The sequence below is a fragment of the Limanda limanda genome, chromosome 7 (genome assembly GCF_963576545.1).
Source record: "Limanda limanda chromosome 7, fLimLim1.1, whole genome shotgun sequence".
Lineage (NCBI taxonomy): Eukaryota > Metazoa > Chordata > Actinopteri > Pleuronectiformes > Pleuronectidae > Limanda > Limanda limanda.
The window spans coordinates 29,523,659-29,661,037 of record NC_083642.1 but is presented as its reverse complement, the minus strand read 5'-3'; the positions used below and the strand labels follow the sequence as shown (position 1 = coordinate 29,661,037).

General features: G+C 40.7%; 1 protein-coding gene across 5 annotated transcripts; it reads left to right on the top strand.

Moving 5' to 3' along the window:
* Window positions 1–18,374: 18,374 nt before the first annotated feature.
* Window positions 18,375–128,792, top strand: vps13d (vacuolar protein sorting 13 homolog D). 5 transcript variants are annotated; one of them, XM_061074541.1, is made up of 70 exons: window positions 18,375–18,682; window positions 18,790–18,913; window positions 21,158–21,336; window positions 22,411–22,488; window positions 24,821–25,011; window positions 33,036–33,116; window positions 35,168–35,284; window positions 35,586–35,690; window positions 37,623–37,793; window positions 38,442–38,542; window positions 39,166–39,334; window positions 41,562–41,663; window positions 44,576–44,765; window positions 45,341–45,523; window positions 48,259–48,389; window positions 48,531–48,573; window positions 50,589–50,768; window positions 51,225–51,355; window positions 51,439–51,571; window positions 51,685–53,952; window positions 54,978–55,129; window positions 56,188–57,243; window positions 57,946–58,036; window positions 58,148–58,274; window positions 58,378–58,558; window positions 58,827–59,009; window positions 67,118–67,259; window positions 67,485–67,701; window positions 68,902–69,073; window positions 69,329–69,444; window positions 71,338–71,562; window positions 71,663–71,958; window positions 72,622–72,755; window positions 74,807–74,962; window positions 75,207–75,399; window positions 80,493–80,567; window positions 80,651–80,851; window positions 81,324–81,413; window positions 82,547–82,687; window positions 83,951–84,073; window positions 88,667–88,772; window positions 89,258–89,410; window positions 89,869–90,004; window positions 90,107–90,154; window positions 98,495–98,645; window positions 99,032–99,248; window positions 99,334–99,581; window positions 99,674–99,865; window positions 99,988–100,114; window positions 101,696–101,838; window positions 103,188–103,318; window positions 104,061–104,236; window positions 105,248–105,371; window positions 105,669–105,904; window positions 105,993–106,095; window positions 108,530–108,687; window positions 108,815–108,923; window positions 109,462–109,632; window positions 110,156–110,260; window positions 111,031–111,180; window positions 111,464–111,613; window positions 111,785–111,881; window positions 111,992–112,137; window positions 114,656–114,790; window positions 117,801–117,968; window positions 118,218–118,350; window positions 121,342–121,537; window positions 125,110–125,241; window positions 125,330–125,570; window positions 127,930–128,792. In XM_061074541.1, exons 3-70 carry the CDS (start codon window positions 21,240–21,242, stop codon window positions 128,059–128,061), a joined length of 13,056 nt encoding a protein of 4,351 aa, XP_060930524.1. In that variant the 5' UTR covers window positions 18,375–18,682; window positions 18,790–18,913; window positions 21,158–21,239; the 3' UTR covers window positions 128,062–128,792. The 5 variants fall into 5 exon arrangements, with proteins under 5 accessions (XP_060930524.1, XP_060930525.1, XP_060930526.1 ...); XM_061074542.1 differs by lacking the exon at window positions 18,790–18,913; XM_061074543.1 differs by having other exon boundaries at window positions 18,375–18,913; window positions 45,344–45,523.
* Window positions 128,793–137,379: the final 8,587 nt, after the last annotated feature.

The following is a 137,379-nucleotide window of genomic DNA, read 5'->3' as shown; positions in this document are numbered from 1 at the left end:
ACTTTGCTATTGTATGAGACTTATTGTTGAAAATGATTGAACATGAAACACAACACACTATAATGTAAAATGCAAGCTGGTAGCACCATTTTTTTTCAGTGCAACACATTTATTTACAAATGTCACATATTGGTGGCTCTTAACTCTGTCAGTGATATTGGTCTTCTAGATGTTAAGGGAAAGAGTATCTTCCTTACCTTAACCTAAAGTAAAAACATAAAGTTCCCATATTTTACCCTTTTCCAGTGTTTTATTTGAAGTTTGTGGTCTTAAGTTCTAAAATCGATGTCATGTAGTTTACATCACCTCACTCATACGTCTCAAAAGCAGGGCAGTTTGTGTTGCCAATCCCAGGTAACACATTTTAGCCTATTGTGACTTTGTAAAACCCACCAGTAAATCCAAATGGTCACTACTACTAAGTACTAGAGTTGGAATTGATATAGAGCTATACACTAGGGCCTCTAGTCTGGTTCCAGAGCAAATCCCTGGTTACACGTGACTGTCCCCAGTGTTGCATTGCAGGAGTGGTGGAGTCTGCTGCCTCTGCCTCCAGCTCACTCTTGGAGACCTGATGACTTTCCTCAGTGCTAGACAGTGAATGTGACACCACCAGCCAGGGGAGCGTGTAAGACCAGGGAAGTGGGTGATCAGGAACTGGAGACAGCAGGCGGAAGACTTTCAAGGAAGCAAAATATTATTTACCTTGACTCCTTTCAGAGCTCCTACTCCAGGAGGTGGATATCATCCATTAACTGTGAGTAAACAAGGTTGCAGTCTACTAACTGAGACATAATAAAAAATGGTTTTCTGTCCAATTGTAACTCAAGTGATAAAAAACAGAAATTTTAACCTGCAAGAAAAAAGTTCCATGATCAGAAGAAGAATACCACTAAAAGTATTACAAGCTAGAAAGATTTTTGAAAAGACAAAACAAAACCCTAGCAACAGTCCTTTATAGAGAACGAGCACAAATTCCAAAAAAGAATACAAATATAGTAGACTTTCTCCTGCCCAATAAAACAAAAAAAATGTTGGATGCTTGAGCATGGCTAACAAATGTGACATCTTTTGATGGCCTGTTTTAAGGCACAGTGTGTGAATATGGACTGTATGTATTTCTCTGTGTATTGACTGTTTTGATATTTTAAAACCATTTTTATCACTTACCGTTCCTTTATAATCACAGAGGACATAGAAATCTCACTTTCTCACCCAATTATACTGTATGTCACCTATATAATATGGGACCTTTGAAATAAAAAATTCACTGCAGACATAAAATGTACACTGGAACACTGCCTTTCGGCATATGGTGAAGGGTCATTGCTACTGTCTAAACAAAGTATATGCTTACTCCTGTGGATAGTAGAGATCCACAGGAACTACTCCACCCACACACTCATTAATGTTTATAATGTGAAAGAAACAAACCATAAAACGTCTGTGTGGCTGCACTGTCATCATCCACCATCAGAGTAGGTGCTTGAGTTGAGTATGCTACTGCCAGTTTTTGATAAATTTGTGTTTTGTATCTATATTATAAGTACACTTGTATGAGCAGCATATTAGGTTTTTTACATGGACCTACAGTGGAGATGAAGGTAACAGAGCTACCTGACCTGTTAATGGATTGTCATTGTCCAACCAGTTTTAAAGTGTTCTGCTTTTAATCTGTACACAGATAGTAACAAACAATAACCAAACAATCACAATGCATCATTAAAGTTACCAAGACAGTGGTTATTATAGGATAATTAGTGATGGTACATAATGCAAGTGTGAGATTTGTTGTATAAAGGGCTCTTTAAGAAGTCGCCAAATATTCCAATACCTCTGCCAACAGAAGCTGCAGTTTTTAGATGAGTGAATCTGCTGAGACATCTGAGACAATGAAAGAACCACAAACAGGAGCTACTGTCAGCCTATAGACAAAAGGGCCTCAACTGATATCGACCATACCCTAGTGTTAATTGGACAATATACTGTCTTGTGATTTCACTGTCATTTATTGTGAAGCTGTGAGGAATTATCTTAAAGTCAAGGTTTGTATAAGAAAACATGTTACAATCAAAGTTATCTAATGTTGTAGATGTGCTTTGATGGTAACTGGAAATCGTTTCCAGGTTTCAGGACCAATTAGAATAACAGTATAAATACCTCATAGATATCAATATACATTGCTGTATTTTGTTGTATACTGCCCCCAGATAGTGTTTATTACAGTCTCATTACCACTCTGTGATTTATGAGCTGTGTTTGAGTGATTTAGTATCTTTATTGGCCTGATCTTAGGAAAATATCGACTTGTGCCCCAAAGTTTAAAGTTTCCTCTTGGGTCAGTTGTTACAGTGTTTGGAAGTTTGCAGGTTCTACATAATTACGTTGCAATGACTATCAATGCTATCACCAAAGATAAAACATGTCAGTTATCTGTGTCTTACCTAATGTGCGCATTTGTATCAGGTTTTGCTGATAAAGAGACAAAACTGGCAAACAAACTGCACATTAGGGTTGGGCGATGCGATGTGACGATATATGCAGTGAAACAAAGTGATACCATTGGTGGGGCGGGGGGTTGTCTTACTGGCAGACACACACACCAACACCGACTCAGCTGACGTCTCTGACCCGCTACAGTTTAAACAATGAAATGACACAATATCAAGACTGAGCACCAAAAATTCTATACTTGTCAGAAATTAGTCGCTCTCTTTCTCTCTTGTGCACGCTCACACACGCACACACACACAAATGTTGTGATCGCACACGTGCAAACACAGACTGGCTAATAAAAACAGAATTTTAAAATCAGACAATCTACTGTATGGAGAGCCAGAGGAGATGGCAAGGCGCGTTCCGTTGTCAGTGCGCAGCGGGAATGATAGAGACACAGAGAGGAGCAGTAAATTACTGACAGGGCTGGTAAAAACTGTTGAAACAACTTTGTTATGATCCAAACATGTATGAAAAGACCCCAAACGGTCGCTGAAAATGTTATTTTTCTACGTTATAGTAGACAGCGTAATTGTAGTCAGAAGTCCGCACCTCTCTGTCAGTGTCGAACGGGGCAGGGGGTGTCACAATGTTGGCCCAACATCATGATGGCTGTCAGCCATCGTCAATGGATTCCAACCCTAATGCACGTTTAATAAAGTCAATAATAAAGCATAGCTCTTGGCATTTAGCTTATTTAGATAGTGCTCCTATAAAAAGGTTAAAAAGTTAACCCACAAATGAACAATTCACTCATTGTCTACTCACCACTATGCCGATGCAGGGTGGATGAAGTGTTTGAGTCCGCAAAAACATTTTTTGATTTTCAGGGGAAATAGCATTGCAGCCAAATCCAATACAACTGAAGTAGCTGGGGAATGATTCTTCAAACGTGAAAAAACAACAGAAAAATAACCTGAAAATGCCTCCATACTGCTCCTGTAGTGTCATCCAAGTGTCCTTATGTCCCAAAATTCAACTTACACATGTCGAAATTTGAATGCCAGGGCTTACGAACACTTGGATGACACCACAGGACCTGTATGTAGGCATTTATTTTTATGTTTTCACAAGAAGAAGTTACACCAGTTACTGCAGCCTTTCAAAACAACCAATAAGAGTGTTTTCTGATCGGATGCTTAAGTTGGCAGGATCCTGTTGTTTGCCAGGAGAATTTTGAGTGCTGTGGTTTGGGAAGGTAAAACTGCTAAGAAAAGGGAGAGGATTAAGCCATACAGTAGTGTATGGCTTCAGTTGGGGTTTGAATTTGTGTTACCATGATTGCATCATGGCACCTCTTATGACAAGAAAGGCTTAATTTCCTTCAAAATCTGTGTTTATCCCCCTATGGTTCATAATAACATCATGAGGTTCGGTTCCAATCGACTGCTCTAATTATCTCTCCACGTGCATATTCTCCATATGGTTTGAAATGATCTAGCTGAGATGCTGAGTTTCACAAACAACTTTGGGAGAGGATGCTAATGGGGACAAGATTTTTAAACTTCACAGTAAGACTAAACTGTCAGAGCTCTATTTTGCTGCTTTTTATAAAAGAAAAATGTGCTTTTTTTTATAAATGTCATTCAGTCATGTTATGTCTTTTTTGGTATTGGGACATTTTGCATATGAAACCTCTTCCGTCTACTACACCAGCACAAAGCATACGTTTACCCACTCACTGTTAATGTTCTGTACATAAGTATTTTCTGCGCTGAAAACCTTTGAGCTTTGATTCATGTAAATGGTTAGAGTGTTGTCAATTTGTAAAGGGTACAGCACTCCTGATTTTGTGATATCCTCGAAACGCACCCATCAAGTTGGTCAATTTCCCCCAGCTTTTTTAAAATCAGGATTCACACTTTTTAAGACGGTTAGACAAAAGCAGAACTCCCACTTGAAATACATGCAGGTTTAAAAAATGTTGTGTCATGTGTTACTCAAACTGCCCTTTTATACAATAAGGTAAAGCAGAAAATAGTGACAGGAGGGTTAATTCAGCCGTTCACTTTTACCTCACTCCTTTTCTTGTTGCATACAAGAGCACAGTGAGGTGATAAAATGGAGTTTCTCATATTCGTATAATCTTGAGTAGTTCATCATTTAATTTGATTGGTCAAACTTCCTGGACTCACATGATTTGTTGTGTACATTTTCATGAAAAGGTGCGTCCCAACTGATTATTTTTACACATCCTTCTTTTAACTTTGATATAAATAGATGTTGTTCAGTCAGATTTTCAATACCTGTCTGTACTACTTTAACATATGTATGTATGTGTGACATTATTGTTACAATTGTCCTATATGTTTTTCAACCACAAAATAACTACTTACTGTACTATCCGTGTGCATAGTACAGCAGATGACCATGCAGCACATTTCGATTGTGCAATACCTGCATCTGTTATTTGATCTGTGATTGAGACTTTCTGAGAAAATCACAGAGGGGTCTCAGTACTTTCACTCTTAAAGGGGACATATTAGGAAAATTCCACTTTTGTAGCGCTTCCACACGCTAATTCGGGTGTAACCATAGAGCTGTTCAGGCTCGGACTCTGATCTTGAAACAGAAGTTTGTTGGTGATAGAATAATGCACAGTCGAATAATGACAACATCATCTCCTTTGGCGAAGGATGCACCTTCGCCGTACCTCAATGTTTACTCAGTTTGAGGAAATGTCCCAATTCTGAGAGATAGAGAGAGAGGGACATCACCTTTGCAAGACATAAAGATTCCTTTGACCTTTGACCAATGTCACTGCAGGAGTGGAGTTGTTTGTTTACGGCTCAGCATCAAAGGATTCATGGTCCATGTATGTCCACGTTGCAGAACATCGTGTTTTAATGGCGTGTAATCAAACTTTGACGCCACGCCACAGTCACACCATGTGACGAAAAATCGATCTTTGAGTTAGTTTGTATCTCCATCTTGTTGTGATGACACTCATCACAATTTGAAGTTGATCTGATGTAAGCCCTGGTACAAGTACCTCAAAGTAAAAATGTGGAATATTCCCAAAATGGCCACTAAAAGCAAAATAGCAGGCTTCTTGTAGTGTTTTTCAAATTGCACCTAAAGACTTTTATGTTTGTCTGGTCATGATACACCTTTGTATTGATTTTTGTTAAGATCGGTCAATGTGAACACGTTCCGAGGGTCTCGGGGGGCACCGTTGAGCCATTTTGCGACGCTCATTGAAAATCCTCTAGAATACGTACATTTTCACCACTTTCAAATTTTCTGCAAATTTTGGTAAGCGTTTGAGCATGTTTAAGCCTTCAAAAACCCAATTCATTTGCCTGAATAATAATAATAATAATCCTTACAATTCCAATAGGGCCTCACTGTCTGTCAGTGCCTGTCAGTGCTCGAGCCCTACTTAATCTCATATATCTGTAAAGTTCAGCGCTGGAGTTTGGACCATGGCTGGCCTAACTTCAAAAACAGACCAAAACCTCTACAGCTCCCTTAAGCACATGTTGCATCTCATTTACCCTCCTTTGCAGAATAGTTGAGTAGGAATGCACTCTCTTAAACAATTCCAACTGTCAAGTTTTTTCTGTGCAGTGTCTCAGGTTTCCTTTGGTTCAAACCATACCACCAAACCAGGTCTTTGTACAGACACAACAGTCCAACCATGATGGCGATTATCTTATATCAGGAATTTCAGTGTTGTCCAATAAATGGGCCCTTAGGCAACAAGAAAAGGAAATAAAAGTAGCTACATTGCATACTCACACGTCTTTGTCAAGAAAAATTGCTGCTATGATCTTGTACAATTTTGTAACTTATTTGAATTCAGCATTGGCCCCAAATGTTTGTATTCTGAGCTTTATTATCAAACTTGCTCACAATAGTTTAACAAAACTATTTCTGGAAGTCACTGCATGTCACTATTGTTCTTCTAGAACTAGTTCCATAATTCAGCATGGAACTGTGTGTATTTCACAAAGCAGATACAAAATGTTAAGTAGGTGACTGGGTTGGTCAATGGTTTTCTGCACTTAATAAAAGAAAGAAAATAGCATACTTTTCATAATATTGAACTATTCCTTCAAGGCAATATTGGTGCAAAATGAAAGATTCCAACTATGGCATAATGGGTTGTAATATCAAAAAAAAAAATATTTGCACAAAAAAAATACAATCCAATTGAAATCAACCCCCTATTGCACTTTTGTTCATCCTGAATCTCTCTGATGTTCATGCGTTTTCTTTTCCTGTTTTGTGGGGGGTAGTATTCCTCATCCTAGTCGAGAGATAAGGACAGAGGATGTCCCACCTTGTACAGATTATTAAGCCCTATGAGGCAAAAGTGATTTGTGAATATGGGCTATGCTAACAAAGAGCAGTTATTTTACAGTTTTTATCGTTAAGGTTATTCTTAAGTCTAAAAAAACTTTCAAAATGTCTTTGCCAATTGCCAAACTTTATTGAAGATATTAGGGAATCTAGTTTGAAAAAAGCAATATTTACTCCAAACTCTTCCGTTTTGTTCCACTTGTGGTGACCCGTAAAATAATTTAACTTTGTGCAACGAAAAAAATACACAGCCAAATGCACCTCTCTTCTCAGCCCTTACCACTGTGAGTCCCATTTCTTGGACTTTTGTTTTTATATGTTGAGTTTTTCTGTATAAATGTATATTTGATGGCATACCTTTGAATTTGTATTATATGTTATGCTGTTGCTGGTTTACTTTGTAAAAAAGCAGGGAACTTTGAAATAAAGAGAGGTATGAAAACACAGCAAGCAGAGTCTTCAATTTAAAGAAAATTTGAGACCATCTTGAGATATGATAATTTCAGTTATAGCATCCCTATGAATGACAATGGCGCCGCGGACGGCTGCCTCGGTGTGTTGCTGCGCAATGTTTTGTCTTGTACTGTTAGTTAATTCAGTGTTTTGCCTAAGAACCGGGAGGTCTTTCACCAGAGTGATGCACATGAAAATCAGGGAAATAACTACGGGGAATTTATTTCCGACTTTCATTGCATCATCTGTCGAAATGTTGTATATTCTGGTCAAAGGTGCCCTCACATTCGTAAACACAGTGAAGCAACGGAGGATAGGTAAACGTACCGGTTCGCTTGTGCGTCTCCGCCGGCGGGGACTTCCCACACCGCTACCAGGAATATTCCTCTCCAAGAACTCTGTTCTTACCGAACAGAGACTTCTCCTCATCTTCCGTTCTGTGCTTCACGGAGTCGTGGCTGTGTGGTTTCGATACCGGACTCTGCGCTGCAGCTGGCTGGCCTCCAACTTTTCAGAGCGGACCGCCACACAGACCTCTCCGGCAAGGTGAAAGGTGGAGGAATCTGCTTTTGGACATTTTGGATCACTGTTACACCACAGTAAGCAGTGCCTATCACGCCGTCCCCCTGGCTGCTGTCGGCGTGTCGTTTTTCCCAAAGATGAGACGAGTTTGTCTAATTAAAATATTTATTAAGAAACAATGAAAAGTTGAACAAACATAGCTATGGACCATTATCACAGCCTAGGCCAAATCAGTTAGCAATAGTTAGTCAATAATGGCCCCGAACAGAAGGGGTTTGATATAATTATAATATTGGTTGGTTATAAAATATTGAAGGGGCGTCACCACAAATCACTGTGGTTTGGCCCTTGAAGGTGCACAGGTGTGGTCCCACGCCTCTTGGCACTGGATCCAGGAAGTGAAGAAGGAGCCGTTCTCAGTGACGCTCCTATTACTCTGATAGTTGCTAGACAACTCTATCCTGACAGTCTGATGTTGTCTCATAACTTAGCCTTGAGTAGAAAATGTCATGTTCCTGCACCCTCGGCTGCACCAAATTAACCATAACAACATCCTTGGCTCTCTAATCAAGACAGGTGTGAGACTGACCAACAATGTGACGCACATACATTCTAATTTCCAGATTACACAGTAGGAAGAATAAAGTTATTATTAAATCATTTGTGTGAAGGCATAATATCTAGCTAAAACTACTAATGCATCCCCCCCCCTCCTTTATTGCAAATAGTTTCAGACAGACCCACACATCAGCTTAAATATTCAATTCTAACACTGCACTGGGACTCTTGGACCATGTCATGGTCCATTTGATTCCTGCATACAGGCAGAAACTAAAACTCTGCAAACCTGTTGTGAGGTCCTCAAAGTAGTGGACCAGTGAAGCTGTGGAGGATCTTCAGGCCTGCTTGGACTGTACAGATTGGGAGGTGTTCAGGACTGCTACAAATAGTCTGGACGAGTACATAGAGGCAGTGACTTCTTATATCAGCGTCTGTGAGGACAGCTGTGTTCCATCACGCACCAGGGTGAGTTACAATAATGACAAACACAGCCAAACTCAAAAAGTTAAGGTTGGAGAAGGAAGAGGCGTTCAGGAGTGGAGTCAGAGACAGGTTTATAGAGTCAAAATACAGATTTAGCAAGGAGGTGAGAGAAGCTAAACGTCTGTACTCTGAGAAACTCCAACACCAGTTAGCAGCCAATGACTCTGCCTCTGTCTGGAAAGGGTTTAGGGCAGATTACAAATTGTAAGCCTAGAGCCACCCAGTCCACTAACGACTAACCCTGGCCAATGACTTGAATGAGTTTTACTGTTGTTTTGAAAGACAATTGGACAGTCCTGACACCATCCCCCGTGACACCACCCTCCAGCCCATCAACTGCACCTCCCCCACCATAGCAAAGGCCTGCGCCTTTCCACAACTGCCCACCCCAGAGCCCCCTCCTCCTCACCTCCATCACCATCTGGTTCCCTGCTGCCACTGCCAATGACAAAGGCAGACTGCAGCACATCATCCGTTCTCCGTATCCGCCCGGGTCACAAACTCTTCAAGGTGCTTCCCTCCGGCGGGAGTCTATCAGGACCAAAACCTCACGCCACAAGACCAGCTTCTTCCCGGCTGCAGTTGGCCTTATCAACAAGGCCCGGGACCCCCACCGGACTCTTATCCCGCCCCCACGCCTCAAGTCTGTGTTACATTAACACACAGTATATTATATTGCACATTGACATTGCTCTCCTGTTTTGCATTTTAGTTTACTTTTTACTTTACTTTTTATTTTATATATTGTTTTTTTTCTTACGTGTAGTACTTATGTGTTTTTATGTTTTATGTTCATTGTATGCACCTTCAACCAAAGCAAATTGCAGTTAGGTATACACCTCTTTGGCAATAAATACATTCTGATTCTGATACTAGTTGGTCAGATGACAGCCACCTATGAATATGGTCTAACCCTCACACCTGCAAAAATGTTTGTATCTTGAACTGTTGAAAATCTATCACAGTGGCAAAATCTGCCCTCAAAAACCACCAGTCTTTAATACTCCACAAAACAAGAGAAACGTTGTATTATATACATCTGTAAATATTCACAGATTGAGATTTTCAAGTAAACACTCAACACCCAAACATATTAACACACATTGTGGTTCTCAGACTGTGATAAAGGTTTTGAGAACAAGAGGGAAGTAGAGATGATGCCATCCTTTTATTACCATGAAGCCGAAAATGTCATTTTACAACCCCTTTTGAATGAATGGGAATCTCCTTTCCTGTCTACTCCTCTGTCCTCCTCCTCCAAGATTCCAGCTGGTGTCCTCCTTCTTGTGCCAGAGCCAAAAGGAACCTATTCCCGCTGCATGCCCCAACATTTGTGCAGCTCATTTCTAATTGTGGCTCTTTACTCCTATACTTTTATCGACAGATTCCATTTTTAGCAATCCTGCACCAGGGGACAATTCGTTGTCGCGTAGTTAACAAAAGCACATACCTGAGAATATAAGGTCCAACATTTCTCACTGCATGTCAGGACAAAATCAAACCATGAAGTCCAAAAACAAGACCTGTCAAATGAAACAGTGGCCTCAATAACTGAAACGGAATTTGTTTTTTATTACCGGGATTTTAATAAAGTTTATCATCTGATTGAACTGAGTCACAGGGCAAGCATGGCATTGGTCTCAAGGTCACTAAAGCTCTTTCAACATGCGATAGTATGTTGCTTGGTAGTACCTGCCAGGGGTATAACCCCGCCAGTATAGTCTTCAGGGTCACGGGGGCACAGAAGCCATGTGTGTTTTTTTTTTAATTTATCAGCATTGCCATCACACATTGGCAGTAGGATGATTGGAGGAAGATTTGGCCAAAGTATTTGTCATACATATGAATGGTGTTTCTGCAAATGCATATGAGGACCTATTCAATAAGTGTGGAGCTCATGTGCATATTCAAATTCATTTCAAAAGAAACTTGTAATACAAAAAAAGTTACTTTTCATGAATACTTTTACTATGTAAAGTTTTATTGTGGTAGGAGTAAAGGAAAAAATTAAGCCTATTTGGGTGTATTTTGGGCATATTCGATTAGTGTATAGCTAATTTTCAAAGAAACTTGTAATACAAAAAATGTTACGTTTCATGGTTTCTTTTATTGTGTAAAGTTTCATTTTGATAGGAGTAAAGGAAAAAAATCGCCCTTTTGGGGTGTATTGTTGCCTGGCCATATTGGCACACATTGATGAGAATTAAACATATTTCCTTAACTAGGATTTCTCAGGACTTTTAGTATGTTGTTCTGGACACCTCATTGAAGTGATCTATGCTGAAAAAAATTATTTTACCATTAGTCGGTCGTAAAACGCTACTTTGCCTGGACTATAAGTGAAACACACTGTATGGAACGACACTGAGTGCTAACTCTATGTTATTTTGTCTAGCACAGGAAATTAGGTTTGAGATTGATTGAGAGCGGTGGGAAGCCATAGTGAAATGAGTTGATTGCGAGGGGTGGGAGGGATGCACAGGGAGGAGGGAGGAGGGGCAAATAAAAGTACAAATGAAAATTAAAAATAAAAATGAAAAAATAAAGAGTAAAATAAAAAAGGGGCTGAAAAACTTGCTTCAGCAAATAGCACAAAGAACATGTGCTACCTAAGCCTAAACTCTACACTCTGTACTCTGTTATTACAGAAAATATGTTTTTTCAATAAAAGGATATGTGCACAATGCAAAGTCATTAGGAATAACACCTTTAAAGAGTAGCAGGAACAGTAAGAGGAACAAATTGCGGGTGGCGTCTGCCACCCTTTTTAGATTTTGAAAGATAATATAGCCTATAATATAGAGAAGAGGCGTTTTACAGGCATTTGTACATAAAACAAAGTTAAACGACCAAAATGAAGTCACATTATCATAGTAGGCACCCAACTTGGCATATAACCATAGCATTTCTTAACCAGGCTTTTTAAGCATCACGTAGCAGTCAATGTAAAAAGGAAAAAAAATGTCCATTTATAATGAAAGTTGACTTACATGAAGTCCTATGGAGCAGGCCACGGTTAGAGTTCGTGAAATAAGATGCATCTGGAGTTGGATTACTCACCAACGTGAAGTAGATAACCTACCCATGCTCTGTGTCAGCCTGCGTGGAAGTATCCGAGCCCCGTCTGACCACACGTCTTGCCACAAATAAGACAGCTTCGTCGGGTGAGAGAAAGATGTGCTTCTCCGTCTGTCCTTGGCGGTAACCTTGGCGGGGAAGTTGGCATCCTGTAGTTGAATCCAGCATTTTTCAGTTGCAACTTCACCGGGATAAATGCAGCTCTCTTCCTGGAGACTTCAGCGCTGAAGTCCGGGAAAAAGTGAATTTGTGAAGAAACGGAGGTGGCCTCTCTTGCTAGCTTCAGGATGTGCTCCTTGGTCTGGAAGTGATGAATCCGCATGATGAGGGGACGTGGCCTGGAGTGCGCTGGGTTCTTCCGGACCATGGCGATCCGAAGCCCTGTCAGCGATCGTCGAGGTAGGGATAGCCTCCACACCGAATGTTTCCTTCAGCAGTGTGTCAATGAATTAAGTGGGATGCAGTCCTTCAGCTTTTTCAGGTAGTCCTATTATGCGTATATTGTTCCGCCTGGATCAGTTTTCTAGATCATCCAGTTTAACGTTCAGCAGTTTGTTATCTTTTGAGAGCGCTGCACAAGAGGATTCAAGTCTCTCAATTCTTGTGTGCATGTCGTACTGCGAAGTTTCCAGCTGTAGAATGGTTTTGTGGTGTTGGTCGATGATAGCTCTCTCAGCTGAAAGTTGAGCCGAAAGTTTTGCTATGATGCGCTCCTCCATGGACGTTAGCAATCTCTCCATATCCAGCAGTGTTAGCATGTTGCTAGCCTCAGGGTCCGGTTGTTCCACTGCTAGCTTAACTGTGTCAGCTAGTTTTATCTCTTTAACTTGTTGGTCTGCCGTTGAGCCCGCCTTTCTATTTGTCTTCTTCATCTTCTCAGTTAAGATAAGTGTTAGCGCCGATAGTTGGATGTAATTGGACGGATTTAAGAAGGAATTTGACCAAATGTTAACAGAGTATTCCCGGCTTGCGAACTACTCTGCCATGCGTCAAACCAAGTCACTCAAGTCATTTTCTGACGGGTGACTTTTACTTTTACCGAGGTCACTTTCAGGAAAGATATCTGTACTTTTACTTAAGTATGGCTTTCAAGTACTTTGTACACCGCTGTGGTCCCTGGTAGATAACTTGTCATCAGCAGAATTGTAAGATCGAGTGTGAATAGTATTACAGAGGGTAAGCACAATAAGTACACCAACCTTTCCAATAAACAAATGTTGTTGCTTATAATTATTACTAGTAGTGGCATCTGCAGAGGCATGAGTATTACCAGTAGCTATATCTGCATTATTTATCAAAATGGCACAGCCTAGACATTGAGAGACAACTCATAGCGTGAGTACTTTTAATACTTAAAGTAAATTTAAAAGTAAGTACTTTTGATTGTTGATGTAGTTCTTTTACTTTTACTTAAGTATATATTTTCCCGGGTACTTGTACTTTTACTTAAGTACTAAACCTCCACCACTGGTCGGGGGGCAGCGCAAGACCCTAAGCATCCGGAGGTTGGTTAGACCAAGGTCGACCTGGTAATGATCCCTCCGCAGGTTCATCTTCAGAAACTTTGTTAAGAGTTTTACTACTAGCCGTGACCGACTCTGGCAGGGCCGATTCGAGGACCTCACTAAACCATCCAATGGATAGTAGCGATGTGTGTAATAAGGGCAGGGACTTAATCAATGCGAGCACATTCCCCATCTATTTATTCCCTTTAGAATTATCCAGGTGCTCATGCAGGAGCTCGGTTCAGTTCAGTCTTTATTATTTGGTCTGAAATTTGCCCCACAGCAAAACGAGAGCGTGTTCAGTAGGGGTGCAACGATTAGTCGACGTCGTCGACAAAAATCGATGACTGGAATAGTCGCCGACGAATTTACTCGTCGATGATTCGTTGGTTACGTCATAGCAGGTGTTTTTCGTGCCGTGCAGTTGAACTAAACGTCGTTTTACCGGAGGTGCTGATGAAAGCAGCTGAGGAGTGAGCCATCTCGCTTCCTTCCTATCTCTGAAAGTCGCGCATGTGCAATAGCGTCAAAACACGGTCCAATGGCGGCCTCCACTGCAGCAGCATCGCGTACCAGAAAGTAAAAAGTTCCGGAGAACTTCACTCGTAACAGCCCGAAAAAAACTACCTGCAGTATTTGTTGAGGCGGACCTGCTCTCCATAGAAGCATGACACGCGCATGTGAGAAGGAGGCACGTGTGACTTCGTAACGGAGACAATGCGGACTCGCCTCTGTCAGATGTATATAAATGTATATACCTGTGCGCAGGATTCTAGCATCCATTACAAAAATATGGTTTAAACTTTTTATTAACGTGTTTAAAAGCGTTATGTTATCCTAATGCCTGACAAACATCTTTTTTAAATCACAATTATTTAGTCAGAAGAAGACTGTAGTTTCGTTTGTTGATGTTTTTATTGCTGTTACTTTCCCTGTCATTTTTGTTAACAGGAAAAATGAATACTTGATATTTAATTTATTTGTTTTATTAGCACTTTGCCTGTCCTTGCTTTTAAATGGACAAAAACTTGATTTGTCTTTGCTTTTGTGTCAACAGTACCTTTATATGCAACAAAGTTTATTAAAAGACATTTTTTTTGAATGAAGTATCAATTTTTATTGCCTTTATTTTCAGTCATCACATGTCTCGAACAACCTCAAGCTAAATTTAAAAGCTGTTTGCTAAATAAGAGCAATTGAGAAATTGTGTCATTCATAATCCGATTAGTTATTTAATCGTTTCAATAATCGGTGACTAATCGACTATCAGAATAGTTGTTAGTTGCAGCCCTAGTGTCCAGTGATTTTTTCTTCTCTGTACTACCACTGTGCAGGCTGATAACAAAAGAGTAACTATCTTATTTTGTGTGCCTAGATCTTGTTTCCCTTTGCTGTGTTATCATAAGGGGCATTGTGTATCATTCCTGCTACTGATGAAAGGTCCATGTTTAGTGATATTTACAGAATTTTTTTAGTGGTTATACTGTGGACTATTAGTGTTCTTAGGTAGACGCAAGAGGCACTTGTTTATTCGGTTGTGTTGATTCTTTGTTGTCCCTAGAAGTTCAGATAAACTAGTCCAATACTATTTGAACCTCAGCATCTGGATTTCCAAATTTGTAAAATTATACATTATATGTATATTGTTGTTATAATTTCAGTTGAAATAAATCCTGAAGAGAACAATTTGGGGTTGTTTTGTGTCTGTATCGGCCTACTATAAAAAGCACTTAGCATTTTCTATTTTGGTACTTGTACTTTTACTTTTCAACACTAGATACTTTTGATACCTAAGTACATTTAATATGAGCTACTTTCAGACTTTTACTCAGGTGACTTTAACCTTTACCGGAGTCACTTTCAGGTAAGATATCTGTACTTTTACTCAAGTATGGCTTTCAAATACTTTATACACCACTGGCACTATGCCCCCTCTGAACAGTCACCCAGCCGCCCTGGGCTCCTGGTTGCTCAGGAGAAGCTAGGTGGCTCCGCAGCTGTTAGGGGGATGGCTAACTTCAGTTAACAAAGGTTAAAAGCAGCGGAGCCGAGCTTCTAAGTCACTGAACCTCACCTCCATTGCTGCCAATACACTACATTTATTACATGTACCACTACTGTTCAAGGAGGCAGAGGAGTAACTGTACATTTGACACTCTGAGCAGGGGAGAGCAGTGGGGCAAAGGGAGGGGGTGAAGCCATTGCTAATAGATTAGCCTGTTACAAGGGTGAGCTCAAACAGAAAAGTCTGGTGAAATTCAGATGGAAAAACATAGTAGGGAGTGATATTTGGGGAAGTTTAACTATAGATTTGCGATTAGCCATAGTAATATAGAGAAATATCAGTGTTAGCAGAGGAGCTTATTCAGAGAGGGTGACCACCACCAGCGGCAGGAAATGATACAATGTACTGTTTGAGTTTCAAACCACCTACCACCCTAAGACCTGATACTCTGGTCCAACACCTTGCACGTTGTTTACTTTGTAAAGAGTACCCTGGGTGGATAATGTTGATGAAGCGAATGAGAGAAAAAGGCTGCAATATACAGACAAAACATTTGATGCAGAGCAACGTGGATGGAAAGCAATAGTTTGCCCTATGGAGGTAGGCTGCAGGGGTTTCCTTGCACCATCCACCATAAGGTTGCTCAACGATCTAGGGATCCATGGACAAGCCCTGCGCCATAACATAAAAGAAACATGAGGGTGTCTTGTGAGTAGGGATGGGTATCGTTTGGTTTTTATCCGATACCGGTTCCTAACCGATACTTTTAAAACGATACCGGTGCCTAAACGGTGCCTGAACCGATACTTTTTTCAAAAAAGTGCACAAAACGATGCTTGACTAAGAAAGGCTTTTTTATTGCCAAATATATTAACTGTATAAAGTAGATTATAAATATGAATAAATACAAAACCCTTTTGAACTTAAAACTATGAATAACATACGAACTGTTAACAAAAGTTTACACTATACTTAAATAAATAAAAATAAATACAAAACACACACACTCTGACTCGTGACTCTGACTTCGGTGCCTTAGCCAAATGAAGACTGAGGGTCGCTTTTCACTCAGAGACCCCCGTGTCTCCGCGGCTGGGGCTGTCGCAGGCAGGCTTCGGCCCGCCTTCGTCCCCCTAAAATGCGGTCGCTTTTATGAAACATTTCTCGGCGTGGTCTTCGTTCCTCCCGCCCGAGCCTTTCCAAGCCGACCCGGAGCCGGTCACGGAGCTGGTCCCGGAGCCGGTCCCGGAGCACCGCCAAGGAGGAAATGCGCCCGGCGGGGGGGGGGGGGGGGGGCAGCCAGCGCCGGGGAGAGGTCTCACGAGGAGATCCCCTCCCCCACCTGCACGGGAGCCCTGACGCATGCGGCCAGCGTGGGGGCAGGAGTCTGTCCACCGGCAGCCGCGGCCGACATGCGGGGGCCGGTGGGAGCCGCCGCTTCCCGTGAAGGAAGGAGTGGAAGTGTGAGGAGGCGGGACGAGCGGAGACTTCAGTCTTCTATTGGCTCAGGCACCGAAATGAGGCACCGAAATCTCCTTTGCATTTCGGTCCGGGTAGGTACCGGTTGTATTGGAACCGGTTCCATATTGGAACCGGTTCTCGGTACCCAACCCTACTAGTGAGAGTGTCTTGATATTAAAAGGCTGAAACACCTAATGACACTGAGGTACCGAACCGAAGACATGTCCCTAACATCCACCAATTAAAAAGGACAGGACATAAATGAGTAACGAAAGTAAATAAAGTTGAAAAGAAGTTTAAACTGGTCTCCAGGACCAGGAAGAGAGCGGGCAAGTTCATTGCTGATCCTTCCCATCCCGGTCACCACCTTTTTCAGATACTTCCAGCCGGAAAAAGGTTCCGAGCTATCAGGACCATAACCTCACGCCACCTGAACAGTTTTTTCCCCATGGCAGTGGGGCTCACAAACAAGCCCCCTGCATCACACTGACTCTTTCCCTCGCACATAATTTATCTCCATAATGTATTGTTTCTTAATGTATATATTGTCTTATTGTATATATTGTTGTTTTGTTTTTATGTACAGTACGCCAACCACACCATGGCAATTTCCAATATATGCAAATATACGTGTCCATAAAAATAATTCTGATATAAATAATGATAATTAGTTATGCTTTAGGTCTTATTCAGTTTTTTTTAACTTGTTTGATTTTGGATTGTGTGATTTCTTTTTACCCTGTGGATTCCCTGTGCATTGCTGACTGCCTTCCTGTGTATGACCTCTGCCTGCATTAAAACTGAGACTGTTAGTTTGTACTTTGTGTTTACTAAGTCATGACTTTAATGCCTACCACCAGTTGATGTGAGCAGATGTTAGTGACCACCGCCATTACGACACTTTCACTTTCGATTTCTTACCAGACCTCTGAAGTAGCCGATTATAAAATATTTATTGAAGATTAACCAAGTAGGATGAACAAAAACTTCACTCTGCATAACTGACTGTATATAAAACACTCTGCTCACAAATAAATGACAGTATCTTTTAATCTGTTTAAAAAATGTATTTAATCTTCTCATTAAATGTATTGACTTGTGTTACTTATTTATGTCACGTCACTTCTTCAATTTAAGATATCTGATATACCTCGTATGTTAGACGGTGTTTAATGCTATAATCTCTACGCCAATAGGATTGTAAATGTTTATTTTTCAATAAAAAAAAAACCTGCCTCAGTACCTGTGTTGCGTTCATGTGCTCCTTTCTTGTCTGTTCTATAGAGGAGGATACTGAAGTTAACTGTAAAGTGCTTTTAACATCAGCTTTCAGCTGACGATAAATACACAGGGGAAATGCGTACACTGCTTTCAGTAAATAAAAAAGCACCCTAAACCATAGTTTACGTTTTGTAGTTAGCCTTTCAACGATAAATGCCCATTTCTCCGTTTTAACACCAACACACCACGAGAGGACTGGTTTGTTTTTGTCACGTGAAAGGAAGTATGTGGTAGAAGTTCAATGCTATTATGAAAAGTGTTTAATTACGACGCAGCGAGACACAACATATACGTCTTGAAATACAGCGAAAATGCATGTGTTTAATATGGATTAACTGTTTGTCATTTTCTGCAAAATGGAACCGGATAGTGACGCAATCGATATCATACCGCTGGCTTCCTGTTTGTAGCTACTCACCCCAGATTTGCTAGCTAAGTGACAAGCTAACTGAGATCACAACCTTGCCCTGTCCGTGGTCATCCCAGGGACGAGGGTTTTGTGCTGCTTATTGGTGGTTGCAGCTTCCAATAGGTTCGTTGTCATTTTCACGTTGTCTTCGTTTAGCTAATGTTTGTGGGTTAATCCCTGTTTGTGCGCGGCATGTGGAGCATTTGAGCTAACTGTCACTCTGGCGTTAGCCCTGTCCCGAGTGGTTTTGACCAGACTTGACCACCTTCTGGCAGTGGCATTAGGCTGGCAGCGACATGGACACAGCAGAGCTAGGTCGATAAGCAACGAAGAGCTTCAGTTGTTGTCTTTTCGGTGAGTCAGTATTGCTGATGTTGGTTATTGTATTTGTATTAACAATGAGTTTATGATGGTTGTGGCCAGGTGTCACTGTCTTGTTAACGTCTAACTTTATATGAAGGTCACTTTCACTCTGCCAACGTCGGTTATTTGAAAGCAGCCATAGGTAACAATATAGCAATTAGATGCTAAATCAGTAGCGGCTTGTGAAAAATATTCTTGGTGGGGCTGTGCTGTGCCACACTCAGTTTTCAGTAACCATCCCACTATGATTTAACACAAACCGCAGGATACCAGTTATTTTTCAAATAGAAAGCAATTTTTGAATTCCAATAATAAACATTTCAGTAATTTTTACTCAAAAACAGATAGCTAGCAGATAACTGCACACTGCACAAACTAACTTAGAAAACTAAATCAAGATAATCTATACAAAATAATAATAAGCTGATTGATAAACAATGCAATTTATTAGTAGTTGTTGCCCTTGTTCTCAGATAGCAAGTAGAGTATGCATCATTAAACTAAAGACTGAGTCTGATTACTAGTTTTTACTAAGTACAAATTCTTGATACATATACAGTACTATTAACAAACACTATTAAGATAAAATCAAAGGAGGTGCCATACTGCTGCATATCTTATGAGGTAAACTATATAAGAAAAATTGGGCTGTGGGTGTGTGTCATCTTATTTGTAAAGGAATTTTGTCCTTCTGATTAGCAAATCTCTCAATAACCCTGTTATTAAAGTAAGGAATGTTTCTGACTAGTTTTTGTTTCCATTGAGAACATAGGGAGAGCGTTCAGGTGTTCCTGTGTCATGGTGTTTCTTATGCAGGTTTTGATCCTCTTTAAGGTAGAGAAGCACCTATCTGATTATGCTGTTGTCATTGGTGTAGTGATCAGTACTTTTAGAAGACTGACTGACTCAGTGAATGTGTCCTGAAAGTTGTTCTCCATGAAGAACTGGAACAGATTTAGTGCACCACTGCAAGCTCTGAGCTTGGCCTTGTTCAACATGGGGAAGGCCTCCATTGTGGTATCCAGCGCTGAATCTGGGAACCTCCTATTGTGCGTTGAGAACAGGTCTCCTTGTAATAGGGTGGCACTGATGAGGTGCTTGGTGAGAGAACCGGCCCTTGGCATTGCTCAAAATAGTATCACATACCTATAAAAACATACAAAGAAACATGTCACATATAAGAGTTGTACATATAAAGTGTACAACTCTTATATTATTACCCAAGAATTTAAGAAGACAGACTTTGGAACATAAAGGGTCATTTTACACATCTTTACATATTAACAAATATACTAAAATATACAAAAAAACTAAATATACGTGTTGATAACAAAATTATGTTACAGCTTACCTCTGTAGACTGGTGTTCTCCTTTTCCTATTGTCCTCTGCTTCTTTGTGGGCTTCATCTTCAAGCATTCCCACAAAGCCCTAGGGCCTCTCTGACAGTTTGAGGATCAAAGTTACCTGAGTCTATGATGGTCTAGAAGAAAGCAGAAAATCCACGATGTCTGAAAAAAAATTCTGATCCTGGGGATGTGTGATGTTGCCTGCTGTATGATAAGGTTCAACTGGCGCGCATAGCAGTGGATGTAGTGTGCATTTTCGTAAACATCACAGCAGCCCCGTCATAGGCTTGGGCTCAGGCCACTCAGGGAGGATAGTCAGTGTTTGCTTCCTGAAGCGGGATGAACTGGAAAAACGCTCTTTTTCTGATGTTGTTATGACTGTCGATGTACCATAGTACATTGAAGTTGAAGTCACAACATCGCACACACTGTTGCAGTGTGTTGTCTGTCTTATGTGAAATAAATGATCAGTCTAGCTCATAAAAGTAAAAAATGCAACCCCTGCATTTTTCATCAAACCCTCTGTAAAATAGTGTGGCATAGGCACTTACCTTTGTTCAACTTGTCAGTTTTAGGAATGAGTATATTTTCAGTGCCAGTATCACCTGAAAGAGGTGACGTGCAGTGTAAACTTGAGCTTTCATTATGCAGTGGCCTTGTGTCCTTGGGATTGTTAAAAAGTATTTGAAGTCATAGCAAAGCATCTTACTTATGGCTGTGAACATAATTAACCCTTTAAAATAACAGATTTTTAGAATGGGGTTTGCCAAATTATGAGGATGTTTTAAGCCTAAATAAAGTACAGATGTGATCCACTGAACAATTTGCTGCCATTGTGTAACTACTCTATCCAACAAATGAATGAAACATATGTTCCTATTTTTTAGACAGTGCACTCCTCAGGGAAACGACCGAGAGGGTGCTTTTCATATTCACTATAGAGAAGCTCTCATCTTTCCTGCTGCCAGGATGTTGGAGGGCCTAGTTGCCTGGGTGCTAAACACATACCTGGGCAAATATGTCAGCAACCTGAATACAGATCAGCTCTCCATTGCCCTTCTGAAAGGTATTTATACATGTTTCAATTTTTCTGGTCACCATAAGTTATTTTTACTTTACATAGCATGCTGCAATCCAGGTGTCTGAATCTGGCTCAAGTATTTCATCAATGTTAACACCATTTCTGCTTTCATGATTGTGTAGGTGGATAATTACACATTCATAATATGAAAGTGTTGGATGGACCACATTGCTTGCTGTCTATTTTGAAAACAACATATGGTACTGGAGTGATTCCTTCCAGTGAATTTGGAATGATAAACTAATGTGAATTAATGATGAACATTTTAATTAGCACCTTTCAAAACACAATTACAAAGTGCTTTACAAATTTACAAACAATGGTAAAAACTTTAAATAACTTGAAGATTACACAATATTAGATGACATCAGGGCAGAAATATAAGAATACAAATGTTACAGATGAAGAGTGAAAACACAAGAAAATAAGATTTTAAAAGTGATTAAAAAAACAGTCAATTGTGAATTCCTAAGAAAGCACATCTAAAAGGGACTGTGAGGGACACCTAGCCACTCAAAAAATTCACGATTGTTTGCTGTCCTGGCTCCCAAATTGTGGAACGAGCTCCCCATTGACATCAGGACAGCAAAAATTCTACACATCTTTAGTTGCAGGCTAAAAACCCATTGCCTCAGACACACCTTGGTTAAGAAAGTTTAGTTGCACTTATTACCAAGATAATCAATGGAGGATAAAGGGCTTGCTAGGCAGATCTCCTTGGGGAGTAAAAGAGTGGACAAAATAAAGACGCACTTGAAATGTGTAACGTAATACAGTTCAATGGAATCACAAACTAAATCCTCTAAAACGACCACACAATCGTATCATTACATTATATTAGAACATTAGAGCCTTCATTATTTAAAACTTATTGCAGGGCTTTAGAAAAGGAACAATTTTAAGACACCAAAAACGCTGGTGTGGTAAAGGACATTTAACACAATTCAGGCACAGTGTAAAAACTATTTACCCAATATTCAATCGTCAACACTTGGTGTAATCGTGAGGCAGCACATGCTTGGCACAGACTATGATTATCTGTTTCCTATCATTACTCAGGTGCAGTGGAGTTGGAGAACCTCCCTCTGAGGAAAGATGCCCTCCGAGAGTTTGATCTGCCATTTGAAGTCAAAGCTGGTAAGAGACACTAGCTGACTGACATCACATGTTTTACCTCAGATTACATACACTGACTTCAACATTCATTTAGTTATTTTAATGCTGTCCACGTTGAACCATTCAGTTAAGGCTTGGATTCTGCACAAAAGTATTCAAATGGTAGGAACAGCTCTGATTATAGCCTTCTTTTCTAATCACTCACATGTAGAGCTGATCATTATAATGGCCTGTAAATTTATATTTATGTTCCTGACAAAGAAAAGTGTCGCTTCTTCTGCAACAATGAAATTAAAAGGAGTTGCGAGATAACATGAAGGAAGAACAGATCTCCTGTCTGCAAGTCAATAATCTTAAAAAGCCCTATGTGGCAAATTGTACTTTTCTAATATGGGCTATACAAATAAAGTTTGAACTGATGTTATTTAATTCAGCTTTATATAAAGCATTGCAGCCACAAAATTAATGTTGTGCTTTTCTTTAAAGTCAAATTGCCAAACAGAAAGGGACTCAATGAATGTTCATGATGGTGCTGTGTGTCTGTGTCTTAGTTTGATATGATAAAGTAAAGTTATTAAATTATCAAATTACCTGGTGGTGATTATGACCTGTCAGCCTAGTTGCCCTCCACTGCTGTTGTTTATCTGAGGACAAAATATTGTCCACAGACTGAAGGCACACTGGTCCGCCCTCACTGACTGCTAAAGAGCATCGGTCGCTTGTTTATTTAAACTTTAATAATATTTAATCTATTAGGTGTCCAAATTGCAACAAATTTGGCACTGCGCTACCCTTGGCCATCTACATGCCAAGTGTGAAACTGATAAAATACAAGCTTCAAAATGTATCTGTTTCACATAAGGGATGGGGGGAATAAATTGATTCAGTTACAAATCGCAATTCTTGTGAATGAGGATTTTTAAATCGCCGTGCTGCCTCCCAAAATCGATATTTTGTCTGTAGCCTACTTTAATTATTTTATTCAAGGCGAAAAAAATAGTTGCCGCTTACAATCCTACAGATTGCGCAGTGCAATCTATTCGTTCATGATTTCCTTCCGGCTAGAAGCGCAGCTAGTGGACAAATAGTCCACTTCAAAAAATGAAAGAAAATAACGATCGCACCAGTCAGTGACTCTGCTCGGCCGGAAGCAACACCGGCAGTCGGCGACCGTCATGCGCTTACTTGGTTTCTGCTCCGTCTCTCCGAGGTCTGGTTGCGGTGGTCCCGAGGGATTTCACTCCCTCCACTTTTCGACTACCTAAACCGTGGTTTCAGAGCTGTCCCGCCGGCTTCTCCTCACTCCTTCCATCGCCGTACTTCTGCTTTTACCTTCCCACTGCGACTCATCCTCACCCAATAAGAAGGCTTGACCCCCCCTATGTCACTATCATGACCGCTATGAAACAACAAAAAAAGGGGCGGAGTCTGTCGATCTGTTCAACACGTAGTAGCTATTTATTGTTTAAAAGTAGCCTAAGTGGCATACATTTCTTAATATGTCAGTTTGTGTGCAGTTGACAGGGGCTATACAATAATAGGGCACATTTTTATTTATTTTCTCTATTGGCTGCCGGGCAGTCATTAAGTTAATGTTAATATTTAGGAATTAAAACTCGAAATAAAACTTGGAAAGTTCTAAGTGAATTTGACTGTTATATTTGAAGGTATGATTCAACCGTTTTCCATGGTCCAGTATTTAAAAAAAAAAATAACCAAAAGAAATCGTAATATCGAATCACAATACTTACAGAATCGCAATACCCACAGAATCGCAATACATATCGAATCGCCACCTGACTATCGTGATTGATCGCGAGGTCCCTGCTGATTCCCGTCCCTATTTCACATACAGATAGATGGAAAGACAGATGTTTTTGGGTGTCAATACAACCTATGATCAGAATAGATTATCCATAACATCGTTAGAGGCTTTACAAATACCCTACCTGAGCTCAAAAAGAGTCCTAAATTTCAATCCTGTAAATATGTCTAATGTCTTTTAAATCAAGATCCATGAATTATTCTCTGAGAAATCCACAGAAATTTGTAAAACCATCCTATTCTGCATTGTTAAAGAAAGTGGGGGAAAAAAATGCACATCCGATCCGTACCAAAATTTATGGTGTCTTACTTGACCCCTACCGCATCCTTCTGCCACATTTCATGGAAATCCACTCTTTCGACAGTAGTTGTGTAATACTGCTAAATAAAAAACAGCTGAAAATGTAACCACCTCAGCAGAGGTAATTATATGTAAATGTACACCAAGATTCAGAGGAAATGTAATTGTGTTTTCACTCTTATGCTAATTTTTTTGCCATCACCCACACATCATGTTCTCTTTCACTAGGCTTCATTGGAAAGATTACCCTCCAGATCCCTTTTTACCGGCCTCACAGTGACCCATGGGCCATCTCCATGTCTCAGCTCAACCTGATCATTGGTCCTGTTCAGCTGCAGGAGTATGATGCAGAGAGAGAGAGAGAAGAGGAGAACGAGCGCAAAAAACGTCTCCTCCGGGCTCTCGAAGACAAATTCAAAGTAGGTGGATCAACACCATCATTTTCTATATATTTTATTTTACTGACTTATGGTTAATGTAAAAAAAACAACAAATCCTTAATTTCTCTATGTTAGCATTTGTTTCAATGTCTCACTATGGGATACGCCTTCCGCGTATTCACAGAAACTCTTGTACAAATTCGCCAGTCCTGAGTGGCTGGCAGTCGTGGCGTCTGCGTGAGGGTCCCGCACCTTAAATACGCCTGACACGTCATTTCAAACACCTCTTCTCACTTCACGAACAATGGTTGGTAAATGGTTTTGTATTTATTTAGCGCTTTTCTAGTCTTGATGACCACTCAAAGCGCTTTACAGTACAGCTTTACATTCACCCACACATTCATACAGTGCATCTATTCGCAGCACTTTGTTATTCTATGGGGGGCAATTCAGGGTTCAGCATCCTGCCCAAGGACACTTCGGCATGCAGATGGGTCAGACTTGGGATCGAACTGTCGAACCTTCAGGTTGGAGGACGACCACTCTACCCCTCAGCCACAGCCGCCCAATCAACTCTGATCTGCGATGATGCCAACTAGCTTCTGTCTACAGACCGGAGCGGACACCTCCTTTTCCGGAGGCTAGCTGTATGAGACACTAGTCTGACTGCCTTCCCCATAGGTACAGTTTTATTAGAAACTAGCTAGCATGTTAACTTCCTAGCATGCTAACTGCTGGTCACCACACTGCCTGCTACCGGAGCTAGCTAACAGAGTTACCCATCCAAATAATTCCCCTCCCTATAGCACACCAAGCTAAATGGTCCAAGCTGCCAAGCTTCCCTCCACCATGGAGCAAGGTGATGCCCCTCGCCTGTGGGGGGGGGTTCAGCGCCGTGGCTCGACGCATATGCTAAACCGGCCCTCTGTTTCACTCTGTGTGTGTCGGTATGAGTCACTTTTGATCTGGGGGAGGGGTGTGTGTGTTTGAATGTCCTTTTTCTCTCAGTCTGATAGTGTGTGACCATGGTTACTAGGGAATGGGCATTCGATTATATTGTCTTAATCGATCGTCGGGAGAGTTAATGACGATTTTTTCGATTAATCAATATTTTTATATTAAAATTCACTATTTATAGGCTGTTAAAATGCAGTGAAAATAGAAAAAACACAGCGTGTTTCCTCATTGAGATCTTTATTACAAGATGAACAACTCTTGAGGCAGTTAAACGGGATTCGTTCAGTGGTTACACTTGAAAATATGCGCTGCTGTGCTCCTAAGCCCCGCTGAGAGAGCAGCTTGCCGCTGACAGCTAGCTCGATCTGACGGTTCTCGACCTCTCAGTCCGGTGGTTGTCACGTCCTCACTCCCGGAACCCCTCCACCAGACCCGGCTTTGTCCGGGTCCGAAGTGGCTAGCTTTGGAGCTAGCCTCCGCTAGCTCCGGCGGCTAGCTGCGGAGCTCGGCTTCATGTCCGCACACGGACCCTCAGTCTACGGGGAAGGGAACCCGTAGAGACCCGGGTCTATGTAAGGGGTTCCGGGATTGATGACGTGACAACAACCGGACTGAGAGGTCGAGAACCGTCAAATCCATCTAGCTCTCAGCGGCTAGCTGCTGGTCTTTCAGCGGGGCTTGTAGAGTATAGCTCCGGGCTGCTTCCTACAGCTGCTAACATCGTCACTGTGCTGCGTTCAGGCAACTCGGATATCCCGACCTCCTACTTGAAGAAGAGCAGATGACTCCTCATGCGCTCATGACGTATAGCTTCGCAGTTTTGGCAGTGAACGCAACAGGATTTCGTCGAAGACAAAATAATGTCATCGACGAAATTCTTCAATTGATCAATTAATCGATCGTCGATTAATTATGCCCATCCCTAGTAGCAAGAAAAAAAAAAGTTTTCCTGCACCACCTGCGTCTCCCACAGGCGCAGCTTGGTTTTAAAAGCCCTCACTGTAGCGTACAGTGATGACACGGCCCCGCCCCTGAAGCTGCAGGTTGAGCACATTCAGGTGGCTTGTGATGTCACACAGAAATGTTTTTACAGCAGCCTTGCTTTGTGATTTGGCTTTAGTGAACATAGCCTACTGTGACACCCGACTTCTTTTTATCTCCGCTACCTTCTGTAGCCTCTGTGTCGCGTCCAGATGCTTGTATCGGTCTCAGTGCTTCGTTTCATGGTGTCTTCTCATGTTGTATTCTTTCATTACAGCCACACCGTCTCCGCACAGAAGACACACAGCTTTGCCCTTTACATCCGCGAACATATACTGTGCCTCCCACCTATCTTGAAAACTCCTGTTTTCAAATTCCACCTTTCGTTTAGCCATTTTTTGGGGAGAGGGATAGTTGAAAGTTGACACAAGTGGTATGTAATACAGACTGTGAGGCACGTGTTCACGGGCCCGCGATTGACATGCCGACACAAGGGAAGTGCATGGTGGGATTTGTCATTCACCCTTGACCCGCCCACTCAGCCAATGAGAGCCTGCCATCCCACACAACCCCCCAGCCATTGGTCTAGAACTGTCACGTGCCCCATCCCGACCTGTTCACTGACCCTCAGGATTTCTCAACACTTATTTTGTATTGAGAACTTGCAAAACACTGCCGGCTTAATTTTTTCCTTTACTCCTACCACAATAAAACTTTACATAGTAAAAGTATACATGACAAGTAACTTTTTTGTATTACAAGTTTCTTTTGAAATGAATTTGAATATGCACATGAGCTCCAGACTTATTGAATATGTCCTAATTTGCATAGGCAGAAACACCATTTATATGTATGATAAATACATCTGCCCAATCTTCAACCAATCATCCCACTGCCAATGGGTGATGGCAATGCTGCTGGCCTCTAACCTGAAAACAGCCTGGCTTTGTAGTACCTGCCAGGGGTATAACCCCTGCCGTATAGTCTTCAGGGTCACGGAGGCACACAAGTCTCCCCACCACAAAAGAATAAAGAATGATACTATCGTACTCAAACAAGCTAAGGGGGTCCGTCAATCCGGGGGCAGGGACTGGAGAGAGTGGAAGAATGTAAGAAAGGGAAGCCACTTATTATAAAATTTGTTAGAGCTACCTTTCACTGAATATCTGATCTTTTCCAGCTTTAGAAAAGACATGCTGTCTTTGAGCCACTGAGTGCTAGAGGGAGCTTTAGTCGACTTCCAGTGGAGAAGAAGGTGGCGTCTTGCCAGTAAGGAAGTAAAAGCTAAAACGTCTAATTGAGTAGAGGTAAACCGGTTATGGTCCTCTGGGAGCCCGAATATGGCAACATGGGGGGGAGACTTTTATAATCACTGAAAGTATTTTTGACATGGTGTCAAAGTAATTCAACCAAAAGCGAGAGAGTAGCGGACAAGAGTAGAACATATGGGTTAAATTGCAGGATGAGGCATGACATTTGTCGCATTTGTCAGTGATACTGGGATAGATTTGCGACAGTCGAGCTTTAGAAAAGTGGACTCTTAACAGTACTTTAAACTGTATAAGTGTGAGACAAGCGCAGGATGAACTAGTGTACATTTTCTTAAGAGCAGTGTCCCACCAGTCATCCTCCAAGTTTAGATCCAGTTCATCTTCCCAGGCAGCTCTAACTTTAGTAACTGGAGAGCAATCAAAAGACAGAAGTTCATTATAAACTTCAGAGATGAGTGATTTTTGAAGTGGATCGTGGTTTAAAAGCACCTCCCACTGTAGGGTCAGCGGCGAGGAGGGAAAAACTGGAAACAAAGCTTTAGCGCAGTGTCTAATTTGAAAGTATCGAAAGAGATGAGAAGGTTGGAGATGAAATTCTCCTGAGAGATCTGTAAAGCTGCGAAAAATACCATCCTTGTAAAGATCTTCAAAACATTTCAGGCCTTTATTATGCCATGCAAGAAAGGTTCAATCTGTAAGTGGAGGTCGAAATAAATGATTGTTCAGTAAAGGAGCCAAAGTAGATGTTGACTTGAAGTGTTTCCTAAACTAATACCAAATTTTAAGTGTGGAGTGAACCACTTGATTATTTGTAAAGCCGGAGAGGTTGGATGGAATAGAAGAGGTAAGTAGATCAGGTAAGGAGGATGAAACACATGACTGTGCCTCCAAGTGACACCATGGCAGATTCACTGACTTGAACCAAAATGAAATTTTTTGAAAATGTGTCGCCCAATAATACAATTGGAAATTCGGAAGTGCCAATCCGCCATTGAATTTACATCTCTGAAGTGTGGATTTGCGGATCCTAGGAGCCTTTCCACACCTTTAGAAGTCAGAAATAGTTTGATCAATTGTTTTAAAAAACTGCTTTGGCAGGAAAAGTGGGAGACAAAAATAGAAATTTGGGCAAAATGTTCATTTTAACTGCGTTAATTCTTCCAATTAACGAGAGAGGTAAGCTCTTCCATCTTTGTAGGTCAGATTTAATTTTAGACATTAAAGGTGAGAAATTAGCAGAAAAAAGAGAGTTTAACGTTCTGGTTACACTGATCCCGAGGTACTTAAAGCCAGAGAAGCTCATTTTAAAAGGGACATCTGACTGTGTGAGCTGTGATGCTGAAGCATTGACAGGAAAGCATTCACTTTTAGAAGTATTCACTTTATAGCCTGAGAATGATCCAAATCTCTGGAAAGCAGATAAAATTGTGGGAATGGAAAGGACAGGATCTGAGACATACAACAATAAGTCATCAGCATAAAGTGACAACTTAAATTCTGTGCCCAATCGTGAGATCCCAGTAAAAGTGGAGGAGGACCTCAGAAAGACTGATAGAACAATAGAGGAGATAGGGGAGACCCCTGTCTGGTGCCATGGGTTAGAGTAAAAAAATTGGACTGAATGCCATTAGTGGAAATGTTTGCTTGTGGAGATGTGTAAAGGAGACGTATCCACGAAATGAACCCATTACCCAGTCCAAACTTCTTTAGTACAGTAAATAAATAGTCCCATTATACCCTATCAAATACTTTTTCAGCATCGACCGAGATCACTACTTCAGGTGTTGTTGTAGCAGTTTTAGAGTAAATAATATTAAGGAGTGTTCGGACGTTAAAGAATAACTGCCGCCCCTTAACAAATCCAGTTTGCTCATGTGAGACAATAGTTGGTACAATGTTCTCCAGGCGATAGGCCAAAGCTTTAGCAAGGATCTTAGCATCTACATTTATTAATGAAAGAGGTCTGTATGAGCCGCAGAGATTCGGATCCTTATCTTTTTTTAAGAGGAGACTTATGGAGGCTTGCCTTAAAGTGGGAGGGAGAGTGCCATGTTCCAGTGATTCCTTATAAACAGCATGTAGTAAAGGGGACAATTTATCCTGAAATCTCTTAAAAAATTCCACTGGAAATCCATCAGGGCCAGGAGCTTTGTTGTTCTGCATATTTCTCACAGCGAGAGTGATTTCCTCTACTGTTAATGGTGAGTCAAGTTTTTTAGCAGCATCTGAGCTTATCACAGGAAAGTTGAGGCTATCTAGGAATGAATTCTATTCAGTGGTGTCAGGTGGAGATTCAGACTTATATAAAGAGGAATATAGAATGAGTGAAAGACAGAATTAATGGTGGCGGGATCCTTATGCAATGAGCCAGATGAATCTTTTATTTGAGGGATCGTATGTGAGGCTGCCTGGCGACGTAGTTGATGAGCCAGGAGCAGACTTGCCTTGTCACCATGTTCATAATATGTGGAGCGAGATCGTAAAAGAAGTCGCTCTGCATGACCAGTGGTGACGAGATCAAATTCAGTCTGTAAATCAACACGCTGTTTAAGTAAACTGGGAGAGGGGCAAGTAGCGAGTTGTTGGTCCAATTTGGTGATATTGATAGAGAGTTCTTGCAATTTAGCTTTACGGGACTTATTCAAGTGGGCAGAGTAGGAAATAATTTGTCCCCGCAAGTATGCTTTTAATGATTCCCACAGCAGTGAACATGTAACTGGTTCCATATAATTTTGATTTAGAGAGATATAATCATCAATTTTAGTTGTAATAAATTTGGTGAACTTATCATCAGAGAGAAGTAATGAATTGAACCTCCAAGGTGTTGAGTACCGGGTTTGTGAAGAGAACTGAATAAGTAAAGAAAGAGGGGCGTGGTCAGAAATGACAATAGGATGATAATTAACAGACAGTACTTTTGGAATTAGTTTAGCATCAATAAAATAATAATCAATCCGAGAGAAAGATTTATGTATCTGAGAAAAGAAGGAATATTCCTTGGTACGAGTGTTATAAAATCTCCAAGGATCAGTGCAACCGTTCTTGGACACAAAATCTGAAAGTGACCTCGACATTGAAGAAGGGGTCAGAGTTCGTGGGTTGGAGCGGTCTAGTTTGGGATCAAATACACAGTTCATGTCCCCGCCAATTATAAGGAGGCTGTTGTTCAATGAGGGAAGACGTTTTTGTCTGATATCACCTTAGAAGCTGAAAACTGAATTGACTTACCAATTAAAATAGCAATCCCCCTGGCCTTAGAGTTGAAATTAGAGTGAAACACCTCAGAAACCCAGGGACATTTAAGTCTGACCTGATCTTGATCTCTTAATTGGACTCCCCATGCCTATGCCAGTGCTAACTCCACATGAGTCAGATCCCTAAAACGAACACTTATGGCTTTTTGCATAACTAACAAGCTTTGGGTTGACCTCCTGCAAGCCTAGCAACATTTGTCAGGAAGGTACAACCAATCAAGACCAAGTTAAACTGAAAACCACATACTGTGTGTTTATGAAAATGAAAATAAAAGGAAACAGATTAACTGAAAAAAGTAATAAATGTCAATATTAACTGTCACTGCTTCCTCAACGGTGTGTATCACTTCTCGGTTCTCTTACATGTTGAGCGACCTGATGAATGCGCTGGCCTTCTAATGCTGAATCAAACCTCCTCTCCGCACCGTTGTGAGTGATCCGGAGGCGCGCCGGGTAGAGCAGACCATAGCGGATCCCCGGTATTTCGCGGAGCTGGCGTCGGACATCATTAAAGGCGGCTCGGGCAAGGCAGCCTGAAGCTCAGTTCTGAAAATAGCCGCCATCTTAACACGTAGTGACGAGAGCAGCTCGGCCTTAAAGTCGTGTGAAGGAGCGCCACCGGCGGCTTCGACCAGGCAGGAGTGGGGATCACTACAATGCGGGGATGTGGTGTGCGAAGCAGGCTGCGGCAGTTGTACAGGTGGCTTGGCTTTTGGAGGCATTTTGGTCGGCAAAAAGACGGCGTTAAATTCAGATTATGAAGGTGGGGAAAACACACACCGAAGATCGATGCAAAAGGTGTACCTAAAATAGATTTTTTATGAGTTGTTGCAGGAGCTCAGAGAAACACGTCCTACTCCATTAGTCGCTACACCGGAAGTCCCAGCCACCGACTTCTGCAGAACAGCCATGGTAATACATGTTGTGCCCTTGGAGTTTTTATTCTAGACATCTGCACTGCAGACTTTTATAATCACTGAATGTCAAATCCCCTGGCCTGACCCATGCTGTCCTGAGCATGGGCTCCTCTGTGGATCTGCCTCATCCACTCCCTTCTACATGAAGTGGAGATGGCAGTTAGTCGTCGAGATAAGCTTGTCTGGAAATACAGGAGTCTCCATATCCCATTGAAATGAATAATAAGAAAGATAACTTTACGTTATTGTTGTAACCCCGGTGCTCAGTAGCATAAGTGATATGTCTCACCAGACTGCCCTTGTTGATGCTGGGATGAAGCGAGAAGAGGTCTGCTTGTTTTGAGTGATGTGTGACGCCGCGTCAGGCGTATCTAAGGGGCGGAACCCTGATGCAGACGTCGCAACTGCCAGCAACTCACGGCTGCTGAATTGGTACAAATGGTTCTGTGAATACGCAAAGGTGCGTATCCCATAGTGAGACATCTCACTCATGCTTCTCATAGAACCAGGGTTACGACAATAACTTAAAGTTATTGAGGCTTTAATACATATTTCAGGCTCACAGGGACACTTGTAGACATGTATAACATTAAAATTGTTTGTCACTTATTGAATTTATTGAGGTAATTTTCCTGAACTCTTCCGTATGTACATGTGTACCATTGTCTTTTTGTCCTCTCCAGAGTGAGTGTGAACGGATGGGAGAGTCTTACTGGTATTCTGTCTCTGCCTCAGTGGTCACCAGGATTGTGGAAAACATTGAGGTAAGTTATCTTTAACATAAGACACTATGTGCGTGCGTGCACGCTGTACCTCCTCACACACAAACTTATAATCAAGGGATATTCACCTTCTAGTCCTATATTCTACAATAGTTAACGGAAACATTAATCGATAATGTTCCATCGCGGTATCGATTCAGTGCTGCTGCTCCTGATACTCTCTATGCTGTGTGCTTCAACCTAACTTGATGTGGGTGTAACTTTGTACCAGCCACATGATTGGTTCAGTGCTATTCTCATTGATTGCTCATGTTGTCCGTCAAAACATGGATGGGATGAGTTCTATTGACGTTATATCGACATGTCTTAAGTTTCTATCGAAGAAAAGTTTTATCGCGATAATTATTGCTATTGTTTTATTGCCCAGCCCAAACCACATCCTTCCACCAAGTTTCGTGGAAATCCATACAGGGGTTTTTATTTTATGCTGCTAACTAGGGCTGAACTATTTGGGGAAATAATCTAATTGCGATTTTTTTCCCCAATATTGCGATTGCGATTTAATATGCGATTTTTTTTTAATTGATCCAATTTTTTTCCCCAAACAAAACGTAATGAGTGATTTAATGATAATGATAATTAAATAATGATTTAAATATGACCAACACAATATTAGATACATTTAGTGTTAAATAATATTTAAAATTATAGGTGTCTTACTGCTCCCAAGTCAGAAACATTTCACACAACTGAAACATAGAATTTGCCTCTACTATACGTTGAAAATATTTTGTAAATTAAGTTATAAATAAAAAAGGGTGAAATGCACAGGCCACAAAGTCAAACAGTACAACTGCATGTATGAACAGTTTCCTGAAGTTAATGAAATGGTCCCACTCATCAGACTGTGATTTTTAACCCTTTTGAACACAAGTCACGTAACAGACAGAGTGTGTGTGGAGCTACAACACAGCAGACATGAGGCGCTGTAAAGCCTTGAGCATCCCGTTCATGTCCCGGTGGTCGTGCAGCGGTACGGAGGCTCCGGGCCTCAGCAGGAACCCCCCCATGCTGTACACCTCCGTCCCGCAGATGTACGTGTAGGTGACCGGGGGGCTCCGGAGCCCAGCCTCCCGGCGCTCGGCTCGCTGGCCCGGAGCTCGGCTTGCTTTTCCGGGGAGGGATTTTCAGGTCCGCCGCCCGCAACGCGATCACCAGCGAGATGAGCTCACTCTATGTTTGCGCCACGTAGGTGACGCAGGCCTGCTTCGCTATCTTCTGGATCAGCGGAGTTGTGTTGTCCTGCGGCATTTTGGCTGCGGGTGAGGACGGCAGCCCGGTGAGCTACTCTCGTTCGCACGTGATAATCGCGCACGTTGCGATTAGGAAATTTCACTGCGCAGAGGGTAATGAAGCATGAATGAGAGCCATTTAATATAACAAAATTGGTCTTTCAGTTTAAAAATCTATCTATACAGAGCAGTATTCTATCTTTACAAACTTGCAACAAAAAGTCCTTAGTGGTCATGGAAGATATGAGGAATCATGAAGAAACCCTGCCTTAATAAGCATAGTCCAGTGCCTACAATTTAAAGGTGTATTTACTGGTTACATATAAACAGCTATAAAAACTAAATTTTAGTTTGGGATAGAAGGAAGATAACTGGATATAGTATGCAGGAAAATCCTTTGGAAGGCGTACAATTCACATGTATGTGAATTGTATTGGTGGTTTGCAAGGGAGAGTTGGTGACCATCTTCCCTAGTAAAATGTACAGATCTCTTACTATTTATAACCTTAACTAAGCTAGGATTTATTGCAGCTCTCTCATATCAAAGGTTACAGCTTAACTTGTAATTTCATGCAAAAAAGAAGGGGCTTTTTTAATCTAGCTAAAGTAAGTAGGACAAGTATAAAACGGAACAAAAAATAAATATTACGTTGTGTAGAGTGTCGACGCGAGTAACAATGCTGGGTGAATGTTGTTAGCATGATAAAATCAAAGAACATTAAAATACATATCAAGACAAAGTATTTACATGCTGCTGTCTTTGTTTTACTCTGAGTCTATTTTTCTGCCTTATATGTGTAGCTGAAGATCCAAGATGTCCATCTTAGATTTGAGGATGACTTCTCCAACCCAGAAAAACCTTTCTCTTTCGGGGTTTGCATCAAAAATGTTTCTGCTCAGAACCCCTCCAAAGAGTCGGTAAGGGCTTACTCAGTGATTTTTCAATTTACATAGTGAAATTAATAAGTCAAGTTTTAAAGTGGATTTAGATTAGTGCATATTGCATGTTTTCTGTTTTGGCTACAAATCAAGGACTTCTTAAAGCATGCAATAGTAATACAGAATTGCATTACTTTCACCAAAGAAATTGTTCTTGTAATGATGTCTTGGACTATTACATTTATGCAAACATTTAAACCTTATTTGATTCCTCCATTGATTCAGGACCTCCATGGGACTTTGTATTTAAGGTTAAAAGGTATTTCCTTTGTATTTGCAGGTGCAGAAGCTTGTACGACAAAAGCAGCTGGAGATTGAAGACTTCTGTGTCTACTGGGACACAGAGTGTGAAATGTTGGGAAAACTGCCGACAAATCAGATCCCGGTCAGTCATATAATGAACAGTTGTGTACTGTACTTTGATGGTGCAAAATCAAATTAAATGCAAAAGCATCCTATAAGTTCAGATTCTCTCCAGTACTAGAAATAATGGGCTCTGTCTTACACCTTGCACAATGTGGTACTAAGCACCATTCAGTTGTCGGCTAGTTTCAAACAGGTGCAGTGGTCCGGCTCTGTTTCGGACCCATGAGCATTTTGTTTATTAAAATGATGTGGATATAAGAATTCTACATTGTCGGCACATTGCTATCTTAAACCAAGGAAAGAGATTACACTTTTGACAAACAAAAACTTGGTCAGAAGTCACTGGTGGAGTATTTCTCTGAAATTTAATGCACGTACAATTAAATGTTTTGCATAGGGCCAAATTTCAACCTACATTATCTCAAGACACTTTACGTAGAAACCCAACGGGTCCCACAGCGACCTAGCAATTGCTTACAGTCATGCATAAGATCCCCAAGACTGGTAATGAGAGAGAGTGCACAGGACCTTGTGGAACTTCATGACTATTTTTTGTGTGCGTGGAATAGACATTGCTAACATTCACTATTGTTATCTATCTCCTAAGTATGACTTCAAACCAGCCTTGTTCTGTTAAAGGGTTAAATAATTCTCTCTATCTCTCACTCTGACATGCAGACTCATACACATACACCCTGACACACCAGACACACACATTTTGTCATCGGATGCATCTGTAAACTCAGACTAGGTAAAAACAACATACTTTTGTTCTTCATGAACGCAATTGAAGGTCTTGATTATTTGCATAGACAGTGGGGAAATTTGTGCTGTTAGAATCCTTTGCCATGCAACTTGATTGTAAAGACGAAAAATTGCTTCATTCAGCTTGCAGGTTGCATCTGATTTAAAGCTAAGATAACGATTTTGTATTAATCTTTGCAAGGAGCTCTTCCATGCATTAGCTAATACTAACTTGTGCCTCTGCATTTGTGTGCTGTGCACGCACATACACCCATCTGGCCGAATATAAAGTCAATGGATGATTGTTGAGTCGCATGTGGCCAATTAGAAAAGTTTATTAATCGCCCAACCATGGTTTGTATGTATCCCTCCTCTCCAGTTTACTTTTGATTTAATTACTTTAGATGGTGCATAAAAAGCTCACATTCTTCTTGCCACACCCACATATCAACTGCTTGTGCATGAAGTGTAACAATTTCTGCAGTAAAGTGTTCTCTCTTAATGTCCCGGCAATCCACAATTATAGTAGCAATCTGCCAAGATTCACCGTTTACTTTACGATGTCAAACCTCCTCCTCAAATGCACATGTCCTGCTTCCATGGAGAGCAGGTCTGCCGCACAGATATTGCACGTAGTTTTTTTCGGGCTATGTTGAGGGTGAAGTTCTCCCCGCGATGCTGTTGCAGCCGTCGCCGCCATTGGTCCATGTTTTGTCGCTATTGCACATGCGCGACTTTCAGAGATAGGAAGGAAGCGTGATGGCTCACTCCTCAGCTACTTCCATCAGCACCTCCGGTAAATCAACGTTTAGTTCAGCTGCACGGCACGAGAAACACGCGCTATGACGTAATCAACGACTCGTCGACGAGTAAATTCGTCGGCGACTATTTTTGTCATCGATTTTTGTCGACGACGCCGACTAATCGTTGCACCCCTTAAGCGGGTATTTGTATACTCTGATTGGTTTATTGCATTTCATGCCCAAATCACATTCATGATTAATTAAGGGACTGAGTAGAACCATTTTGAACCATATGCCTGGTGCAGCAACCTTTACCCCACTGGTAAACTAACAAAAGGGGATCTGGACACACCATAAAAACTGCTTTAGACCATGATTACATATCATCATATTATATATTTATATCTTTAAAATATGTTCCATATCTCCACATGACTAGTCTGATTAGTTTTGTTACTTTACAGGAGGTTATGACCCAGTTTATGCAGAGCCGTGAGCATCAGTACATCTTTGAGCCTGTGCGTTCCTCCGTGTTACTAAGAAGAAATGCCTCCAAGGAGCCTCTGAGGTCCCGATATACTCCTCGAATTGAAGGCCAAGTTCAACTGGAGCCCATGTCCCTACGCCTGTCCCAGGTCTGTACAGTATAAACATCAGATGCTCTTCTTTTCTAATGCCTCCGCAGTGGCCAGAGGCATCATGTTTTATGTATGCACGTCCCATTCTTGTAAACACAATATCTAAAGAAAGTGTTGATGAAATATATTCAAGGATAAACTATTTAGGTTTAGGTAGTAAAAGCTTACTGTGATTTTAATGTGACAAGTCACATTTTTTACTTGTGAATATACCTGCACGACACCTGATCCTTTTTCTGCAAAAAATGTGAATGTCATTTTGTGCAAAACATTCACTTGGATTCACGAATTAACTCATTCGATTTTGGTGGTCAAAGTCATGGGGACCTCATGATCTTGTGATCATGATATGTCAGGAACATTTATTTGCTCATCTACTAACTCAAGGTCACTGTTGCCTCACAAAACCCCTTTTCCTTGGACGCATCATATTTAGATCCCCTCGAGAAAGAAAAAAAAGTGCTGTGGTCATAGAGGGTCTGATGAGACCAACCATAACAGCATTGCACAATTATTTGTTAGTTTGTCAGTTTGGTTAAGGAGCAAAAAGAGCATTAAGAAAAAGCAATGACAGTGTGTGTGTGTGTGTGTGTGTGTGTGTGTGTGTGTGTGTGTGCGTGCGTGCGTGCAATTGTTGTCCCATAGGTGCAGTATCAGCAGATCATGGCATTCCTAAAGGAGCTAGACCGCAGAGAGAGAGAGATGCTTTACCGAAAGTGGAGACCAAAATTTCCCCTTTCAGGACAGTAAGTTCGAACATCAACAGTGAAGTTTGTTTTTATTGTAGAAGCAACTAAATTTATTTTGGTTTGGCAGAATTCTTATAATCATGTCTTAAAGGAATATGTCACCCAGAAATGAAAATTCACTCATTAGCTACTCACCCCTATGCTGAGGGAGGGGGGGGGGGGGGGGTGAAGTGTTTGAGTCCAAAGTTTGATCAAAACAATTCGTATAACACTGGTCATTTAGAGCCCGAGCTACACACAATAGTTGCTGTGTATAACACAAGACCAGTACAGACCATGAAAATGTAATGCTGATTGTAACATCCTTCCTGTTGCCAGTAAGTGGTGCTATGACTATAACTTGGTAGAGGTGTGCACTCTTATCATACATGTGGAATTTGTGACAGATTGGAAAATTTGTAAACGTGTATTGGATTCTGCTAGAACAAAGTTGACCCCCAGTCTCTACAAGTGTTTTGAAGACTCACTTCACCCACACACTTCACCCATCCATAGGGGTGAGAAGATAATGAGTTAATTTTCATTTTTGGATGAACTATCCCTTTAAACCTTATAAGCATGCAACATTGTTTTTCAAAAAAACATTAAATCAATGTCTGGAACATTGTTTTTCCCTTCAGCTGCCAGCAGTGGTGGATATTTGCCATCCAGGCCAACCTTAGTGAAATCAGGGAGCAGCGACGGCGAGGCACCTGGGACTTTGCCTTGCAGCGAGCACGAGACGCCCAGACCTACACCAGTCTCTACTTCAGGAAGCTCAAAGCCGTCCCACTAAGTCCTCAAGAGGAGGTACTACAATGGATTACTGGCATGATATGGGAGGCCGTTCAATCTCAGTATTCCCTATTCTGCTTGCCAAATTGTCCTTGGGCAAGTTACTGAAACCCAAAATTGCCTCTACTCATAAAGTGAAATATTAATTTGATGTATATGGTTTGAGTCACAAATATCACAAAGCTTTAAATACAAAAATGTATGAATAGATTGTGCCTTTATGCAGTTCAAATTCAATTACATCATTAAAGGTGCAAGTAGCGTTGAACATGCCTGGCACAGTTGAGGGTACATGCAGGACACTGGTTGACAGCTGAGGGCTGTTGCCACAATTGTACATGCTTAAATGATTTTGATGTCCTTTCTTGTGTGCGTGGCTACCGACATGATGAAATGCGCATTGTGCATCAATTTATTTGTCTGCTAAGTGGCAACAGAGATAATGCACCAATCCTAAATTTTGTTGTGTTGAAGAAGATTTTTATGAATAATACACAGAGGCAGAATTGCAGTGGATGGATCTGTTTGTTCCAGAAAAGGATACAGCTCTTATACTCCTTGATAAACAATATTGCTGCCATAGCTGACATGTGCATGTGCAATCCAAACTTCCCGTATCTGCTCACTGAGTGTGTCTGTGAGGGACTTTCCTATCGTCGAGCCAATTGTGTGTTTTTGTCAATATAAGGTTGCAAATGAGGATTGGTATTTCTCGTACTGCAGCTAAGTTTGATCAAAACTATTTGTATAACAGTGGTCCTTTTAGAGGCTGAACTACACACAATAGTTGCTGTGTATAACACAAGACCAGACCATTAAAATTTCATGTAAACTGATTGATGATACATAAGGCATCGTTCTTGTTTCCGGTAGGTGGTGCTATGACTATAACTTGGTACAGGTGTGCACTCTTATCATACATGTGACATTTGTGACACATTTGACCATTTTAACTTTGGTTTACCACGATATCCTTTTTAAAGGGCAAACATCGGAAATTTGCCATACAGACAAGCTGTTCAACAAAGGCAAACCAGCTTCAAAATTTACCATCACAAAGTTCTTAAGATTAGACTGACTATACTGCCATACTACTACTGTACATGCCTTCTGTATCAGTCACTGTTTATGACCATTGTGTGTCACGTCATTGGAAAATTCAAATAAAAAGAGTTGAAAAAAAAAAGATTAGACTGAATTAAATAGTCACTGTGACAATTTAAGTCGGACAAGCTTGTTCAAGTATAACCCCTTTGAATAGCAAAAATGTACACAAAACTGTACAGGAAAATCATAATGTTGGGTTTAGGTTATGGCTCGAGAGACTTTTTTGTGGGTCTTGGCCCCTCATTCAATTTTATAAATGTAGGTGAGCTGTGCCCCGGGACCTGCTTTGTTGAAATTTCGTAGGGAGCGCTGCTCCATTTTGCCACACCCATTTTAGCCAATTTTTTAATAGTTCCTTGTAAAACAATGGGGTCCGTGCAGTGGTCGGTACTTGGACCTTAATGAATAGCATGGGAGCTGCCATGTATACTCTGTGTGCACCGTACACACTCAGGCAAAGCTAACTTTAACAGCCACAGCCTCCACACTTGAAGGTGAAATTAAACAATGTCTGTCATAGTGAAGGGGGAGATGTGATGTAGTTAAAATAAGGGGATTGTATTTCAAGATTTTTCAGCATCTGAGAAGAACTTTTGATTAGGCTCACTGGTAAATATGGGCTACACAGATAACATTTTATTGATTGATTGATTGGTAACTTGAATTTCTCCAGAGTAGCCTCTTTCTCCACCGTTGTACTACATTTTCCTAATATCTGAGCAGTCTCTTCAAGTACATGTATAAGCCCCAGTTATATAGTTTTTTTTCCAATGCTGTGACACACTCAGTTCACGCTGCTTGTATTTTGAGATGATGGGTTTCAGACATACTTCAGAAACTTTCAGAATCGCATTTCTGAACAATGCTTTGGCTGAGGGGAAGAGTGGTCGTCCTCCAACCTGAAGGTCGGCAGTTCGATCCCCAGTCTGACACATCTGCATGCCTAAGTGTCCTTGGGCAAGATGCTGAACCCTGAATGGCCCCCATAGAATAACAAAGTGCTGCGAATAGATGCACTGTATGAATATGTGTGTGAATGGGGGAATGTAAAACTGTACTGTAAAGCGCTTTGAGTGGTCATCAAGACTAGAAAAGCGCTATATAAATACAAAACCATTTACTATTTGTTCTCCAGAGTGAGCTGGAGAGAGTGGAAGATGAGCAGACAATAGAGGAGCTGCAGAGTCTCAGAGAAATCGTCCATGACTGGTTTCGAAAGCAGGAAGAGATTGCAGAGGTAAGCTTTGATGATTTGTAGGTATATTGCTTAGTGTGAAATGCATATCTTGAGAACTATACATCTTGTCGGTTTTTCACTTGTCGTGTGTATTGTTAAGGTTCAATTTGTATACGCTATATATTCAATATTTATATAGACAAACGGTACCTTGTAGGCAGTACGGGCGAGACAGTGTGCCTTAAAGGGATAGTTCACCGAAAAATGAAATATTGCTCATTATATACTCACCACGATGCCGATGGAGGGGTGGGTGAAGTGTGTGAGTCCACAAAACACATTTGGAGTCTCAGAAGGAAATTTTGTTGCAACAAAATCCAATACAATTGAAGTCAATCGTGTCCTCTTCTTTAGATATAGTAAAACAACCGCTTAATTGCAGATAAATTAGGTAGGAGAAACACTGTTGTTGTGCCCTGGCAAATTCTCTAAGCCAACCCGCGGCCCCAGAGCCCCATGCGACACATAGTAAGACCAAAGCTTGTTCAAGTTAAGAAGCCAGGGAGCGACTTTGTTAAAGAACAGTGGAGACAGTGAAAACCCAAGTTTCTCTGGTCACATGTGCTCGATGATCAGAGCAGAAGCTGCAGTTGGTTTTACCGAGCTGGAGTTTCTGTGTCCTCCTTTACTCTGATCTGCTCTCACTAGTCATCACTAGCTATCAGGACCTAATCAATACATGAAGTAACTTTGTGTTGGTTGGATTCGCTCCAGAGTTTATGAGACTGCATTTACTTCATGAAAAATGACTTGTCAACATGTTGTGCTCAGTACAACACGAGACGTGACGCTCAAAGTCAGGACTCTGCGTTAAAATGAACGGAGCGACATGGAGACATGATCAGACACCATCGATTACTCACTAAATACATGATAGAAAGTTTGTCACCTCAATCATCCCGATAAAAAATGGAACACTTAAAATGAAAACTTAAAGGGAACACTTAAAATGAACACTTGACACACTTAAAATTCATTTTAAAATTAATTTTAAGTGTGGCACATTTTAAGTGTGAACAGGCAAAATACTGAGTATAACTACACTGCTCAAAAAAGGAACACTTTGAAAACACATCAGATCTCATTGTGAAAAAAAATTATGTTGGATATTTACACTGATATGGACAGTTTAATGTCTTAGGAACAAAAGGATGCCACATCCTTGATGGAAATAAAAGTTTTCAGCCTACAGAGAGCTCAACTTTATAGACACCCCGAAAATCATAGTGAAAAAGTGATGTGGCAGGCTTGTCCATTTTGACAAAATTCAATTTCTGCAACTCAAAATGCTTCTCAATATCTTTTGTGGCCCCCACGTGCTTGTATGCATGCTTGACAACGTTGCGGCATGCTCCTAATGAGACAACGGATGGTGTCTTGTGGGATGTCCTCCCAGATCTGTCTAAGGGCATCAGTGAGCTCCTGTAAAGTCTGAGGAGCAACCTGGCGGCTTCTGCTGGACCGAAACATAATGTCCAAGAGGTGTTCTATCGGGTTTAGGTCAGGTGAGGGCCATTCAATTGCATCAATTTCTTCATCCTCCAGGTACTGCCTGCATACCCTTGCCACATGAGGCCGGGCATTATCGTGCATCAGGAGGAACCCAGGACCTACTGCACCAGCGTAGGGTCAAACCATGGGTTCAAGGATTTCATCCCGATACCTAATGGCAGTAAGACTGCCGTTCTCTAGCCTGTAGAGGTCTGTGCGTCCCTCCATGGATATGGCTCCCCAGACCATCACTGACCCACCACCAAACCGGTCATGCTGAACGATGTTGCAGGCAGCATAGCGTTCTCCTTGGCTTCTCCAGACCCTTTCACGTCTATCAAAGGTGCTCAGGGTGAACCTGCTCTCATCTGTGAAAAGCACAGGGCGCCAGTGGCGGATATGCCAATTCTGGTGTTCTATAGCAAATGCCAATTGAGCTCCACGGTGCTGGGCAGTGAGCACAGGGCACACTACAGGACGTCGCGCCCTGAGGCCACCCTCATGAAGTCTGTTTCTGACTGTTTGGGCAGAGACATTCACACCAGTGGCCTGCTGGTGGTCATTCTGTAGGGCTTGCGCAGTGCTCAACCTGTTCCTCCTCGCACTAGCATTGACCTTTGCTCATGGTATACAATGTAATTCATTATAGCTCACTTACTTACATAAGGGAAATCCATATAAGCTACAAATTCAGATTTTAAATTTATTTTAAGCCTGGTGTACTTACGCCAGATATTTTCTGTTGGTGCCTTGGTTCGTACCTTTTAGAAAAAGGTGTCACCTCTGCATCACTGAGTCAAACTATCCTGATTTGCATTTGTAAAGCTCACAGCATTGTCATTAACATTTAAAAGCCTCCCCTAGGCATTGGAGAAGGGGGGTCACCTCCCAACATTCTCAGGCTTATAAAACTGCCAGAAACAGGAACTCTGCATCAATTCCCGGAAGTTCCTGGCAGTTTTCTATGCTGCCTGCAGATTCCTGTGAACAGCCGTTAACCGAAAATTCTCTTGAAATTTCCAGCGACACTTACTGACACACACTCTTCTTTTCATGCAGTGTGTCCTCCAGCTCCACTGAAACTTGCAACACAAGACAGAAAACACACACATAAACACACGCTGCTCTGGTAAAATTTGAAATCAGTGGTCTTTGTGGACTTCGTGGTTAGACCCTTTTACCCACATGTCCGGTCTACACTGAATGGCGCTTGGTGGCTGCGCCACAGTTCTGCTGCGTTTGTGCTCCAAGCAACACTTAAATTCCTGTTAACTGCGCTACTTTCAATAAATCTTATGTTTGTAAACTCAGGAAATGCACAAAGATTACTTTTCACAATCAGTCTTCAAACTTTCAATGATGAAATTTGACAGTTTCTCATAGTTTCATTACATTGTTCACTACGTTGTCTCCTCTTCCAGAATGTGCGAGAGCCCAGCAGTGACCCCCTGCCCTGTTCACCCACCACATCTATCCCTAAGAGTGGGAGCTCAGGGATGATTCAGTACCTGCAGTCATGGTTTCCTGGCTGGGGAGGCTGGTATGGAGATTCCCAGGACCCAGACAGGCCTGAAGAGCTGCTGCCAAGTCCGTCCTCATGGGACATTCTAGGTTAGATACTTACTGTACCTCTGTCTGGTACCAGTGAAGTGCTGATAAGATTTTGAATCTGTCTTTAGGCATTTTAGAGGCTGTAGCAGAGGTACGACACAATTGGTTGTATTTCAATTATCTATTCTCTTAAAATAGACCAGGGAATTATGATTCAGTGCAATATTTATTGAAATATTCAAGATATCAATGTCTGTGTGTAGTTAACAACAGTACAAAGTATAACGTATACAAGTTGATGCAATGTATATAGGTATAATGAGAGATTCTAAATTAGTTATCCGTTTTTTTTTCTTTTTGTTAAATCCGTTTCCATTAACCCTTAACCCCTTTCCCAAATCAGTCAACCAGATTTCTAATTAGTTCAACACATTGATCTGTTGGTTTCCTCGGTCACCAAGCCAGGCTGCAAAGACTAGAAAAGCATTGTTGCTTAAAAAAATGTTTTTGGCAATTCTGAATAATAAATTACATCTTTGTTGTTGCATATCTGTATTTATAAATTATATCTGTGGTATTGGTTGCAGGATTATTAATTGTGCGGACTGCTGACTCTAAATAATTTGCTTATCCAGCAGAGACAGAAGACTTGTTCGATCCATTGGAGGACTCTCACACACTTAACAGCTTCACCAGGCGAGACCACCTGTTTGCCCGGCTGGAGTTCTTACTGGAGAAGGGTGGAGTCACACTCTTTCACCAGGACAGGATAGGGGACAGACCTCATGAGAGTGGGGTCATCCAGTTGGAATTCTCAGGTACACAGGCGTCAGGGATTTTAAGTCAAGTGGTGTGCAAGTATCTTTAATTAAATCCTGCTGTTGTCTCATGGGGATAATCTTCAAATACGACAATTGTCCCTTTTGCACACACACTCGTGAACACATTTTGATATAGTCATGTGCAAACAGGTTGACATACCAAAAGTATGAAATTACCCCTTTAAATAGTCAATGTTATAATTTGACAGAAAACATTCTAACAGTAATGTTAATGACAGAAGCATTATTTTGTGGGGATCTGGCTCATGTCCCAGGACAGTCAGAAGTTTAATAGATGTCATGTGTCACAGAGCAAATCAACAAAATAACAATATTTACAACATTCAGGAGAAAAGACAGCATTCAATATAAATAGAGAGGTGTATCAATGTTTATAGTTTTTATACTAAACAAAAAGTCAGACAGAGATGAAGGTAATAGCAATTAAAGTTGTAAGGTGTTGTCAGTAATAGTAGTAGTATATATGAGGAGGCGTATTGTATACCACCCTGATTTGTCACACTCCTTTTCACATGAAATTTCCCCCAAAAAATGATACATCAACCTTGACTACGAGTGGTGAATTCAACATAGATAAAAATTACAAGTGTTGCTGACCTTTAATGACGGTTTTAGTTTTGCCATCAGTCCAAACATTTTCTCCAAAGTGTCTCTATTCAGTCAACTTGATCAGATCTGACTGCCTCTTTGAGGTTCTTAGATAAAAGTCCCTTTTTTTTTTTCTCCACCGAAAAGATAATATGGGACTTGGTGGAAGGATACGATATGGATCATGGAAGAACCCATTACTTTTTGGGGTCGATCTGGAGGTGAATCCAGGGATTTTCCGATTCTTAAACATTGTGTTTTTTCCACATTTTACCAGGGTAGATGGTCATTTTCATTAGAGATGGCCCCAAAAGGTAAAAAACTGAGCAATTTTAACAATTGCGTCGTAGGTGGAAGCCACAAAAGACACTTTTCTGCTGCATTTCCTTAAAGAGTGACGGTGTTTACCAAATATAAAGCCTGCTGCTATAACTGAGGCGCTGACTGCTGTGTCCTGCACAGTGCTGAGCACTAGAGCTGTGGACATTTGTCAATTCTAAAATAAATCGCGACATGCCTCCGCTGAATAATTATAACACCGTTGCTAAAGGATTAGGACAGACGCACATTAAATGTCCTGTGTCATAGTCTCTGTCGAAGTCTGCTTCCTCCCTACTCCCTTTCTGACCCGGCTCTCTTTACACTTATAAAAAATAAAAAATAAAAACACCATCACTGATCACAAGTTATTAGGACATGTGCAGGTCTGATGTTTACTTTGTGTTTGTTTCACTCTAGAGTTTATGAGACACGAGTTTTAATATCCAGGAGCATATGAATTCAGCAGGTTTTTATAAAGATCAGTTCTAAGTGTGATGATTAAAGAACATCAGAGGAGAAGAGTCACTTGTTGAACAGCAGAGTAATGCGCCTCAGTGCACAGTGGTGCAGCCAAGTGGGTCGGGGGTGGTACCTCCCAGCTCCTGTCCCAGTTGTGGTGGGGTTTTTTCTCTTGTGTAGGGGATGAATGATGATGAACAAAGGACTAAGTTGCCAGTGCCCCAAGTCTACAGGTAATTAGCCAAAAGACAAAAACAATTATAGTTAACTTATGTCTTGCTAATGTAAAGATTTAGGGCATACAGGCGTATATACTCTACCTAAGAGGAGACATTACAGGTGAATACAGTGAATTTAGGGCCAATAAACGATTTGATGAAACCCAAAACTGTATGAACATTCTCATATACTCTATTGTAAACTATCTTAACTGGTATAGTTGAAGATTTTAAGTATGAAATTAAATGATGAGGATGAAAGGGTGTACATTTGATTGTTATTAAATACATTTGGTCAATGCATTAGTAAATGAAATTACTTTGCTATTAAAGACCCTTTTTAGAGTTTTTCATGTATTATGCTTTTAGTGAAAAGGGTGTTTATACTTTTCTAACTCGCGCCCACAGTCATATTTCTTAACTCTAACCTATAAAAAATATATCTGTTTTCGGCAAAGTCTTGGGATTGTGTTTTTATTGCAGATAGGACTTCTAGTTTTTGAACAACAGCGATTTGTTCGAGGACTGCGCTAGAGCATAAATCTCTCATCCCCAGTGGTGGACACACAGGTGCGAGTAATTAGTGAGATACACACACAGAGCAGGAGGGGAGTTGAACTGTTTATTGTAATAACCTTCACAGCTATCTATCAGTAATGTGTTTATCTCAGTTGGTTGAAATGATTGAACAGTGAATAAGAGGTTGTGGGTTCAACACCAGCTCTGGGTTACATATTTATTTATTCTATTCTTTTTTACCACTGCTACTAAATATAAACATAATAAGTCCTCTCTCTCCTCTAGAGGCTTGATTTTTATCAACATTTTCAAAAGAATACTAGCACCCAGGTGGCTAAAAGACTGGCAGCAAACACTAGGCACACATTCAAAATGTCATGTTTATGTTTGTGTGTTTACTCTACACTACAACTTAAAAATAACGATTCAATTATGGTATTTCATAGTGACCTATGTAAAGTGCCTTGAGATAATGTATATTATGAGTGTCGATATACAAATACAATTTAATTGAATTGGTAACATAATGCAATTCAATTGACATTTTAGTGATATTGCACTTAGCTATACTAATATAATATAATATAATATACCACATTTCCACAGGTGTGAAAGTGACTCTGGAGTCTCTCCCTCGGTCCGAGTCCTCCCTGCTGTCTCTGAAGCTGGGGGGTTTGTTCCTGAGAGACTTGACCACTCAGGACACCATCTTTCCTGTTCTAGTGTCTCCGAAAACGGTAAGCAGTGATGGACAACGATGGGCAGTGAGTTCCTTATATGAGAAAAATGTATATTGTAGCTCCTCAACGACATTATATCTATAACAGTTTTTACTTGATGTTCTATCACACATTGAATTTATTATCTGTCACTTGTAGGACACCACTAATCAACCATGTGGCCAGTCCTGCACTACCTCCGGTAAGATTTTAGTTTTCTGTTTTTTAAAAAATTTATATAGTAACATTCTCAATTTAAACAACATTAAATACTACTTTCAATGTAAACCTCATGTTTACCTTGTTAAGCTGTCAAACATGTACTAGTCTAGTTGTTGTGCGTGGCTCTGAGGATCGTCCACTTACCAGACGGGTGGTAATTTGTTCACCTACTCACCTACTTAGTCTATAGTTTGAACTGTTGACACAAAACCCCAAATTTATCCTGATGGCTGTACCGACAGTGTATGATTGTCATGATAGAAATAAGATATGAAGCATATGAACGTACAAAAGTGAGTGAGAGCAATGTATATTGTAAAGCGCTTTGAATGGTCGATAACACTGGAAATGAGCCATATATAGATATATATAGGCCGTTTTGTATGGAATATTTTATAATTGAATAGAGATACTCATTTTATTGTTTGGCAACATCTCTGCCCTGCTGGAGGCATTTGTAAAAATGGTTGACATACACTCATCATGGAACTGAACCAGGTTTTAATCCATTTCTGTTATTTGGCTCTTAATAGATATGATGGGGCATAGCACAAGATTCTGGGCCCTATACACAAGCAGTCTCTATGGGCCCCCTTTCTCTCTCGCTTCATAATGTCCCTTATGCATATTTAAAAAACAATTATACAAATCACAGTCAATTGTACAAATGAATATGTAGTGTTTGTTAGGGTAGTCACATATGAACAGTACATACCACATTTAATATAAATAAATTAGGGCTGTCAAATGATTACATTTTTTAATCAGACTAATCACAGGTTAGCCAATTTTTCTTTTCTATTTTAAATCAACCAAACCTTTACACAATTAAATGTGAATGTGAAATCTGAATCTGAGCCCATCTGTAGAACCAGTGTTCACACTTACAAAGAACGATTTCCAAGTTCAGTTCATGCAGTTGAAAATGAACTAGTTGAAAAAAAAAAAAATTTGATTGATTGATTCTCTAGTGTTTCTGTTGCCTGAATCCATTCATCTGTTTTTTAAATGTTTTTATGGTGAAATATTTGCAGGAGTGGAAAATGCAAGCTGTATAATACTGGTATTTATTTGAATGCATAGGACTACTTTTATACAAGGAAATACAGATACAAATACAGTGATCACATCCTGAGAAAGGCTATAGTTATATTAAAACTTCAGAGGAAGGCCAATAGGCTGTCACTTTCTCTCTTGCTCAACCTACCTCTGTCTCTTGCTCTCTCTCTTGCTCGGCCTGTCTCTCTCACACACACATTTATGTCCATCTTCAAGATAAACCCTCTGTATATACTCAGCTGTAGCTCTGCGGTCGGTCGATCATCACCCTGTGTGAAAACAACTAAGTAAGCTATTTTATTTATTTGCCTTTATTGTGAAAGGTTGGTCTGTGAATTTGTATTTCCTGTCATCTAAGCAGTGGATCTGTATGGGACTTTATTGTGAAGGGTCACTCACAGAAGTTGTTGCTCTTTTTGAGTGGGATTTGACTAGATGTGGCAAAATAAGCGGACATGTCCAGGTTCAAGTCTGCATTCTTATTTTACTATGAGCTCCTAATAAAGGGGAATTAACCACTCAGATTCAACATCAGACAACATCTATCTCTTTCTCTTTCTCTTTCCTTTCTTACTTTTCTTTTCTTTTCTGACTCCCTGGCTTTACATATGCTTTCCTGAGTGGCATTTTGAAAACCAAGATTGTATATAGATTGCATGCAGCAAAGACTAAACCATTTGTTTGTTGGGTTTGAGAAAGGTGACCTCAGGAAGCCTGTTTGAAAACAAATTTCAGTCAATCAATCGATTTATTTAGCAAGTTTCAGCCATTTTCATTAAGTACTTAGATATTAAATTAACAAGATTAATAAAAATAAAAATCATTCAAGCTTTTTCAAGTGCCCCCCTCCCTCCTGCGGCCCCGCAAAGTCAGTCCCACTTCCCCCCCCACTATGACGCCACTGGATACGATGTGTGTTTTCTTTTGTATTTTCAGGATGCAGTGCAGAGTGCTCATTGTCTCCAGTTTTTGAGATGATATATGAGCAAAACCCAGCAAGGTGCAAGTTTGAGAGAAGACTGGAAGTGAATACTAGTCCATTGAACATCATCTACAACCCGCAAGCAATCAAAGAAGTTACAGAGTTCTTCTACAAAGGAAAAGTTCACACCTCAGGTAGCAAAAGTGTGTGTGTGTGTGTGTGTGTGTGTGTGTGTGTGTGTGTGTGTGTGTGTGTGTGTGTGTGTGTGTGTGTGTGTGTGTGTGTGTGTGTGTGTGTGTGTGTGTGTGTGTGTGTGTGTGTGTGTGTGTGTGTGTGTGTGTGTGTGTGTGTGTGTGTGTGGTCATTATCTGAAATGGGCCTGTTGTCATTATTTACGCTGGTGTCATGATTGACATCACTTACATTGATGAATCCCAGCCGCTGCTGCAACAGAGCGTTGGTCACCTGTTTACTCAAAGTTTATTAATATTATACTGCATTTTCCTGGGCTGTTAATAATATTCATGCCAAGTGTGAAGCCGATAACATGAAAGGTTCTCAAGATATGCAAGCCACATACTGAAAGACAGACTGAGATTTCTGGAATTATTAGACAGATTGTAGGTTAAACTTATTTCTTTCATCCACAGGTTTTGGCTATCAGTCAGAGTTGGAGCTTAGAGTGGCAGAAGCTGCAAGGAGACAGTACAACAAGCTGAAGATGCAGACAAAGGCCGAAATTCGACAAACCATTGACCAGCTACTTGTGGGAGAGTTTATTGTAAGAGATATATCCTTGATGGTGACATGAAATAATGGTCAGTTTAATAATTTTTAAATACAACTATTGTGGTTTTTTTTTAGGAAAACAGTAAGCGCTGGACTATGAAATTGGACATTTGTGCACCACAGGTGATTTTTCCAGATGATTTCCAGTCGAGGGACCCAATGTTAGTTGTTGTTGATTTAGGCAGGATTCTCCTCACAAATTCTCAAGGTAAAATAATCAGCAATTTAACGAAAAATTACAAGCACACACAAATATCATTATTCCTCTGCCCTGAGGTTTTTAATCAAGCTCATACTTACTGTTATTCATTTTCTTTGAAGATGACGATAAAGCCAGCACTAAAGCTACTCAGCCTGAAAAGGAAGACATGAGTGATGAGGAGTACCAGACACCCCTTGCCACGCCACCAGAATCTCCACCACCTGAGCCAGACATTTCAATGAAAGCACCAATTAGAAGTCCTGATCTTCCCAGCCTTAGTTCACCTGAATGTACACAGGCCTACAGCAGAAAGCTGTATGAAAAATACTCTTTGTCTTTCAAGGACCTGCAGATAATGGTTGGTCGCTATAAAGACAGCTGGAAACATCTTCAAGAGAGTGAGGTAGGCCCCACTCATGTGGTGGAGAAGTTCAATGTGCTGCTACAGCTTGAGCAGAGACTGCGTTATACATCAGACCCCCAGCTCCCAGGGGCTGTGCTTTCAGGAACCCTACCAGACCTCAAAGTCCATATCAACCTTGAGAAGATGACTGCCCTTAGGAGTTGTTTGGCTAGGCTTAGCAGCCCAGCTGTGAAGGAAGGAGGTAAAAGTCAAGAGAGAGACCCAAATATAAGGTCTCCTGACCTTACACTCCGTCATGACAAGATCTTTCAGAGAGAGGACAGCTCCTGGAAGCTGCAGGGTTCCTCTAAGAACCTGACACAGAGTGTGATGACTTTAGAGCAGCACACGCGGGAAGTCCTCGTGGAGTCCCGTCTACTCTTAGTTGAATTCAACATTAACTACATGCAGCTTGGTGTAGAGAGTGATGGCCGCTACATATCTGTTCTCAAGGTATTTGGCACAAATGCTCATTTTGTCAAGCGGCCTTATGATGCTGAAGTCTCTCTGACTGTCCATGGTCTTCTGCTTGTGGACACTTTACAGACTTATGGCTCAGACTTTGACCTCCTTGTGGCTTCTCACAAGCATCTCAGTTTTGACATACCCACAGGCAGCCTCAGAGAGAGCCTGGCCTCAACCCCTGTATCGTCCCCTGATGATAGGTCTCCTGAACATCAGTGCCACCATACTGAGTCATCCTCTGGTATGCCTGTAGATAGAATCTCTCCTTTCAGTTCACTTTTCAAGGACCAGGAGGCCCTAATTAAGCTTGAGTACCAGTTTGTGAGCTCAGACTGCCCCTCCATGAACCTGGACAGCTCCCTTCAGGTGACAAGCATTCAGGTCAACAACCTGGACATCATTCTCAACCCTGAAACCATGGTGGAGTTACTGAAGTTCCTTCAGAAGTCTTTCCCCAAAGAAGAACGTATATCAGCGGCACAACATCATTCAACACAGCCCCACAGTGATGAAGAAGAGGTGACATATCAGGTCACATATGACCAGAACAAAGAGCTGACTGTAGAGATTCACCGCCTTAACTTGCTTCTCCTGCGGACCGTGTCCACTGGCACTGTCCTGGTTGCTGAGAAGAAAGGACTTAAGATTGCTACTGCCAGTATTACTAGCACCAAGATCAATGTGTCAATGGGCAGTCGTTTGGACATCAATGGTTCGCTTGGGTCCATGCAGTTGGTGGACCTGTCCCAGGAAGGAGGCAAAAGTCAGTTTGTGGTTAGCATTGGCAATGTTGAGGATAGCTCCTCAACTCTTGGCAGACTAAAATTCCTTGCTGATACAGCAGGGTCTCCCTCAGAAGCTTTGTATTTTCACCTCTTGGAGAAAATGCAAGGAGAATGTTCTTTGCAACTTCAGATGGCATCCTTGCACTATAACCACTCTGCAAAGTTCTTGAAGGAGCTCAGTCTGTCTGCTAACGAGGTAGAAGAAAATTTCCGCTCCATGTTGAGAAGTGCTGCTACCAAAGTGTCAACAGTTCTAGCCACCAAGACGGCAGAGTACAGCGGTATGGTTTCACTCTTTGAGACCCCGTCACGGAGAACTCGAGCTTACAGTCAGAGCTGTGCTTATCCATTTGAGGATGAGGAGGATGTTCCCGTGGATGAACCTGAATCGACTTTAGACACTTTCTTGGTGAAGCTCAACCTTAATATCAGCATTGAATCCCCAGTTGTATCTATTCCACGAAAACCTGGACACCCTGAGCTATTGGTTGGTCATCTGGGAAGCATAACAATCCAGAATTTTGTCACTGGGCAAGACTCTGAAGGAGAGAGGTTGCAGGTTTTTGTCAAGGATATTCGGCTGTATTCACTCAACATGAGTCATTTGGTTTTGAGGAGGCAACCCAGAGGGGATATTACTGGCCCGATGTCACCATCCTGCAATGGAAGCATCAGTCAGGATGAACCACAGTTTACACGTCATGACTTCTTTGAATCCCTCAGTCGAGGAAAAGGTGAGAATATTACAGATGTTCAGGATGGTTGCATTTGGAATTTTTTGCTTTAGGCCAATCCCATTTCATCCGTTGGCCCTACCCCTTAGGCTTTCCCCTTCGTTTTGCACGGTCACGTGTAGGGGTAGGCTGTCCCAATACCTTTTGGGACGGAGGTTTTGGGCCGAGGGGTAGGGCTTTTATAACCCTCGAAACTGAGATTTTTCCGACCCCCCTTCAAACCAAGGGTTACCAAGAATGCATTGCGAATCCCCGGCAAGCTGGGAAAGAGAACCACAAATGTAGTATTTTCTCCATTAATAGGGATTTAAAAATTTCACAACAACCTTAAAACAAAAGATCACGACCACTAGCGTTATTATGCTAGCGATGTTTTTTTTTCATGATTGTCCTGTATTTTCACATAATTTCATGTCTCTTCCCCCTCACACACGATGCACTTGATTGAACCCGCGTAAAGCAGCGATGTTACTGAACTTAACTGCTCCTCTAATTACAAAGCATCCTGGAAGGGTTGCCTACACACCACTGCTAGCAACTGAAGCTGTGTGCTTTTGATTCATATGTGAAATAATGCAGAGCATCCAAGTTTTTCTCAATTTCAAATGTGATTGATTCACCGCATTAGCATAGCTGATATTTGGATATCATAGGTTTGTCACTTTAGTAACTGCAAATATTAGCATTGGTTTATTTAAGGTCTCAATAATATTATTACAATGATATCCCCGGCAAATCTCTCGTCCCTTTACATCGACGACTACAGATGTCGTGTCGGGTTTCCTCGACGACTACTGATAATGTAACGGCTTCTTGAAGGGCTGTCCCAATTCGTAGGGGAAGATTTCAACCACTATCCCTTGTGACTCTGTTTCAAGGGCCAAGATATCCCTCGAAAACAGGGAGTAGGGCTAAGGGGTAAAATGGGATTGGACCTTAGTGTGCATGGGAATGCAAATATGCAGATATACCTTGTTATATGCAACTTGTTACACCAATTTCACATAATTTGTTTTTTTTACCAGCCTTCCATATATTGAAAGACACTACCATACAGTTCACCCTGGAGAAAGTTCCAGTTGACGAAGACACTCAGTTTACCTTCCTCACCACAGAGGATCCCAGCAGGAGCTCAGGGTTACTAAGAATCGAGGGCAAATTCGTCAACCCTGTCCAGGTATACATAATATTAATACTGTAAATTCTTAGCTAGACGGTAACATGGTTCAAACTTTAGCCATCTCCAGCTCACCATACATTATCTAAGTTTACAAATTCGGTTATTTTTACCCAGTATGAGTTTATACATGTATGTGTGTTTGTGTAAGCGCGACTAGGGAAGAGAGCAAGCGGGAGGGGCTGATGAATGCGTTCAGCTACGGAAAAAGATTTCACTGATATAAGATCATTATGTGATGATTAATGTTCATATTGCGCCTTTACTATGTGAAGTTCCTTGAATTATGATTTGGCACCGTACAATTTTTTAAAATTAAATTACATTCCACCACAACACTAATTCCATAAATACAATGGTAGTCATTCCATTCTTAGCACTCTGTTTCTCTCCCTAATTCCAGCCTTTTCTGTGTTGTTATTTTCATCACTGTTAATCTACTCTTAGTAAGGATGAATACTTAAAGGGATATTTCTCCCAAAAATGTAAAATGCACTCATTATCTACTCCCCACTGTTGTAACGGAGGGGTGGGTGAAGTGTTTTGAGTCCACAAAACACTTCTACAGTCTCGGGGTAAACTTTGTTCGAGCAGAACCCAATTCAATTGAAGTCTATGGTGAGTCCTTCTTCAGATCTAATAAAACAACAGAAACAACATGCCTCCATACCGTTCGTGTGGTGTCATCCAAGGGTCCGCAAGCGCTGACATTCATATTCCACCTCGAATCAAGGTAATTTACACCCGGTTTATGGCCCAAAAGTCCACCGAAAGTGGCTAAGCTAGCGGACGATAGCACCTCAGATAGCCTGTGAGTGCAACCCATTGGAAGATATCACTTTTTGTCTTAAAGCACGGTGTAAATAACCTCATTTCGAGTCTAATGATGTCTGTAAAATAAGCCTGTTTTTACCTCTAATTCAAATAAATACAGACTGAGAATTCAAAGTATGCACATTTGATTACACAAGTTAAAATGTAGCTGCATAGGGCTATTGAAAGACATTTTTGATGTGCGGTTACTAAGTTTCATTTCATATTTGACTCTGTGGTTATAGGTTTTTCTGTGCAAGTCTGTACATGAACAAGTCCTACAGACACTGGACAATTTGTTTCTGAATGAGGAGCAACGAAACACCCCCAGCCAACCGCCCACACCACCAACACCAACTCCTTCTTCAACCAGACCTCACCGCTTTCCTGACCCACAGGGAGGGCTGTTTGCAAGGGACCCTCCCCATTCCAGTTTTTCCCACTTGTCACTTTCCTCTCCTTTGCCTCTACAGTCTCGCAAATCTGCTCTTCACTCTCCTTCATTCACTCAGCTTAAAGTCACATTACACGTTGCAGAATTGCAGGTCCAACTCAGTGCTGACCTGACCCAGGGTTCTCAGGGCTTGGTCAGCCTGCGCTTCCAAGATCTAGAGGGGGACTTTACCAAAGACCATCCTCACTTACTGGTAGTCCAGCTAGCTCTGCGTTCACTGCTAATGGAAGACCTACTGGAACAGAACCCTGAATCAAAGTACAAACATTTAATAGTGTCCCGTGGAGCTCCCAAGCCCTCCAACTTCAGTCCAAAGGAGTACCTTTCTCAAAGTTGTCCATCAGCAACCAATGCCCTGTACCCAGACATGCCTCGCTCACTGCCTGCACACATGGAAGAGGCCCAGAATGTCTTCCAGCTATACCAGAGGCTTCCCAGCACCCCTTCGGGAAGTAGTCGCAAATCAAAGAGGGATCCGGACTGTCCAAGCACTCCACCTCCCTCTCCTACCCATCATACACCTTACCCTCAGCAACCCCCAAACTTTGACGACTCACTAGTTCATATCAATGTGCTGCTGGTGGACCAGAACCACCCAGAGTTCAAAACAAGATATGGCAGTGTGGGAAGAAGCGTGGATGTTGACTTCAACTGCCTGGACGTTTTGATCACACTTCAGACCTGGGTGGTTATCCTGGACTTTTTTGGTATAGGCTCCACAGCCAATAATCATGCAGTTAAAGTCTTCCCTATGTCACCCAAACCTGTGCCCGGACACCCTCTGTATGAATCAGACATCCGTGAGAAGGAGACAACAGAGGCCGTCAATACCAAAGTGGACCTAAAGGTCAGTCACTATACAAGGTGCATTTAAGAATGGGTTACCTTTCAAAATATCAATATATGTACATACAGTATATATGAATAGATTTTATGAAAAATGGGTTACTCTGGGCCCTATCTAACGCCCTGTGCAAAGCAATGCTATTGGTTTGAAAGTGATGTGGTCAGGGACATTGTGAGACATTGATAGGCTTTATTTAGGCAGTAGATAGTGTTTTTAAGTAAATTGTATTTCCCGATTATTTAAAGAGGCATTACAACATTGTATGCACCTATATAAGTGAAACTGTTACCTCTTAAAGGGATAATTCACAAAAAAATGAAAAAACACTAATTATCTACTCACCACCATGCCAATGGATGGGTGGTTGAAGTGTTTGAGTCCACAAAACACTTCTGGCGTTGCCGCCAAATCTGATACAATCGAAGTAACAGGCTACCTATACTTCAGACTAAGCATTGTTAATTGAGAGATTTAACACAAACTGGACTATGGTTTCATGCGTCTTTTTCTTTATTCTATTATATCTAGTTTTCAGTTTATTATTTGAATGATAAACTGGTAGCTAATAACGTGGTAAATATTCACATTTTATTCTGAGAACGTATTATTAAAATTTGTATTCTCTGTCAGCCTTGAGGCAGGTTAAAGATCAGCTTTGATGTGAATGCTTCATGACTTAACCTGTCCATGTTTTCATTTTAGGTTCATTCTCTGTCTCTTGTATTGAACAAGAAACTCAATGAGCTTGCCAGAGCTAGTGTGTCTAAATTATCTGCTCATCTGGAAGTGTTGGGTGCGTATGGAAAACAATAAATTCACCTCCTGGATTAAACAAACCCTCCACACTTTTAGGTTAAGTTTATGTTCTTAATCCCAGTAAATCACATTATGGTTAATATTTCAGATGGCAACCTGGCATTACAAGGCAGTTTAGGAAGTTTGTCCCTGAGTGACCTGACCCCACACGGTGATCTCTACAGGGAACGCTTCACCACACGAGGAGGGGAAGCCCTTATTTTTAACATCCATAAGTATATATCACCGAAGTTTCAACAGACAATTTCTCTTCATGATACTAAAGCACATTGAATAATTGGTGTTGTTTTAGTCACCCTTATGTTCTGCTCCATTCAGATATGGCCAGCCTGATCCTTACCTGGAGCGGGAATATGACATCAAGGTGTCTTTGGAGATGGCCTCAGTGCAGTATGTACACACCCAGCGCTTCCAGGCCGAGGTGGTGGCTTTCATTCAACACTTCACCCAGCTTCAGGATGTCCTGGGCAGACAGAGGGCTGCAATGGAGGGCCAGGCTGTGAGTACTACCTGCTTGGGGCTCTTTACTATGAAACTCACATAAGTAAGACAACTTGAATCCAGCCTGACCCAAACCCTAGCTGGCAAAATAGCAGTGCTTGATTCAAATAAAAAAACAGATTTTTTTCGTGCATTATCCAGAAATATTTTTGATCTCACTATACTTTTCAGCTGATTTTGTTTTAACTTACGATCTTTTTAATTAGATTTTGTCCTACTCTTTCCCTATCCTTCTTGACCTTGCTACTCCCCCTCTCTTAATGCAGGTGCGAGATCATCCTCAGAGGGCATCCAGAGTTTTGCTGGATATCGAGGCTGGCGCCCCAGTTATTCTCATCCCGGAGAGCTCACAGTCAACAAGGGTCATTGTAGCCAACCTTGGCCAGCTCAGGGTGCAGAACTGCTTCTTGCCTGCTGGGGATCATGGCACCTTTGCCTTTCAAGACAAGGTAAAGAAACTCTCTATGGTTCATGCCTTATTCCCTTCTGGTGAGTCATAATGCCTATATATCAATGCATACAGAGCTTGGTTTTGTGTTGCCATTTAAATGTTGTTTAACCAAATTTAAGCTTGTGAAAATCATCCTGTTAAGTCTTGTTTTAACTACATGAACTATCCTGTCAATTCTCAACCAACCAACTCGGTCGTCTGAGCACAGTTAAAGGATTGATATTATTGATTTGTTTAAAATGTCAGTAAATTGAATAGCCGTTGACTTTGCAATATGCTGTACAGTGGAAATCGCTTATTGTGGTCACAGATATAGTGATAAAATAAGAAGTCCCTTTTAAGTCTCACGATTGGGAAATTTGCAGTATTACAGCAGCAAGAGTCAAAAATACATCAGCAAGTACTTAAGAGTAAGAAATATAAGACAATATAGAGAAATACAGAAAAACATATGAATGTTATTTAACTAGTATATACAGTGTAAAGCACAGTAACGGTAGGAAATATATGCAGTGTGAGGATATTTACAGTGGTCACATGAACCTTTGATATTGCACAGACAGATCAATATAGCACAGCGAATATACTACAGTTGAGACTTAAAGTGTTAAAGTGCAGTGCATAATAATTATGGTTAATGTAATTTTTACAAGGGGCAGAGCTGGTTGTATAGTCTTACTGCTGCAGGAAGGAACGACCCGCGATACCGCTCCTTCAGACATTTCAGGGTGAACCAGTCTGTCGCTGAACTGCCCAGTGCTGTGATGGTGTCCTGAAGGGGATGGGACTGGTTGTCTATACGCGGGTGTCTGGCTCTCCACACATACGTAGAAACCTCAGAGAGAGCCACCTGTGAGGGATCCCTCTCCCAGGACGGACAGAAGTGCAATAGATGTCAAGTGTAGAGGAAAACATCATCAGGATAAAGGTTTTAGCAGCATTGATGAGGGTAAACATTTTGAAGGATAACTAAAGGTCAGATACTTGAAGGTCAAGTATCTGAGGAAAAATACTACATGTAAAGCAGTCCTGCTGCAATCATAGTCTATGGTCAGCAACCAGCAAGATCATGATCCACCATCAAGATCGGCTGCCACTATAGTCCAAATATATATCTGATGCCAACGCGATAAAGGATCCGCCATTTATATTACAATCAGCCCGCACGATATAGAATCCGCCATACTGGATCCACCATTGTGACCTCTGATACTCGATCCACACATTGTAAGCCATGATGTGGCCAAAGCTGCGGCCCTGGATCTGCAGGCGATAAGGCACAGGGACTCCGGGGAAGGGGTCAAGTCAGTTACATGTATTGATGAGATATGAATTACTTTGATGTGATAAGGATGGAGAAGAGGAAGGAGAAGCTGGAATAAGAAGCTTTGTGTGTCATGTGTCATAAATTCCCTTTGCACCTTAGCATCATCAGGTGTTTTTGCCTTGTAATCAATGATACAATGATACAGGCCGAACTTGGGGGTACACTGAGGCTCAAGGTAAATCTGACTGGCTACTGGTTTGTATGGCAGTACTATGAAAGCCATGTGGCCCACTCAGTAGATCAGACATCAATACCTCTATGCTTCCTATTTTAGAACATAGGACAAGTTACGTTCTGCCGCACTTATTAATGCATACCGCCAGTTGATGTTATCGACCTTCTAGAACAGGGGTGTCCAAACTACAGCCCGCGGGCCAACTGCGGCCTGTCATCCATTTTGAATTGGCCCGCATCAATGTCTACAAATGTAATATATTTTTAAAAAATATTTAATAAAAAATTTTTTTTTTTTAAAATAACAATTTAGTAGCACTTAAATGGCACTTACTTATAGCACTTTGTTTTGCTTTATTTTTTGAAGAAATTGTACTTTCTTGATTCTTGTTGTTCTGGGTTTGTACCCTCGGGGTTGATGCACTTAAGGCCGGCGCATGCCTCTGCGTTTTCAGAGACACGCAAGAAGGGGTAAGCAAGCACGCAAGAGCCCCTTGCTCGATAGTCGTCAAGTTCAGGAGATACCCGATGAAGGAAAAGGTGCTCCGTAGAGCTTGGCAGAAAAAACAAGGGCTTTTCAACAATGATCGCTTCTACGTTGAACATGACTCCCCCCCCGAGATGCTTAAGAAACACAGTGAATACGCCGAAGCCAAGTACCCCGTACCCCGCGATGTATGGGTATGGGGTACCCCTCGCGTCTTCAACAAGAATTTTGCGTCTTCTACAAGAATGGCACCCGGCTGTTTCAGAATGCTGCAGAAGCGACAAGGGACATGGCCTCACGAGGGTTTCCTCTGCTGCTCTGGACCAAGAGCTCCTGTCTGAATGGCAGTTGGTGGGGAGAGGGCGTGACCGCAGTGGAGAGCAGAAACCTGTGCAGCGGATGGCTTCACACACTCCCAAAACACCCAGTGCTATCAATACCAGGATAAACTACAAGAATTCAGAAGGCCATAGAAATTCAGATAAGTTGTAACTGACACGAGCGTTATTCATTCTGGTTATTTGCCCGGAAGACTGCCATGGCGTTTAAAACAGGCAATTACTCCTACAGTTTTATTTTCTACCAAATTAAATGTGTCAGGACTTGTTAATTGGCTTGTTATCCATGGTTTGATCTACTCCAACCTTGTTCAGATCCACGCTACCATGAAGCCACTCTTTAGGGCCCAACCACCGACACAAAGTGGGCCTCTCCCTTATGGGGACTTTGACTTTAAGAAGTCCTTTTGTGCTAATCAAACTGGAAACTATGAATGAGAACGTTCTAAAAGTTATCTCATTTAATGTGAAAGGGATTTTAAGCCCAGCAAAGAGAAGTCAAATATTATCAAAAATGGAAAGGGAAAAGGAAGGGTGATATATAATAGTCTCTGGAAAAAAAGATGCATTTCATTGACATTATGTAACATTTATGCCCCCCCTGGAAGTGATTTTGTATTCTACAGAAATATATTTGATTGAATGATAGGGGCACCGGGAATTGTCATAAGTGCTGGAGATTGGAACATCCGTCTTAACCCAAGACTAGATTCATCAAAAAACTTAATGAATACTCCATTGCATAGAAGAGTTAACGCTTTAATGACGGAGATGGGCATACTAGATCTATGGAGAGACTTTTACCTTTTTTGTGTTGAAGAGAGATCGCCATAGAATGTATAGCTGTGATATTGGAAGTATAAATGTTTCTGATCATGCACCCTTGTCTCGCACTGTACTTATAAGCCACAAAGTTTTAAAAAAAATTGTGGAGGTTAAATACAAGTACTCTAAACAACCTACAGTTTAAGAGCCAAATGAGAAAGGAAATAAAAACTTATCTTGAAGAAAACGATAACAAGGAGGTTGACTCAGTATGGGATGCCTTAAAAGCAGTCATGAAGGGGAGAATCATATCTTACTGTGCCCATGAAAAGAAAAAAAAAAACAATTAAGACTAATAAACCTTAATAAAGAATTAAAAGATCTTGAAACACAGCATAAGAGAGAACAAAAAACGTGAAAAATGTGCTGATGAAAATAAAGAAAGTGAGAAACGAAATAAATATATTACACTCACAGGAAATTGAAAAAAAAAATTACAAAACAGAAATATTTTGAGTCAGGCCCTAAATCAGCGGAAATTCTCGCGAGAAAACTGCAAAAGCGGTCAAGCTATATACAAAATAGGGGGCCCGGTTTCTAAATCTATACACTATAAACAAGATGAAATACAAAGAGCCTTTAAAAAGAACTATAAATCTCTGTTTACGCAACCACATCTAGAGAACGAGCAACAAATTGGCAAATTCCTAAATTCAATCAATCCTCCTCTTCTATTAGAAGAATAAAATCAGATATTGACAGCAGGGGTAACTGAGAAAGAACTGAACAGTGCTATCTCTAAGCTTAAAGCTAATAAGTCACCCGTGTCCGGATGGCCTTCCTTCAGAGAGGTATAAAGGCTCCATTATGCTTGTCCGTGTCTGTGGCGCGCAGAGGGATGCACGGATCCCACGGACTCTTTTTGATTTTCGCTTCTCCGACAACTTTAAGTGCTGAAGACAATTCACCACCAAACAGAAGGTGGTGCAACGGAAATCGAGCTTAGAGAAGCCTACCTCTATGTTCTAGAAGAAGTCCACGTGTGTTTATTTTCCTGCTCCAGGCTGTCCTCACACACACTGAAAGAGGGCAACTAACATAACTAAATAAAGTGACACCCAGCGGGTCAAAATGCTGATGTAATCGTTTCTTAGCGCAGCGGTTCCCCGGTCTTGTTTCCGAACTGTGTTGCTAATTCCACAGCCTGAAGCTACACGGAGGCAGCTAGCTTCCCCCTCAGCATCCACACACAGTCAGCAGGGACTCCCGATAGTAACTACTACTAAGTGTTTGCTTCTAACCTGACGGTGCTTGAGAAACAGTGTCATGATAGAAGTGGAATAAATGTGGTGACAGCGGGTTTTTGAGCTGTTAACACCAAAGTTAGCATGGTGGCTAGCCCGCTAGCGCCGTTCTGAAAGTTCGTTATAACCGTATGTGACACATGCCGTCATTGCTCTAACCAGCCACCGTCAGCCGGACAACTCCGTTGGCTTAACACACTTGTCACATTAATCGTAGAATCGTGGTTGTGTTTGGGTTTGTTTTGATACAGGGAAGGAAACCGGAAGTTTGAGGTCCGGAAATGATGTTGTTTAGAAATGCTGTCGTTAGCGGACCAATCACAGCCAAGGGCTGTCCAAAGGCTCTCCGAAATAATCACGGATAGTTAGAAAAATCAGAGGTGCACGAAAAGCTGGCGCTCGGAGTGGGCGTTTCTCTGTCCGTGTCAGTAAAAACGGAGGAGCATATATCGGCCTTAAGACATTTTGATTTGAGTTAGTGCCAAGTAGAGATGAGCCGGATCCTCGGCTGAAACGAGTATCCGGTACGGATAAAGCACTTTTGCCGAGTACGATTATAATACGAGTAATCGGAGTCATTATCTGTGCTCGGACTGAATGAAAATCCTCACACAGCGTCACAGCGCTCCCCTTCACACACGGCTCTGCTCACTCACTCACAGAACAGCTCTCTGTCTCTCAGTCACTCAGGTTCACTGCGCATCGGGACTGTTCCATAGGCTCAGTCAAGGAAGCAGAAATGATTCGTTCATTTCCCGACTGGGTCTTCGGGTACGAGTCTTTGGATCATTTTTCACGTGACCTGCATTGGCTCAGTAGAGGAGCGCTGGAGATGCGAGGGACGTTCACTGTCTCCCGGAGAAATTAACACTCTGTGTTTTAAGTATAGAAAGACGTGAATTATATTCCTTCACAAGTCATAATGACTGGTTTTGTTATTTTCACTTTACATTTACACTTACTTTACAGTAAAGTAAACCTCTATTAAATACAGTACAACATGACAGTTTGTATGGTTTGAAATTGTCATTTATTATCACACTGGCATTTAATTATCACGGCAAACAATTACACTGCACTAAACTTTAAGTGTTAATGTAAAGTGAAAATAACAAAACCAGTCTGTATGACTTGTGAACGAATATAATTCACATGTTTCTATACTAAAAACACAGAGTGTTCATTTCTCCAGGAGACAGTGAACGTCCCTCGCATCTCACTTACACACACACACACACACACACCTGTTGTGGGCGGCTGTGGCTGAGGGGTAGAGTGGTCGTCCTCCAACCTGAAGGTCGGCGGTTCGATCCCCAGTCTGAACCATCTGCATGCCGAAGTGTCCTTGGGCAAGATGCTGAACCCTCAATAGCCCCCCATAGAATAACAAAGTGCTGCAAGTAGATGCACTGTATGAATGTGTGTGTGAATGGGTGAATGTGAAACTGTACTGTAAAGCGCTTTGAGTGGTCTTCATCAGACTAGAAAAGCGCTATATAAATACAAATCCATTTACCAAATCCATTTACACCTGGTGTGGAAATAAATTTAAAAAAAATAAAAATAAAAAAATCATAAAAAAATGTCAAAGTTAAAAAAGAAAGTTATGTTGAACCAGCCCACTTCCGGGTTAAATCACACCCACTTCCTGGTTAGGCCCCGCCCACTCTGAGTACGGATACGGATAATTCATATGGTTAACAGATACAGATACAGATACAGATAATGCTGTACTCGCTCATCCCTAGTGCCAAGCCTTCTTAGGCCTGCAACACAACCTTAACAGACGCCAAAATGCCTCCATCTTGAAGCGAGGCAGTAATCTATGTTATCCACAACGAAGGAAAGGACAAACCGGAATGTGGATCTTGTAGACCAGTGGTTCTCAAAGTGGGGGGCACCAACACTCTCCAGGGTAAGCGCGATGTCACAGACGGAGGGAAAAAAAAAAATTAAAATCTTTTTAAAGACTCACTCCTTCCTTAGTAATACCTTCTTGCACGTGCAGTAGGCCTATTGTAGCCTAATCTAAGGAGTAATTTGCTCCACAGTCTTTTTAGAAAGCTCGTAGCCCCAAGAGCTAGCCTTCTAGCTAGCTATCTTCTTCCAACTGCAGCTAGCCCTTTTCTCCTTTACACCTACCTTAACATCTTCAATCATCCACCGTGTTGCAACAAATGAAACACCAGCACTTGAATACTATTCTGTGCTGTCCCTGTCTACATTGTGTACTGTTCGCTTTGTGAGGAACCATTGCCTAGCACAGCCTTATTCATTATTCGTGTGCAAGTTGCTCACAGCCGCACATACAAACACACTCACAAGACCAAGACGTTGCAATTCAAACTTTATTAACTTCACACACACTGTACTACGAACAAGTTTCTGATTCGTAAAAGTCAGGCAACTGATGCGCCAGTTGCGAAGAAGCCAAAGCTTCGCAAATATGACGAGAGCTATTTGCAGTTTGGTTTCAATGACACTGTCACGACTGAGCAACGTCCTCAGTGTGTTTTGTGTGCCGAGGTGCTGGCAAATGACAGCATGAAGCCGTGCAAATTGAAAAGGCCCCTCGACACAAAACACTCTGACTTGAAAGAGAAGTCTGTGGACGTCTTTAAACGTAAACGTGATGGCCTCCAGCAACAACAAACCACCATCTCCAAGCATAGCACTGTCTCCAAGCAGTGTCTGGAGGCATCGTGTGTAGTTGCTCATACAATTGCTAAGATTGGCAAACCCCATACAATTGCTGAAACACTGATTTTGCCGGCCGCGCAAGACGTGTAGAATAATGATAGGAGAGAGTGCAGCTGCTAAACTCAAATGATACTGTGTCACTCCCAATATCAGAAATGCCTAGTGATAAAATAGTAATAATAATTGTCTGTACGGGCCTAACAATAACAATAGCCTAACATTGACATGTCAGGCCTATCAATAACTATGCTATCTATCCATCTATCCATCTATCTATCCATCTATCTGTTGATGGTGTAGTAGAGGGTGGCAGGGGGGGGGGGGCTTTGGGGGCGCCCAGCTTGCAAAAGTTTGAGAACCCCTGGTTTAAGTCATTATATAGGACACTATATATTTTAAGAAATATATAATACCCTGTATGACAATATTTGCAGTCAGACATCAATCAGATGAAATGCAATTCGTTTGAATTTGAATAGTTTGTCGACTAAATCCGGTTAATACTGTATAATAATTCTCAGAACTATTTCCCAATTAGTTCAGAGTCTCACCGTAAGGACAATGAAGGTCCCGTTGAGTGTATATCGAAAAACTCTTGAAATTACTTCCATGATGACCAGATATATTTAGGTTAAAAATAGGTTAGGATTATGTTTGTGTAATGAAAATTTGAATCTCTGAAATGTTAATGTAGCAAAAGAGCAGGGCATCAAGGTACCTGTGGTTACATCAGTGATTCTCAAACTATGCCGCAGAGGCATAACAGGTGGGGCGCCCGACCGGAAGGAGAAAATGTGAGGCGGAACTAATGTGTCGATGTCCGCATCTCTTTAACGGTGGAACAGTAAAAAATCGTGCTTGTGTGTGTGTGCCCCCCCTGACAGCGCACACACACACACACAGGCCTCGGGGTCTGTGTGTTAAGATTTTGTGTTTATGTTTTGATAACATTGCTAAAGGGACTTGTGTAACTATGTTCCTCTTTCTTTCTTTCTTTTCTCTTAAAAAAAGGAACGGGTTCAGAGAACAGCAGGAAGCGGTTGTAAGCAGGAGAAGCCTAGCACCACTTCATCCCCCACAGGTTTTACCCTTGGCAGGCCACAGGGCTCAGACATTGGTAGAACTCCTGATGAGAATGGCACTCACAGCTTAGGTTATTATTACTGCAAACTTTGAAAGAAAGTTAGCCTCTGTATGTTCTAGCTGTTACTGTGTACTGTTAGAGGTAAATGTAAGACCATGAAAGTAATACTAATTGTCTTCGAAGTTTGCTTTGAAATGTTGCAGTTAAACTGTATTTTATAAGTATTGAACCACCATTGAAGTTCTATGTGACTATCTTTAAAACAGCTGAAACCTAGTGTTTTTCCCTCTTTAGAGGACCACATGTGCCTGTTGGACTGCATTGCGCTTGACTTACAAGAAATGGATATTTTCGCTGCAGAGCGTGTGGCTTGTCAGCCCTGGGACTGTGTTGGTAAACCTCCTGAAACCTCAAACCTCATCTTCCCTTCCTACTCTGTTCGTCGCACTGGAAACAACCTGCTGAAAGATTGCTGCCGTCTCAAACTAAAATTGGAACGTAATCTGGATAAGTACGCCCTGTTTATTATTATTTTATTGATGGCAAAGGTTATGATAATTTTACAGTTAAATCACCTCCACTTCTCTCACAGCATTACAGTGAAATTGCTATGCAAGCAATTCAACTACAGTGGTGTAAAAAAAGTATTTCCCCCCCTTCCTGATTTCTTCTATTTTTGTTAATTTGTCACATTTATCATAAATATAATATAATGTAAATTAAACATATATCAACATATTATCCCAGGCATTGTTTCTGCCGGACAGGTTCAATTTCAACATCACTTAGAATTAATAGAAACTGTCTGGCAATGTTATAAGTGTCTTTGAATCTGGTGAGAAACCTAATCATTAGATGTAGAAAACTTGGTGGCCAGTCTACCAAAATTCCTCCAAGAGCACTTTGACAACTCATCCAGTACGTCACAATATAACCCAAGCGGTGCAAAGAACTGCAGGTCTCTCGTACCTCAGTTAAAGCTGGGATTGGTAATTCTGGAAAAACTTGCAAGAACACTCTCTTTCATCAAAGCTAAACCCATATGAATGTGCACTGCCAACTGGAAGCTGACTTTATTTATTGATGGCTATCGGGACTTGAAGATTTTAACAAATAAAATAAAAAGTGCTCAGCAACAAATTATCATCTTTACCTTCAAGGCCGGTCTTCATGATTCCACAATAAGATAGAACTACCCACTTGGCAAAAATCCATCACTGAGAAATGTGCAAACCTTCTCCTAGCCAAAAAAAGAGAAAACAAAGGCTCATCTCACATTTGCCAAAACATTTTGATGACCCCCTAAAGTTTTGAGTTGATATTCTGTGGTCCGAATAGTCAAGGGAAGAACTTATTGGAAGACGTGCATCCCATTACACCTGTTGTAAAGCTAACACAGCATTCCACAATTAGATCATCATACCAATAGTCAAATATGGTGGTAGGCGGCTGCTTTGATCAATGATGAAATGAAGAATTCTGCTCTTTACTAGAAAATCCTGAAGTCTATTTGTCGAGCAAGAAATCAAATTTAAGTTTTTGAGGGACCTGTTCTAAATCATCCCTCCCATGTGGCTAATTTGAAAAATTTTGCAAAAAAGGGTGGGCAAAAATTCCACTACAGTAATTAAAAATGTTTACTGTGTTATGTTAAAGTTTTTCACAGGCCCTTAAAAATGTTTGTGTGCATTGTCTTTTTTGATATCGTCAGGGAGATGAGCCATGCAGTACCTGACATGTCCATCCATGGCAGCCTGTCGTCAGTACACTGCTGTCTGGACTTAGAGCACTACCAGTTAATCAGAGGGCTGCTGGAGAACAACCTGGGAGAACCGATTGAAGAATTCCTTCGACCCTACAACCTGCAGGACCCCAGGACCTATGTTCGAAAACAAGCTCTATGATAATACTTTATCTACCAAACATTCAGTTCATTGTCATCAAACAATCACATTTTTAAATGAGACCTATTTGCAGAGGAATCATAATGCTGTTGCTTTATTTTTTCAAGTGCTAAGGTTATGATATCAATGTTTCAAAATATTCAAGTATATTGAATATATTTGTAAGATATGTTTACCTCCTCTTCTTGTTTATATTTGTTTAAGTTTGTGTGCTGATGTTTTATCTCTCTTCAGACGGTGTTAAGCGGAGATGTCTTTACTAACTTGTCATTCCTGGTGGACATGATGGATGTCAGTCTAGAGTTCTTCGATGGCCCAAAACCCACTGAACACAAACGCTCATTAGCAAGGTGGGCCTCTTCTTTTTTTTTATTACTTCCGCAGATTATAATGCAGCGCTGTTTTTAATTTCTTTGTTGCAGAAGAAGCGACGCCCCGTTTGTACTGGAACATAAATATGAATTCAGCAGGTGTTTATAAAGATACATTTTAAATGTGAGTGATTAGAAAACATCAGAGCAGATTCACTTCTTGAACAGTGGAGTAATGTGCCTCAGTGCAGTGGTGCTGGCGGGGGGGGGCAGGCAGATACAGTATGGTCATCGGGAGAGCAAAGACAACTGTCATAGACATACTGTTGTAGTCTGATTTAATTAAAAAACATATTTTGTATATTACTTAGACATAAAAAAAAGTGTGTGTGTTCACACAATAACTGATCGCTTGCATTTAGTTATTAATCGATGATGTTGGATCTTTACTCCAGATTGTTCCGGTTACTTAAACCCTGATCTTACCTAACCCTTAGTCCTGACTGTGTGTGTCACGTTATGTCTCATTGTGTAGCAGGTTAAAACGTATCTCTCAAAACTTCTGAAGAATCAAACAAACACAAAGTAAACGTCAGTCCCCTACGTGTCCTAATAACTTGTGATCAGTGATGGTGTTTATTGTTAAAGTGGAAAGTGAGCGCAGGTCAGAGGGGGAGTGAGGAGGAAGCAGACTCTGACAGAGACTCAGACACAGGACAACCGGACCTTTAATGAGTGTCTGTCCTGAAGCAGCGGTGCTATAATTATTCAGTGGTGGAAACCTGCTAAATCTATGAAGGTAGCTGAAAGCATGAATCATTATGTTTAGTCTATGCATCGATGCAGAGTCCACATTCACATCACAATGTATCTAAGAATCAAGAAATTTCCACACATCTAGTATCAAACATTGAGAAACATTTTTTATTTTTATTTTTTTACCACGGATGTGCCCTTAACCCTTTCAGGGCCCTGCACGGCAGGCTGTAACGCATAATCAATGGAACAGTAACACGCTGATAAACATCACAAACAGCGGTAGTTGCCCTGAAAGAGGGTGGCAGCAGTGGCAACTGCCCCAAAACAGCTGTGGAAAATTTGGCCACTATTGCAGCAGCTACCTAAACATATCAGTGGCAGTTTCTGTTGCCACCGGATGTGCCTCTACGACTTGAGCTTGCGGTCTCTTTAAAAAAATGTCTAACAGAACTCACATTGTTGTCTCTTCGAAACATTTAAACAATAAATAATATTGTAAGTTGTCTTTAGTCTAAGCATAAATTATAAATAATACAATACAAAATTTGATTTGATCTATTATCGTTGTAATAATGATATATGCAATATTGTAGTTCTAATCCTTTGTAATCTTGCAATCTATTCTTAGAGCCAGTTTATGGAAGCATTTGCAACATACTGGAATTTAACTGATTTCGACAAAAAAAATTCAGGCAGATTTGGATAACTTTGACCATCTATCCAAATCTTCTGTAATGGATTAAGAAAGTTTATATAACTGGGACAGTTTTTTCAGAAACGGATAAATATCAATTCCAAAGTATCTAGCCCTAACCCCATAGTATTGGTATACCTGAATCAATTATTGTTTCATTGCCTCATTTAGAGGAAGGAAAGATGACTTTCATAAGTGTCTCTTATAACCAGATATTGATCCAAATTCTTTTTAAAACAATATTTAAAACAAAGGGAAGACATGTGAATGCCTTGTCATATTAACAAATCATATGTATATAGGGAAGTCCTGTAAATAGCACTCTTAATTTTGTTATTACTCTTCACTATTTGTCATTCCTTATTTTATGAATGGTTCTGAGAATAGGGCAAATATTGTAAAACACACATTTATCTACAGTGAAGTTAGTAAAGTGAAGTACAAATCTGTTTTTATATGTTCCTAACTCTTTTGCATAGGTTTGACTTCATGAAATCAAAGCTGCTCTTTGAGAGTTTCTCCAATGGATCCAAGTCTGTCAACTTGGTATCTCACTCCCTTCTGGCATATGACACTCGGTACACTGAGCTGAATAAAAGCACTGGTAGACATGATGGGGCAAAGCACAATGTCTTTGACTGCATCATTCAGCCCTCTAAAACAGGCACTAACCGGGCATCGCTACAGCTGGAACTCCATTACAGGTATCACTGGACAATTTTAAAGCTTGTGGCATATTTTCTATCGCATTTAGATGATTTTTGACTGTGTTAAATAGTTAAGAATTGATCCACCTTCCTGCAGGGCCACACGCGACTCGTCCTGCTTCACAGTAGTCCTCAACAACCTGAGGGTTTTTCTCATTTTTGACTGGCTCCAGCTGGTGCGAGACTTCCTACGGACACCTGTGGTGAAGGTGAGAGGTGACAATGAGGGTCGTCATCGATGGCCCAGTAACACCAGTACTGACTCGTGCACCACCAGCACCAGCACCACTGGGGCAGTCATGCCAAAGACAGTCAAGAGTGGTGTGGTCACCAAGAGGTCCACAGTACAGGTCACCCAGGACCACTGTCTGGAGGTCAAGATCAATGTTACAGGTAAGAGAAGGATGATTCATCACTGAGAAAATAGCAGTAACGCCTGAATAAAGATTTTGTAATCTAATAAACAATACTCACTGTGGCCACAAACTCGTCCAAATCGAACTGTTATTTAATTGTTGTAGAAAGGCACAGCTGGAGTTGCAGATACTCTACATACATAGCATGACCTCTTCTGATACTAGCAATTTTTCTGAATGTACAATGACCCTTGGGTTGCACCTTTAAAAAACAAAATTTTGGCTTAAATGTTCTTTCTGATTTTTTTACTCACAGGAATGGGACAGAGTAAATCAATTATTTTACTGATGCCACCAAGCAAATGTTAATGGATAAACAGAGTAATTCTTATTTCACCTGTTGCTGAGATTCCCAAAATGTCAACACTGGTGTTGTTGCATCCTGCACAAAAAGTCAGACTTCTCTCCACTCTAAGGAGACATTTAGACCCACAATCACATACCAATCACATAGGACTATTTAATGATGTGACAACATATCAGAAAAAAACAATACCAATTACTGCAACAACCAAAAGATGATTGGGAAGTTATTGATTGCATTTCTGGGAGCTGATGGCAGGCCTTTTAAGGAACTTCTAAATATGAACCCTAAATTACCTGCCCTGTGTATAATTTTACATTGTTACCTGGTCTTCAGGGACAGAGTTTGTGGTTGTGGAGGATGTGTCCTGTCTGGATACCAATGCCATCATTCTGAAAGGTACCACTGTCCTCACCTACAAACCCCGCCTGCTGGACCGACCCTTTTCTGGAAGCCTCGCTGGAATAGAGGTGACATCTCATAGCAATAGCTTAATGTCAAATTTTTTTTTATTAAGTGACAAATTATTGTTCTAGCTGTAGTGAGTACAACTTAGTACACAGTGATGCTTATATGTAGTTGTCTTAAATATTTAATACAGGATTGATACACACTGCAATTGGGCTGGAGTTCTAATACCTACTCGGGTTGTCATGGTACTAGAATTTCAAAGTCGATAGTGATACCCAGAAAAAGTTCAATACAATATCCGATATCTTGGGGGAAAATATCACCCGAAAAAGGGCGGAGATTTTTTTTATATAAATAGTACAACAATACATACAATAATATTGACATCATTCTTATGTCAAGTTGGCGGTCAACTTTCACAGCTTCGATCTGAGAACTTCAAAGGTTCAGTGTGTAGAATCGAGTGATATCTAGTGGTGAAGTTGCATGTTGCAGCTGAATACCACTCACCTCAAACTCCCCGTCCAAACATAAAAGAGAACCTGTTGTAGAGATGTGAACAGCACAATTGATTAACATGGAGGCAGAAAGGAGGCTGACAGCTTTTCTCGGCGCTGCGTGGCGCTTCTCTGATCGGTGTAAACCCGTTAGGTGATGAGATTAGTAGTGTTAAAATTTGAAAATGTTTTTCCCCCTCTCAGAACCTTTGCACATTTGTTGCAAATCACTATCCTACAGTCGCTCTAAGATAGTGTGAGAAACTTCCACACTGGCGACGCTGTTTTCAGTCCCGATGTAAACACACCACGGACATGCACAGATGTTTGAGGTCATGAGCTCGCTGTGTTTATCAATAATTTTATCGGCTATTTATCTCACACTTGTTGACCAGTCATTTTCTGCGGTAGAACACAAGGATTTCACTGGCTAATGGCACATTTCAAACCCACTACACTCTGCCAAGTCACCACTTGTGTCCCTGCCTGCCCTATAAGTTTGCCGCACACATTCACAGTTGGATAGATGCCAACGTAAGCTATGTAAGTTTTACCACGGACATATGGACCTCATACTTCAGTCCTGGATGATGATTTTGTAGCCTAGGGTATACTTAAGTTATACTGTGAGGCATTAGTAGAAGAAGGACACAAAAGATGTGTGGGTGAAACAGGACAACATGTCTGTCTATTTCTTCTTTAGTCGTCAATTCCTCTTTCTCCACAACAGAGCCACTTCATTTGGTGACCCGAGTCCCAACAAACACACTGCTTATTACAGGAAACACAAATCAACCTTCCACAATAAAAAAAAACCTTTTTCCTATTCTTTATTCAAGCATAATATTCCATTACTTTTTGTCAGTTTTTATCAGGCTTTCAGTTCTATAATAGACCTTATTATTTGAATGCACATTATTTTATCTGAAAAACTATTTCAATATGTTGAAATATCTTATTGTATACGTCAAAATGTGTCAAAAAGTTGTTGTGTTAACAATGCAATATTAATGAATCACTACTTTTTTACTATATTTTGCAATTTCACCCTCGGGTATCCATAAACTGCAGGCTATGAACATCTTTTTAAGAAAGATGAAATTATTTTCGGTATAGGCCAGATGAAGCATGTAATTATTGGTTATCTTATCGGCCTGAAAAATCCATATCCTGCATTCATAATTATTATTATTAAGGTCTGAGTATTGAACATGCAAGGAACCTATTGTTTTTGTAGGGATTATTCTACCAAGGACCTTATGTTGTCATTGCGGTTTGTTTGTTTGTCTGACTCTCAGCAGAATAACTAAAAAACTAGATTTTTAGTTAGCGACACCAGCTCAGTGTTGTGAACGTCAACTAGCGTTCATGTTTACAGCTACAAGTGAGAGGAGGAGCTGTGTGCCTGCCTCTCCGCAGGGGTGCTGAGTGAAGTTTTGTGTTAACTGGAGGAGGCAAAGTTGGTATCGATACTTTTGCATATGCGTATCTAATCCGATAAATTTTTTTCAGTATCAAATATATCTGAGTATCAATTTTTTCGACAACCCTACTACCAGCATCCAGATGATACTTGGATTAGCTGTGTTTCAGAGGTGTCTTGTCATCCCCAGGTGTTCTCGTGTCGGCTTGGCAGTGAGCAGGAGACAGCACTGTCCATCATTGACCCCGTCAATATTCAGGTGGAGCTGTGTGGAAGTCCCACATACCAAAGCAGCTCGGGTCTACTGGATGCTTTCAATGTGGAAGACATCCCGCCACTGCTTGAGGTAAAGAATAAAAAATTAACCAAAAAAAGATATTTAACGTTTACATAGTGAGCATTACTACCGCATAGCATGAGGAATACATTAGTAAATGTATACTCGACCTCACAAGTATATGTATAGCACTAAATAAAATTTAAGCTGAAAGATCTAGATGATTTTTGACTCAAAAATAATGATAATTCCCCATTACTAGTGAAGAGACTTTGACGTGTAAATGTTGGTTGTTAATCTGCTTCTTTCACAGATTCATCTTCCTGTTCTGGACATTCGTCTGTCCTACAATGACATTCAGCTCTTTTTGGCCATCGCCAAGTCTATCCCTACTTCGAGCACTACACTGCCTTATGACACTGTTGTGATGTTAGAGACTGCACCGTGTACTGAGCCCACAGCTACATCTAAAGGCATCTTCAGACAGAAGACTGAGGCCCTCATAGGTGTGTACAACTGTGCTTATTATTATTTTTTCATTTTTTACTAGTTCTAGTTAACAAAAACATATATGCTAATCATTAGGGTAAATTTAGCTTCATTTTTGTCATGCATTTTTTTTAATTTTTAAAGCCTGAGCACTGACCATTTTAAAACTTTTTATTATTATTATTTAGGTCTGATTATTGAACTTGTAATGAACCTCTTGTTTATGTAGGGATTGTTTGTTTGTCTGAATCAGCAGAATAACTCAACCACTAGTGAACCAATTTCCATGAAATTTGAATGGGTGAGACGTGACCCAATGAATTATCTATACAATTTTGAGGGAGATCTAAATAAATGGGTGGATCTAGGATTTTTTTCCCCACTTTTTAAAATAATGGCTACAACTACAATAAAGCAGTTTTGTTGGCTTCGGAAGGGCTTAAAACTCACCAAACTCTCACATGCGTGTTACAAAGTTCTTTGGCATGGGATTCATACTAAGTCCTGATCCCATTTAACCCCTTGGCACTACCAGTGTTTCCCCTACTATTCTATTAGGGGGGCGCTGCGCCCCCCCAACGGCACCTCCCGCCCCCCCTGGAAGGTCAAGTTAATTATTTATTTTATTTTTTATTTTTTAATATAGCGCCAGATCTCTACATAAATCATTTTAAGGTTACATTTCCTATAAAACAGGTCTATAGCTTGCATTTCTGTCTCGACATGGTCGCGCGGTTAGAGTTCTCCTCGCGCACACACAAGTGAGCAACCTCCCACCAGCGGACAGAGAGCATCTATCTGAAAACATGTTGCATGAACCACCTGAGAATCAGTTAAAAATATCCGCGTTTTTTAAACGCTCCCAGGTGGAGGATGGTAACACCCACTCTCCTGCGAGAAGCAGCCGGAGGAGCTCTCCTGCTCCGGGTCCGAGTACAGAAAAGAGTCCACGTGTTGCACGCCCTGCCCCAGACAAGAATCTGCTCAGTCACCACCCGATGACAGGTTCTGACCCAGCTTGGCTGTCAGAGGGGAAATACTCCTCCTGGTTGTACAAGACTGATCTTGGTAACTTAAGTATTACACCAGACGCCGAAGCGCCGCGCAATTCTCCAGCGCGCAGGCGCCTGGCTGTTCTCAGCGCCGGTCAGCCCGCGATTCTGCTTTCTCCGCTTGTTGTATTTAAACATGAACGCACCTCGCCTCGCAACCTCAGCCTGAACCATTATTAACCCCGCTGCGTCACTTCCTTCTATCACTGTTTAATCTATTTTCATCGGACCATTGTTCAAAACCGGCAAATCTGACGTGAAAAGATTTTTATTATAGACGGAAGTTTCAAAACGGTAACTTAACACAAACGAGGGTTATGGGGAAGTGCTCTGTTCTAACTAGTCCTGTTTGATTGCTGTGGTAATAGTGATTTCAGGTGGTACAGAAGTCATTATGGGAAGATTGCTAGTAGGATCTTGACGTTAGTCTTCTTTCACTTTCAGCGCATGTTCCATAACGTCTTTAGAACGATTTCAACCACTCCGCTCCAGCGTTTCCATGTTTTCGTGACAGGGCTTCGTGTAGACGCGATAAACATAAGTACCGGATCCAAAAAATGTTCCGGATTCCTGCAATCCAGGTTACTTATGGAAGTCAGTAAATACATACATTACATACATACATATATACATGCATGCATAAATAAATAGATAGCCAGATAGATAGACAAATTACAGTTCATAGAGAATGAATAGGGGATTATTTCATTTTTTTTTGGTTTTAGGCAGTGGTGGGAAGTAACAAAGTAGAAATACTTTGTTACTGTACTTAAGTAGATTTTTCACATCTAGACCCGGCCATTTATAGAGTCTCCCTGCCAGTTCTACAGAAGGAACAAACTGGACAAACACATGACGTCTGAGCATCATAGAATAGCCTGTCAGCGCCGGTCAGAAATCCAATGTACAGTTCAAAATCATTAAAAGAAACACATTAACATCATGATTCCTTTAAGTTTTTATGTATCCGTGGTCCCCCCCCTCCCCCAAAGCTGTAAACCTAGGGGAAACACTGACTACCCATTAGCCCTTCCCCTTAGTTTTATGCGTTCACGTGTAGGGGGGGGCTATCCCAATACCTGTTAGGATGGAGGGGTAGGGCCAACGGGTAGGGCTTTATAGCTGTCGAAACAGAGATTTTTCGGACCTTCACTTCAAATGTAGGGGTACCCCGAATGCCTTGCCAAGCACCTGCAATGAGGGAGAGAGACCCACAAATGCAGTCTCTTCACTATTAATAAGGATTACAAAATTACAATAATAATTGTAATATCTTAGTTTAATATCATTTCAATTTATTATGGTCCTTTTTTCGCAACAACCTTAAAAAAAAGGTTGTGAGTGCACTAGCGTTAGCATGGTCTTTTTTTATTTGCATGATAAACCCATATTATCACATAATTTCATGTAGCATCCCCCCTCACACGATGCACATGATTGAACCCGTGTATAGCAGTGATGTTACTGAACTTAACTGCTCCTCTGATAACAAAGCAACCCTGGCAGGGTTGTTGACAGACCACTGCTAGTAGCCTGTGTGCTTTTGATACATATGTGAAATAATGCAGAGCAGCCAAGCTTTTCAATTTCAAATGTCATTGATTCACCTGCATAAGCATAGTCCATGGTATGGCCACAGAGGCCCTGGATCTGCGGGAGATAAAGCAAAGGGATTCCGGGGAAGGGGGATAGGGATGGAGAAGAGGAAGGAGAAGCTGGAAAGAGAAGCTCCGTGTGTCATGTGTCATAAATTCCCTCTGTGTCTTTGCGTCATCAGGGGTTTTTGCCTTGTAATCATACAATGATACAGGCCGAACTTGAGGGCACACTGAAGCTCAAGGTAAATCTGACTGGCTACTGGTTTGTATGGTCGTACGATGAAAACCATGTGGCCCACTCAGTAGATCAGACATCAATACCTCTATGCTTTTTTTGAACTAAACGCTTCCTATTTTAGAAAATAGAACAAGTTACGTTCTGCCGCACTAATTAGCTCTAACTTTACGCTTTATCAAAAAGAAAGGTTTTCAGTCTACTCTTAAACGAACAGATGGTGTCCGACTCCCGAATTGGAAGTGAAAGATTATTCCACAGGAGTGGGGCTTGATGGCTGACAGATTGATTGTGTTAAGTAACAAACTATCTATTAGGGGCAGAATTTCTTTAAGTCATTTTGTAGGAATAGGATCTAAAATACAGGTTGTTGGTTTAGAACCTGAGATTATTTTTGGTAAACTGATCACGGGTGATCAGAGAGAAGCTGTCTAAATAATGGGAAGGATTCTCAGCCGTTTCTGAGATCTCTGTTGTTGGGAGGGTATTAGTGCCAATTGAGGGCAGGAGATGTTTGATTTTATTTCTAATAGTAAGAATTTTATAATTAAAAAAGGTCATAAAGATATTGCTATTTAGGGATCGAGGAATACTGGGTTTGGTGGAGGTGTGACTGTCAGCCTGGCTACAGTGCTGAAGAGAAACCTTGTTTTTATTCTCTTCTATTGGTTTTGAATACTAGGCAACTCTTGCTTTGTGTGGAGAGCCTTTTTATATGCTTTAACACTACTCTTCCAGTCTAGGAGATTTTCAACACTGTTGCTGGAGTGCCACTTCTTTTCTAGTTTTCTTGATATTTGTTTCAACTCATGTGTCTTGGAGCTATACCACGGAGCTAAATTACTATGTTTGACACTTCTTTTTTAGAGGCGCTATTGAGTCTAATGTTAACCGTAATGAGTCTGCAGAGCTTTCGACGAGGTGGTTAAATCTCAATGGAGCTCGGGTTTTTAAAGAATTTGTTGTTTATATCTACGGATAATACAGGTTCAAATGTAATCGGAATTATTTCCTTAACTTTAGCCACAGCACTATCAGGTAGACATCTAGAAAATTAGTTTTTTATTAGTGGCATATATTCAGATAATAAAAAATCGAAGGTTATTAAATTATGGTCTGATAGTATTGGATTGCTCAGAAGTACTGTTAAATGTTCAATTCCGACACCGTATGATAATACAAGGTATTGATACAAGAAGACATACACTCCTTCCTTTGATGGGTAATTAAGTCGCAAAAGGTCTCACTGTATTGACGTCATAAACAGTTCCGACCATAAAACAGCTCAAGTCATCAAACATTTGTTGCATGTAAATACAAGTCATAAAAGTCTCTTGAGAAGGCTTCAAACATTTCCAAATACAAAATACTTTTTCAACCTTGCTTAGTTAATTTTCTACTACAGTCATGATCAGAGCAGAAGCTGCAGTTGGTTTGTACCGATCTGGAGTTTCTGTGTCCTCCTCTACTCTGCTCTCACTTGAACTAATAAACACTCATCGCTAGTTATCAGTACATCAAATAACTTAGTGTTAGTTTGATTCGCTCCAGAGTTTATGAGGCTGCATTTGAAAATGAAAATGACTCTTCAACATTTTGTGCTCAGTACAACACGAGACGTGACGCACACAGACAGGACTCAGTCTAAAAATGAGCGGAGCGACATGACTGAACGTTTGTCACCTAAATCATCCCAATAAGAAATTAACTATGAACGTGAAGTAGTTTATTTTCATCTGCATGAAGTGAATTTGGAACTCGTTCTTTTCTAAGTGTGAACTGGCGCACTGCTTCTAGAGATGGGCTTAGATTGAGATTTCACATTTCATTGTGTATAGGTTTGGTTGTTTTTTTAATTTAGAAAAGAAAAGAAAAAAGTTTTATTCAACTATCCTATATTTGCAAAAAAAATGTTTAGGATAAAAGATATCTTTGAGCTTGATATAAAGATCTTAAATCTGAATAACTATCATTTGAACTTGTCCTAAGTGGTAACTAATGTTAAATGTATAAATCTGCCTTCTGTCAATATCTTTCTGTTCCCACAACAATATGAATAGAAAATTTAGTTATTTCGGGCATTAAGAAATGGTGTTCATTATTAATTTAATTTGTTTTGTTTATTATTAAATAATGCTTCAATGTAGTGATCACATACTATCATTCTACCGGAGTTTACTGTTGTCAGACTTCAGTACTTATGAGGTTGTTTTTTGTCTCCCAAGAGGGACAGCTGACCCATTTACAAGACCTTGGCTTCAAGAAAGAGGACTGCAAAAGAGCACTGATCCACTGCAAAGGTAAGTTTTACCTTTAACAGTTTAAATGTCTTGATTATAATTAACTGAAAACCTATGTAACGACAAAATCATGTGTCCCTCAGGCCAGCTGGATCAGGCAGCTACGTGGCTCCTGGAGAATGCTGAGTATATGGCAGGCCGTCCCAGAGCTAGAGATGAATCTTGCATCAGCAGCCACTCGGCTCCTCTGTCTGGAGTAGAGGTAAAGGCTGAGAGTGTCTGCATCTGTTTCATCGATGACTGTCTGGACTGTGACGTACCACTGGCTGAGTTCACTTTCTCAAGTAGGTCTCTGTTATGCAAGATGTAAAATCATTATCAAACATATGAAACAGTGTCTCAGTATTTGGTAATTTACTGAACCCTGACTGTCATGGGTGGAAAAGGCTCAGGTGGTAGAACAGGTGGCCAATAACCTAAAGAACAGGCTTGCTCCTTGCTCCACCATTCCAGATGCCCAAGTTTTCTTAGCCAAGACTCTTAACCCTAAATTGCCATTGACTGCTGTGTCAGCAGTCTGTAAAAAATATTTGTGTACAGAACCATTATATGAATGTGTTTGCGATTGGATTAATGTGACCTTTATCAATCTTTGTTGATAAGATGAGAAAAGCGATATAAAAATATGTCTTAATATCTACTGTAACATTTTTGTAAAGGCACAAAAAAACAAAATAGTAAATGCTCAATAATATATATTAAGACCTAAATAAATATCTGACTGCCAGACCATGATCAGACTGTTTTTGATTGCAGGGCTTTATGTGCTGCAGCGCATTGGGTCCACACAAGAAGGAAATGCCAGCTTTACTTTGTCTGGAGACTACTACAACAGAGAGTTGTCAGGTAATAAGATATAATTGCTATATTTGAACATTTATTTAATATCTTGATCACATATTGATACTTGAGTCAGTGAATACACCTTCTTTTTGTAGTAAAGAAATAAGTAACTGATAAAAAGATGTGGGAAGTCTACATTCTGATGATTAATTTAAAGGAGAAGAAGGACCACTCCTTCACTAAACGTTTTATAAAAAGATAAACACGCGGATGGGAAAGACATATTGCAGATTTTTTGGTCTGCTTCAGGTCAGGTGGTTGATTCATACATATTTTTGTTGATTAATAACTGTGACTTGTCATTAACACTACAGCCATTTTAGCTCTTGCATCATCATCATAATACAAATCAGGAAGCAAAGTACACAGAAAGCGTCAGCATAGTATTTCCATTATCACTTTGTGGAAGCCTACGATAATAGAAGGTTCAGTGGCCTTCAAAAAAATGTTGGTACCCACAATTTGCTATCGCTGCATTGTGAACAAAGGGGTAAGTGCTACTGAGGAGGGAAATGGTTGTCTCAGTGACGGATCAGTTCTATGGATAGTCAAGCTCTATGGATAGTGTCCAGGAAGAATATCATCGGTCTCAAAGGGCACAAAGATATACGATTTTATGTTGAATACTGGCAGAATATTTTTTGATCAGATTAGTCTGGATCAGATGTGTCCATCATGTTTACTATGGTGTGTTGTTCAGACCGCTACAGTGATGCTCAGAGCTGAGCATCAAACATGGAGCGGGGAGTTTGCTGATATGGGAGTGTAAAGGAGGTCAGAAAATGTACATTTATCTGTGGCACTATGAAATCTTTTTAAACCCAAATACTGAATGAAAAGACTTACAGTCTCAAAAAGCTTGTCAACAAACCAATTTTTCCAAACACACAAGAAGAAAGAAGTGGAAACACTATATCCTTGGTATGCGCAGTTATTCTGCTGACTGACAATTCTGTTCAATTCAAAGAAACTGGTTTCATTCCTCTTGGGATTTAGCTAAAAACAAATAAATTGTATTAAAAGAGCAGGATAAGTCACTCACTTGTATGGTACCCAATTGGTAAAAATCCAAAAGGTAAGGGTTAGTCTTCAGAAAAGAAAAGTTACCTGTGACTGTGTGTGTGTGCGTATGTCAGGCTGGGAGCCCTTCATCGAGCCCTGGCCGTGCTTCCTGTCCTGGCAGCAGCAGGCTGCCGGGCGCCTTCACCCACCACGTCTCAAGATGGGGATTCGAGCCAAGCAGAGACTGGACATCAATATCACCTCAGTGCTGTTGGGTGAGTTGGGGCTTGAACATGCTTCATAGCACAACAATTATTACTCACGGGGTCCCGCAAGGCATGCTCTTAATAAAAAAAGAAAAAGATTTTTTTTTTTTTTTAAATGAAATTTGAAATAAAAAAGTCAAACTGCCATCTCACTCTATGCCAGTGATTCTCAAACTGTGTGGCACAGAGGCATAACTGGTTTGGCGCGCGACCAGGAGGGGGAAATGTGTGCGTGTGTGTCCAGACAGCACACACACGCACAGGCCCTGGGGCTCCGCCCCCACTCATTCGCTCAGAGAGACACAGAGTAAGATCAGAGCTCGTTCCCGTGAAGCAGCCGGTCAGTGACAAACCAGACACAGAGTTCAAAAACCAAGTTGAAAAGAAAGTACGATGAAGCCTGTCTTGCTCTTGGCTTCACAGTGAATGAAGGAGGACATGAGGAGAGACCAGTGTGGAGTTTAGGTCTGAAAACTCTGGCAGCTGACAGGATGAGACCCAACAAATTAAGAAGACACTTAGAAACATTACACCCCAGTCACATGCATGTGTTATTTTTGGTTGAGCTTTATCATCGTTGTAACAAAGTGATTATAATTTAATTTATTTGTTCTCTATTTTTGAAAAAGTACATACTGATGGAGGAATGTAGTGATAAATGTCACCAAAAGTACTTCAATTAAGTTGAATTTAAGCAAAATTGAAAAAGATTTACAGAAATGAATGTTGCATGTTTTAATATATCTGTTTCCTACCATCATTGTTGCGGAAATCATTGTTTATTATTATTGTGAGGAATGATTAACATTGACGTGATCAGTCAAATTTATTATTATTAATATTAAAAGGTGTCAAACAAGTAGCCCTTCGTACTACTCAGTACATTTGAAGTAGCTCTCAGTCTCTAAAAGGTTGGTGACCCCAGGTTGTGGTGATATGATTTGCTGGCTTTCTCTGGCGGTTTGCGCTGCATCTTATCCACACAAAAGTTTTTGGTGTCTGTATGTTTTGCTTTCTCTTGGTTTGCACAGTACCATCTTATCTCACTGTGCACTCTTCTTTTGTTTAATAGAGGTGGAAAACAGCTTTTACCTGCATTACCACCTCCTATAGGAGCATGAACTCTCTTATATTATATTTTATGAACATCAAGAAATTCTAAAATCCAAAGTTTTCTGTTTGTGTTCAATCAGATCACTCTGTACTTGCTACTGGTTTACAGGAACAATTATGACATGTAATTATGAAGATGTCTTTATGTGGTCCTCTCAGATCAATACAACATCACCAAGAGCGCCTGGATAGCTGACTACTGTAGCGTGGAGGAACAAATCACCCAGTCCTCCCCCTTGCCCTGGATGGGATCCTCAGTTGACCCGCCCAGCTTCGGACAGAGTGAGTGTCCAAAAAAATACTTTATCAAATATAAAAGTTTACAAGGCGGCTGTGGCTGAGGGGTATAGTGGTCGTCCTGAAGGTTGGCAGTTCGATCCCCAGTCTGACCCATCTGCATGCCGAAGTGTCCTTGGGCAAGATGCTGAACCCTGAATTGCCCCCCATAGAATAACAAAGTGCTGCGAATAGATGCACTGTATGAATGTGTGTGTGAACGGGTGAATGTAAAGCTGTACTGTAAAGCGCTTTGAGTGGTTATCAAGACTAGAAAAGCGCTAAACCATTTGCCATTTACAAGGTCTCTTGTAGTATCTTTATGCAGTTATATATCCTATCTATTTGTTATATTTTTTGCTATTGAAAATACCAATATAAGGTAGAACTAACATATTCATGTGGCAACACAATCGTCAATATCACTCAAATTAAATAGAGTATAATGTAGGGCTGCTCGATTATGGAAAAAATCATAATCACGATTATTTTGGACAATATCAAAATCACGATTATTCAAACGATTATTAATATGTGCCCTTATTCTGAAGTCTAACCGGAAGTACCAGTCACTTCCGGTTTCGGTAAATGTAAATGTCCCTATCTGCCCCCCCCACTACAAGCACACAGACAGAGAGAAAAAGAGAGGGGGGGGATGGCCATGAGGATCATCATCATTTACTCCCGAACAACTAAATTGAACGGGTTACATACAACAACAAGCGGATAATCGCGGGTCCGGTGTGAACAGCCAGGCGGTAGCGCGCTGGAGAATGGACGCTGCGCCGGACGGAACACTTCCACTCCCGCTGTTTTTTAAACACCGCCGGTCCCCACACACACAACTCGTCTCCTTCACGTTACGGCTGCTTGAGAGTGAGTGCCAGTCAGCGGGGCCACGCTGCATGCTTTAGGGGAGGGACTGAATTGCGCATGCGCGTCTCTTTAGAAAAAAATGCCAAATAATCGTTTCAACTCGATTATAGTAGTTTGGAGATCGTTTTACCCCATAATCGTAATCACGATTAAATTTCGATTAATTGAGCAGCCCTAGTATAATGTGAGTTTCATTATGTGTGTATAAACCAACTACCAAAGATCACATAAAGACATTGTTGCCAGCATAAATAAGAAATTCAGTATTCCCCTTTACTCTTCATCAAATGCCATGTGCAGACCTAAACCAACAATCATGTGTCTTTCAAACAAGTGTTGCGTGTGAATCTAAGCCAGTTATTCAGTGGCAAGAAAAAGTAAGTAACTATACTCCATTATCTGCATTTTAAAAAAAGTTTGTTATAAATATGGTCGTCATCACATATTTAACAATTATGTTCACCCACAATCTGTTTGACGTAACAACACACTAATCTTTGTATTGTTGTACTTTTAAGACACTTAATGCAGAAAATCATAGGCCTCATTTATAAAACAGTGCATAGGATTCATCCTGAAAGCACACTTTAATAATCCCTTTAATAATCATAGTCCACCTGAAAACGTTCCTAAGTGGATCTGTATCATATGAGTCAGTCATTGTCTTGGAGAAAAAACGCAGCTTTACACATTAGTGTTACTGCAGCTTTTATGTTAACAGCAATCAGACTGATAACTTTTACGATCAGGGGTATCCTAACCTCCAATCCTCATTTCGAAATGGATGTTTGAAGTTTATTTTATTTGCAAGTGATCTCCAGTATACTCTTTGCACTCACTGCAGCTATTTTACACACACAATATATACGTTTTAGAAGATATTATAGATGACTAAATGCTTTTTACATCGCTTCATTTACAATGGAAGGTTCTTATGGAACAGTTATGTTGTATAAGCAACCAATGGTATTCTTTCTGGACAACAAATGGTTTTAATGTTTAATCAAAAATTTGTTCAAACTACATATTTGTTATATTCTCACAGATTTGCATCTTCATTAGTAACCAGTGGGCTTGGATCTTCAGCTTTTCTGTTGACTGAATCCATTCTTTTGTATGAGGAAAAAGGGGGGTTTATTGCGAAATTTTTGCAGGAGCAGACGACACATGTACTGTATAGTACTTGTATTTCTTTGAGTACACAGGACTACATACACTTTTATACAAGGAGATAGTCATATTTATAGCCATATTTAGGGCAAAGCCTAGGTGAAACATATTGTTGAACTGAGAAGCTAAATATTGTGTATTGAACAGATAAAGTTGCATAACTGCCTTTCTTTGTGTATATGTATGCTTGTACATTGAGCTTTTAACAGAAATTACACATAAAAAAAAAAATGAACATCTTAAGTGTTTTTTTTCCGAAGATATAAGGATGGTAGATCTCGGCTTACGTTAAGGGCCTTGTGAGGAGGATAGTTTTAAATCATATTCTAAATTTAACAGGAAGCCAGTGTTGTTAAGCTAATACAGGAGAAATGTGATCTCTTTTTTGCTATCAACAAGATGGTCATCTCCGTGGAACTAGGGTTTAAAAAAAATGTTTTGTTGTTACATTGGGGGATGATTCTAAGTTGAATGTATCTGGAATTATTTCCTTAAATTTTGCTGCATCACTATCGGGTAAACATCTGGAAAAGGAGTTATTCGTAAATGGAATGTAGTGTGATAATAAGAAATCCTCCTCGGACTTTGATCTTAAGCAGGGGTGCCCAATACGTCGATCGCGAAGGCAGTGTGGGTCGATCGCACGACTGGACCGGAGGCAGTCACGTGGACGCTCCGGCGCACGTACCCCCTCTTTTATTTTTTGCCGCCGCCGCCAACTTCGACATAGGCAGAGGGAGTCGTGAATGCCGACATGAATTACAATACTTAATATATTATGTTTAGCTTTAGCCAGCAGCTTCAGTTTGGACTGTTCTTAAGACCTAGTCGCTAATTACCAGAGTTGCTTCTGAACGGATTTGTCGTTGAGTGGAGAAAATCTGTTTGAAACTGTTAATTGGTCCTGTAGTTTTATTTAATTCATTTTAACTAACATCAGAACCTCTTGGCAGACCAGTTATCCAGAAGGTGGCTTGACTTATTGCCTGTCCTGTTTTGTTTGACATAACAAGGTTGAAGATGCTTTGCTCTAGAATTTATATTGTTTTTTTTTATTCTTAAAATGTACAATGAAGTGGTAATGACATAAGTATAATCAATTAATTAAACTAATCAGAAAACCTCAGGATTATCAACCAAGTTCTTCTGGTTTTGTAGCTGAATAGGAAATGACTGGACTTGTTGGTTGCTATGCTGAACAAATATAATCAGGAGGGGACTTGCACTATTTATATAGCTATTGATTTGCAGCTGATTGCCAACACAGATTAGTAAATGAGGATGATGACACCTCATATGTGTTCCCTCTGCATGTGTCTCTGTTGTTTGATCTGCCTCTCTGATGTCAGGTGCTCCTCTTGCTAACTCTAGAACTAGGACCACAGACAGCTTGACATGCTTCAAGCAGCCCAACCACCACAGATGTAGAGTTTAGAGTTTAGTTACCAAGTATGTCTCCTTCACCAGCAAACTCAGTGTCAAAGCTCTATTTCAGTTATATTAACTGTTCTCCCACATGTGTTTAGACACGTTGCGGTGCTTTGAGGTGATATAGATTTGTGGTGAGAAGGCTCAAATCTTTCCTGCCAAATTCCAACTAATATCAGTATTACTATGATTGGCCGTCCAACCCTATGGCATAGTATTCAAGACTCATGTCCGATCGGGACCTTTGTCGGGGCCCACAGTAGATTGGTGTTGGTTGCCACCTGCCGATAAACCAAACAAAGAAGAAGAAGTAATAAAATAAAGTATCATTATACACCACTGTGCAAATATTGTAGGCCTTTGATTAATCAATTAATTATTAATCCAATTTTATTTGTATAGCCCATATTCACAGATATAAGTTTGTCTCATAGTGCTTAACAAGGTGCGGGACAACGAAATAACATAAGTAGAAATGAATAAAGATATATTCAGATATTATACAGTAACAAATAGAGTTTGGAAATCTTGGAGCATTTGCATTCTGTGGATGTGGAGGGTTTACACGGCAGAGATCACATCAGGTTCCACTACTATCAGCCAAGATCATACATCTGAGACTGCAGTGGACACAGACTCTCCAACACTGGACAGATGAAAACTGAAAAACGTAGCAAGGTCTAACGTATCTGGATTTCCGCTGATGATTCTCATGCTCGGCTCAGAGTGTGGGGTTGGCACAGCATGAATCAATGGATTAACATGCCCTCTCATCATTCCAGGCTGGTGGTGATAGTGCAACAGTGTGGGAAATGCATTATTGACACACTTGATACCAACCAGTCATGGTTTGAATGCCACAGTCTATCTGAGTATTGTTGCTAACAATGTTTATCTCTTCATAGCCACAGGTAACTATCTTGTTATGGCTACTTCCAGCATTATAAATGTCCCATGTTGCACACCAAAAGTCTCAGTTAATTGTAGTGGCCTCCCCAGATGTGAATCGAGTACCTTGTGGATATGGCAGAACAGGAGAATGGCAGCATGAATGTAATGTAAATATGATATATTGTAAATGTACGCATTTTTTCTCAATGATCTGATTTTCATTTCTGTCTCCAGCAGATGTCAAAATGTCCAAAAGGAGGCAGCCATTCGTGCCATATGCTTTGCGCAACCACACAGGCTGTACCATGTGGTTTGCCACTTTGACCACAAGCCCCACAAGGCAGGTGTAACTATAATTGTGTTTGGTGACTGTTGAGTGAAAACCTCCCTTATTGACAGGAAGACACCTCTAGAACTAGACTCAATTTGGGAGGCTATCTGCCTCAACTGGTTTGGGTCAGTGTAGAAAAATGGGGGAGAGAGGAGGGATGAGAGAAGAAACCCAGAACAGTTGTGTAACCATCATAGTTAAGCTCTCTCTAGTTACAATGAAAATAATAGGCAACAATATCAGAAAGCACTAAATACATTTCCATTCTTACACAAATGACACCCAGTTGTACTTATCTATGACGCCTGATGAAACACCATCCTGAGATTAAACATTTTCAGTTCTCCAACTTGGAACAATGTTGTTTTTACGAGTAACAACTACTGCATTTGCGAAGGCAAGTAGAGAAAGTTGGAGAAATGTTCAATTTCTGACAAATGAAAGTCTTCTCCCTTTCTCAGTTTGTTGTCAGTGGATGTTTATGTCCCCCACAGGGTGGCACTGTCACACAGCAGCAGTGCAGATTCCATCTCAGATGTCCACGGTCCAGGAGCTGATGACACTCACAATATCAGCCAGTGGAGGGAGGTGCTGCCTGGGGAAGAGATTCCCTTTGAATTTGAAGCCCGAGAGAAACTCCGCCACAGGTACCCCTAACCCTTTCGCATATCTTATCAAACTAGTTCATCATTCATACTGATCTGATAAGCAGCTTAATTCCTGTCTTGACCAGTTACCTGAAATAGGAATGGTTGTTGTTATAGATGGTTCTTCAAAAATATTAAACCTAATATTAAATATACCTTTTCTGTGTAAGTAAAGTTGAAATCCTCAATATACTGTATTTGTTTTGATTTAATTGTACGACTGATGAGACTTTTTAGTGATGACTGAACTGACCTACACAAGCAGAGGAAATAACTTTATCAAGCAACAAAAAAATACAATGGAGATCAACATTAATCATCTATGCAATACATCAAAGATGTGTTTTTCAGTAAATGTTCAGTGATTTATTTTTTGCTTCCAGCTATGCAGTGTTTGGTTTTGCGGAACATGACTATAAGTATCAATAATGTTGGTTTTCTATCATCTGCCTCTGCAGACACACTCATGAGCTAAACCTGCACCAGCTGCTGGTGAGGGTGTGTGGATGGGAGCAAGTCAAGCCAGTATCTGTGGACAAAGTCGGTGTTTTTTTCCGTTATGCTGCTCCAGATAGAAACAATTCTTCCAGCACAGTGAGCATAAGCCATAAACTCAAAAATAGAATTCCTTTTGATCGTTCTATATTAAAAGGTTACCCAATAAATTGTAGTTCATGTTGAACATTTCTTCTACAGGTTGGCAGTCCTATTAGCAGGACCAACATCATCCACCCACATGTTTATGTAAGTATGACCAGTCTTATTTTTAGATCAGGGAGAAGTCATTGAGAGAAAGTATTTAGAATACATTTTAGTCATGAGTTAGTGTCATGCCTATTATTAGGGCCTGAGCACCGAACACAGTGGGAGGCCCTAATGAATCTGTAAGGAATATTAGGGCCCGAGCACCGAATGGTGAGAGGCCCTATTGAAATTGTAAGAGTTTTTATTATTGTTTCCCTTTGGGGGGCTTTTTCAGGGTGTAGACATGCTCAAAAAGTTATGAAACTTTGCAGGAAACTCAAGGTCTACGTATATTTAAGTATTCTGAAGTAATTTGAATTGGGCGTGGCAAAATGGCTCAACAGCGCCCCCTCATAAGGGGCATTATGAAAAAGGCAACCGGAAGCCCGCCATTTTGAATTTAGTGGCCATTTTGGCCCTATTCCACATCTTTACTTTGAAGTACTTGTCCCAGGGCTTTCATCAGATCAACTTCAAATTGATGAGTGTCACCAAAACAACATGGAGATAAAAACTGATTTAGAGATCGATTTTTAGTCACACCGTGTGACCGTGGCGTGGCGTCAAAGTTTGATTAAACACCATCAAAACACGAGCTTCTGTATGTATATGGCCTAGGCCAATTTATACCCGCCAGGTTATACCCCCATGATATCAGTAGTGTTGAGGCAGCAACTATATCTTCTTTTTGCCGTTTGATGTTTCCTGTAGGGGACCGATCAGATCAATCCCGACTAAGCTCTATACAATGACAGCTAGCAAACAATAATAATTATAATAACAAAAATAAAATAATATATGCAAGTTTGCTTTCAATTCAAATGATACATTGTAAAATGTTACAGGTATTAAATAATCAAAATAGAATATGCAAAATAAACAAACAAACAAATAAATAGATAGTACAAATTAACTTTGTCTCAAGAACTATTTACATTCCACTCCCTAGCATCACACTTCAAGGGTTACAGTGCAATCCTTCTGGCCTTCCTCGCTGCAAAGTCATCAATCACAACATCGTATGAAATCTTACCACCAACCTCATGCTTAACCACTGAGGCGTTCTTGAGCCATGGTTGACCTTGTTTTCAACAGTTTTAATTTAGAAAAACTCCTCTTGGCTGAAGCTAATGTTATGGATAGCGTTGCACTGATCCGCAGAGCAATACAGAAGTTGGGATATATTTCTGTGAGCTGGTTTGCATGTATGAAAGAGTTGTCATGCTCTTTGATGACCAGTAAGGTAAAATTTCTAACTCCTGGGCCAGCTTATTTAGTTACTAAGCATTTTGGTGTATTTGGACAGCCTGACATACTTATTTTATTCCAAGATAGCTGTTGATTAGTTGAATCAGGTCTGGTTAAACTGTCTAGCTCGCTACACCAACGTTGACACTAACGTTGTTATTATTACTCAAATTTCAACTTGATGACATCAGTGTTAATTTTGGCATCTATATTTGATTTAGTATAGTCTTTAGACGAAAATGCATATTAGATTTAGTCACATTTAGTCATATTTATCCTTCTTAGTTTTAGTCTAGTTTCGTCGATGTAAACTCAGAACATTTTAGTCTAGTTTTAGTCGACAAAAACTCATTAATTTAAGTCTAGTTTAGGTCACATTTAATAGTCCATCTTATAGCCACATTTAACTCCTTTCCTTCCCTTCTCAGGCCCAACTGCATAATAGTCAAGCTTGCAGTTATTATTCTCTAAGATATATACAGATCTCCTAGTATATGCCTACAGCTGAATTCCAATTGATGCAGTGTAAATTATCATTACTATGTAAGAAAATATCAAGTCTAGATTTTGAAGATTCAAATGCTTTGCTCTTAGAGCTAAATCAACCATATATCCACCATGTATACACCGCGTTCCACATTATTATGCAAATTGGATTTAAGGGTCATAAACATTCATTTTTTAGTTTTTGACTTAAACTCATGGATGGTATTGTGTCTCAGGGCTATTTGGATGATTGAAATCAATCTCAGACACCTGTGATAATTAGTTTGCCAGGTGAGCCCAATCAAAGGAAAACTACTTAAGAAGGATGTTCCACATTATTAAGCAAGCTACATGTTTCAGGCAAAATGGGGAAGAAAAAGGATCTCTCTGCTGCTGAAAAGCAGCAAATAGTGCAATACCTTGGTCAAGGTATCTCAACATTGGATATTTCCAAAAGAATTGCGCGTGATCATCGGACGGTGAAGAAATTTGTCACTGATTCACAGCACAAGCGGGTTCGTTCAGACAAAGGCAAAATAAGGAAGATTTCTGCCAAACAAATGCATAGGGTTAAGAGAGCAGCCACTAAAATGCCATTGAATAGCAGCAAACAGGTGTTTGAAGCCGCTGGTGCCTCTGGAGTCTCGCAAACTTCAAGATGTGGGATGCTCAAGAGGTTTGCAAGTGTCCTTAAACCTGTTATTCGTTCCTCTAAACCAAGCTCACAAGCAAAAAAGGCTGCAGTGGGCTCAGGACTACATGAAGACTAAGTTCCAAACTGTTTTGTTTACGGATGAGTGCCGTGCAACCCTTGATGGTCCTGATGGATGGAGTAGAGGATGGTTGGTGAATGGCCACCATGTCCCAACAAGGCTGAGACATCAACAAGGAGGTGGCGGAGTCATGTTTTGGGCCGGAATAATGGGGAGAGAGCTGGTCGGCCCCTTCAGGGTCCCTGACGGTGTGAAAATGACCTTGGAAAAGTACGTAGAGTTTCTGACTGACCACTTTCTTCTGTGGTACAAAAAGAAGAACCTTGCCTTCCAAACAAAATCATATTCATGCATGACAATGCACCATCTCATGCTGCAAAGAATACCTCTGGGGCATTGGCTGCTATGGGCATAAAAGGAGAGAAACTCATGGTGTGGCCCCCATCTTCCCCTGACCTTAACCCTATCGAGAACCTTTGGAGCATCATCAAGCAAAATATCTATGTGGGTGGAAGGCAGTTCACATCCAAGCAGGTGCTCTAGGAGGCTATTATGGCATCCTGCAAAGACATTAAAGCAGAAACTATCAAAGAACTCACAAGTTCAATGGATGCAAGAATTGTGAAGGTGATATCAAAGAAGGGGTCCTATGTTGACCTGTTAAGATGTTTTTGATTAAAACTTTTTTTGATTTCAGTAAATATGACCTCTTAATGCTGCAAATTCAACAAATGACAATTTTTAGTTCTTTACAACCTATAAAATATCTTGAAACTCTGAAACTCAAAAACTCTGCATAATAATTTGGAACACTGCATTTTGAGTTTTTTATTTTTGAAAAAAATACTGTTATCATTGGGAGGTTTGTTCAATACAATTTGAATTATACTCTAACAGTTGATGACTTGAAAATTATACTGACTGGATTTGCATTACTATTTATGAAAATCTGAGCAAAGTGTAATCTGCATAATAATGTGGAACGCGGTGTAGTATGGCCTAGGCCAGTTTATCCCCCAGGGTATACTCTGGCCGGGGCCAAAGTATAACCGGGTTTAATTTGGGCGGGGGTTAATTTGGCCTGTTACACCGGCCTGATGACATCTACACAGAAATTATGACTTAAAATCACAGCGCCCCCTGATGGCTACAGGAAATGTCTTGTTTTTTGCATGTCTTACACTTGGATGTATTCCTCCTCATCCACTGACCTCAACGATGTCAAACTGTATCAAATGGGTCTCAAGACATTGATAATGAAGACAGTCACAGTAATAAGATTACTGTGACTTTTCGTCAAACGCCATATTAATGGCGTGGCATCAAAGTTCATCAACACGCCGTGAAACACGAAATTGCTGTAACTTCCGTGTTCATGGTTCCATCTCACTCAAAATACATGTTCATATCAAGAGCCCCCCCCCCCCAAAGATATTCCTATGGTTTAAAGCAGAGGTCTTCAACGTTTTTCAGGCCAAGGACCCCCAAACAGGTGGAGAGATGGAGCAGGGACCCCCTACTATATATATTGCATAAAATTGTGTTCGGTCTGGAGTCGCTCCGTTGGGGAGAAACTATGGCCGATCAGGATCGGACCAATCAAATCGTCAGGGCGGGCTTTATACGATGATTGACAGATGATCTACAGTGACGTAATCAACCACGTCACCAGAGAGCGCTGCTGGCAGAGCTGAGATGTGTCGATGCTTCCATCGAGTCTGTTTCAGAGACATCGACAGCGCATTCATTTTGAAAGAGGAACAGAGGAACGCGATCAAGGCATTTGTAGATCGAACAGATGTTTTTGCCGTCCTCCTACGGGATTCATAAAAAGTTTAATTTATCAGCTGGCCCCGATTCTGCAGCCACACAAGCAGTCATATAAATAAAAAGAGAGTGGGGGGGGGGGGGGGGCTACGCTCCTCAGCACATATGAGACAAAAGACACATGTTGGGACGCTGTTAATGTTGGAGCAACAAGGAAGTGTAAAACGCTCCTGCAGAGCCATGACAGCGGAGCTCTGCCACGCAGCGTGCGGATCAGCAGCTCCGTGGATTTCTGGTAGGGACGGATCTCTCTCAGAGCCCCGGGCCGGTCCCGGGGCCGGTCGCGAGGCTCTGAGAGAGATCCGTAGCGGGCTTCTTCACGCCGCCGGCGGCCGGGGCTCTCACGAGCAGCCCTGGTCTCCAGCTGCTTCCTGGGGGCTTTGCCTCTGGTGGATATACGAGCGGCATTAGCAGCAGTTTCATTGATTTATTTAGAGAATGAATAAACTTGTGAAACAGACAACTGAAAACAACTATGCGTCGCTTGACATACGTCACATACTACGTTGCTCTGATTGGTTGTAGGTCTATCCAATTGAGCGAAGAGGCATTTTGTTTCCTGGTTCTGTTGAAACACGCCCCATAATCACAGCCCAATGGAGCGGTCTCAGACTCATATTCTGACTAGAATAATGAGTATGACAACGTCAGGCTACTTAGCACCCCATCTTGACAGAAATGTAGAAATGTTTGCAAATTTATTAAAAAAGAAAAACTGAAATATCACATGGTCATAAGTATTCAGACCCTTTGCTCAGTATTGAGTAGAAGCAACCTTTTGAGCTAGTACAGCCATGAGTCTTCTTTGGAATGATGTAACAAGTTATTCACACCTGAATTTGGGGATCCTCTGCCATTCTTCCTTGCAGATCCTCTCCAGTTCCGTCAGGTTGGATGGTGAACGTTGGTGGACAGACATTTTCAGGTCTCTCCAGAGATGCTCGATTGGGTTTAGGTCAGGGCTCTGGCTGGGCCAGTCAAGAATGGTCACAGAGTTGTTCCGAATCCACTCCTTTGTTATTTTAGCTGTCTGCTTAGGGTCATTGCCTTGTTGGAAGGTGAACCTTCGGCCCAGTCTGAGGTCCAGAGCACTCTGAAAGAGGTTTTCTTCCAGGATATCTTTGTACTTGGCCGCATTCATCTTTCCTTCAATTGCAACCAGTCGTCCTGTCCCTGCAGCTGAAAAACACCCCCATAGCATGATGCTGCCACCACCATGTTTCACTGTTGGGATTGTCTTGGGCAGGTGATGAGCAGTGCCTGGTTTTCTCCACACATATCGCTTAGAATTAACGCCAACAAGTTCACTCTTGGTCTCATAAGACCAGAGAATCTTATTTCTCATAGTCTGGGAGTGTTCTCCGTGTGTTTTTTGGCAAACTCTCTGCGGGCTTTCATATGTCTTGCACTGAGGAGAGGCTTCCGTCGGGCCACTCTGCCATAAAGCCCCGACTGGTGGAGGGCTGCAGTGATAGTTGACTTTGTGGAACTCCCTACTGCATCTCTGGAGCTCAGCCACAGTGATCTTTGGGTTCTTCTTTACCTCACTCACCAAGGCTCTTCTCCCACGATTGCTCAGTTTGGCTGGACGGCCAGGTCTAGGAAGAGTTCTGGTCGTCCCAAACTTCTTCCATTAAAAGATTATGGAGGCCACTGTGCTCTTAGGAACCTTGAATGCTGCAGAAATTCTTTTGTAACCTTGGCCAGATCTGTGCCTTGCCACAATTCTGTCTCTGAGCTCTTTGGGCAGTTCCTTCGACCTCATGATTCTCATTTGCTCTGACATGCACTGTGAGCTGTAAGGTCTTATATAGACAGGTGTGTGCCTTTCCTAATCGAGTCCAATCAGTTTAATTAAACACAGCTGGACTCCAATGAAGGTGTAGAACCATCTCAAGGAGGATCAGAAGAAATGGACAGAATGTGAGTTAAATATGAGTGTCACAGCAAAAGGTCTGAATACTTATGACCATGTGATATTTCAGTTTTTCTTTTTTAATAAATTTGCAAACATTTCTACATTTCTGTTTTTTTCTGTCAAGATGGGGTGCTGAGTGTACATTAATGAGAAATAAAATGAACATTTTAGATTTTTGCAAATTGCTGCAATGAAACAAAGAGTGAAATATTTATAGGGGTCTGAATACTTCCCGTACCCACTGTACATCTTGCATACAACACTGAGCTATTAAAGTAATTCACAGATTCATGTTTTTATTTTAAACATACGTGTAGAAGAGACAGTGAATCCTTATCTGTGGATGGCACACATACTCCCACATTAGTGAGATGTCGGACCCTTATGGGTAGCACACAACTTATCTAATCTTGGATGGATGGAAGTTGTCCGGCAGAGGGTCAGATCAGCGTCACAATATGTTGGATGCATGTTAATGTGTATTGAAAGACAATTACATTTGTGAAAAAAAAAAAAAAAAAAAAAATTATAAAAAATTGTCTAATCAACCAAAGATTTCACGGACCCCCTGCAGTACCTCCGCGGACCCCCTAGGGGCCGCGGACCCCCTGTTGAAGACCTCTGGTTTAAAGGAATGGGCGTGGCAAAATAACTGACGGCACTATGATTGGCTGACATGTACAAAAAATGATTGGGGCATGTGTCTTTTCATTACAAACAAATAAGTCTCTTGGATAGATATGCTAGACCAAACAGGAAGCCCGCCATTTGGCATTTTGTGGCCATTTTGACCATATTCACCATTTTAACTTTGAGGTACTCAGGGCGAAAACACGAAATTGCTGTTACTTCAGTGTTCATGGTTTTATCTAACTCAAACTACATGTGTGTATCAACAGCCCCCCCCCCCCGAAGATATTCATATGGTTTTAAGGCCGTGTGACCGTGGCGTGGCGTCAAAGTTTGATTAAACGCCATCAAAACACAAGGTTCTGTATCTCGGACATATATTGTCCAGTCGAGTCCAAACTAGACATGTAAGACAAGAGTCCCAGCCTGATGACAGCTACACAGAAATTATGACATAGCGCCACCTACTGATCAGTGTGAAAATAAATTTATGGTTACATTTTCCAATTGATACAAAATTGCTCACGATACATCAGAGCGCCTACTTGAACAGATCTATATGTCTGTGCGTAATAATAGTGACCTATTATTACTACCTACTGGCAACAGGAAGTAAGCTTTGTTTTACAACTATCATTCGATTTACAAAAAATGTTCAAAGTGTGATGTGCTATTTGATAGCCTGGACCGTAATGAGCAATTAGCAGGCAAGAATCTACATTGCGTGACAGATGCAGGAAGTGAAGCGTTTATTCTTGCCGCAGAGCGCAAAACGCATGCAATGCGGAGACGTGCGCTTGGTCATCGATCGCTCTCTCCACTGACCGCAACAGGTATCAACGTGTGGGTGCTCGGGCCCGCTAGTGCTACAACGTAGCCCTAGTTCACTCTGAAACCAGTTTAGATGGATTAAAAATAGCGAGACAACTTTGTTTTTCTCTCCTCAAATGAAGTAAAAATTAAAGATACTGAAAAAGGCATAATTATAGAACATATAAAATCAAATAAAACCTGGTTTTCAAATAGTGGCCAGAACAAATGAGGGAAAGCCTAAAAACACCCTATGGAGATAGAATCAATTTACATTTCAACCGCAGACTCATGAGAGTTAAAAGTAAGTTCCTCCTTCCAATAGTTTGTATGGGTTTCCTGCAGATGTTTCAACTTAAAATCCTTTAATAGTAGAGACAAATTAAGAGTATTGTCATTATCGAGTAATGCACAGATTTTTACTAAATTTCTCATGTTTAGTATAAAACATCAGATTATAGGAAAAATTATAATCACAATTCATCAGAATGCACAAACGAATGTTTCTATTAATGTATTAAGTCAACAGGTAAACATGGAGGAAGTATTTATGTTTGGATTAACATTAATATAAACAGGAGCAGATCAGAAAATAGGAAAACATAAAATAAAGAACTGGTTGACTATCTTTAGAATTTCAAGTCAGACCAGTGTATATGCATACGAGGTGAATTGTTGCTTTGCATGTGAATCTCTTATTCCCCTCAGTTCTCAGCCCTGCCTCCGGTCAGAGTAGTCTTCTCCATCACAATGGAGGGCAGTGCAAGGAAAGTCATCACCGTACGTTCTGCTCTCATGGTAAAGAACCAACTGGATGTTCCTATAGAGGTCAGACTCGACAGTCCCTCTGCTCCTGACAGTAAGTGACTGCTGTATTTTATTGTGTCTATTTCATATCAGTAGCATTTACTGATGGTAGCATGTACTATTTTTTCATCCATTGAAAATGTACCTGTTGGTGCATGGCAACAGTATATTAACAATTTTTTTTTTTTTGTATTTGTATTTATATTACTTTATTATTTATTTTGTTACTATTATTTGAAAATGTAAAATGTTTTATATTGCATTTATTTATTTATATAATATCATAAAAATTGTTATCCAAACTAATATTTAGGTATCTTTTTAATCTTTATTATACTTCTTTTATCCCTTTATTTATTTAATTTAGCTTTATTATGTTTTATCATATTTCATGTTTTTATTATTTTAATGTAGTCCATTGTGTCCCTGTGTTGTTAGAACCGGTGGTGTTGCCTCCAATCCTGCCTAGTCAGGCCTTAGCAGTACCCCTCCACCTAACATCCTGGCGGCTGCAGGCTCGGCCCAAAGGCCTGGGCCTATTCTTCTGTAAGGTTCCCATTCACTGGACCAGCGTGGAGCGGAATGGGGAGATCAACAGCAGTAAGAGGGACTGTCATTCAGCAGACTTAAATGATAACGTCAAGCATAATTTCAGGTAAAAAATAAGTGCTGAACAAAGTTGTTTGCCGTCGTCTTCCTCACAGGTGGTACCATTCGTCTAATTTTGCTGTATTTTACAGGTTTTGTGTGGTCATCAAAAAGGAGAACTACCCAGACCAGCAGCCTGCCAAGATTATTTCTGGCAGTGCTAAGCAGATCTATCGACAGCCAGGCCACACTATCTACCTTCTGCCCACCATGGTGCTGGCCAACCTTTTGCCATGTGACCTCAACTACTACATCAAAGGAACGTCCATCAAAGGCTCATTGAAACCAGGAAAAGAAGCTGTACTTCATGCAGCTGATACCTCGCAGAATATGGAACTTGGTCAGGACTGAGGACAAATTTTAATCAATGGAGTTTATTAACCAAACACTCACACATGTTCTTTCTCCCAGTGGTAATGATGTATCTTTCAGGAGTCCTGTTGGAGAACTTCGCTGTGTGCAAAGAGCTGCTGATTCCTCCTGGGACACAAAACTACGTGGTACGAATGCGGCTGTATGACCCTAACAAACGCCTGCTTTGCCTCACCATCCGCATCATCCTGCGGGCACAGGGGGCACTGAAGATCATGATCTCTGCCCCCTACTGGCTTATCAACAAGACAGGTAATGTTGATTTTGTCATTTAGGATATCATGAGAAAACTGTTATTCTCCTCATTGCTTTATGTTTTAGGTTCTCTGTTATCATTCCCTAAAGCAATTTTGAAAGCAATTTTCCTCCCTCAGGTCTGCCATTAATTTTCCGTCAGGATAATGGCAAAGCAGATGCAGCAGGTCAGTTTGAGGAGCATGAGTTGGCCCGAAGCCTCAGCCCAATACTATTCTGCTACACCGACAAGGAGCAGCCAGCTATGTAAGTGTGTACCAGAGACCAGGGGCCTCAATTATAACCATTGTGAAAGCATAGAGGGGCCTGAAAAATGCTCACGCTACTTCTCAGCGCTCAACTTCAATTTCCAACTAAAAACCCAGAGTCAACGATCCCACTAATCTGTAAAGTAATCGGTCTAAATATATAAATATTGCGTTGACAGTAACATGCTGTGTAAAGGATGCACTTCACTGATAAAGGAGAATGGAAGGATGAGAAGTATTTTTTGTCCCATGCATTGGCTAAGCAGCTGATATAGATTCTATTGATCTGTGATCTTGGATCTTTGTGCTAAACTGAGTCCAGTATTACACAGACTGACCGATGAAACTGAACCGTTCCATTACAAACACAAGTACTCAGCTCTCTGTTTTTTTTAACCTACAGGTATGTGTGATGTATGATAAACATTGTATAATATCTACCTTTCTATGTAAAGCTTGTTTTAATCATTTAAAAAATATAATTCTGTCTCATTTCATAGATTGGAGTGTGACAGCTGTCTCTGAATTTAATAATCATGCAGTTTTGGATGATTAAACTACGTTCAGGAGATAAAACGAGTTCCCTCACATTCTGACACTGTGAAGCGATTATTTATTTTCCTTCCACCTTTTTCTTCACCTCACTAACAAATACCTTGATGTTGGTGTGTGATGGAAATCTGGAAATACAAGAGGCTGGAACACCAAATTTGTCTTTGTATATTTTAATAGGAGCTTTCTGCAGAAAGTATCAACACATAGAGTCACAGGGATACCAGAGTGAAGATGCAGGACATTCAAATACAAGGATCTTACATAGGAGAACTAAGGCTGTCTCTCTGAGCCAGCTCAGACTGGTTCTGTAGGGGCAGTTTGAGAAAGCAATCATAACACAGGAATCTGATCTACATATGATTCCTAAGGAGATAGAGTAGACATACATTCAGTTCTTTGGAAAGTAAATAAGTGATAAAAAAGGTCATAAAGGTTTCACGTCATAAAAGTATTTAGACATGTTATATAGGTTTCAGGTCACAACAGTTCAGATCATAAAAGTCTTTAGACAAGTCTGCAAAAACGTACTTTTCAACTACAAAATAGTTTTCAACCAAACTTAGTAATTTTTTCCACTAAAGGTGTCAGAAAGTTTAATCTTCTCGTCGCTTGATGCCGTGATTCCCTGTAAAAACCCATTGGTCAGCAGGGTAATTTAATATTTATGAGGTGCTTTGCATTGACCATTTATGGTTGAATGTGGGCATGAAGAGGGTGGAATATGAGGCAGATTCTGGGACACTCATATCCAGGTGGAAAGCGATTTATAAAAGGAAAATTGGGTGCACAAGCACGGTTTTATAAATCTGAATTTTTTTGCACACGTCATTTTCGGCTTTTGTGCCTACATACACTTTTATTATGAATCCTATGCACTGTTTTATAAATGAGGCCCCAAATCCCTCCTTTTTATCATCTGAACTTCACAAAATGTCTGTTATTAGTAGACAGCAGCAGACATCCCCCCTTTTTTTTTATTCATCTATTCTTGCATATTATTTTTCCCCTTCTGTTGTTCTGCCAGGTGTACTATGAGGATTGGGAAAGGAATCCATCCTGAGGGAGTTCCTGGCTGGTGCCAGGGGTTTTCCCTGGACGGAGGGAGTGGAGTCAGGGCAGTGAAGGTTATACAGCATGGAAACCGGCCTGGCTTCATCTACAACATTGGTAAGTTGGTACAATCACAACCAGTACAATTTGCCACTAATAACTGAACTAGTGTCTGATGTATTTTTGTCAGGTGCATAGGATCAAGATCAAGGCCTACCTTTTGTATATGAATGGATACAGAATAAGCACTGATCTCAATCATCAGACCACAGGATACTTTCACTTAGCTGATTTATTTGACTCTCTGATAACTGGTAAGGTAACTGATGCTACAAAGCATGATGGCCATTTAAGATATCATAGCACTTCCAGCCTTAAAATGATAAGTCTGAAATGTCTGTCATAGCTTTCTATAAGTACCAGCAGTTTGCTCTTTTTCTTTGTCTCCTCGTTTTCGTTTGTGTGCAGTGACAACTAAAAGCCAGTTAAGAACTATTTTCATCTGTTTGGTCCACAGTCTCTATAGGAGACATATTCCCAGCAGAGTGGTTAGACAGATGTTTTAAAGAGAAGCTAAAACTAAAGTAGTCTCTCTGTCGTCTGAGTGATGATGTTAGTTTGTCATGAATCTGGGTTAACTCTGTTTTATCTTATCTTCGGTATGAAGCACCCACCCTGCAACATAATGCCTCTAGACAGTGTCACAGCAGTAGAGAGAGGAGAGATGAGCCGTTTTCAGACATGAACTCAGGAGGATATCCTAAGCACTGGGTCCAGACTTTTGTTTGCCTTCCATACAAGAACAATGCAGCAGGAGATTTTGTAGATTTCTTCTTTACCAGTAGATGGCACCAGAATATAATAAAGGATAAAAAAAAAGTAAAAGTAATTTAAAGAAACACACTAGATATTTACAGAATGCTTAGTGAATGCATTCACTGACATCACATTATGTTGTGCAGTCTGAAAGTAACAGAGCCATAGATGTTTGCTGGTATTGAGGTTTTGCGCTAAGGATTAAACCTCAGAAGATCGTGACAATATAATTTGGCTTGTGTTTTTCTTCACATGCGTGGTAGGTGCAGCAGTAATGGTAAATAGTGGATAGTGTAGCTGTGCATTGAATTACTCCCTGACATCTTAACGTATCTATACCCACTGGATCATTTGTGGACATTACACAGACAAAAAGGCAACAATCTTGAGGAAGGACTGGTGGTGACCTTATTACAAAAATCTATATCTGAAGTCTGCACAGCATCATCTGCATAAGCCCACAGTGCAAGATTGGTTTTGGAAGCAATTGCTGTGAAAAATGGAGTTTAAATTGAGCTGATGACCAAAGCTGATTTGAATACATGTTACTTGACATTTTCAAATTCTTAACTTTTAGAGTTAAAATATCTCTGTTGCATTCACATTGACAAAAATGATTGTCAGGCATTCATTATGTCTGATCAACACAGGAATCAGTGTGCGGAAAGGAAAAGGACGCTACAGGGACACTCACATAGTGACTTTTGCCCCACGCTACCTGCTGGACAACCGCTCGACACACAAACTGGCCTTCGCTCAGAGAGAGTTTGCAAGAGGAAAGGTGAGGAATTCACTTTAAAAATCAACTGTTTACTTGTTGTTGCTCGAGCCTACTGGTCAATCAGAACATGCCAGCTCATGCCAGGAACTTAAGTTCCATACCTCACAATTTTCAGTCTCCATCTTTATTTTGACTTGCCTTTTCATTCATCCATTATGAATATTATAATCCTAGCTGAAATTGGGCAGGAGGCTAGAAACACTGACAAACAGAAACAAACAACCCTTCCCATGTTCCTCACTCACACCTACGGTCAACCTAGAGTCTTGAATCAGCCGAATCCCAATCTGCATCAGTGGGAGGATGCTGGTAGAAAACCCTAGCAGACATGAGGTAAAATGAGGTAATTCTTACTGTGAGATGACCGTGCTAACCACTGTGCTCCCCTTGACCAATTTAATAAAGGCAAAATGCCAAGAAATAAATGGTGTGTTCATTGGACATCCACATGACCTGGTAGTCACAAACGTTCCTCATTAGATTCCATTGGGAATCCAGCAGTTTTGCTCCTCGTTGTTAGTAAATGAATAATTTACTTATTTACTTACTTTTTTCAGTGAAAATTGTACGCCTGTGAACCTGTATACATATCTACATAGTCTTGGACCTGGATCCTAAATGGAATCTAGCCATTAATAACTTGATATGCATACCTTTGTTTAATAATTCAAAATATTTGCTCTGGGTAAATATAGACATATATATTTGTGGCAGCATTCATTAATGAAGAATTTTGTCCAAGGGTACGGCCAACCCAGAAGGTTATATCTCCACTCTGCCCGGCTCCAGTGTTGTTTTCCACTGGCCCCGCAATGACTACGACCAGCTGCTGTGTGTACGTCTCATGGACACCCTCAACTGCACATGGTCTGGAGGCTTTGAGGTCAACAAACCAAAGTCTTTCCATGTCAACATGAGGTAAGCTATGTTCCTCAAATTTTCAGACATTTTCTATGTCTGAAAATGGTATTTATTCATACATGGAGTCTTTTATATAAGTAACCTGAAAAATATTATCCATATTTGTTAGAGCATCTTTGCACTTTGCACCACTGCACTATTGTCCTCTGGTCACAATTCTACTATAACAGCATAGTAATTTATTGTTTTTTGTCCACACTGTCTTGTGCAGTTTAACTCTATTTGCACATGGTAGTTATGTTTATTTAGCTACTTTTTGGTGGTCTATTGTTAATTTTATGGCTATGTAAGTACATTGAGCCACAAAAGTGGGCCTTTCATTATGACACAACCCGCTCTTTAATTTCTGCCAGTCATTATTTATTGTGTAATGTCTGCCTCTGTGTGCGGATATCTTCCATGCTTTAGTGAAAACATAGAAATATGAAAGAACATTTAACAATTTGGAGTAGGAATGCATTATCTATTGAACATTTATCGGCATTGTGATATTAAGATGCTCTATATCTGTATCGCAAAATACTGCTTGAACTGCGATAAATGGGCCATGCATTCCCGCTCTGCATGTCAATGTATTTGGTCATCAATTGGAGCCATACTGCCCTAGATAAGAAAATTAAGACATTCAGATTATTGACACATTTTTCCGTCAATGAATCACTCTTGGAAAGAGAGTATAGAGAGGGAACAGAGAATTGCGAGGTGGCTCTGCCAAATTTCCCTTCTCTTTCTCTCTCTCTGATGTCTCTGACTCGCTACAGTTTAAATGTTTAATTTAATGTGTAATTTGTTTGAAATTACATCACACTAACCCTGTAACTGGACTGTGCATGGCTCCCTGGGTGTCTGCCCTGGACTTGGTGGAGTTGAATTTTTATTTCAATAAAACCATGTTGTTGGAATGGAAATAATAATTTTCCTAAGATTGTGCACCCCTAAATTAAAGTGCATAGTAACTGAGATACAGTGTGTGAGCAAAGTATTTTAAGTGGTTCCTGGTTTGAACAGGGACACACTGGGGAAGTGTTTCTTCCTGCGGACAGAGATCACCCTGAAGGGAGCCACTTACCAGATCTCCTTCACTGACACTGACCAGCTGCCTCCGCCCTTCCGCATTGACAACATCTCTGAGGTAAGCCACTTCAGTAACATGACTGTTATTAAGCGGTCGTATCATGACTCTAGAAAAAAAGGCAACCTGTGCCTGAATCACTTACTGGACTCCCTGATCTCTCTCTTAAAACTGAATGTTATCAATCGTCAACACTTTCAGACAGTCTCTCATCAAAGGCATTAAACAAAAGAAAGCCAAAGTTAAAAATTGCCTCTCCACATTCCTGGCCATTCAAAATGCGCTTAATTATTTGATTGGGGATCCAGATGTAAAATAGAATACATATAATAGATTATATTGTTTCTATTCCTTCAGGTGCCTATACAGTTCTGGCAGCATGGTGTGGCTGACATCAGACTGTACACTGAGGTGAAGGCAGGCGCGGAGCTGGATTATGCCTGTGATGAACCCACATTGCCGCCCTACCTCACACTGACTGTGAAGGGAGCTGGATCATCAGAGGTCACAGCTGACATGAACTTCTTCAGAGAATACAACAAACTGTACTATGAGAACTTCATCTACATTGCAGCCACATACACATTCACAAAGTGAGGACTAATGTCACAAGTTCATGATTTTATATCATTTCGACAAGTTAAAGTCATGACAGTATTCAGCATCATTCTGTTCTTGCAGGAATGTTGAGAGAAGACCAGTTGGGAATAAGCAGCTGGTTTGCTGTGCTGAACTAGTACTTGATATAGACACCAAGACTCAAAGGGTCATCCTGAAAAAGAAGGTACTGTTTTAAGTTTTAAGATTGTGGTAGCGATGTTTCATACCATTCGCTGTTAAAGTTGGATTGTTTCCAACCCCAACCATCTCCATGTAGGGTTAAGATGGCAGGGATGGTATAGAGTTGGTACATGTTGGTTCAGATTCATACCTTTTGTATCTTGACTTCCCCATGGTCCACATATATGGGAAAGGTCTTAAACGAATAGTCCACTACAATTGAAGTAATAGGCGACCACGTCTTCGAACAGAAAAAAACAAAAACATAAAATGCCTCCATACTCCTACTGTGGTGTCATCCAAGTGTCCATTAGCCTAATATTCAAATTCGACTCGAAACTGGGTCATTTACACCACATCTTTATCCTAAATGTCCTCTGATATCTTACTCCAGAGCCACGCTCACTTGCGCGCTCACACAGTGCACACAAGCTGTTGCCCAAAGGTGCGCTTGGGATGCGTGGTAAAATCGTTACTTCCGGTAGCATTGCTACTCCCAGTTGCATAACTGCAGTAAATGCTGAATATAGCAGAGGTTGTCATGTGCCCCTTTGTCGAGAGAATAGAAGCGCTAATTTGTGTGGTATGCGTGCACAAACGTGAAAACAGCTCAAGGCAGGAGGATATCAGCTAACACAAAACATGGTGGATAGAGCTCCCAAGGATCTTTTAAAGACTCTTTAAAGAGTCTTCTTATAACACCTCTTACTCCCGTATATGCCAAACTAGCACTTATTTTAGGTGCACCTCTGTACCCATCCCCAACAATTTATTCTGTTGAGCAGATTTACCTCTTTGTACTTACTTCAAGTTCTCCTACTGTACTGTAAGTAAACTTTATGTTCTGAACAGGGGTCTCATTTATAACCGTTGCGTACGCACAAATCGGGGCCTGAAATGTACATGATTTATAAACTTGACAGAAAATGTTAGCATTTCCACGCAAAATCTGACCCATGCGTACAAGCGTTTTGGAGACGGGAAAGTCCGGATGCAGCCGTGAGGTGGTGAACTGAAGCCAGATTATTGATCCTCTTCATCATTTACATAAAAACCAACAGCTTAACTTGTGCTCGCGGAACTTAACTGTTCCACACAAACCTTTTAATTGAAAAATATATAAAACAACTGACAGCAAATTATGTTCAGATTCTATTAAACGGGGGAGTAACAGAGCCAAGTTATTAACAATTTTGAATATCTTCTAACACTGTGCGTGTATCACCAAATCACTGCAGTGAACATGTCTGTGACATCAGGTTCACAGAGAGCACTGGAGATCACTTACAAGAAATTAAGAAAAACTATCGGTTCAGCGATGTCTGATCAGTTTATATAGATTCTATTGATCTGTGATCTCTGTGCTGAACTGAATCCATTATCACACAGATCGACCGACAGAACCGAGCTATCCCAGTACAAACACAAGCATATAATAATAATTCTGTTAAATTCTATAGATTGGGGACATCCCAGCTGTCTCTGAATTAAATAATCCTGAAGTTTTGGATGATTGAAATACAAACAGACAATACAACAAGTTCCCTTAAAAACTGAGAGAGTTTTTTTTTTTGCCTCCACCTTTCAATTGGATCTTTATTTTATTTCAGGCTCCGCTCTTTCTATCGTACTCACTCTCACACATTGTATTATCCACAGAAGCAGCAGAGTATCTGTGTAATTTCTTTTTTAGGGATATCACTGCTGTCGCATAAAATCGCTCTTTATCTCCACCTCACTAACCTCACCTCGAAGTCAGAAAATATTGATGATGATGCCGCGACTCTGTCATGACTCAAGATGGAAACCCACCTAGGTCAGCAGCAAAATTTTATATGCATGACGTGCTTTGCATTGATCATTTATGGTTGAAAGTGAGTGTGTGGAGGACGGAGTATACACCATTTCCGGCTTTTGTGCGCATGAACACTTTCAGTATGAATCCCACGCACTGCGTTATAAATGAGACCCCAGGTCCTGAAAACTGATGTGTGTATATTACTAAGGTGCAAATGCAACAGCTTACATATGACAAAAGCACGTTAGTGCGTGCCCTCCTGTAAGCCATAGAGATTGCATTGCAGTGACTGCAGTATGAAAAAAAAATTCTTACAATTAAAGGCTATGAGAGCGAGTGTTGGCTATTTTCAACCAGGCTAAAGTCCCCCCGTACTCTATTGAGCAAGGCTTGACGCTGCAGCTGATTGGACTGTGATATTCAGAGGCAGGCAGGCAGGACAAACTGTCTTGAGAATTTGTATGATTTATTAAATTGATCATATTGATGATTATAATGTTAATTAACTAAATTTAACACTATCATCTTTGAAATGAAGTGAAAGTAAAATAATGAAAATTCTTATAAATTGCAGTAGGTAAACACTGATAGGAAGTCAATAAATGAATGTGTAGCATCATGTCTGATGATTGTTATGCAGGAGCCTGGGAAGCGCTCCCAGCTATGGAGGATGACTGGGACTGGTATGCTGTGTCATGAAGGCTCGTCTCCACCGCAGAGCAAGCCGGCCCAGCCACGCCCACTAGATTCCTCTTTAGTACTGGATATCGCTGGGCTTGCAGCAGTTAGTGACAACAGGTGTGTACCAGCGGCAGCTGCAGAGAGTCCTCAGCTTAATATGTAACTTTCTAAAAGTCATTAACAATCAATTTGGATAATGGGACATAAACTGAGAGGAAATCTGTCTTTTGTCTTTCTCTCACAGTTTTGAGCCTTTAATGCTAAGGAGGCCAGACTCGCGCCGCAGCACAACCCAGACGTGGTACTTCAGCTCTGGCATGCTGACCTGTGGCCTTCCACGGCTGGTGGTACAGGTGGATACACTGAGCTTTTAATTTAGAAAACAGATCCCTTCACTTTTTTGTAGATACAATTTTAAATACATAAAATTGGCTTTACTAACCCAAAATGGAAAAGTCAAATTCATATAAATTGTCTCACTTACAGTATTCATAGCCTTAGCCGGGACTCCAAATTGTGGTTATATTTATCCCATTAGCTTTAATGACCCTTGAGATATACGATTGCAGTCCGCCTTTGGCAACCTGAAGTGATGGACAAGTTTAGAGAGACATACACACACAGGAAAAAAACTCAGTTTAAGACCCTTATGTAAGTCTTTCAGTGGAAGGATATAAAGTCAGTTTTAATGTAATTCATTTGTATAGGGACAAATCATAATATACATTATCTCAAGGCACTTCACATGTTAAGGTCAAGACTTTTACATTTTTGAAAAGCTCAACAGTTCCCTTAATGAGCAAGCACTTTGGTGACTACAGAGAGAAAAATGTAATTGTAATTGAAAAACTGAATCTTGAAACTGAAATTTCAAGGACTTGTACCCCTCAGGTGAAGGGTGGTGTGGCAGGTTTGTATGATGGGGTAGAGGTGGTGCTGGGACCAGACTCTGGGCTGCTGGAGCCAGGCCCTGATCAACAGTTTATCAACCAGAAGATGAGACCCGGTTCTGGTGTGCTGTCCGTCCAGGTGCTGCCGGATGGACCCACTCGTGTCCTGCAGGTGAGATAAAAACCCATTCATATCCAATCTGCAGCAAATCAACCTGAGCCCACCAACAAACTTCAAATCAGTGCCGAAGGCATGACTTCTTTTCAGGGGAGTAGGATCTTCATTAGATTGATTGTATTCATCGTTCTTTTCAACTTAAATATTTTCCTGTCTGAGTAATTTTATTTGACCTAGCAGTGAGCAGCACTAATCCGCCTTATGTGAAGGATTACATTTAGTAAAATACAATGCAGTAAAGGGATTAATAATTGCTGTTTAGTTCATATTTATCCTACTTCAGTACAATACACAATTTGATTACATGTTCTATTTTTGGTTTTGCTTTGCTACAAAATTCTTGTGACCATACACTGTATATCAAATAATAGAGGTTCTTGAAGAATATGAAAGATGTTTGGTGCTTTGATAACATTTGGAAATAGGTCCGATGACAAAATATCTACTTTTCATTTGCAGTAATTATGAACCTGATCTTTTCTACTCTCAGACATTTGTTTGACTTGCCTGTTTGTAGATAAGTGACTTCAACCAGAGGAGAATGATCCGCAGTTCACCCAGCACCGAACAGGTGGGGAGCAAAGAGAATACGAAGAAGAAAGAGCCTGAGCAGGAGCTGGAGGTAACTGTAATTTTGAAGAGATTAGTGGATTCATGACGCATTCATGAATCCCCAATTGTTTCCTATTTTTAATTAACTTTAATCCATCTTGGTTCTTCATTAGGGGCCCAAGAAGCACTGCTACTTGAATCCTACTGTTTTCGTTGTCATTATGATTCCATCCTTTTTTTCTTTGCTAACAGCAAAACCCCATCTTGGCAGATGGGTTGGAAATTCCGTCCCCTACTCAGGCACTAAAATGACCCTCTTGAAAAATGGCATTTTAACAATTAAATTAACGTTTCTCAACTGTCTAATAAATGGTGTGGCCAATAGTCTTCTTATGACATTTCTCAATTCTCAAGTATTTCGTCTTTTCCAAAGAGACCAAACTTTTTTGTCATTTTCCAAAAAGCGCAAGCGGAAGCAAAATGTATCATTAATAGAGAAGCGTTCACCAAAATATAAAACAGGAATTCAGCTCATAATTTTTCTGTTTATAATTCTATCACACATACATATGCACTATTAAAGCATTGTAGTTTTTAATGAACACAAATAATGCAGTTTAGCACATCAGATATTTGCCCCAAAATGTGGAAAGATGTGTGGAAAACATGTCTCTCCAATGTTCATCACAGTCAGGTCCTACATTCCAATCACTGCCTGTGTGCAAAAAATGCTGTAATTTCTTTCATGTTTGTGTCTAATACCAGGGGCTTAGGCTCATTGGTTTACTTAAATTGACTATGTTCGGTTCCACAATAATTCTCTTTTGTATTAATTTCTAGGTGTTGGTGAACATGGATGAAGGTGTGGGTGTGTCTCTGGTCAACAAGGTTCCGGAAGAGCTTGTGTTTACGACAATGTCTGGTATCGATGTACACTTCACCCACACTGCTGTCAGCGAGGTGCTGGAGGTCAGCATTCAGAACATCCAGGTGAGCTCACGGCAGCTTTGAGAATAGTGATATATTTGAGTTCACATAAAACCAGTTCAAAACACATTAAAGTAGTTCAACTTGCAACACATTTATTAAAAATTTATCAGAAAGACAGAGAAAAACATAGTTTCTTCATGAATTCATTTTCAGAATTTGGCTGAATGGTAAATGGTCTGTATTTATATAGCACTGTACTTGTTTTGATTACCACTAAAAGTGCTTTACAGAAAAGACAATGAGATTACGAATTAATAAGAGGTCTGTCATCCTCTGATATCAGGTGGACAACCAGCTGTTGGGTACCACTCAGCCTGTGATGTTGTGTGTCACTTCCGGTTCCGGCGACAGCAGCGATAGCGACAGTGGCCCAGCCCTGCAAGTCAATTCCGTCAAGGTTTCCAGCAACCTCATGCTCACTGATCTATTCAAGGTGGGGAGAGTCACACGCTGAATCACTATACCAAATACTCTGCACCTCAGACAACAAGTAGTGACATATCTTTTTATTGTCTAATGGTTTCTTGCGCACAATCACAAACCAGACGCATGCAGGTGGTAGTAGGATAATGTGATTAAAGATGTTACCCTAATGTGTTTACAGCATCTCATGGTGACAGCCCGACGCTTCACTGTCATCATTGAGGAGAAACTCCTGCTTAAGCTGCTCACCTTCTTTGGATATGGACAGACAGAGGCTGGTAGGTCATTATTGAATGGTACTGTTATAACTATATGATGCTGTCAATATGCATACCAATAATTATTGCATGAATGTATAAACATTAATTATAATTTGCAATAAATGCAGAGCTGGAGAAGTTGTATGACCTCCATGAGAAGCCCAATGAGGATGCAGGAGCACCCAAACGTTACTACTTTGAGAACCTGAAGATCAGTCTCCCTCAGGTCAAACTGAGTGTCTTCACATCTCACAAGTTGCCTCCTGATCTCAAGGTAACATAAAATTCTTATAATGCTCTATATTTTTGAAACCACCCTCCTTTTTTAAGTGAAACTTAATAAATCTTTTGGATCTATCTGGGTGAGGCTGGGCCGCATCAGGTATTCCACAAAAAAAAAACTTTGCTAAAAAAATCCAAACTTCTCTAATGTCATTACTAACAGTTATTTAACTTTAATGGGTTCTTCTGAACATGAATAGAATATTGAAGAACACAAACAGTTCTTGTAAACATGGCTTCTCTTGCCTACTTCTTGCTGCCAGAGACCTGGCAGCGCTTCCTCTCACATAGCTGAGCCACATTTGGCTTGAGGGAGGAAGCAGTTGAGACCCTCAGTATGGCTTGAAGATGATCATCAGTAAGCCTGGACCTGTACCTGGACTTATTGAAGTTCAAGGTGGAGAAGAGCTTTTCACACAAATATGTGCTCCAAAAAAGGCACATGGTCCGCTTGAACATTCGGGAAAGCTCAAGGAAGCTGGGGTTCAATTCTCACAAAAATTGCCCCAGCTTGTCTTCCTTTCCACTCACCTCCCTGAACTTGGCTTTGAGGTCAGAGTTGCACTGCAGGCCAATGAGCTCCATTTGAAGCACAGGAGGGGCATCTTGCACATCAAAGGAGAAGGGATCCGCAAAATTTTTGTAAAAGTCGCTCTGTGCGTCTTGAAGTCTGCAAATCTATGATCAAATTCCTCCTGTAGCCTCACATTTTTCTATACATTTTTGTGCTTACTTTGTGCCGGCGTGTTGGCTTGCCTGCGTTCTGGGACTTATTTGAGCAGATCCGGTACCTCTCGTATCGAAAAAAATATGAACATTAAAAAAAGTTTTTTAAGAAATGATTAAAATAAAATATAACAATATAATGTAATCACTAGAAAATTACGGAGCCCCTGTTGACATCGGTGGATGAATTACTAATTTGTGGCCACGCAATAACAAGATAATCTAATAAATTATATATAAAGCTTTCTTAACAACAGCATCACAATTTCATAAAATAATAACAAATGCAGACTTCTAAGATGAACCAAAATAACTAGCACATCGTCATGTACAGTCCGTGGCTCGGTGCGTAAATGTCACCACCAGAGGATGAGGGAATTGAAATCATTAAAATTCATCCACACATATCAGGTGTAAATAATAATGTAAAACAGCCCAGACTGTAAAATGTAGATATTAGCTCAATGACGTGTTGTAAACTGCTGCGGTTTAGAATAATCTGTCTGCGTAAAGAAGCTCCCAAAACCTCACAGCGCAGCGTGTGCATAAAGGAGCCGTGGTGTCCCTTGAATTTGCCTTCAATTTAACAAATTGTGTGTGTGTGTGTATGTGTGTGTGTTCCGTTCCGCTGGACACAGAAGTCGCCTTTGCTCAAGACGCCACTTTATTAATCACTGACATAAAGACTGATACCGTCACTGCAGTATAGCCTAAATAAGTCCCACTGCATTGTAAGTGGCATGTGTGTGCTGTTTTAAGCGGCGTTTTATGTGCGTTCCGGGACCTGTGCTCGTCGTACCTGCGCTGTGATATGTACTTAGCGTTCCGGCACCTTGTGATTTATAAATGAAGCACTGGATACATCATGACCTGCGCGAAAGAGGGCAGAAAACTATGAATTTCACCCTCCTGCACCGCACATCCAAAGCCACTCTTTTCTCTCCCGGCTCTCTCTCTCACTCACTCTCACACGTACTCACACACACACGACCCCGCCCCCCATGTCACTCACTTACATGCTGCGTTCACTGGTCAGGAACACAGTAGGAAACCAGAACATCATAACATTGTCCCACACAGCAGCTAACAGCGGAGCTGCTACAATGTTTGTGCGGGCCGCACTAACATTAAACTTTCATATTAAGGTGGGGGCCACAAAATATCGTCCCGCGGGCCGCAATTGGGCCGCGGGCCACGAGTTTGAGACCCCTGGATTAGATCAATGCTATTTGTAAAAGTTTAACAATATTTATTGTAAGTTCTCACATTAAACTGGAGGCATTATTAATGAGTATAATGTGTCATGTCAAGTAAAAGATAAAATACATAATAGCCACTTTTTTTTAATTGCATCTAAATAAAATTAAATGCTTAATTTTTGAAAATTAAAAATGTAGTTGACCTTATTCTTCTTTTTGTTAACTCATTTTCACTTTCAACAGTCTCAATTCAACCAATTTTCTAACAATTTCAACATATCTTACTAAACCCACCACCACTTGCCTTGTTCAGTGAGAGAGCTGTAGTTTATCCTGTCAGGATTTTAAATCTATGTTGAAGGGAATGGTTTAGTGTTGTTTCGTATTGCTGCTTTCAACACACTCTCATAACATATGAGACATACTTTTTTAGAACTGTCCGTTGTTTATATTTAAAGCAGCTGCAACTCACACTCAAGTATTACCTTTACAGAAAATAAAGATTGAAAGACATAAATTCGAAGACACTTTCACATGTTTTCTCATTCTTACTGTCACATTGATTTTGTTTTTCCCCCCCTCTAGGCACTGAAAGGTTCTCTGGGCTTCCCACTGGTGCGTTTTGAAGACGCAGTCATCAACATGTACCCGTTCACTAGAGTGCACCCCTACGAGACCCAGGAGATCATAGTCAATGACATCCTCAAGCACTTCAGAGAGGTACTCACACTTCAATCAATAGATCAGTCAAATTTGATGACTTGTATAGCCAATATTCACAAATCACGCTTTACCTACATACTAAGCAATGTAGTTGTTATAATAATCCACAATCAACTGCCGTGACCACGATCCACGATCACAAGCCAAGATTTTGCCGCAGCTGCGATCCTCCATTACCACTACGATCAGCCGGCACGATACAGAATCCACCAAACTGGATCCACCATTGCGACCTCTGATGCGCGATCCACAATCGTAAACCATGGTGCGGCCACAGCTGGGGCCCTGCATCTGCGGGGGATAAGGCACAGATGTATTTATCATACACATGAATGGTGTTTCTGCCAATGCAAATTAGGATATATTCAATAAGTGTGGAGCTCATTTGCATATTCAAATTCATTATCAAAGAAACTTGTAACACAAAAAAATGTCTTTTTCATGTGTAAAGTTTCATTTTGATAGGAGTAAAGGAAAAAAACAGCCCCTTTGGGGTGTATTGTTGCCTGACCTTATTGGCACACATTGATGAGAATTAAACATATTTCCTCAAATAGGATTTCTTAGTACTTTTAGTATGTTGTTGTAGATACCTCATAGAAAGGATTTATGCTGAAAAAAATTATTTTACAATTAGTCGGTCGTAAAACGCTACTTTGCCTGGACTAGTGTGTTAGTCGTCCTCTCACCTCCTTGCTCATAAGAATTTAGGGTCGGGTACAGAAACCTGATACTCAGGTTACGGTTTCTATATGGCAGTTATCAACCGAACCAAAACACAACACAGATTTCAGTGCGTTGTTTCAGTGCCTGATATAGGAACTAGGAAATATTGTAGTTGCTCTGCTTACAGGCAACATAAACATTACCACTAGGTTAAACATAACGTTTAACACTTCAAGCTGTGAACAGCTTCACTGCTCAAAAAAATGAAGGGAACACTTTAATCACACATCAGATCTTGATGAACGAATTATTCAAGTTGAAAACTTTTCTGATGTACATTTTATAATTAATTATTATATTATATTATTAATTATATCATTGTCATAATAATTATTTTAATTATGCATGTCTATGCATGCAATGCATTGGCCATATATTACTATTCTGCATACTTATTAAATGTGCCAAGTGGTATATATACCACTGGAATAATAATAATAATACCAAGACCCAAGGTCACCTTACAAGGTTGATAAAAAAACACAACATAAGAAACAATGAATCAATAAAATAAATAAAATGAAATGAACAGTGAATAAAAAAAGCCTGTTTTAAATAGATGAGTTTTTACATGTGATTTAAAAGTCGAGAGAGTTAGTGTTACCAATGTCTGGTGGGAGGGAGTTCAAGGGGCGTGGGCAAAGCAGCTGAATGCTCTAGATTTCATGGTGGACAAATGGGCAGGTGGTACAGTGAGGTGAATGGAAGAAGAAGATCTGAGGGTGCGGGAGGGTGTGTCGACATGCAGGAGTTCAGAATGGTATGGTTTATGAGGGAGACCAAAAAGAAGGGAATTAGAGTAATCAATGCAGGATGTAACTAGGGTGTGGACGACAATGGTGGTGGTGTTGGGTGTGATTGGATGAGAACCAGGATTTGATTTTCCTGTAGGCAGTCAGATAGGGAAGTAAGTGGAAGGATGGAAGTGGGTTTTGTTGAAAGGTAGACCTGGGTGTCAGGCGCATAGCAATGGAAAGTTATGTTAAATTTACGGAAGATATGGTCAAGAGGAAGTTAGTAGATGATAAACAGAAGGGACCCAAGGACAGAACCCTGTGGAACACCAGTAGTGACTGGAATTGGCTGTGATTTGAAAGATTTTATATGGATGAGCTGGGTGCGGCCAGAGAGGTAAGATTTGAACCAATTCAAGGGTGTGTTGGTGATGCCTATGGAGGCTAGTCTGTGAGGAGTATATAATGAGAAATGGTGTCAAAGGCTGAGGTCAGATCAAGGAGGATGAGGATGGTTAACAGTCCGGAGTCAGCTGCCATATGGAGGTTATTAGTGACTTTTACCAGGGCTGTTTCTGTACTATGGAGGGGGTGGAAACCAGACTGGAATTGTTCAAAGAGGTTATTGTCAGATAAATGGTCATGGACTTGAGATGAAACTAAGACTAAAGTTATTTAAATTGTTAGGGTCTGAACCAGGTTTCTTAAGTATAGGAGTTATTGCAGCTGATTTGAAAGATGAGGGAACCAAACCAGAGTTGAGGGAGGAATGTATGGCCTACAGTTATTAGGGAGGCTAGAGAGGGTAGGCAGGCTTTTACTAGGGCAGTCGGAAGAGGGTCTAACTGACAGGTTGATGGCTTCGATTTCCGAATGAAGTCAGAAATTTCAACAGCAGAGGGAAGATTGAAACTTGTAAGTGAACAAGAGAGAGGGGCTGAGAGAACCAGAGGGGGTGGACAATGGGAGGAGTTAGATGTCAGTGGCTTGTGAATTTTGTGAATATTCGTATTAAAAAGGACCTTAAGGAGTGACAGTAAGAGGTTGAGTACAGGTGAGGTGCAAGAGAGTACAGTGTTTGTAGTATGTTGTTTACCAAGGAGAACAGGCTCTTTTGAGTCCCAAGCGGCGCCATTCGCTTTGAGTTGGCTTAGTGCAAGTGGAAACTATTGGGCAGAGCGTGAGAAGGACACAGACCGTTTTTTTTTTTTTTTTTAAAGGAGCCAGAGTGTTTAAAGGGCCATGAAGACCATCATTGTAATAAGAAACTAATTCATCAGTGGTGGATAGACAGCTTATGCTGGGGAGGCTGACAATGCCACTGGAGAGAGCATTACAATTAATTTCCCTGTTGCAAAATAATATTTCACTATATATACCATTAGGCAATATATTGCAGTTTACTGCAATGCATTGCACACATATTATAATTCCCCATACTTCTTATTATTATGTGTGCATAGTGGTATAACTACTAGGCAATGCATTGCAGTTTACGTTTTCGGTAGACTATCTGATAATTATTGTGTGTTGTTTCACGTCTGAAGGAGCTGATCAGCCAGGCAGCTCAAATCCTGGGCTCCGTGGACTTCCTAGGAAATCCGATGGGCCTTCTCAATGATGTAACCGAGGGCGTGTCGGAGCTCATCAAGTATGGCAATGTCGGTGGCCTTATACGCAATGTGACCCACGGTGTGTCCAACTCAGCTGCCAAGGTACATCGCTGCTTAGCAGTTTATGAGGGACTCTTTTGTGTTCTGTAATTTATCCCCATATTTTACAGCATTCTTATTTGGTTGGATTTATTAGTTGGCTGTGGCATTGTTTTATTGTACATTTGTTACTGTTATATGTTTACCGATTGAATATATACATTCTCATATACCTGTAAGAGATGGTAAAAAACATATGAAAATTGTAATGATAGAAGAAGCCTCCCTTAACCTCCCTCTGTTTTCCGTCAGTTTGCAGGGACTTTGTCAGATGGGTTGGGAAAGACTATGGACAACCGACACCAAAGTGAGCGAGAGTACATCAGATACCACGGAGCGACCAGTGGAGAGCACCTTGTAGCAGGAATCCATGGACTGGCTCATGGTACAATGTGGAAACTCTTTTAATCTGATTACCGGAGTTATAGCTAGTGGGCAAAGAATCGGTAAAGTTTTTTTAGTAAATTAGTACTTTTTAACCTCCTGAGCAGTGAGTTTGAAAACACTGTCAAATCATATATACTGCATGAAAAAACTGATTTTCACCTTTGTAAACGGCTGCAAACTTCCCTTATTTCTGGCAGTTAATGGCCGTTTACAGCCTGTGAAGTACTTCAGTGTAGTTTCTAGTCTTATTTAAGCCTAGCCATCCACCTGGCTGCGGAAGGCTGGATCCATGTCATCTGCCCCACTTCAATCAGTTGTAAACACAATCAGTACAATCAGCACAGTTAAATAATACGATACACCTACAAATGTAACTGAAAAACTATCTAATGAAGCTAATCTTACCCTCTTCCTTCTCTCTCGACTACGGTTGGAACTTTTCAATGCTTCTACAAGAGCTGGTTGGATGTACTGGAAGTTCTTTCATACTGTTTCATAGTACGTCTTACCTATAGCTGGAAAACTACATGAGTAACATGAGTGAGTGTATTATTAATAAACGCAAATAGCCTCGCTTATTCACCGTAAGAATATCCACAGTACAAAACCCAATTACTACACAGTTACTTATATACAATGGCGTTATTTTCCACGCTGCAAATCCAGATTTATAGCTAGAACTACGACCAGTTTTTTCATTCCCTCACAACGACCATAGCCAGTAACTGCCTCGTTGTGAGGGGATCTCAGGGTGTGAAAACACATGATGAAATAGATAAGATAAAGTTAACGTAGAAAATGTATTTTAATCAAACCTTTGCATCTCTTTTTTTATCCCTTGCTCTGGTTCGTGGCCCGTGCCATCTGCCTCAGAGGTGTGAAGACGACATACAGTTTCCTATAAAACACAAAAAGTCACTTTTATGAAAAACCTTAAGAACAATCTCTCAAGCACTCATTGCTCTCTTTTTCTTTCACCAACTTTCTCCCTAATCCCACAGTTGTTTACACGCTATTCAGAGCTGTGAGTTACTTAGCTTAGCAGGTAGCAATGGCTTCTCTCAGTAGCTGAGCACTTCCTGCAATTTTGGGATTGTGCGCCCGTCCTTTCCGCTTTGACTCCTTCACACTGGGCCCGCAGCCACCCTCTCCTCCAGGGAAACAGTTTCTTGTACTTCAGCCAGTTTTTACACCGAAAACAGAGTCATTCATTGACCCGCTCTAAACAACTGCCAGGAGTTTCTTGTTTGCGGTAGACAGATGCTTCATTCATGAGGCTGTGATTGGACGAGCCCTCTAACGTGACAATGTTGATGACTTGCGTGGTATCTTCAGGAATGGACGTAACTGTGTGCGAGTGGGATCTTTTCAGAGTAAGACCTCACATATGACCTTTTCACTTTTGAAGAAGCTGTCAGCAGTTTTTAAATAGTTTTTTTACATTATATGGGATGATCAGTGACTAAGGACCAGTTTATTCTTTCTTGTGTTAAAGGGACATATTATGAAAATTCCACTTTTGTAGTGCTTCTACACGTTAATTTGGGTATCTATCATGTCTACCGTCCCAAAAACTCTGGAAAAAAACAACTCCCACGATTTGTTGTGGTTCCTCTATGTCAGAAACGATACGCTAGATGGCGACGAATGGGATTACGACCCGAAAATACGTCATAGTCTCGCTACACGGCCCGGCTCCACCGGCCTGGTTAGCTTGCGAGCTAATGCTAGCCGAGGATAAATCTGAGGAGGGCTGCTTTAGACAGGGTAAAAATGGTGCTGTTTTAAATGATCCTTGTGGTATTTTGAACAAAATATGTTTCAGACATTTCATTAAGACCCCAATGAACCATATCAACTGCGGTAAAATGGGCATAATATGTCTCCTTTAAGTAAATGTATTTAAATTATTCTTGAAGCTCTGAATTTGTAACATGAAAGTTGAATGCACTTATTGTAAGTGGCTTTGGATAAAAGTGTCAGTTAATGAAATGTAATGTAATATGGTGTTTTTCATTTGAAAGGTTTTAATCGAATACTTTGAAAGTTTAATGGACATGTGAATATAGTGCTGAGTTTTTTCAGTAATTTGGGAGGAGTAATGTTAGGGACTTTGTGACGCAATGACACAGCTGTTATGCTTTATGTGAAGCACAGTGTTTTGGTGTCAGCAGAAAGACTTCTTAGAAATCAATACAGTTGTGCAAGTCTCTCCATTCCAAAGATTATCTTTGATGAGCTTGACAAACATGCAATGTTAACAATGTATCATCAGATGTAACCACCCCCCCCCCCCCCCACACACACACACACACACACCTAGGAGCATGGGGGTCAACTGCCAAGCTTCTCAGGCTTGTAAAAGTGGGACTACACGTCAATTCCCTGCAGTTTCTGGTAGTTTTCTGTGCTGCCTGCAGAGTCCTGTGAACAGTAGTGAACCTGAACTTCCACAGAAATGTACAGTGTCGTTTACTTTTTCTACTTTTCATGCAGTGATGATGTTGGCTTTTTCTTGATCATCTTTCATCCCTCCTTGATTGTCTACATTGGAAATCAGTCTATTGGTTGGACTGACCTCATGATGGCTTTTGATTTGACGTGCGACTTTTATATACTCTAATGTCCAGTGCGAAATATTTATTGGCCTTATTAGTATTCTGAATTGATCAGTCATATTAGCAGTCAGTACAGCTTAAAGTCCAATGAATGCATTTTATATGCCCACATACAATATGAAGTAAAGTAAACATACATGAAATAATCCTCAGTCAGAATCAGTGTATCCCACTTAATTCAAGGAACAATTAATGCTGTGTCAGATGCTCCAAAACGCCTCAGTTTACAGTGTTAGGCTTTTATTGTTGCATCCCCACACTGTATAATCTCACACTTTTTCAACATGAGAAGCTTGACAACTCAGTCATCCCAATCTTTCTGCTACCCACAAACTTTGTATGTCCTTTAAAATAAATTATCACATTCCCAGGTATCATTGGGGGCATGACGAGCATCATCACTTCCACAGTGGAGGGGGTGAAGACGGAGGGTGGAGTCAGTGGATTCTTCTCAGGTCTTGGTAAAGGTCTGGTCGGAACTGTGACCAAACCGGTGGCTGGAGCTCTGGACTTTGCATCAGAGACAGCACAGACAGTCCGGGACATGGCTAGTCTCAGTAACCACAGGTGAGTCTATTCCTTGCATAAGAAATAGCATGTGAGCTTTAAAAAATGGCTCCACCCTCTGTATTATACTGAGTCAAAAAGGTTTTCAGGTTTCTACACAGACAAAATGCTCTTCCAAACAATCAACATATTGTAATGGACTGGGTTTATGTTTATGTGTGATTTTGACGTTGTTCACTAAAACACTGTGTTTAAGGGGTGTTCTGATGTCCGGAGCATCAGTAAAGGTTAATAAAAAGTTGTTAAACGACGAAGAAGTTCCTTGTCCTCTGTGAGCGGGGACGCTACAATATATTAAAAATGAAATAACAAACCTCTACGTTTATGAGGTGTCTTTTGTAAATTAAGTTAAACTGAAAAATAAGATGATTCCTATTCATGAAAAGTATCACAATGACTAGATTAAATTGTCTTAAAAGCTGATGTTAACCTTGTGACAGAATAAGGGGAATTGTGTTCCTAGAACTGCAGTAGATTCAGGCAGATTTAACATTAATTTCATAGAACTGCCGTAGTAAGATCATCAGTTTTACCAAGAGTCTTTGTTTGCAGGTGGATTGAAGTTAAAGTGAACTTGAATTATTGCCTGTTTGCCATGCTTATTAACGGAAACACTTTCATCTCACTACTTAAACTTTCTTCAAAATATACATGTGTAATATATAATAAACACTTATTTCAGATGGAACTGTGTGATTTTTCCTTAACAATATTACAAAGATTTATTCATATTCTCTTATTGTCAATATTAACAAAAAATTGTTTCTGTTGCCAGGCATCTAAGAAATCAGTTCAGGTTTAATTTTCCATCAATCTATTTTCAATATATTGGCTGTAGCTAATCCTTATATTGGGAGAGATGCGGATACAACGTTCACAAGTCAAGGTTTAGGGTCAGGTTAAGAAAAAGGTTTTAAGCACACCTTATGTTGTATCAGAGTGGCAACAGAAACACAAATGTTAAACACACAAATAATCAATATATTTCTCACACATTCAATATGAATGGTAAATAGTAAATGGTTTTGTATTTATATAGCACTTTTCTAGTCTTGATGACAACTCAAAGCGCTTTACAGTACAGTTTTACATTCACCCATTCACACACCCATTCATATATCATGAATCTATTAGCAGCACTTTGTTATTCTATGCCATATATGTATTCACTAGTGCTGTCAGTTAAACGCGTTATTAACGGTGTTAACGCAAACCCATTTTAACGCCGTCAATTTTTTTTTTTCAAACGCGAGATTAACGCCACTTCTCACTCAAAACCTTGGGATTTATAAAAAAACAAAGATGACGCGAGAATATGCACACTTTCACGCAAACTATGTGTACAAAGATTTTCGAGACAAGAAAATTATGATGCTGACGTGAGGTGGTGAATTGAAGCAGATTATTGATCCACTTCATCATTAACCTTATCAGCAGCATTGTTTGTGCCTCTGGACATAACAAACCTTCAATTTGAAAAAGATATACAAACAACTTACAGCAAATTATGTTCCAATACCATTGAACAACGGAGTTACAGAGCTGAGTAATTATTTGTTTTCAATAATATCGTCTAACACTGCGGGTCATCAAGTACGAGTGTGTCTAAAACTATTCACTTTCAAACTTCTATTTCCAATTAATATCCAAGAGTGGATGTCAGGATCCACTGATGTGCGAAGTAATCAATCCATTTGCTCTAAATCAGTGGTCGCCAACTGGTCGATTGAGATCAACAGTCCTCACTGTCGATACCCGTAACTCTCTGCAACTGGCTGAGGTTGAGCCGCAGATCAGCTGTGTGTCAGTTAACTGTAGCGGACAGTGTGTCTGCTACTTGCAGTGGAGCTGCTGGTTTATCTACGGCATTTCCTTCAATAACAGTCGGATTATGTACTAAACTAAATGTCAGGACTTTAGAACAAATTAATGGATTCAGAAAGTGAAACGATGGAATTCTTTTATTTAAAACGGGTTCGGGAAGTGTTGGAAATAAGTTAGTGACATAGACAGATAAACATTGTGGTTCACAGCAGAATAAACAGAGAGAATTATCGTTTTAATGTTTATCTTTCGAATTTATATCACAAACGAATGGTTGCAACACTTTCTGCATAGGTTTCAAAACAAAAGTATATATTTTTTTTGTGGACCGAATCCATTCTTCTGTTTAAAAAAAGGTTTTTTTATTGTGAGATATTTGCAGTAGCGGAATATGCACAGCTTCATATTGTACAGTATTGGTATTTATTTACACATGGTACATGGGACTACATTTATATATAGATAAATAGTCAAATTAATGGCCATGTTCAAGGCAAAGCCGATGTAAAAACATCTTGCTGCAGTAGCAGCTCCTTTGCAGAACATTTTGTTAAACTGAGTAGCTTAATATTGTGCATGGAACAGATGTTGTAAATATGAATTGATGTTAATTTGAATACTGTGCATTGAAAAGATAAAGTTGACTAACCGCTTTTCTTTGTTAATATTTATGCTCTTACATTGAGCCTTTAACAGAAATTGCAGAAAAAATAACTATGACCCTCCTTAGTGTTTTTTTTGGAAGATATCAGGGTGGTAGAACTCGGCTTAGGCTTGGAATTAAAAAGTGATCTTGGGCTCGAAAAAGTTTGGTGACCACTGCTCTAAATATATAAATACTGTGGTGACACTCGTGCCTAATGCTGCGTGATGGATGCACACGAATGGATGGATGAGAAGGAAACAAGTCTTCAGTGATCACATATATTTTCTACCCCTTGATGATGACTGATCAGTTGATGTAGATTCTATAGAAAACCGAACTATCCCAGTACAAAGTACTCAACACTCATTTATTAGCCGACAGGTCTGTGATAAACATTTTATCATATTTACCTTTGTATGTAGAGCCTTTTTTTAGTCATTACAAAATACTGTTTTGTTAAATTTTATAGATTGAGGACATCAAAACTGTCTCTGAATTAAATAATTCTGCAGATTTGGATGATTAAAATACGAACAGGCGATTAAACAAGTTCCCTTATAATCAGTTTGAAGGGATTTTTTTTTTTACCTCCACCTTTGAATTAGATTTTTTATTATTTCAGGCTCTGTTCTTTCTATCGTCCTCTCACTCACTGTATCATCCAGAGGTAGAGCGTATCGGTGTATTTTCTTTATGAATGACGTCACAACTGTCCCATATAATTGTTCTTCACCTCAGCCTCACCAACAAACACCTCGATGTCAGTCGCAGAAAGTTTAGCTTCCTCTTCTCATTGCCTGATGCCCTGATTCACCATAGAAACATATTGGTCAGTAGGAGAATGTCATATTCATGATGTGTTTTGCATTGACCACTTACTGTATGGAAGAATGTGGGAAGGTAGGGCGGAGTATGAGGTAGATCCACCTACGAACGTTTCCAGGTGGACTATGATTTATAAGCCTGTGTTCGGCTTTTGTACGCACACACACTTTTAGTATGAATACTATGCCCTGTTTTATTAATGAGGCCCCTGGACATTTCTAAAACTGTAAAGTCCTGTTTGTTTATTACGTGTTTGTGTTCTTTCTGTGTTGGTCAGGCTCAGTGTGCAGCGTGTCAGGAAGCCTCGCTGTTGTAAGGGACCCCAAGGTCTGCTGCCTCGATACTCTGCCATTCAGGCTGATGGTCAGGGACAACTTTTCCGCCTCACTGACAACATCCACTCTGAGTTGTAAGTCTCATTCATTTCGGATTGTGACTCGTTCATGCATGAGCTGCAGTTCCAACACTGTTTGTTTACTGTATATTTCCCATACCAGCTTCATCGCTGTGGAGCCCATCGACAGCTATTGTGTCCTCATATCTTCCAAAGTTGTCTACTTCCTGAAGCCAGGGGACTATATGGACCGCGAAGCCATCTTCCTGGAGGTCAAGTACGATGACCTGTACCACTGTCTGGTCTCCAAGGACCATGGGAAGGTATATCTGCAACTCACCAAGAAGGCTGAGAGCACCAGCAGTGGTGTTGCCATTCCTGGCCCCTCCCACCAGAAACCCATGGTGAGACATAATTTCTTTACAGCCTTATGGTTTCCTCTCTTGTGTCCTACTGCTTTTGACAATCTGTGATTAGTGTAATCAATTATTTGTGTGAGTTTGCATTGAATCAGCCCATGCCGGGCAAAGATGGAGGAGTTGTAGACTAACTCAAGAGTCCATGACGCTGCACATACAAGAAATATGGCCTCTGTGTTTGGGATCCACCATAAACAGAGTGCCAATTAATGTTTTTGGAGGGAGATCAAGAAAATGGGGTTGCTGAGCAAAATGTCTAATTTAAAAACAAACAAAGAGGTGAGATGTTGGTAGATAGCGGGCACCCTTGTCTACGGTGTAGCTGAGGTAATATCATTTGTTCGTATGGAACAAACTTGAGATGAATATAACAACTTGACCCATGAGATGAAACCTGAACCAAGACCAAATCTTTCCATCACTTCAAAGAGAAAGTCCATTACATTAAGTATGTTTAAAAGTCTTCTGGTGTTGTGGAAGGATTGTCTCTCCAACATGAAGCCTGTTTGATCTGATTAAATTATCCCTGGTAAAACAAGCGTTGGAGTTGGAGGAAGACGGCCAAGAGACAAAGCCTCATTATACAAATCACGCAGAACTGGAAAGAGGAGTGGAGCAACCATGAATCCAACGGAACCACTGATTGCCAGAGACTCTGTAAAGACATGTAATGTAATGTGCTGCTTCCTCTAATTGAGCCGAACTTTCTGTGACACATAAGCTCAACCGGCCTGATGGTGGGCTGTAATTAAGCCTCTTGGACCATAAAAGTTCGCACAGACACATTCTTCACCAATTAGCATAAATTGAAAAACAGTAATGTGACATTTACTTTTTTTATATTATCTTATCAAGAATCATCTTTTTTTGCAAGGTGGGAGTTTAAAAGGACATTGGCCATAACTCATCAAAATATGGTCCAATTATCATCAATCTTGGGAGATAAGTTTGTACCGTCTTCGGAAACAGGCGGATCAAAGCGATTTGCGGCATAATCATTGGCACACGGGCGATTTCTTACCAAAGAAATGTTCAAAGGTTTTGCAATCACGCAGCCTGTATTATTTATCTTGATTGATGTTAACACCTCCCAGCCACTAGGTGCCAGCAATGCGCCATAGGCTGGATGCCAGTTGCCATTAAACAATAAGAAGAAGAAGCCTCCCAGCCGGCGCTGCGCATTTTACCACATGAATCTCCGTGAAGTGCAGCCATTCAGGTGTAGTGGTGATGGCATGCCCGCTAGCAAAAAAAAAAAACACGGTATGGGTATTTCAGTCCTCAGGGCAGAAGACTGTGGCTTTGTTTTTCATAAGGACCGTGCTGTGTGCACGCTATGTTTTGAAAATGTTGTGTGCTGAACGTCCGGTGTTAAGCGCCACTTTGAAACAAGGCACGAAAGAAGTTTCAAAGATCAGACAGACAAGAGAGAATCAATCACATGTGCAGTGTCCAGTGATGTGAAGCAAACCAACTCTCTCAAAGTCTTTGCCACTACCAAAACCATGCGTCTGAAGCAAGCTTTTGCAAATCTGAATATGAGTGTGTTTGGTGGGGTTAATGACAAACTTATTATTGCAATCATAATGAGATAAACATGTTTCTTTAAAGTGTTGTTATGGATGGAATAAAATTACATGTCTGTTGCAAATATTAATGTAGCCTATCAAACATTTACACATTTTGCGGGATTTTTTCGACATATTTTAGGCTAGAAACATAAAAATTGGTTCATCCATTGGCATTGTTTTACAGGTAATACCCATCTTATTGGTTTTTCAACTTATCAACACAAAATTCAGTATAAAGCATTGCGAGATTGAGATACACATTTCATGATTGGAAAAAAAAACACGGCCGTTATTAACTATAAACTTTAGCCAAGGGCGGGGCTTAGCTGAAATTGGCCATAACTTTTTTAATATTTTTCCAATCATCGTGAACTATTGAAATATGTTTATATCTTATTGTAAAATAGGGGTGTTTAAGCTTTTTGAGTTCCGCCCATACGGTGTGCCAAAAATATAAAATGTTCCTATTTAGCTGCTTCCTCTTATTGAGCCGCTTCCTTTAATTGAGCAGCTTCCTGTGCTCTGCTGTGGCTGACAGGAAAGAGTGGTAGGCCGGTTTTTGAACCTCAACCTTTTTCAGAAGAAAAGGCTACAGAGCAATGAGAGCTACACCTGTGGCAGCTGAATTGGGTATCTTTGTTCTGTTGTTCTATATCGTGATGCAGTTGTAGAACTGGGTTCATATCTTGGTTTCAGAATGGTAACACTTCTCAATGTGTCTATTTATTCCGATAAGTGTATCAGTAAACATCATGTAACAATCCCCTTCATAGGTCCATGTAAAGAGTGAGAATCTCGCCATCAAAATCTCTCAAGAAATCAACTATGCCAAGAGTCTTTACTACGAGCAGCAGCTGATGCTTCCGGCCAGTGAGAATGAGGACTACTTACTGCTGGAGTCCTGATCACATGATTTTTCTAAGACGGTGTCTGAAGAATTACTAATTTTTCTTAAATCCTGAGAATGTCTTTTGTTTATTTTTGTAGGCTTTTGTTTTTTTAAATTGACAAGCTGCAGTAAATGGAACAGTCAAGCACCATTGCACTTGGTATAGTCACATGATGTTTGACAAAGCACATGCATGTTCATGACAGAGAAACCACATGCAAGGCAGTGTTTTGTATGTATATGAAGTATGTATAAACAACAGCTTTGAACAAGCTGTTCTTTGCTGTTGACAACAGGTATACACACCCTACAAGCTCTATATGTTTGTGAATAGTCAGAAATGTAAATATAATAAACTGCCTTTACAACTCTATTTTGTGTATAAGAGTGCAGGGGTGACCTGTAGTGACACCAGGAGGGCTGGGACCTGCAAGGCATTTGCCTGTCTGTCACTGTCTGCCTTTTACAATCACATACCTCTACATCTGAGTGTCTCTGCTTTTTGATGAGCCCACTGTTCTTTCTAACGAGTAAGTCCACACTCCCTCTAACCAGGCTTCACTCTAAGTTGATACAACTTGTTGAAGAGTTGCTTGTTAATTGTCAGGTTTTGGGTTTTTGGTTTGGTGTCAGAGGTTTTCTTGAGCTAAGATTGAATTGTTTTTTAATAGTGGGAGTGAAGTTCAGTCAATCTGTAACAATGTTCACATGGATACTGCTCTAATAAAGTCCCATAACTGCAGCATGCACCATGTGAGACCTGTCATTTGTTTTGTATTTTTAAATATAGCCATAGTAGATGCATAGTATTTGGTCATTGTGCTGTTACTTGTTTAGCATCATCATTAGTTTGTTGTATCTGGTTATGTTTTTCCTTTTATCCTGAGCAGAAAGCAGTTTAAATTTTATAATTTCTTTGTTTTATGTAATGTTTTGAAGCACAAAAATCTTACACTGACAAGATACATTTATATCTGATTGTTGCTGTGAATCAATTAAATTTGATATTTATACCGCCAAATCACCACAAGCTTCATTGAGAGCTTAGAGCAGTGACTGCGTGGCGCCACACAGTTTGAGAATCACCGGGACCGGGAGGGGGAAATGTGAGGCGGAACTAATGTTATAGCCAAACTTAATGTTTTGACGTCCGCATTTCTTTATAAACAGTGAAACAGTCAACAAATCATTCTTTCGCTATAGCAAGGTTGGTCTGCAGTTGCTCCCTGTACAGGGTTGTGCAAAGTAAGTACACTATTTTTTGAAAAAAGCGACATTTCACAAAAAGTTGTTTGAAAAAGGTCTTTTATTTTGTCATTTTGTTGGGGCGGGTGGAGCATGAAAAATATTCAAGCTCCAAAGTGGGGTATGACAGAAAAAGTTTGAGAACCACTGCCTTAGAGATACCCAACCGTTCCCAACATCCAGCAGCAGTGGCGACTCTGGAGAGAAGAAACTCCCTCATTAACTGGAAGAAACCTCTATCTGCCTCGACCGGTTGGGGTGATAGGAGAAAAATGGTGAGGAGAGGTGGGTGGAGAGAAGGGGGGTTGCAGAAACAGTGGTGCAACATATTTAAGCTCCTTCAGACTAGTTGAATATAATAAGGGTGATTAAGATATAATGATGTTATAAATGATAGAGCACCAAATAGTATAGTATTGTAATAATGATAATTGAGTTAGAGATACCTGCAGAAATAGAAAGAGAGAACAAAAGTAAAAACTAGGGTAAAGGAAAAAGTGATGTGATGTGATAAGAATACATGGTGGTTCGAGAGAGAGACAGAGATACTTCAGCCCATCAACTGGACCAGCCCAAAACTACAGCCCTTGTGAGGTTTCTGGTGTGATCACTGTATTTTAAAAGTAATCCTATGTACTCAAATAATTACCAGCACTATACAGTATGAAGCTGTGCACCTTTTGCTCCTGTAAATAATTCAAATAAAAAAACGTTTAACAAATATTGGATTCTGTCAGCAGAAACGCCTTATTTCACTTATTTTGAAAACAGATACAGGAAGTGTTGCAAACATACACGTTTGTTACACTTTCGACAGATAATAAAGTTATGTCTTCAGAAATATTCGACAGAGCACGAAAACTGTGGTGAAAGGCCATTTTCACAGTTTATTCTGCCGAGAACAGAAGATGTGCAACACAAAGTGTATACTTGGGCGAGTAGTGACCCAGCCAGGATGAAGGCGTCACACTCAAATGACCACTAAGCCATTCCATTGAGTATTAAGCAGCATTTATCATTTAGTTTTATCTTTACCTTCTATTGATTTTCTATCACTTTGCTTGTTGTTTAAGGTGTTTTGTTATGCCAGCTAGGTTTGGGTTTTATCATAATCTATTCCATTCACCAAAATTTTAACAAAACGCTAGTCTTCCACCCTTTTTTTAATCTATTTTTTGTCAGAATCAAAACAAAGAAACAAACAAAAAAACTAAATAAAACAGCATTTAAGTTTTTACGCAAAGTCCATTTGCAACACTTACAAAAGCCAGACACAAGTGAAAGTAAATATTTCTAAATGAAAGCTATAAGGTTCAAACAGGGATGCTGTGGCTCAGGGGGTAGAGCAGTCATCCTCTAACCAAGAGGTTGGCGGTTTGATCCCAGTCTTCCCCATTCCAGGAAGTGTCCTTACTCCTTACTGAATCCCAAATTGCCACTTCTCATAGAGAAAAGTGCTTCATATAGATGAACTGTATTTATTTGTTTTGTATGATAGCTACAAGGTAAACAAACTGTGGTATCACCAGAGGTCTTACCAAGCAGGGTGTAGGGCAGTGTGTCACAGAAGTACAGAGCAGGCAAAAAGGGCTTGTAAACAAAGGGTCCGGTTTATTTAGTTAACAAAAAGTATTTCCGGAGGCAATACATAAAAGTTCATCAAAAGGTAAACATAGGCTCCATAAACTTGCTCCTCACGTGGATCGTTCCCAACGTAGTTTCTGCCTCGACTCTTGTCCTCCGCTTCGAGTGTGTCTCCACTCCCATGTGCTCTCTTCTCACTCCCACACCTTAGCTCCAGCTTTAATGAGGGCTGAGGCATTGGCACCTCCCCCAGTAGTGCCTTCTGGGAGATGCAGTGCTCCCGGCAGCCATCTTGTGGCATGGTAGCCACTCCCGGGGTGAGGAACATAATGCCCCTCTATCACACGTCCTCTTGTGATGCCACAAAACATATAGTTATAAATATGTAAAAGTATCTATACATATTGTGGCATCACAAGGGGTCATGTAGTAGAGCAATGCTGCATCACAAAATAGCCACTTATGGATACACAACATTTCCAAGAATGCTTCACTACTCACCCAAGTGTAGGTGGTTAAGCCACCTAATTGAAGCAGGAAGAGAGAGCTTCACGGAGGAGAAAATAGGGAAAGGGAGTAGACAGCTGGAAGGTACAGGCCAAACAAACTTGGAACGAAGAATAAGAATAAGAAGTCCTTTATGAGGAATTTGCAATGTTTCAGCAGCAGAAAGACATCAAATAAGTAACATGCAGTACCTGGGTGAAGGAATATAAAGAAGCATATATAATAAAGATTCTTTGACCTTTGACCACTGTCACTGCAGGAGTGGAGTTTGTTTGTTTACGGCTCAGCATCAAAGGATTCATGGTCCATGTATGTCCCCGTTACAGAACATCGTGTTTTATTGGCATGTAATCAAACTTTGACGTCACACCACGGTCACACCGTGTGACGAAAAATCGATCTAGTAATAACTTTTAATCTCTGTCTTGTTGTGATGACACTCATCTCAATTTGAAGTTGATCCGATGTAAACACAAGTACCTCAAAGTAAAAATGTGGAATATGGCCAAAATGGCCACTAAATGCAAAATAGCAGGCTTCCTGTTGTGTTTTTCCAATTGCACCTTAAGACTTTTTTGTTTGTCTGGTCATGATACACCTGTACATTGATTTTTGTGAAGACCGGTCAATGTGAACACGTTCCAGGGGTCTCGGGGGGCACCGTTGAGCCATTTTGCGACGCCCATTGAAAATAAGATAAGAATTTGAGCATGGTAAAGCCCTCAAAAAGCCAATTCATTTTCCTGAATAATAATAATCCTTACAATTTCAATAGGGTCTCATCTGACCTTTGATCAGTGCTCGGGCCCTAATTAAACCCGGAATATACAGTGTAAAGACATGTCAGAATATGTACAGTGAATGGATTGCACATAACCTTTTATATTGCAGACATTTTTTACAAATTAATATACAACCCCAACTCAGAAAAAGTTGGTATGGAAAATGCAAATAAAAAAGACAGCAGTGATTTTCTAAATTTAATTAGAGCACTGACTTCAAAGGTCAGGTGAGACCCTATTGAAATTGTAATTTGACTTGCAGACAGTATGAACATAAGATATTATATATTTTGTTCGGTCAACTTCATTTTATTTGTAAATATACATCCATTCCCGCCATTCAGGCCTCCGACTTGTTCCCAAAAAAGTTGGGACGGAGGCAATATAGGGCTAATTATCAGGTAGAATGATTAAAAAATTAGGTGATGTCAACAGGTGATTTTAATCATGACTTGGTTCAAAAGCAGCATCCAGGAAAGGCCCAGTCCTTAAGAAGCAAAGATGGGCTGAAGATCGCCAGTTTGCCAACAATCTGGAGGAATTTCATTGCAAAGAGCAAGGGCGCAAGCCTAAGCTGACTAACTATGCTCTCCGATCCCTCAGACGACACTGCATAAATAGCCGTCATTTATCTATAAGTAATATAACCACATGGCCTCAGGATTACTTTGGCAAACCTTAATCAAGCACTACAATACGTAGTTACATCCACAAATGCCAGTTACAACTTTACTGTGTCAAAAGGAAGCCTTATGTTATCCGTGTCCAGGAGCGCCGTCGACTTCTCTGGACTATAAGGCATCTGGGGTGGACCATAACACAGTGGAAACGTGTGCTGTGCTCAGACGAGTCAGTATTTTAGGTCTTTTTTGGAAAAATGGACGCTGTGTACTCCAGACCAAAGATGAAAAGGACCATCCAGTCTGTTACCAGCAACAAGTCCAAAAGCCAGAGTCTGTCATAGTATGGGGTTGTGTAGGTGCCCTTGTTAATGGTAACTTACACTTCTGTGATGGCACCATTAATGCCGAAGGGTACATAGAGATTTTGGAGCAGCATCTGCTCCTTTCAAGACGACATCTGTTCAAGGGACGTCCATGCATATTTCAAAAAGACAATGCAAATCCACATTGTACACACATTACAAGGGCATGGGTGCAGAAGAAGAAGGTGGGGGTGCTGTACTGGCCTCTGTGCAGTCCAGACTTGGCCACAATGGAGAATATGTGGCACATTTTAAAACAGAAAAAGGCGACCCTGTACTGTTGCACACCTTAAGACAAAATTACCACTGAAACGCTACATCACCTGCTGTCCTGAGTCCCTATACATCTTTTAAGTGTTGTGAAAAGGAATGGCAACATTACAAAGTGGTAAATGCTTTACCGTCCCAACTTTTTTTGAAATATGTTACAAGAATCAAAGGGTTTATTTTGAAAAAAAATTCATCAGGTCAAACATCAAATAATGTGCTTTTGTATTGTTTTTATTGTAATACAGGTCAAATATCATTTATAAATCACTGTTCTCAGTTTTAATTTGAAATGTAAAATATTTATTTTCTGATTTGGTGTTGTAGTACAGTGAATACTGCACAGTGTTAAAGTGACAAGATTCAATCAAGATTCAAGAGTATATTGTCATATGCACAACAATTACATTAAGCAGTCGCTGGCAATGAAATGCTTGGGTCACAGGCTCTCTTGTAGCAATGCTCAGAATATTACAAGCGAAAAAATATTGAATAAAATAATATAAAATAGATTATAAAAAGTTTAAATAGAAAATAAAATATAGATATCTTAAATATAGATGTACCTAAAGAAACAAAAAATAGTCCAAATATGTGCAATGGTGCAAATATTCTTGGGTGCTGAGTTAGGGAAATTATGACAGATGGGAGGAGTTTAAAAGTCTGATGGCCTGGGGTATGAAACTGTCTCTGAGCCTGGTGGTGCGGGCACGGATTCTGTGGTACTGTCGGCCAGATGGCAGCAGTCAGAACAGTTTACGGCTGGGTAACATTCTGGTTGGCCTTCTTCCTACACCCCTGGGTGTAGAGGTCCTCCATGGATGGTAGCTCCGTCCTGGTGATGTGTTGGGCAGACTTCACCACCCTCTGTAAAGCCTTACGGTTCAGGGCGGTGCAGCTGCCATACCAGGCATTGATGCAGCCAGTCAGGATACTCTCTATGGTGCATCTGTAGTAATTGCAGAGAATTCTGGCATCCATGTTGAGCCTCCGCAGCCTGCGGAGAAAGAAGAGCCGCTGTCTGGCTGTCTTCCTGATGGAGTCTGTGTGGTGGGTCCAGGTCAGGTCATCACTGATGTGGACCTCGAGGAACCTGAAGCTGCTAACTCGCTCCACTGTAGTCCCGTTGATGTAGAGGGGGGCGTGTTCTACTCCCTGTCTCTGCCTGTAGTCCACGATCAGTTCCTTCGTTTTGCCGACGTTGGGATGGAGGTTGTTGTCCTGGCACCAAAATGTCAGGGCTCTGACCTCCTTTCTGTAGGCCTTCTCATCGTCGCCGGGGATCAGGGCTATGACAGTCTTGTGTTCAGCAAACTTAATGATGGTGTTGGAGCTGTAGGTGGCCACGCAGTAATGCATGAACAGGGAGTACAGTCGAGAACTGAGCACACAGCCCTGGGGGGCGCCAGTGTTTAGAGTTAGGGTGGAGGATGTGGTGCTGCCTATCCGCACCGCCTGTGGTCTGCCCGTCACGAAGTTCAGGATCCAATCACAGAGGGCGATGTTGAGCCCAAGGTCAAGGGTTTTTGATTTCTCGGGGAACAGGGACAATGATGGTCTCCTTGAAACATGCAGGGACTACAGACTGGAGCAGTTACAGGTTGAAAATGTCTTAACACATCTGCCAGCTGTGTCCGTCATGCTAAAGCAGTCCCGTAGAGCCAAGTCTGATTGGTCGGTCCACTGCTGAATGGTCCGAGTCACTGGTCTGTCACGTTTCAGTTTCTGCCTATATGAGGGCAGCAGCAGAACTGAGACTTGACCTGATTTGCTGAATGGGGGGCGGGGGAGGGCCTTATATTCATCCCGGAAGGGAGTGTAAACATAGTCGAGTATGTTCTCACCATGCGTAGGACAGCTGATGTGTTGATGATATCTCAGCAGGACTTTCCTCATCTTGGCGTTGTTAAAATCACGGGCCACAATAAACGCAGCCTTGGGCCGTGATGTCTCTGTCCTGTCGATAACCACATGAAGCTCGTCCAGGGCCTGATTAGTGCCGGCATGTGATGGAATATACTCCGTTTTTATAAAGACCGATGTAAACTCCCTCGGGATATAACAAGGTCGGCATCTGATCATGAGGTGCTCCAGGTCCGGAGAACAGCCTGAAGAAATAATCTCCACATCTGAGCACCACAGACTGTTACCAAAGGCAGCAGACACCTTTTTCCTTGCGCTTCCCCAAGTTTATTGTTTATTGAACGGAGACCTCCTCAGAAACAATGGCGGAGTCTGGGATAGAGGGGTCGAGCCAAGTCTCTGTGAAAACCATAACGTTACAAAACTGTCCCGTTGAAAAGACATCCTGCTCCGAAGTTGGTCCAGCTTGTTATCCAGAGACTGAACATTAGCCAGAAGAATACTTGGTAGTGGAGGCCGGTTCTCACGTTTCCTCAGCTGGACTAGGACGTCAGCCCGCGACCCTTGTTTCCTTCGTCGCCTCCGTGCTCAAGGTACGACAGGTAAAAAGTGCCATGGGTATTCCGCTTTGTTTGCTGGTGGCAGTGAAAAAGTGTTTTTCGCCGTCAACCTGATGAGCAGAAGTTGTTCTCTATCAAATAGTATGATAGGGCTTGCTTTGTCAGAGTGCACACTGCAGAATAAACATAAAAAAACTGAAAAAAGAGCAGTGGTATGGGGGAGCTTGAGATATGGCAGCCTTCCTCGGCACCATTGTCACACAATCAGTCCATAGTGGTGGTGAGTTCTGTTTTACGAGGAGCAGAGCTGGTTGTAAAGTCTAAGTGCTGCAGGAAGGAACAGCCTGCGATACCTCTCCTTCACTCTCTCGACACTTCGGATTATCAGTCCTGTGCCGAAGAAGCTTCCCAGTGCTGTGATGGTGTCCTGCAGGGGGTGGAACTGGTTGTCCATGAGAGAAGCGGCTTTGCCATCATCCTCTTCTGTGCCACAAACCTCCACTGGGTCAGGACCGAGCTGGCCCTTCAAGACATTGAGACTAGGAACTATTAAGAGCCAGTGGAAAATATACATTTTAAGATCTTTCCCGCTTGCGGTTGGATTTTGAATTACCTGAGTTGCCAGTTTATTAAAAAAGAAAACTTCACCTTCTTTTGAACCTTAGATTTTTTCTTGTTTTTTCAATTACATTGCCGTGACCCACCCTAGCCCACCCTCTCATGACATTACAATATACAACATATATACATGGCTTCTATTTTATTTTATTTTTATTTAGACACAAAAAACCTGGTGCAGCACGCACTAAATAAGCATGAGGCCTAAACAGCGGATATACGGTATCAGTATTGATCATTATATTTGCAATTATCAGGCTTTGTAGGCTGTTTATTTAATCTTTAGCAGCAAAATCATCACGGTTTGTTAAGGGAGAGATGGACCCAGGATGCAGAGGTTATAAAGAAAGAGTATTTAATATAACAAAAAATCTTTAAACAAGACACAAACAAAACATAAAACACTAACATGTAACACTGGAGGGAAACAAGGAACAAGAGGATCATAACCCTAGCGACGAGGCGCACGGAGAACACGAAGGATCCAGGATGGGAAAGCTGGACGAGACAGCAGACAGGACAAACCATAAATGACGACGTGTAAACACGAGTACAACCCGACAAGGGACAAAGGGGAACACATAGGCTTAAATACAAAAGGAGGAAGGCAGGGGCAATTAAACACAGGTGAAACACATCAGGAATGGGCAAGACAATCACCGACAGGAAGTGAAGACAGAGACAACACACAAAGAACACAAGACTACAAAATAAAAACAGGAAACAGAAAACCCAGAGATTGAAATAACAAACTAAAATGACAGAACATCACAAAAATGATCATAGCACATAATTAGTATCCAGGCTGCACTCCAAATTAGCGAATTTACATAATCAATTAATAAAAATTGAATGTGGACGTTTATTGAATTTTAATGGAAACATGGTAGGTTTTATGAAATTACTGTTTACAAATGGTGTGT

What these genes read in the sequence shown, in the direction of transcription:
- vps13d (XM_061074542.1), top strand. Translation starts at nt 21,240, where the DNA reads ATGTTGGAGGGCCTAGTTGCCTGGGTGCTAAACACATACCTGGGCAAA. An exon ending in CAGCTGGAACTCCATTACAG is followed by an intron (nt 71,563 to 71,662) that starts GTATCACTGGAC and finishes ACCTTCCTGCAG; the next exon opens with GGCCACACGCGACTCGTCCT. An exon ending in AGCCTGAGCAGGAGCTGGAG is followed by an intron (nt 110,261 to 111,030) that starts GTAACTGTAATT and finishes ATTAATTTCTAG; the next exon opens with GTGTTGGTGAACATGGATGA.